This window comes from Bubalus kerabau, chromosome 4 (genome assembly GCF_029407905.1).
Source record: "Bubalus kerabau isolate K-KA32 ecotype Philippines breed swamp buffalo chromosome 4, PCC_UOA_SB_1v2, whole genome shotgun sequence".
Taxonomy (NCBI): Eukaryota; Metazoa; Chordata; class Mammalia; order Artiodactyla; family Bovidae; genus Bubalus; species Bubalus kerabau.
Genome location: NC_073627.1, coordinates 161,943,008 through 162,082,418, shown reverse-complemented (window position 1 = coordinate 162,082,418; position 139,411 = coordinate 161,943,008). Strand labels below are relative to the sequence as shown.

The 139,411-nt window shown below is 47.7% G+C and overlaps 2 protein-coding genes, 1 long non-coding RNA gene and 2 pseudogenes across 3 annotated transcripts; 1 reads left to right on the top strand and 4 right to left on the bottom strand.

Moving 5' to 3' along the window:
* Positions 1–9,724: 9,724 nt before the first annotated feature.
* LOC129651726 (rho-related BTB domain-containing protein 2-like) lies at positions 9,725–22,379 on the top strand (annotated as a pseudogene).
* Positions 22,380–38,487: 16,108 nt separating this feature from the next.
* Positions 38,488–76,871, bottom strand: LOC129651026 (liprin-alpha-1-like). Its single transcript, XM_055579756.1, is given in 23 exon segments — positions 38,488–38,738; positions 38,741–38,777; positions 38,889–38,929; positions 38,932–38,969; positions 40,244–40,271; positions 42,076–42,126; positions 47,573–47,766; positions 48,616–48,767; positions 50,649–50,678; positions 52,933–53,164; positions 54,994–55,217; positions 56,952–57,035; positions 57,378–57,452; positions 58,260–58,394; positions 62,841–62,987; positions 64,897–65,118; positions 65,338–65,439; positions 65,789–65,880; positions 66,532–66,700; positions 67,172–67,273; positions 69,665–69,759; positions 70,588–70,732; positions 76,743–76,871. Coding segments are annotated over 23 exon segments (2,775 nt in total).
* Positions 76,872–80,926: 4,055 nt separating this feature from the next.
* On the bottom strand, positions 80,927–83,311 carry LOC129651725 (2-hydroxyacyl-CoA lyase 2-like; annotated as a pseudogene).
* A 25,228-nt stretch (positions 83,312–108,539) lies between these two features.
* On the bottom strand, positions 108,540–111,294 carry LOC129651724 (uncharacterized). Its single transcript, XR_008714288.1, has 2 exons — positions 110,743–111,294; positions 108,540–108,844 (listed from the first exon to the last, which is right to left on the bottom strand). It is a non-coding gene; the product is annotated as an uncharacterized LOC129651724 (long non-coding RNA).
* Positions 111,295–111,751: 457 nt separating this feature from the next.
* Positions 111,752–124,948, bottom strand: LOC129651025 (tumor necrosis factor receptor superfamily member 10D-like). The gene is made up of 7 exons (XM_055579755.1): positions 124,681–124,948; positions 116,004–116,103; positions 115,266–115,379; positions 114,143–114,254; positions 113,092–113,330; positions 112,478–112,644; positions 111,752–112,063 (listed from the first exon to the last, which is right to left on the bottom strand). The coding sequence occupies exons 1-7, from the start codon at positions 124,861–124,863 to the stop codon at positions 111,752–111,754; spliced, it is 1,227 nt and encodes a 408-aa protein (XP_055435730.1). The 5' UTR covers positions 124,864–124,948.
* Between the last annotated feature and the right edge of the window lie 14,463 nt (positions 124,949–139,411).

Genomic DNA, 139,411 nt, shown 5'->3' with positions numbered 1-139,411 from the left:
CACGTCTCCTGCTGCTCCTGCACTGGCAGGAGGATTCTTCACCAGTAAGCCACCTGGGAAGCCTGTTGCCTTGATGACCATAGCTTTATAGTGAGTGTTGAAATCAGGTAGTTTAAGTCCTCCAATTGTTCTCTTTTTCCTCTGAAATTGTTTGCGTTTCGATATGTTTTATATAAAATAATTTAAAAAGTCCTGCTGGGATTTTAATCCATATTGCATTGAAAGTGATGATTGACAAGAATTAACATTTTAACAATATTGAGTCTTGCAATCAATGAGATGGTTTTATATTAGACCTTTCTTACTTAATCTTGACAACATTTGGAAGCTTTCTGTGTACAGATTGTATACATCTTTTGTAAATGCATTCCCAAATGTTTTTGATGCTACTTTCAGTGGAATGGTTGAGATTATTGGTTTTTCTTTTCAGTCCATGGGTCCCAAAGAGTGGGACGTGACTGACTGAGCATGTTTTAGACAGCTTATAATTTCAGCTTGCTTTTTTCCAGTTGGAGAATCTTAGCCTTATAAATGACATGTTTATTCTAGTTACATTCATTATTGTAGCTTTATTCGGAATATATGATTTGCCACAATTTTTTCATTTTGCCTTTGTTTTTTTAACAATATTTTCACTGGGTATAAATGAGTAATGAGTCAACAGGTTTCTTTCACCACTTTAATTCTTAGCTCCATTGTTTACGTCAGGTCATTCATTGGTCTTTTGAATGCAAAAAAAAATTTTTTTATGCACAAAATTTTCTCTTTGTTACTATGATGTGCCCAGGTGGTGTTTTCTTTATATTTATCTTTCTTTGGGGCTTTCTAAGCTTTTTGAATTTGTAAATTGGTGTTTTGTACTACAGTTGAGAAAATTACGGCCATTTTTTTCCTCATTTGTTCAGTTATTTCTTTTCAGTCTTCGATCCCAAACATATTCCATGGTGTTGTCCCGAAGGTCACCAAGACTCTGTTCCTTGTTTTCTTTCAGTTTTTTTTTAACCTCTGCTCTTCAGATTGAATGCTCTTTAGATCTATCAAATCTCTCTTCAAGTTCACTCATTATGTCTTCTGCAGTGTTCAAACTCTGTTAATAACATTCAAGTGAATTTTTAATTTCAGATAATGGGATTTTCAGTTCTAAAATTTCCTTTTGGTTCTTGTTTTATAGTTATCACTTCTGTGCTGAGATATCCTAACTTTGTTCATTTTAATACTTTTCTACAGGCCAAACATATATTTTAAAGCTCCCCAAAAGAGATTCTATTATGAATTAGAGGTGAGAACCAGTAAAAAGATATAAACTTTACCCGGAAGGAAGAGATATGTAATGGGAAGTATCGGTAGCAGAAAATGTTAAAATCCCTCTGTCCATGGGATTCTCCGAACAAACATACTGGAGTGGGTTGCCATTTCCTTCTGTAGGGGATCTTCCCAACCCAGGGACTGAACCTGGGTCTCCTGCATTGCAGGCAGATTCTTTACTGTCTGAACCACCAGGAAAGTCGACAGAGAAGGTATTATACTTGATTGACAAAGAAGTCTAAAGGGAAACCCAAAGACAACAGAGAATAGATAAACAAGCACAACAAGGGAATTTTAGTCTCTGACAGCAACCGCTATCACAAAAATAAATAAAACCTCACCCTAAACACCTACTTAGCTCAGTTCCCTTACCAGTTACATTATGTCTAACTTTAAGCAGAAAATTATATGGCATCCTAAAAGACCAAAGCCAAAAACACTCATTGAGGTTTAAGAGATAGAGCCAGCACCAGAATGAGACACAGATATGGTGGAGATGTTGGAATTATCACATCGGGAATTTAAAACAACTAGGAATAATATGCTAATGATTCTAATAGAAAAGTGGGCAGCATGCAAGAACAGATAGGAAATGTAAGCAGGGAGATGGACACTTCAGGAAAAAAATTCAAAAGAAATTCTAGTAACAAAAAACCCCACAATGTAACAGAAAAAAAGGGTGCTTTTCATGCGCTCATGAATAGAATCAGCGGAAGGGGAAGCATCAGTGAGCTTGAATCAATGTCAACAGAAACTTAGAAACCTAAGTACAAAGGGGAAAACAAAAGAATTAAAAGAGCAGAACAGAATATTCAAGAACTGTGGGACAATTTAAAAAGGAAGTAACATAAACATAAGGGGAATACCAGAAAGAAAAGGAAAAGAGAAGAAAAAGAAGTATTCGAGGAAATAATGACTTCACATTTTCAAAAATAAATGATAGACATCAAACCACATATGTAGGAAACAAGCAGAACACCAAGCAGGAAAAATGTTAAAAAAAAATTTATGCATAGGCATCTCATACCCAAGCTACAAAATACCAAAGAAAAAAAAAGAGAATCTTAAAAGAGGCCTGAGGCTCAAGAGGGAGGGGATATATGCATATATATAGATAGCTGATTCAAGATGTTGTACAGCAGAAACTAACAACATCGTAAAGCAATTATACTCCAATTAAAATATTTTTTTAATTATATGGTTTCATGATTGATTGTGAATAAACTGAATTTCAATTCTAAAAAAGAAAAATCCTGAAGGAAAAAGCATTTTTCCTGCAGAGGATGAAGAATAAGAATTGTAAAAAAAAAAAAACCAAGAAGAAAGTGAGGTAAAATACTTAAAGTGTGAAAGGAAAGAAAATCCCACCAACCCAGGGTTCTTTGTGGAAGAAAATTGTTCTTCAGAAGTAAAAGAGAAGTAACAACTTTCTCAGACAAACAAAAATTGAGGAAACTTGGGCCTTGCAAGATATGCTTTTAGGAAGGTGTTTTGTTTTTTTTTTTCCAGAAAGAAAGGAAATGATAGAGGTCAAACACTAAGATTTGCATAAAGAAAATAGCTTTAGAGAAGGAATAAAATAAGACAAATTTTTTAAAAAGGCAAATTAAAATCTTGTACTTAGTTTTTTGAAAGAAGGTCTATATATTCAACAGTTCTTTATTGAACACCGACTATGGACCAGTAACTCTTTAGACTTTGGACAGCCAGAATGTCATCCTGGAGCTTATCCACTAGTAAATATATCCACAAACCACTTTCTGATTCTTCAGTGAAAACTATATTAATTATTTTGCTATGAAGTTTGACTATTTAATCCAGATTAGAGACAAATGACATTCTAAGATTACTTATTCTCGTTTGGTCCAACAAAACCTCTGGAGTGAAGTCACTCAGTTGTGTATGACTCTCTGTGACCCCATGGACTGTAGCCCACCAGGCTCCTCTGTCCATGGAATTCTCCAGGCAAGAATACTGGAGTGGGTAGCCGTTCCCGTATCCAGGGAATCTTCCCAACCCAGGAATCAAACCCAGGTCTCCTACATTGCAGGTGTCTTTACCGTCTGAGCCACAGAGAAGCCCATTTGATGCCACAGATAATAATTTGCTCCAAATGATACTAGCCAAAAGGTATGTAGTGATGATAACTTCTTGATAAGTGAAATGAATGAAAGCAGTATTATGAAGGATGGGAGGGAGGGATTGGGATGGCATTGCTGTTGAGTACCTGTACTGCCTGTGAAGTGATAGTGTTATTAGAAAAAGGACTTGGATTCGTTTTATTTTTAAGTTCTTGTTATTTGTGTATGTGGCTGCACTGTCTTAGTTGCAGCAGGTGGGCTCAGTAGTGTTGGTGCACAGGCTTGGTTGCCCTTTGTAAACCAAACGACAGCTACTTAGAAAGTACAAAAAGAAAAAGAAGAAGTAAAACTTATATGCCAACAGAGGTTAAAAATGAAATCACATAAAGTGTTCAATTAAACCCACAGAAGCCAGAAAAAGTGGAAGTCAATACAAGAAACAAACAACAAGGCAATGAATACAGAACAGTAACAAATATTTTAGATTTATAACTCAACTATATACATAATAATTAAAACATCAGTGGTCGAAATACCCCAACTGAAAGGCAGGGACTGTCAAAGTGGATAAAAACAAACAACACTCAACTGCATGATGTTTGGGGGAAAAAAAGGCAATGGAGATACAGACAAGCAGTAAAAGTGTAGAGAAAAATATGCTAACACTAAAACTAGAAAGGTGGGATGCTTATATTAATTTCAGACAAAGCAGACTTCAGAGTAAGGAAAATTATCAGGATTACAGAGGGGCAACATGCAATGAAAAAAAAAAAGTCAATTCTGCATAATTTTTCCAAAGACATAACAATCTTTAATGTGAATGCACCTAACAACAGAGTGTCAAAATATACATGAAGCAAAAATTGATAGAAAGGCAAGGAGAAATAAAAGAATCCTCTATTATAGCTAAAGACTTCGATAGCCTCCATCAGTAACAGATAGATCCATCAAGCAGAAAATCAGTAAGATCCTAGTTGAGCTCAACAACACCATCAGTCAACTGCATCTGTGACATCTATAGTCTACTTCATCCAAAACCAACAGAATACATGTTCTTTTCAAGCTGACATGGAATATTCACCAAGATAGATCACATCTGGGCCATAAAACACTCCTTACCAAGTTTTAAAGAATAAAAATCTTACAATGTCTGCTCTCAAACCACAATGGAATAAAACTATAGAAATCGATAACAGAAACAACTGGAAAATCCTAAAATATTGGAAATTAAATAATAATTTCTCAATCACACATGGTCACATGAAAAAGGATTTAGAGAAATGGAATATTTTGAACTAAATGGAAGTAAAACTAAAATGTATTAAACTTTGTGGGCTGCAGCACAAGCAGTGCATGGAGGCAACTTTGTAGCAATGAATGCACATGTGAGAAAGGAAGGAAGATCTAAAATCAATAGTCTAAGATTTCATCTTAGAAAACTAGCAAAAAGAAGAGCAAGTTAAATTCAAAGGAAGAGAAAGAAAAGAACAAATAAAAACCAGAATAAAAATCAACACAACTGAAAACAGGAAATCAATAAAGAATATCAACCAGACCAAAGCTGGATGTTTGAAAAGATCAGTAAAATTGAGAAATCTCCCATGAGGTTCATGGGATAGAGAGAAGTGGGGAGAGGTGGTGGAGAGAGAGAGAGAAATGACAAATTTCAAGGAAGAAGCAGAGACCATAACAACTAATCCCCAGGATGTTGACAGAATACTCAAGTAATATTATGAACTACTACTATGTCTATGAATTTGATAACCCTGATAAAATGGGCCAAATCCGTTTGGTAGAACTTAAGAAAAATAGACAATCTGAATAGGCCTATATCTGTTAAAGAAATCAAATCAGTAATGAATAAAATACCCAAACAGAAAGTACCAGGCCCAGATGGGTTCACTGGTGAGTTCTACCAAACATTTAAAGAAGAAATGTTACCAATTTTCCACAGTCTCTTCCAGAAAATAGAAGCAGAGGGAATACTTCCTAACTCGTTCTATGAGGCCTGCATTACCCTAATATCAAAACGAAAGACATGACAAGAAAAGACAACTACAGACTAATATCTTTCAAATGTCCATGCAAAAATCCTCAACAAAACATTAGCACATCTAATCAAGCATAAGAAGAATTATATACCATGACCAAGTGGGATTTATCCCAGGTATGCAAGACTGGTTTAATATAGGAAAATCATTCAGCGTAATCCACCACATCAACAAGCAAAAGAAGAAAATGGTTTGCTCATATCAAAAGATGCAGAAAAGCATTTTTGTGGAGAGTATGTAGGGACTTCCTTCATACTGTTAAGATGCTGAAACTTTGAAATCCTGATTTTGCCCACATCTTCCTGGATGCTACTTCCCTGTGGCTTTGACGGTAAAATATCTGCCAGCAACGAGGGAAACACAGTTTTGATCCCCAGGTCGGGAAGAACCCCTGGAGGAGGGCATGGCAAACTAATCCAGTATTCTTGCTGGGAAATGCCACGGACAGAGGAGCCTGGTGGGCTACAGACCATGGGGGTCACAAAGTGTCAGATACAACTGAGACTAACACTCCCAGATCCTACTGTACTTGAATGGTTAATAAAACCACACTTCAGTTCAGTTCAGTTGCTCAGTTGTGTCCAACTCTCTGCGACCCCATGAATCACAGCACGCCAGGCCTCCCTGTCCATCACCAACTCCCGGAGTTCACCCAAACTCACGTCCATCGAGTCGGTGATGCCATCCAGCCATCTCATCCTCTGTTGTCCCCTTCTCCTCCTGCCCCCAATCCCTCCCAGCATCAGAGTCTTTTCCAATGAGTCAACTCTTCACATGAGGTGGCCAAAGTACTGGAGTTTCAGCTTTAGCATCATTCCTTCCAAAGAACACCAAAAAAAAGTTTCTCCTAAACCCTGTTTCAAATTGCTAGTGTCCCCCTCCTCCCTGTGGGAAGCAACAGGATTTTTTTTAATCTTCACTGTGAGAACCTGGCAGAGCTCCTGGAAGTAAAACTCCTCACTTCAAGGGATTCCTTCTAAGACTGGCCTTCTTGGTGTTTTTAATTTTCAGACTTATCCACACATATAGTTTTTTGATACCTTGATGCTGGTTTCAAAGGAGGATTTCTCTTGCAGGTGTCTGCTCTAGCAAGTGTGATTCTCTGTAGCATATCTGTTTCCCCAGTTTTGGTGATAGAAGTTTGCCCTTTGACCTCAGTTCTCTGATGGGTCTAAGAGTTGCTCATTTATTGCTTTTTCAGACCTTTGTTAGGACACAATGATGGCTTCCAAGTTACTTTTATGCTGGACTGAAAATATAGAACAATTTGGATGGAAAGAGTGGAAGCGAAGACAGTGAGATGACAAAGTGATACATTTGGACTTGCCTGGTGATCCAGTGGTTAAGAATCTGCCTTCCAATGCAGGGGATATGGGTTTCATCCCTGATCAAAGAACTAAGATCCCACATGTGACTAAGCCTCAACTACTGAGCCCAGGTGCCACAACAAAAGATCCTGCATGCCACAGCTCAGACCCAACGCTGCCAAATAAGTAAATATTAAAAAAATAAACGGGGATCAATTCTTTGGAGTGAAATTGAACAGAATCACAAAAGGTCACTGAGTTATTCTAAAGAGTCATGGCTGTTAATAGGTAGATAGCAACAGCCTCTGTGGTCTGGGTGCTTTGAAGAAAGAAAAGGGATTTCCCACACCTGTTCTTTGCTCAAGCTTCTCAGTCTGAACATGGAGGCAATTAAGTTTAGAGGTATTTCAGCCCCAAACAGCTAAGAAACAGTCATTCAAATAGATCAAAGATTCAACTATTTTATTAATACATTGTATTCAGGTAAATATTGCTATGCAATAAAGGATAGGCTGTGATTAAATTGTTTCTTTATTCAGAGTTTGGTCAACTAAATTCATTCACTTATTCATTCAACAAAGTCCTCCAGATATGCCAGGCACTGTGCTAGAAACAAACATAATTAACAACACAGTCCCTAACAGGAGGGCACTTCAGCTAGTCAGAGATACAGGCACAAAAACAGAAACTTAGAAAACAACATGGGGGACTTTGCTGGTGGTACAGTGGATAAGAATCCGCCTGCCAATGCAGGGGACATGAGTTTGATCCCTGGTCTGGGAAGATCCTAAGTGCCTCTAAGCAACTAAACCCGTGTGCCACATCTGCTTAGCCTACACTCTAGAGCCCAGGAGCCACAACTACTGAAGCCCATGCCCCTAGAGCCTGTGCCCCGCAACAGAGAAGCCACCTAACCGCAGTGAGACGCTCATGCACTGCAACGCAGAGTAGCCCCCACTGGCCATAACGACAGCAAACCCCCCACCCGCCCAGCAACAAAGATCTAGTGCAGCCAATAATAATAAAATAAATAAAAGGAAACAATCTGGCACATTAAATGATAGGAATACAAGGTTACAGAAGGATAAGGAGCGACACCTAATCCAGTCTAGAGCAGGAAGGAAGAGGAAAGAAAGAGATTGGGAAAGTCTCCCATAACACAGCAGTGCCTGAACAGAATATTAACAAGCCTGCCTTCTCCCTCTGTAAACATAACAGTTCAGTTCAGTTCGGTTTAGTCGCTCAGTTGAGTCTGACTCTTTGTGACCCCATGAACTTCAGCATGCCAGGCCTCCCTGTCCATTACCAACTGCCGGAGTCCACCCTAACCCATGTCCATTGAGTCGGTGATGCCATCCAACCATCTCATCCTCTGTTGTCCCCTTCTCCCCCTGCCCTCAATCTTTCTAAGCATCGGGGTCTTTTCAAATGAGTCAGTTCTTCGCATCAGGTGGCCAAAGTATTGGAGTTTCAGCTTCAACATCAGTCCTTCCAATGAACACCCAGGATTGATCTCCTTTAGGGTGGACTGGTTGGATCCCCTTGCAGTCCATGGGACTCTCAAGAGTCTTCTCCAACACCACAGTTCAAAAGCATCAATTCTTTGGCGCTCAGCCTTCTTCACAGTGCAACTCTCACATCCATACATGACCACTGGTATAACCATAGCCTTGACTAGACGGACCTTTGTTGGCAAAGTAATGTCTCTGCTTTTTAATACGCTGTCTAGGTTGGTCATAACTTTCCTTCCAAGGAGTAAGCATCTTTTAGTAAACCTCACAAGCTAAGAATACTGTATTTTCCTTCTCATTCCTCTTTTGCCAAGTCCTAATGGCTATAAATCATAGGGATGAGAACTAGAAATAAATGGGGAATGCAACAGGGTATGCATATTTATACAACAATGATGAGGCATTGCCAATAAGCAGGAGAAATGACATGGGGCATTGTGCATCATAGAAGCATTGCAGTGTTTGAAATATCTGCAATGTTTGTACTTTATGGCTGAAGTTAGGCTGCTTCAGTATCTGGCCAAAAACATATTGGGGCATCAGTATAGAAATATCACAGCCATGACACACTGATGTTTAGGTGATACTCTGTTCTTCAGACTCCCCAGAACCAAAGGATCTCTGCAATCACACATTTACAGGAGATACTACATTTAAAATCAGAAAGCAGGAGCTAGGAAAAAAAACTCAAGATCATAATGTAGAAACCTTTACTTCACAGAGGAGGAATCTGAGAGGAAACCTGCCGCTCTGAGTGCATGCAGCTCTTTACTAATAGAGATGAAACCAGAATGCAGGTCTAGGTGATTTCTTTCTTTCTTTTTTAATGGAATAATATCTAAGTGTTGAGCTATGTGCTGGGTACAAAATATAAAATTTATACTCACTGATACTTCTCTACTGTCCTCCACCCAACATCCTGCCACAATAGCATACAATCTCACTCATAAATATTTTTTCCACAAAAGAAACACTACGTGTTTTAGGGATACAGAATTTTTCTAAGTTGTAAAATACATCACCATATACTGTGGAGAAGGGGTGTAGATATGAGCTGGAATGGGACCTGAAGAGGAAATAAAATTAAGACAAAGCTGGAGGAGGAGAGCAGATGATAAATGAGCTTCCTAGGCAGACACCTCTCTTCCCAAGAGAGTGGGGACCACCCCCAAGCAGACTCCGCCTTGGGATCTCTCTCTGGCATTCCCCAACCAGAAGCCCTGCTGCTGGAGGATGGAGACACCAGGAGGAAGACCAGAGATTCACCCAGTGGAGCTGTGCCTCTCAGCCTGAAGGGACTCCTGTCTCCTCGGGCCCCTGTGGAGCCTGGGCCTGGAAAGGTACCCACTCCCTTGTCCTCCTCTCTGCTCAAATGCTCAGAGAGGGGGCAGCCCCGGCAGAGAAGAGCTGCTGGCCCTGGCCCTCAGGGGCTGGTGTGCAAAGTTGTCTTGACTGCTTCTCTTCTCTCCCTCAGGTCCCAATTAATGGATTCCGACATGGATTATGAAAGGCCAAACGTAGAGACCATCAAGTGCGTGGTGGTGGGGGACAACGCTGTGGGCAAGACCAGGCTTATCTGTGCCCAGGCCTGCAATGCCACCCTCACCCACTACCAGTTACTTGCCACCCACGTGCCCACGGTTTGGGCCATTGACCAGTATTGGGTATGGCAAGAGGTAAGTTTGCAAGTCTATGGCCTCATTCATCTGGGCTTCTTCCCCAGGGATCTCTCCAGAAGGGCCCTGTGCTGAGCTCACGGAAGCCCTTTAAAGGTTGAGTAGAGGCAGCTGAAGAGCACAGATTCCTGGGAGAGGCCTGAGGGGAGCCCACCCCAGGGGAGGGGTCCCCAGCCCTTTGTGTTTGTCTGAGCAGAAGCCTGGGGCATCTTGTGTAACATAGCCCCCAGTAATGGGAAGCCCTGGAGCTGGGAAAGGGGTGGTGCTTTGGAGAGATGAGAGCTGCCAGGAGAAAAGAAACTGCTGGCTAATGATACCCAAAGACCCAAGGCTGGGAAACATCTGATGGCAGGTACAGCTGGGAACAAGGATGGGCTCCTTGGGAGATCACATCACTCCCGTGACTGTCTGCCCTCTGGAATCTCTCTTGTTAGGGGACTCAGGTGTTCTAGGACACACAGAGGGAGACACTAGTTGTCCCTCCAGCCCCCATGCTGTGGGACCCAGGAGTGAGCTGACCCCACCCTGAGTCGGCATGCAGGGCCCCCAGGAACCATTGCCTTCGCTTCTCTCCCCTCTCCCTGTCCCACCCCACCCCCTCTCCACCCCCCGCCAGGTGCTGGAACATTCCCCAAGACGTGGTAGAAGATGTGAGCATGTCTCTCCGCCTCTGGGAAACCTTCGGAGACCACCACAAAGACCGGCGCTTTGCTTATGGGAGGTAGGGAAGGCCCCCGCTGCCTGCAGGGAGCCAAGTGGATGGGGTTTTTCCCCGAGGTATGAGGACACTCTGTGAAACTGAGTTAAAGGAGTTTCACTCTGAAACTGGGAGGAAGGAGTGGAGAAAACAGCCCTGGGAGACCCTTGATGGGAAGGCAGCCCGGGCTGGGCAGGGAGCCGGCTTTGCAGTCGGGAGGCCGGGTTTCAGTTCAGTAACGCTGGGACTCTGAGCATTTAGGAAGGCTGTTCTGAGATGAGTTTTCTCAGATGAGATGGTAAAAGCGGTCATGTCTAAATCTCAAGAGAGCTGTAAGGTCAGCCCAAGAGTGTTTGAAAGCTCTCAAGTGCTAACTTGGGGGTACAGAAATAGGAGGTGCTATGATTACATGTTTTGGGGAAGATCACGTGAGCCGATCCATATGACATTTGTGGGATTGCAGTGTAGGGATGCCGTTGGGTATGTGCTCTCCCTTGTTCCAGCAGCAGGGAACCCATCACTAGCTTTTTCTGCCTATAACCTCACTCTCTCCCACCCCCAGATCTGATGTGGTGGTTCTGTGCTTCTCCATTGCCAACCCCAACTCCCTCCACCATGCCAAGACCACGTGGTACCCAGAAATCAAGCACTTCTGCCCCCGAGCACCTGTCATCTTGGTGGGCTGCCAGGTGGACCAGCGTTACGCTGACCTGGACGCTGTCAATAGGGCCAGGAGACCCTGGCTAGGTAGAGAGGGAGTCCTGGTGCCTAGGGAGGGAAAGCTGGCAGATGGGGAAGGGGAAGAGGGGGTGGGGGGAAGTTGTGTGTCTCTCAACTCCCTGCTCAGCCCTGAGAGAATGCACAGAGCCTCACTTCTCTCCCTCCATTTGAAGCAGACTCACATAGGGAGCCAGTAAGAATGGTCATTCTTTCATCCATCCACCCATCCATCCATTACACACTGAGTGGGCAATACTGGGCTAAGCATCATGAGGAGAGAAGGCGAAGGAGAGGCAATCTTTGTATGAAAGGAGCTTATAATCTTGCTGGGAGACGAACTGGATAGGTGAATATATTAAAAACCAGCATGCTAATTGCCAGAGAGGCAGTCAGCCCTCCCACTACTTTGAGCCGGGGAGATCACCCAGGCCTACCATAGATAATGGAGGGCTTCCTGGAAGAAGAAGGGCTTAGAAGTGAGCCTTGAAAGAATGGTAGGGTCTGGCCAAATAGAGGAGAAAGGGAGTGGAAATGAGCAGGGCAGGACCGGGGCTTAGACTCATATCCTCAGCAGGGACTCCCCGAGTCAGGTGAAAAACACACAGGATCGGGGAAATGCATCTCCCTGCCGCCCAGCCCTCCACCACCGACATGAACTTGGCTTCCCTTCTTGACCGTGCCAAGCCCATCAAGCCCAATGAGATCCTTACCCCGGAGAAGGGCCGAGAGGTGGCCAAGGAGCTGGGTCTCCCCTGCTACGAGACGAGAGTGATGGCGCAGTTCGGTATCAAGAATGTCTTCGACAACGCCATCCGGGCAGCGCTTATCTCCCGCCGGCACCAGCAGTTGTGGAAGTCCTATCTCCGCCATGTGCAGCGGCCCCTGCTGCAGGCGCCTTTCCTGCCCCCCAAGCCGCCGCCCCCGCTCATTGTGGTGCCCGACCCCCCCCCCTCCAGCAGCGAGGAGTGCGCTGCCCACCTTCTGGAGGACCCTCTGTGTGCAGACGTCATCCTTGTGCTTCAGGAGCGGGTGCGCATCTTCGCCCACAAGATCTACCTCTCCACATCCTCCTCCAAGTTCTACGACCTGTTCCTCATGGACCTGAGTGAGGGGGAGCTGGGGGGACCCTCGGAGTCAGGGGGTCCCCGCTCAGAGGACCACCGGGGTCACCCTGATCAACACCACCACCATCACCACCACCTCCACCACCACCATGGCCGGGACTTCCTGCTCCGGGCAGCGAGCTTTGACGTGTGTGAGAGCGTGGAGGAGGGCGGGGGCTCTGGGCCTATTGGGCTCCGGGCATCCACGAGCGACGGGATCTTACGGGGCAATGGGACAGGGTACCTGCCTGGGCGGGGTCGAGTGCTGTCTTCCTGGAGCCGAGCTTTTGTGAGCATCCAGGGAGAGATGACAGAAGAGCCACTGACTTATAAATCCCGGCTGATGGTGGTGGTGAAAATGGACAACTCCATCCAGCCAGGGCCGTTCCGGACTGTTCTCAAGTACCTGTACACAGGGGAGCTGGACGAGAATGAGCGAGACCTCATGCACATCGCCCACATCGCTGAGCTGCTTGAGGTCTTTGATCTGCGCATGATGGTGGCCAACATCCTCAACAACGAGGCCTTCATGAACCAGGAGATCACCAAGGCCTTCCATGTCCGCCAGACCAACCGGGCTAAGGAGTGCTTGGCCAAAGGCACCTTCTCAGGTATGAAACAGGCTTAGGAGCTGGTGTCCCAAAGGCAGGGGACTTCCCTCCAGGCTCTTTCTGCAGAATCTGGGTTGGTCCGAGTAGCATTCTGAGTCATCTCAGCCACTGATGTCCTGGAGATACTGCGGCTCTGCTCCTGAAACCTAGAGCCCCCAGCTTGAGATTGTGGTCATGTGGTGCTCACAGAGTGTGGCTTCAGGAGAAAGCAGTCATCTGGGAGCAGTGTCTACCCGTGGGGTTGGTTGTCCCATATTCTTTCACCCCATCCTCACGTGATGCATCTTCTCTCACCCAACAGATGTGACCTTCATCCTGGATGATGGCACCATCAGCGCCCACAAGCCCCTGTTGATTTCTAGCTGTGACTGGATGGCTGCCATGTTTGGGGGGCCATTTGTGGAGAGTTCCACCAGGGAGGTAAGGCTAGGATGGAAATGGCTGGGAGGGAGAGAGGCTTACTCCCTTTCCATCTGAGGCATCTGTCACTTCATGGTACTTCCTTCAGCCCTGACTCTGTACAAACCACCAAGTGATGGGCCCAAGAGAAGTTTATGAGATGGCTCCTATAGCCAAGGACTTTGCAGTATACCAAGATGGGCAATTATGGTCACATCCTAGCTCTATAGTTGAGAAAAAACTTTTTTCTTAAAGCAGTAAAAACAGATTTTTATTCAGAAACTATTGCAATAGGGGAAAAGAGACCTCAGTATAGAACTGGTTTTAATTCTTAATTGAGCATGATCAAGTGGGGTTTATAGTCAAGGTGTAGGGTGGGAGTCAGAGGGTAGAAAATTACTAAGAGGAAACATCAGGAGTCAGTGGGAGTTCTAGCCAAATCAAGACTGGGGTTCAAGTCTGACCTCCTTTCTACCCTTCTCTGAACTCTGACACTGACTGTCCATCCCTCAGCCTTGTAGTTAACAGTGTCCTCCTTTGTGAATCTACTCAAAGTTCCAAGGGTCCACACCAAGTTTCTCCAGCTGATCTGAGGTTTCCCTTGAGTATGCGGATGAGGTCTTTTATTTCTGCTGAGTACCCTTCTCAGCTCTGGTCCCTTAGCCAGTGCTCAGCAAGCACTTGAATGAAAAGCTGAACAAAGAATGTTAGAGCATAGCATCCTATAACCCAGAGAAGGGATTTCCTAAGATTTCTGGGTCAGGAAGATCCTTTGGAGGAGGGAAGGGCACCCCTTTTCAGTATTCTTACCTGGAGAATCCCATGGACCGAGGAGCCTGGCGGGCTACAGTCCATAGGGTCGCACAGAGTCAGACATGACTTAAGCGACTTAGCACACACTGGAAAGGGAGTCCTTCTGGGAGGTGAAGAGGAGAGTTCGAGATTTGAGTGGTCTCTGCTCCCTGAAGCATGAATGGGTTGAGATGTGCAAAGTGTGAGAGGGGAACTCTCCAGAGTCACAGAAGCAGCTGTAAAGTTCCAGCCAATTCCCAGTGCAGCCTGGAGAGGCTGGCGGCTGATGAGAAAGCAGTTTTTGTGTTGGTCCTGCTCTGGAGAGATCCCAGAGGCCCAGAGCTGTAGCTTTGAGCAGCCCAGAGAGATCAGCTGGTGTTCGCTTTGTTCATCCACATCCCACTTGCACTGCTCCCCGAAGGATAGAGTGGGGCCAGGTGCAGGTGACCGGCAGGACTCCTTTATGCTTCCTCCACACCAGAAAGATGCTAACGCGAGTCCAGGTCCTTTTAAAAGCTATTGGAGCCCTGCTCACAGGTGCTCAGCAGATGGGTTCATTGAAGGCTGTTGGTATGGGAGATTAGCCTTTGGGGAAGGAGGGGTTCTGAGCAGGTCAAGGGACCACAGAGGGGTGGCAGCCTGTCTATGGGAGACCAACTGTCCAGGCCAGAGCCTTCTGAGTTCTTCGGAACTGCTGCTCTTTCCCTAAAGCTGGACCTTGCTCCAGCCTGCTCCATTCCTTCCCATTCACAGGTGGTATTTCCTTAAACAAGCAAAAGCTGCATGTGGGCCATGCTGGAGTACCTGTACACTGGCATGTTCACCTCCAGCCCCGACCTGGACGACATGAAACTCATCATCCTGGCCAACCGCCTCTGCCTGCCGCACTTGGTCACCCTCACAGGTAGCTAAGCCCAGGGGAGGAGCCTCCAGGGAGGAGGAGGAGGAGTCAGGGGATCCCCTGGGAGTCATGATTTCTTCTCTCACCTGTCTCCTCCTAGGGGACAGGCCACCAGCACCAAGGGGATATGTTAACATAGCGTGAGATACATCGGTGCGTATTGGGGTTGCGGTGAGGACGTGGATGTAAAGAGATGTGTGAGAGGGATGCTTGGTGGGGTCACCTTATAGGTCTCTCTAGAGGTTATTGCGGTGCAGCACGTGGGCACCAGTAGATGCCAGGGCTCGAGGTTCTCAGCTTGGCCACACTCAGGCAAGCTTAAGAAGCCAAAAAGAACAGAACACCATTCCTCATTCCTACCCTTGCATCTCCTCTTTCTGCCTTTTGTTTTTCTTCCCCTTTCTCATTTGCTTCTTCTCTTCTACCTTCCCTTTCTCTTTCTTCTTCTAGAAACACAGTAAACATTGACCTAATTGTTGGTCACTCCTAATTCTTTGATTCCTGGAAGATCCTGTGAGCTAGAGCTCAGGTTTCAGGATGGACCAACCCCAGAGGCTTGGGTGGAGCAGGGACTGGGGCAGGAGGGAGACAAGGAGCAGCGCTTGGGGTGCCAGGGCAGGAGGAGAGATGGTGCAGTGCAGATGAGAAGCCGTCTGGAGCCTGTGGTGCCCGCCGACAGGTGGTGCTCCTGAGCTGGAGTCAGCATGTGCGTTCCTTTGATGTTGGTGTTGGTACCTGTACGGGCATTGATGTCCAGGTTAATGTCCTTGGGTGGGTCGGCGGCAGATAGCAAGGCCTCAGATACTGAGTTGAGGTTCAGGGAAGGACCTGGTGTCAGAGCTGCTGTGGCCCTCGGCAGATGATCAAGACTGGGACTTGGCTATGAGGGAAGCAGCGATCCTATGACGAGAAATGAATTGAAAGGTGGCGCTTGGTCCCTGGAAGAGGTGGACATGATTGACCAGAATCAAATGTTAAGAGCTGAGCCTGCAGAGGCAGGCCAGGGGACACTGAGGGCTTTAGGGCAGGGAGTAAGAGGCTTCTAGAGATTTCAACTGCAGAATTCCCTGGTGGTCTGGTGGTTAAGGCTGCACTTCCACTGCAGGGGGCATGGGTTCAATCCCTGGTTAGGGAACTAAGATCCTGCATGCTGAGTGGTGCGACCAATAAATAAATAAAAAATAAATAAGATCACAGCTGCAACAATTTGAAAAAGTGGTGCAACATTCCCAGAACATAGAAAACAGTCCAAACTCTTAGACTAAATAACTTTTGAAAGACTTGCTACAAAGAAATGGCCCAAATGAAAAAAAAAATGTATTCAGGTGTTTCTTTAAGTTTGTTTCATCATAGCAAGCAATCAGAAACAATCAAACAGGCACACTGGTTAAGCACATGTGGATGGATTTTGCAAGGTAGCCATTAAAAATGTTACCTCTCACTGCTGCATGGAAAGGCTTATAGAAAATAACATTGAATGACCTTTCCTGGGAAATGCTTCATAATTGCTAAAAAGCATATTTAAAAAATATGTTTCTATGTACCTTGTAAAGGAACAGTGGAAAATGCCAAGTGTTGTATAATAAGTGACATGTTTTGTTATATAAGCTTACTATGAAATTATTAATTTAAGCTTAATTTTTAAAATGTTAAATATTGCACGAAAACATGTAATATGTGTTCATCTTAATAAACTATTACAAACTGAAGTGGCCCTTGCTCGCCACACCAGAGCCCCCAGTCTGTCCCTCTCAACCATAGGCCCTCCCCACCCCAAAGTAACCGTTCTGCCTATGGCGCTAAGATTTTATAACTGCTCTTCCTTACTCTTCTTCATAGTTATATCATCCAAGTGTACATCCTGAAACACTGTAGCATGATTTTATTTTTTATATATCTTTTAAGGTTTTTTTAATCTGTAAGTACCTTGTCTGTTAAAAACAAAAACAGAACTTGCCCTTGCGATACGTTGGAAAAACCCTCTGATTCAGGGAACCTAGATTTTTTTACTGATCGCCTTTCTGTATCCACCATGTTTCCTTCCTATCAACTGGCCTTCAGGTCTAGAGGCTAGATTAGATCCAGTCTTCTTTTGGTGAGACTACATTTTGTAGGCTGTTTCTGCTTTTCATCAAGAAACATAGATCATCTGCTTTTCTCTCTTTTTGTGGTGTTAGCAGCCTTTGAGTTTTATTGCCTGGATCCATTTATTTATTAACTGTTGTGAAATGGTAATATTCCAGGTCTTTTTTTTTTCTTTTTTAATCTGTTAGAATACTTTCAAAAGGAGGGAAACTTTCCCTCACCTATGGTTTGATTTCCCAGTAGAATAGTTCATGTAGGAAAGGCAGGTGAATATGTGGTATTTTAATTTACCAGTTGTTTTTCTTTTCTCTCATATTCATGTACTTATTTGGCTGCAGTGGAGTCTTAGTGGTGGCATGAAGGATCTTCAGTTGCGGCATGTGGGATCTAGCTCCCTTACCAGGGGTTGAACCTGGGTCCCCTGCATTGGAAGTGTAGAGTTTTAGCCACTGGACCATCAGGGAAGTCCCTGTTTACCAGTTTTCAAGACACACATTTGTTTCCTATCATCCTTTGAGAGTAACCATTATTTGTTATTAATATTACATGTGATTATGAATTTTTGGACTTGAACATACTCTATTGGCTTTTAGTTCAGGTCACTTGCTCAGTTGTGTTCGACTCTTTGTGACCCCATGGACTGCAGCATGCCAGGCATCCCTGTCCATCACCAACTCCTGAAGCCTACTCAAACTCATGTTCACTGAGTCAGTGATGCCATCCACCCATCTCATCCTCTGTCGTCGCCTTCTCCTGCCTTCAATCTTTCCCAGCATCAGGATCTTTTCAAATGAGTGGGTTCTTCACATCAAGTGGCCAAAGTATTGGAGTCTCAGGTTCAGCATCCGTCCTTCCAATGAATATTCAGGACTGATTTCCTTTAAGATTGACTGGTTGGATCTCCTTGCAGTCCAGGGGACTCTCAAGAGTCTTCTCTAACACCACAATTCAAAAGCATCAATTCTTTAGCCCTCAGCCTTCTTTATAGTCCAACTCTCACATCCATACATGACTACTGGAAAAACCATAGCTTTGACTAGATGGACTTTTGTTGGTAGAGTAATGTCTCTGCTTTTTAATATGCTGTCTAGGTTGGTCATAGCTTTTCTTTCAAGGAGCAAGCATCTTTTAATTTCACGGCATCAGTCACCATCTGCAGTGATTTTGGAGCCCCCCAAAATAAAGTCTCTCAGTATTTCCATTGTTTCCCCATCTATTTGCCATGAAGTCATGGGACCGGATGCCATGATCTTAGTTTTCTGAATGTTGAGTTTTAAGCCAACTTTTTCACTCTCCTCTTTCACTTTCATCAAGAGGTTCTTTAGTTCTTTGCTTTCTGCCATAAAGATGGTGTCCTCTGCATATCTGAGGTTACTGATGTTTCTCCCGGCAATCTTGATTCCAGCTATCGGTTTTAAATCATTGCAATTAGCTTTATGGAAACTCAGATACTCTGCTGTTCCTTTAACCTGTAGAAGTCTTCTCGAGTTGGCTGCAGAGTCTCTAGAGGAGCTTTCGATGCTCTGGAATGACAAGATGTGCCAGGTTCATTGTGTACATTTCCTGCCCCATACCCGGTATCAGCCATTTCTCTAGGAAGTCTTGGCTTCCTGTAGTTGGAAATGGGATTTCAAGGCTACAGTATTTGCATTAGCAATGCTTTTGCTATTGGGATGGCTGTTCTTTCTGGGTCTTTTTCCATGGACTCAGCTGAGAGATATTACTTTTAAAGATAAAATACTTTATCAGTTTATACTGATACAGTTAAAATTCAGAACTCAAAGTGTTTACTTCTTCCCTAGAAAGGTCTTAACATGAAATGCAAGGTTAGTACACAATTTGTTACAAAATTTAAATTAAAATGAACAACTTGATTTAATCCTTAGTTCTAATCTATAGTTCTCAGCAAATTTGAGATTTAATACCCTCTCCCATCAGTATCAGTGGCTGATTCTCAGGGGTGGGGGCTTTCACCCCACCTGTATAACTCCTTGCTGCAACATATGTAGCTTAAAAAACTTCATAGGTTATTCTAGTCTCTGCCTTCACTTCCCACCTCCTCTCCAGTGGGAAAGTCTTGCTCCAATCCTGGTTTTCTCACTGGTAAGAGCGGACTTAAATCTCCTGTGGCCTTTCCTGGCCTGTTGAGACTTGCCCTGGACCTCTCTTTGCCCTGCTGTGGGCCCCTGCTGGGGTCGGGGCGGGGATAAACAAGTGCCTGTCCACTCCTGTGGTTCTTCAGCCCATTCCTGGCTGTGTGTGTGTCACAGAGCAGTACACAGTGACTGGGCTGATGGAAGCAACTCAGATGATGGTGGACATCGACGGGGACGTCCTTGTGTTCCTGGAACCGGCTCAGGTAGGATGGCAGGGAAGGAATCTCTCCAACATTCTCAGCTCTGGGCTCTGCCTGTTGGCAGCAAACGGGGAGGGTTCGGGAGGTGGTGGGTAGGAAGGGAACCCATTGACAGACTTGGTTCCCCCAGGGGGCAGACCCATCTTATCCTGCAGGCCAGAGGATTCACCCCAACATGCCAAGAGAAGAGGCTGGCTGTGGCAGGAAGGGACGGAGACTTCAGGCAACCGTTGGGCCGGAGAGGGAAACCAGAGCCCTGTATAGACGTGGTTGCTGCCTGCTGGGGTCATTTAAGACACACTGGGGACTCTCCATCTAAGATGGACTTCCTTCCTCCAATTTCCCAAGTGATAGTGTCAGTTGCTCAGTCATGTCTGGCTCTCTGCAACCCCGTGCACTTTAGCCTGCCAGGCTCCTCTGTCTATGGGATTCTCCAGGCAAGAATACTGAAGTGGGTTGCCATTTCCTCCTCAAGGGGATCCTGCTGACCCAGGGATTGAACCCAGGTGTCCTGCATTGCGGGCAGATTCTTTACTGTCTGAGCCACCCAAAACAGGCAAGCAAAATCTCCCCTACGAATCCTCAGGATGCCAAACATTCTAAAGATTAGTTTATGAAGTTAAAATATGGCAGATATGCCTGGGAGGCCAGCTCTCTAAGCCCGGTTGTCAGCACCTTAATGCAGGCTGCTCTGGTCCAGCATGGAGGATGAGGGGTCAGATCTGAGGAGGGCAGACCCAGTAAGAGGCTACCTCATAGGACTGTGGGTTTCTGGGGCTGCTGGGGGCAGGTCACAGGTGAGGTGGTGGTGGTGGTGGGGCCAAGGAGCAAATCCATGTCATTCCGTCATGGTTTTGTGTGGCCTTGCCTCTCGAGGTGGGTTCTTTGTGACTCAGGGCCTTTGCCCACCTGCGCCAAAGCTCTGGCTCTGAAGGCCAAAGTAGACATCTGTGTGCAGACCTTGGCCCAGAGGTCCCAGCACAGACATGCTCCTGTCTGTTCCCAGTTCCACTGTGCGTACCAGTCGGCTGACTGGTGTCTTCACCACATCTGCACCAACTACAACAATGTGTGTCGCAAGTTCCCCCGAGACATGAAGGCCATGTCCCCAGGTGAGCATCCCCAGCGGCATTTGTCATCTCCCTCTCCTTGGGTCCAAGCCTCTGACCCAGGGCGCCCAGAGGCTGCCAAAGACCCCTGTGGGTGGGGAGTAGCCTGCAAACATGCACCCAGCCCAGCGGAGGGGGTCCTGGAAAAAGCACTGGTGTGGAGGGCGGCCCCCCCGCCCCGGCCCACCAGAGACCTTGGGCAATTCACTCTGCCCCTCTGAGCTCCTGCTTTTCACAGGTACAGTCAGACTAGAGGTGGTATTTTTTAGATGTTTGTGGACCAAACTCCACATTAAGAAAAACATTTTTGTTTGTTTGTTAATTTTTACAATGTTGGTTGGTTTCTGCCAAACAACAATGCAAATCAGCCATAATTATACATATATCCCCTGCCTCTTGAGCCTCCCTCCCATCCCCACATCCCACCCCTCTAGGTTATCAAGAATTACATTGTATCTTGTGACCTAGTACACATATTGAAAAATTCATCAGTTGTTTTTAATACTGTTCACGACTCATGACATTAATTTCATAACCTAGGAATGGGCACAAGTCACAGCTTGGACAACACAGATCTGGGCATCCTCTGGGGTCCCTGCAGCTTGGTCTCTGCTTAATTGATGTCTCAGGTCCTGGGGCCTGACAGGAAGCCAGGGGTCCAGGATTCATGGGATCCAGGGAGAGGTGTGGCTGGCCTCCCCCAGTTTCTTCACTGGGCACCGTCTGCTCTGCTGTGACCCTCCTCCCCACTAGTACTCTACCAGGTCTCCCACTCCTGCTCTCTCCTCGTCACCCTTCTAGCATTTTCTTTCTAAAGCACAGCTCCAACTGCCTCACTTCCCTGGCCCCAAACTTTCGTGGAGCCCCCACACCTTCTAGAAGAAGTCCAAACCCCTCAGCCTAGCCTTCCCTCCCATCTGACCTCCTGCATACCCCCACCCCCCACACCTCCCCTCTCAGAACCTCATCTCTGCCAGCTGCACCTGCTGTCGGCCCAGCCAGGCTGAGCATCTTCTTGCCCACAGCTCTTCTCACTGTTTCTCCCTCATCCGTTGTTGCAGCCTGCTTTATTCTCCAAGCCTTGATAGGATCTTCCCTCTGCCTTTGAAGAAAAACGCAAGTGGAAATGCCTTTCCCCGGTGTGGACTGTCGGCTCTACTCCTTGGGCAACTGACTCTCTTTGGGCGCTCAGTGAAGGCAGGGCTTCCGCTTCTGGTCCCCAGGGGTTGGCATGTGGGCCTAGGAGGACCAGAGGCATGTTCCATGGCAGTGGGGCAGGGGTGGGAGTCCCTCTGCCCCTCCTCCTGCGTCTTCCTCACCCAGCTCTACTGCCGTTCTGCCCCAGAAAACCAGCAGTATTTCGAGAAACACCGGTGGCCACCCGTCTGGTACCTGAAGGAGGAAGACCACTACCAGTGGGCCTGGAAGGAGCGTGAGAAGGAGGACTATCTGCACCTGAAGCGGCAGCCCAAGCGGCGCTGGCTGTTCTGGAATAGTCCATCCTCTGCGTCCTCTTCGGCCGCCTCCTCGGCGTCCCCATCCTCCTCCTCGGCTGTGGTCTGAGATGCTGCCACCCTCTTCTGACCCTGCTGCTGTTGTCCCCACTTGTCTTTGCCCCTCTGCTCCTCCGCATCGCCCCTTCCACCTCCCAGGGACAGAGGACTCGCATAACCAGGACCCTTTGGGTGGAGCTGCCCTCACCAGCCAACATAGCTCAGCACAGAGAGGAGGGAGCCTGGCCTCGTGGACCAGAGCAGTGGCCCTGTGCAGAGGTCCTGATTCCATGGCTGGCCGGGAAACAACTCTTGGAGGCGGGCATCGGGGAGAGAGCTGAGGACTGTGGCATCTTGTCTGTGGGTCGCAGAACCCTAGCATCAAAGGGGAAACTCTCCTGCTGGGAAGCTGTGTGTCCTGGTCTGCGCAGGCGGCCCCCTCCCAGGGAGCAGCAGTGGGCAGGCAGGGTCCTACCTCTGTTGGCCCCACGTCTCCATTTATGGACTTGAAGGGTTATAGAGGCTTTGTGGGCCTTTCCACGTGGAGCCTACTCAAACCCTCACTGGAAAAGTCAGGGCAGAAATTAAGCCTTCAGAGCCCAACTCCAGGCTTCCACCTCTGTGGTGCAGCTGCCAGAAGCCGCAAGCAGAAGGCTTGCCCTCTGCCAGCATTGCTTCCGGGGCTGTGGGCAACCAGGCCTGAGAAGGTGGCAGAGGTTTTCCAGAGCTTCAGCCCTGGAAGCAGTGCTTCTTGGTGCAATGAGAAACTTCTCTTTCCCCCATCGTTTACCGCTCAGGTTTGGAGATGGAAACAAAAGGAAACACTGGAACAGGGGGAGAGAAAGTAGAGGGTGATGGGACCTGAGTACAGCAATCCCATGCTCCTTTGGGCTCCTCCCCCCGCTGCTGGCCAGCACAGCTTCTAATGGGGAGAGGGTAAATTTTGCAAAAATACGCAGACAATGAACAAAATCACTACCGACAAAAACATTGTTGCCTCTGTCCCCTCAAAAGAAGAAAAGCAGAAAAAGACCCTGGATGGCTCTCATTCTTATAAAGCCAAGCAGGGGACCCCATGTGGATGAGGCAATGGTCAAGGTGGGAGAATTGACTCCGATGCTTTTCAGGAAAGCAGTGTCACCGGCTGTGACCGAGGACGTCCTGGCCCCACTGACTGACTCTGGAGGGCACGGTGCAGGCCTTCAGCATGCTGGGGATGAGGTTGCAGGGGCGGGGAAGGTGGGCTCGGGAATCACCATGGTGTTGGACCCATCGTGAGAATCAGTCTGTTGTCAACTTCAGCAGGTAACTCCATAGGATATGACCGTGTTGAAGGGGTGGGATCGGTAGGGGTCAAAGGTCAGGGCAAAGGGCACTGACATGGAGAATAGGAGTCTTTGTAAAGAAGGATCATAATGAAGTACGTGACCTTACCCAGTGCTGGTTGGTGATAACAGGGAAGAATGGGGGAATTGAACAGGAGCAAAACCAAGGTCAGTCCAGAGAAGAGGAGGGAGGAGACTGGAGGATGGTGGAGGATTAAGACAGTATCTTGCAGCCCCATGGGGGAAAGCTGGGCCACAACTGACCCTGTCCCCCTTTTCTGATTCTGATTTGTATCTCACTCCACACACCCTTGTTAGATTCAGAACACAGGGTCCCTCTGATGAAGGTGGAGCCAGAGAGACTGAGCTCCTGTCCTCAGCACTCAGGAGTCATCTCATCTAAGAAAGATGCTTTAGGGAGAGGAACTGGGTTTTGGTCCCAGGGCCCGGTGTGGGGGGCTCCACCTCCAATAATCTGGCATAGAGCAAACCCCCCCCAAAATGGAACCTCTGCATCAATTTTGTGGTGCCAAGACCTAGAGATTTGAGGTCAAGGCCTTGTCAAGAGAAGGAGCAGGAGGTGGCCGGTCAAGTGGGTCTTGAATGACTGTGACCCTTGGTGTCTGAGCCCTAGACCTCAAGGCCATGGCTGCCTCCCCTCCAAGTTCTCCAGGTGGCAGGCTTGGAAACCAGACATGTGCTGCCCTCTACTGGCTGGTCAGCTCACTTCTGCTGAGCTCAGGCTGAAGCTGAGGTGAAAGGGACAGAAGGGGAGCCTCCGAGGTGGGGTGTGCTGCTCTGCACCAGCCCCTTCACTCTGGAAAGGGTGTAGGAGGGGCCTTGGGGGCCTCTCAAGAACTCTAGGGGGATGGGAGAGCCAGGACCTGAAATCCAACGGCAGGGGAATTAGGTCTCCATGAGCTTGCAGGCCTGAGTCGTCTGGCCCAAAGATGAGGATGCAGAAAGGCCAGCAGGGACAGAAAGGGAAGGTGGCTCAGGAGTGGCAGGAGGCTCACAAGTGAGAGGCCACAGCAGGATCCCAGCAGGCAGGGTCTCGGCACCCCTTCCCAATAGCTCCGTCAGAGCCAGTCCATACCTCCAGGAGCCCAGCAAGCCCAGGTGGGACTCAAGAGATACCACCTGGGGAGGCTGTGAGGGACCTCGGCCAGCCCAGTCAGGGGAAGGGCAGGGAGGAGAGGGATGGAGGAGGGGCTGAATTCCAGTCCCCCAGGAACCTGGTGCCCAGAAATCTTGAGTCAGAGCGGGAGACACATTCATACAGGGCAAGCTTGAGCCTGAGGCATAAAAGCAAGAAGGAAGGAGGAAGAACACACACACCTGCACCCGTATCACTCAGAACTCTAGAGGAGAATGGGAGGATGGGGGAGAAAAACACACACATGCCTCTTTTTATATAAAATTGCATATTTAATTTGGTCATGAATTCATAAACACATGAGGATTTTGTACCTAATGGCCTTTCTTGTACTGTTTGATATTTCCAACAAACTCTTCTAAAATAAGAACTTCCAACGGAGAGAAGAGTAAAAAGATAAACCACCACTAGTGAAAAAATTAAGTGCCTATCTTGGGTCAGGTGCTCTTTGGATTGGATATAAAACAAGGCAACTTCATGCTCTCACCAAGCTTACCTTAAATAAACATGATGAACACTGACAAGGCTAATACTTTAGGTGGGCACTAAGGAAGTCCTCTGAGAAAGGGATAAGTGACCTGACACTTGATTGAGAAGAATTCATTTCTATCTCCCTCTGAAGATGAAGGCAGAGTGTCCTCCACAAAAGGAACAACAAAAGCAAGAAACACGTGACTTCCGGGGAACAGAGGGGCAGTAGGGCAGGACCTCTGAAAGGGAAGAGGAAAGGGCTATTGCACCAAGGCCACTGAGGTAGGACCCCTACCAAACTCCACTGGAGCACCATACCCTGAATGTCCCTAAATACTCAGCCAATTCTAGTTTGGGTCCAGCCATGCCAGTCTTGGGCACACAAAGTTTTGAGATGGAAAAGATAAACTGAGAAGTACTACTTTCATAACATCATCCTGCCATGACTGGAATACTATAGAGATAGGTGTGCTGGAAGGAGGGCTGAAGTGCTTACAAAGTATTTTTTACAGTAAGAGGAAGTGATCTGCCCTCCCTGAGCTGAGGGTGCTGCAGTGCATCTTCCACACTAAGAGTACTCAAGCAAGGAGACCTCCCACCAAGAACTGGGAGGGCAAATGGAGGAGGAGCCAGAGAAGGGGAGGAGACACCAGGAGAGGCCCGCTTGCATGTGTTTATTCTGAAAACCAGATCACAATACAGACAGGGCAAGATGGCAGAGCAGAAAGACCCTGAGCTTGGGTCCTCTCACGGGCAGCCCAAATTACAACTATTTGCAGAGCAAGCACTGATAAAAAAGACAGGAACCCACCAGCATAGATCTTCTACAACTAAAGACATAAAGCAGGAACCACACTGAGATGGTTGGAGTGGGCAGACTCACACTATCATCAAGTACCATACTCCTGGGTGGACAACCCACAAAGTAGGGAATTATATTGCAGGGTTTTTCCACCAGAGAGTTCTGAGCCCCAGGTGGGCTCTCCAGCCCAGGGATCCTGCATCAGCAAGATGAACCCCCAGAGCCTTTGGCTTTGAAGGCAAGCAGGGTCCTAATTTTGCGTGTCCCACAGGACTGGAGGAAACAGACACTTCAGTCTTCAAGAGCACACACATGCACTGGGACCTAGGGCAAAAGTGGTCACTTGATGGAAAGCTGGGTTAGAGCTGCCTGCTGGTCTTAAAGAGTGTCCCAGAGGGGCAGTGGGTGGGTGTGGCTCAGGCTGTGGGTATAGACACTGGTAACAGCTGTACTTTTCACACTGTCCATGGGATTCTCATGGCAAGAATACTGGAGTGGGTTGCCATTTCCTTTTCCAGTGAACCATGTTTTGTCAGAACTCTTCACCGTGACCCACCCATCTTGGGTGGCACTGCATAGCATAAGCTCATAGCTTCATTGAATTATGCAAGCCCCTTTGCCATGACAAGACTGTGATCCATAAAGGGGATTGACAGAGGAGCCTGGCAGGCTAGTCTATGGGGTCACAAAGAGTTGGACACAACTTAGCGACTGAACAGTAACAGCCATACTTGGAAACTTCTTCTGTTGGTGGACACGGGTGCTTATAGGCACTATTGTGGGATCTTCCCCCTAGCTCATTAGCCCCAGTAGCTAATGAGTTGGGTGGGATTGATCAGCCCCACCCAACAGCCTGTAGGCACCACTGCTGGGATGTGGTTATTGTTGTTTAGTTGCTAAGTCATGTTTAACGCTTGCTGCTACTGCTAAGTCGCTTCAGTAGTGTCCGACTATGTGCGACCTCATAGACTGCAGCCCACCAGGCTCCCCCGTCCTTGGGATTCTCCAGGCAAGAACACTGGAGTGGGTTGCCATTTCTTTCTCCAATGCATGAAAGTGAAAAGTGAAAGTGAAGTCGCTCAGTCGTGTCTGACTTTTCGCAACCCCATGGACTTCAGCGCACAAGACTCCTCCATCCATGGGATTTTCCAGGCAAGAGTACTGGAGTGGGGTGCCATGTCTAACACTTTGCAGCATGCGAATGGACTGTAGCATGCCAGGCTTCTGTGTCCTTCACTATCTCCCAGAATTTGTTCAAATTCATGTCCACTGAGTCAATGATGCCATCCAACCATTTCACTCTCTGTTGCCCTCTTCTCCTGCACTCAATCTTTCCTAGCATTACGGTCTTTTCCAATAAGTCAGCTCTTGCATCGGGTGGCCAAAGTATTGGAGCTTCAGCTTCAGCATCAGTCCTTCCAATGAATATTCAGGGTTGATTTACTTTAGGATTGACTGGTTTGATCTCCTTGCTGCCCAAGAGACTCTCAAGAGTCTTCTCCAGCACCACAGTTCAAAAGCCTCAATTCTCAGCCTTCTTTTTGGTTGAACTCACATCTATTCATGACTACTGGAAAAATTATAGCTTTGACGATACAGACCTTTGTCGGAAAGTAATGACTCTGCTTTTTAACACACTGTCTAGGTTTGTCACAGCTTTTCTTCCAAACTGCAAGTGTCTTTTAATTTCATGATTGCAGTCACTGTCCACAGTGCTGGGATGCTTCAGGCCAAACAACTAACAGTCCCACCCATCATCAGACAGCTGAGTAAAGACAGTCCTGAGCCCACCGCCACCTCTAGGCATGCCTCTAGACATGGCACTGCCCACCAGTGGGCCAAGACCCAGCTTCCCCCGCCAGTGGGCAGGTAAGGGCCCTGCCCTCCAGGAAACCTTCACTAGCCTCCGGACAGCCTCAGCCACCAAGGGGCAGAATGCAAGAAAACCACAGTCCTGCAGACTGTGGATGCAACCTGTACACAGCAGGTGACACCCTGTCCTAGGACCAACTGGGCCCCAACCCTGCCTGTTAGCAGGCCAATACAAGCTTCAGGACATGCCAGATTCGATCCCCAACTGTGTCAGGAACTACCCCCTACCCCCACCCTGCACCAGTGATCTGACCCCAACTCGGGATACCTGGGCCCTGTAGCCAGACTCCAGGGCATGGCTCTGCCTGCCAGTCATCTGGCACTAACCCCAGAACCTGGCTTCACCCACCAGTGGATGGGCAACAGCCCTGGAGTTTTCTGGACCCTGGCCATGCCCACCAGTGAGCCAGCACTAGCTCCAGGTCCCATGGGGCTCTGCAGCCAGCTTCCTTGGGACCAGGTACCACTAATGAACCGCTGGCAGCCTCCACACAGGGTAGGCCCCAGCAACCAGGCCTGTGACACCGCCTACAGAGCCCACCCCCAACAACAGAGGGAACACCCCCTAGAGCAGGGGTCCCCAACCTCCAGGATCTAATGCCTGATGATCTGAGGTGGAGCTGATGTCATAATAGCCAAAATAAAGTGCATAGAATTGCCAATAAGATATTGAAGAGAAGTAGTAAAACAGTGCATCCTGGTCTTATTCTCGATCTTACAGGAAAAGCTTTTTGTCTCACTACTGGATAAACTCGTTGAAAAAGCCCTTTGATTTTTTTTTTTTTTTTTTTTTTTTTGATGATTACTTTTTCCTTCTAAAACCCAGGAACAATATTAAGCAAAATGAAGAGGCCAAGCCTCAGAGAAACGTGGCTCGGTATTTTAAGAAGGATGAATATATAGTTGGTCCCTCAGAGGACTTACAGAACAAAGGAGTTTGACCACAGTTTAGTTTGCCACTTCAAGCAGAGCTGTATTGGAGAATCCCAGAAGTTTTAAAAGCAGATAAGTTTTCTGGACTCTTGGAATCTCTTACCAAAACTTCGAGATCAGCTTCGAGAAGTCTTACAATAAGTAGGAATGACTTGTCAATATTACAAAACTTATTTCCTAGCTTCCCTTTTATTCTGGTTTGAAAACCAATAGCCAGGTCCAGATTCTAAAGTAATGGAAAAGTATGTTTAGTCACTGGAAAATTCTTTCAGGGACAATATAAGCATATGTATCGTACAAAGCAACCAATTATCTGTTTCTTTCTTGGGAAAGGTAATAATATGAACAGACTTGTTCACAAAGGAAAAATCGATCAACGTTTTAAAAAGACTGCTGCTGCTAAGTCGCTTCAGTAGTGTCCGACTCTGTGCAACCCCATAGATGGCAGCCCACCAGGCTCCTCCGTCCATGGGATTCTCTAGGCAAGAATACTGGAGTGGGTTGCCATTTCCTTCTCCAATGCATGAAAGTGAAAAGTCAAAGTGAAGTTGCTCAGTCGTGTCTGACTCTTAGTGACCTCATGGACTGCAGCCTACCAGGCTCCTCCGTCCACGGGATTTTCCAGGCAAGAGTACTGGAGTGGGGTGCCATTTAAAAAGACAGCTGATATGAATTCCTTGTGGCAGAGTGGAGATGCACAAAAGGAGGGAAAAGCCCAAGAACTTTTGCTTTGGTTCAAGGGACGAATTGAAAATAATTGTTTGTGCAAGGATATAGATCAGTGGGAAAAAATTACAATACCCATCATACCTGCTTTTTTGGATCAACTTAGAAGTGGTAGAAGCATAGAAAAAATAATCTTTTTATAATACCTGGGGTTTTCCACTGGAGACCCACAGGCTTCTGACAGGTTATGTGAAAGTCTAATCTTCTCCCTCCAGTTATGTGGACACAATAGCACTTAATTTTTTTTAGACCCAAGATCTATCCTTTAATTTGACAGATTTATAGATACAGCCTCTGACTTTTTGCCCCTGTATGTGCAATATTTATATTTCTTCCTAAGCATGCTATGAGTCCCATACGGACTGTGGTGAAAAAGGAAGGAATGAGAGATGTGGAAGCTATCAAATGTCTTCCTTGGTTTGGACAACACCACTGAAGGCAAACTAAGGGGGAGTTATGGATGGAATTGAGCTTCCCTGGTGGCTCAGACAGTAAAGAATCTGCCTGCAGGGCAGGGGACCCGGGTTTGATTCCTGGGTTGGGAAGATCCCCTGGAGGAGGAAATGGCAACCCATTCCAGTATTCATGACTGGGAAATCCCATGGACAGAGGAGCCTGGTGGGCTACAGTCCATGGGGTCACAAAGAGTTGGACATGAATTAGCGACTAAAACAACAAGCTCTTCCCTTTTCCTATCCTGACACCTTGACAAGCCCACATTGTACATGAAAAGGAAAGGCACAAGAACCTTTCCTGTGATGTGAATGGAAATTAAACCACAATACTGTGGTGCCCCATTTTTACTTCTTAGACTAGCAAAGGATTTAAGTTCAATGTGGCGAGGGTGTAGGGAGACAGGGAAACTTGTTTACTCTTCAGTTCAGTTCACTTGCTCACTCGTGTCCAACTCTTTGCGACCCCATGAACCACAGCATGCCAGGCTTCTCTGTCCATCACCAACTCCCAGAGTTTACTCAAACTCATGTCCACTGAGTCAGTGATGCCATCCAACCATTTCATTCTCTGTCATCCCCTTCTCCTCCTGCCCTCAATCTTTCCCAGCATCAGGGTCTTTGCAAATGAGTCAGCTCTTCACATCAGGTGGCCGAAGTAGTGGAGTTTCAGCTTCAGCATCAGTCCTTCCAATGAACACTCAGGACTGATCTCCTTTAGGATGGAGTGGTTGGATCTCCTTGCAGTCCAAGGGACTCTCAAGAGTCTTCTCCAACTCCACAGTTTAAAAGCATCAATTCTTCAGTGCTCAGCTTTCTTTATAGTCCAACTCTCACATCCGTACATGACTACTGGAAATACAATAGCCTTAACTAGATGGACCTTTGTTGACAAAGTAACGTCTCTGCGTTTTAATATGCTGTCTAGTTTGGTCATAACTTTCCTTCCAAGAAGTAAGCGTCTTTTAATTTTCATGGCTGCAGTCACCATCTGCAGTGATTTTGGAGTAAAAAAAAATAAAGTCTTTCACTGTTTCCACTGTTTCCCCATCTATTTGCCATGAAGTGATGGGACCAGATGCCATGATCTTAGTTTTCTGAATGTTTACTCTTAGCGTGAGTTAAAATGGTCCAGCCTTTTTTTCTTTTTTTTGAGGGCTTTATCATTATCTGAGCAAAAGTATAAAATTCTCTAACCCACTGACACAACAATTTCACTTTGAAGCATTTACCCAGTAGACAATACACATACATGTATGACTCATACAAGTATATGCTACCCACTCCAGTACTCTTGCCTAGGAAATCTCATGGACAGAGGAGCCTGGTGGGCTACAGTCCATGGAGTCACAAAGAGTTGGACACGACTGAGCGACTAACACACACACATACACACACACAGACAACAGCTATTATCTCTCCTACTCACTTGACACCAGCAGGTATTGTTGTTGCTGTTGTTCAGTCGCTCAGCCGTGGGCAACTCTTTGTGACCCCGTGTACTGCAGCACACCAGGCTTCTCTGTCCTTCAGTATCTCCTGGAGTTTCCTCAGACTCATGCCCGTTGAGTCGATGATGTCTTCCAACTGTGCATTACCTTCTATTTTATTTTCGTTTTGTAGACTGCTTGTATTCTGACCAGACAATTCTGTCAATATAATAGCTTTCTCATTCTCCCTTCCCATTTTTTACTTCCGAAGTCTTTTTCTTTTCCATACTGTGTCTTACATGTGTTGTCTAACACAGAGTTTGTTCAGTGGTCATCGATCTTGATTTTATGGAGACATTTTTCATTTCCTGGGTCTATTTAAGCTTCCCATATGGCTATTATTAGGCCTCCCAGGCTGAGTCAGCTGGGGGCTGTGTCTGCCGTGCAGAGAGGACAGTAGACTGGAGCAGGTGTGCTGCGTCTGCAGTGAAGTGGGTGCGAGTTTCCCAGGCTGGGTAACTTGAGATGTCTGCCTTTACTCTGTGCTGAGGTATCAGCTGGGGTCGGGTTCCTCTGTAATTCCACTCCGTCCCCCTTGTGCCCAGATCAGACTCAACCCAGAATGACAGGGCTTTTCACTTGTAGCCCAGCGCCTGCTTGAGAGAGGGGCGCCCCCCACGACCAGAGTGTCATCCCTGCTTCCTGCAGTGCTCTGCCTGGTGCTGACTGTCTAATAAGAAATAGAGTCTCGTCAGTGTAAGACCAAGGCCAATCTGGGGGAGAAAGCTGTTTTGATCAGAAAGTTGGGAGAATCGCTAAGCTTTCACTCTGGCCACATTTTTGGAAGAGTTTGCTCTGACTTCTTAGTGATGAAGAGTCATGCTGGGGGATCCTTTGGGTGCTGCTGCCTCCATGTTCCCTTGTTGATGTTTTCCGGGTGAGACCCCTGAAGCTGCAGATGGGTGGTCTCTGCCACAGGTTTTTGGAGGTCGTGGTGCTCTGGATTGGCTGTTAACTGTGGGCATTGGATCCAGCCTGGGAGGGAGAGAAAGTAACAGCTCCAGACTGGAAAGTAAAACCTGCTTTGCTCCCCGGCTGTGGAAGAACGCGCTCCCTGAGCTGCCTGCAGAGTTGTCAGAAGTGGTGATGACCCTGTGGGGGTTGGACCCTAAGCTGCCGCTGAAGTTCCAGATAAACAAGTGGGAGAGGAGTTGGTAGTGGGCCGGCAGGCCCCTTGCTTTATTGTAGGAGGGAGCCAAGGTGGGGGTGACCCCCTAAGTAGGAACTAGGCTTTGGACGAGCCGCCTCCTCGCCTGGCATTGGGTCATGCGTCAGTCATCTGTCCTGTGTCCTCAGTGTGCACAGAGAGGTCCATGACCACTCTCCATTCTGCCGAGGGAGCCTGGTGCCTTCCTCTAAGGGTCGGGCCTGGGCAACTAGAGCAGCACGGGGCCACTCAGGGTTCGGGGTGTAAATATTTTTAGCTTCCTGGCCACCACAGGGTCTCGGGTGGCTCCTGAACTAGCTGTAGTGTCTTGACACAAAGTTAGGCATCGATTTTCTGTAAATGAACAAATGTTCAGAAACATATGTATGTTCCAGAAAGCTTTATTTACAAAGAATCTCGGTGCTGGAGGTGGGCATGGGCCATGGCTTGCTGACCACACAGCGCAAAGCTCGGGGTGGACTGCTCAGTCAGCATGTGGGCTTGGGAAATCACCAGACCCACTTCCCTGACTGGGGTCTGATGAGGCAGTTGCAGGCCCCACTGCACACCTGGGCGGGCTGGCTATGTGGCAGGTGTTGACCCTGAACGTGGGGTGTGCCTGAAGCATGTCATCCGTGTTCCAGTTTGTGCCCTGATTCCTGGGTCACGTGCTTTGACAGTGTCCCACCTGAAGAGGGTGATCACTGCCAGCAGTCTTCCTGGAAGTGGGCTTAGGAGTCGTTGGCAGGCTGCTGGCTCTGTGGTTCTGGTTGGGGGCTGGCCTCCTGTTTCTTCATGCTCAGGCACCTCAGAAGGCTCTCTATGGCTGGGGTTCTTGGGAGACTTCTGGGGAGCCTGGTGTGGAGAGGGTTCAGGAACACCTGACTAGGGGGCCCTGGTGTTGCTATGCCTCCTGGAGTTACCTCCCTCTGGGCCGGCTTCCACGTTGAGTGATTTTGTTTGCATCACCCACACTGAGCAGAAGTGCAGGCTGCCTCAGGGTTGGGGGGCGGGTCCAGTGTGGCAATGCTGGTGGCGTCTGATGCTTCACTTTTGCCCCTGTTCCAGTCAGCTGTCGGCCATGAACACCAGTCAAAGCTCTCCAAGCACTGCTTTCAGGTTGACTCCGTATGGGGGTTTGGAGGCAAGTTTGGTGTCCAGATGGACAGGTGAGTGAAATAGGTGAGTGAAGCGTTGTGAGCAGACAAGAATCGGGGTGGTGGCTTACCCTTGGGGATCAGGAAGGGGGCTCCTGGGTGCTGGCCACGTGCAAGTGCTTCATTACCAAAAAGGTATCGTGTGTGCCTGTCTCTGGCCCATGTGTGAAGCTCCCACAAGATGGTTTGAAGACATCAGGAGAGGGCAGTGCTGGAACCCACCCCTGCTTCAATCTACCTCCGCATTCTCACCAACCATGTAATCCCACCATGGAATTATCCATGACATGGCTTCTGTCTACACGGGGTATCCTGTGTTGAGCTTGCTGCCAAACCCTACACAAGGGTGAGAGACCAACGGCAGGGTGGTTAGGACAGATGTCAGGCAGCTTCCGGGGTCTTCTCTTGCAGAGGTCGTAAAAGAGCCTTGGTCAGAGACCTGCTTCTCAGGTACAACACCAGTCTCAGACACCAAAACTCACTCTTTATCAAGCAAAGAGTTGGCATATGTTTTAAGTAGGGTATCCAGTAAACTAAGAGGTCTATGCTGTGGGATCTTAGAGCAGAGAAAACTGTGCCAGAACCTTGAGTCCATGAAAGAGAACAAGTTGACATGGATGAACTGACCACCCAGAGCCACCATAAGAAGTATATTAGTTAGCTTGCACTGTGTAACAAACAACCTCAGATCCTAGTGGCTTAAAATAACGTGTATTTATTATCACAGGTTCTTTCGGTGGGGTCAGAAATTCAGAAATGGCTTAGCTGTGCGATTCTGGATTGGGAGTCCCTCATGAGGTTATCGTCAAGATGTCATGGAGGGCTGCAGGTTTCTGAAGGTCGTTCTGGGGCTGGAAGATCAGCCTGCAAGATGGCACACTCACAGGGCTGTTGGCCTAGCCTCAGCTCCTCCCCACACGGACCTCTCCTCAGGCTGCTTGAGCGTCCTCACAGCATGGCGGCTGGCTTCGCCCAAGGCAGGAAGTCCGAGAGAGAGTGAGGAAGAGTCTGAAATGCCTCTGATGGCCCTCTTTTCAGTAGTTACATGCTGTCATTTCTACCTTATTCTATTCATTAGAAGCGAGTCACTAAGCTCAGTCCATACTTAAGGGGAGGGAGATTGGGTTCCCTTCTGAGCAGAGGAACACCCCAAAACTTGAGGACATAATTTAAAACCACCTCAGCAAAACCCCAGGGACAGCAGTATTCTGAGAACTTCTTTCGGCTTAGACTTTGTGACGGACTACGGGACGGTACCAACTGTCGCTAGCCCCCCTCCCTCCTCCCCAGTCAGAAAGTGGCCTCAGCTGACTGTGTCTACAGGGCCTAAGACCTCTGGGTGTCGGCCACCATGTCCTCAATCTGGAGATCACACTCATTCTCCTCTAAGCATCGCACACCTGGAACCCAGCATCCTGGGCAACCCAGGGAGCATACCACATCCTCTCTCACAAGTTGGCTCCAGCACCAGTTTTTAAATATTTACTAATTTGGCCATGCTGGGTCTTAGCACCAGTTTTTAAATAGTTACTTATTTGGCCACGCTGGGTCTTAGCTGCATCGCGCTGGATCTTTTAGTTGCAGCACGTGGGATCTTTAGTCGTGGCACGTGGGATCTAATTCCCTGAGCAGGGATCAATCCCAGGCCCTTTGCATTGGGAGCATGGGGTCTTAGCCACTGGAGCATCAGGGAAATCCCAGTAGCATCATTTTTTGAAGCAATAAGACAAATGGAGCCTTCGATTTGATAAAGTCTCAGCCAATTCTGATAAAGAGTGCCTGGTCACATTTCTGAGTTTTGGGCAACTCGGCAGGATGTCAAAAAATTGGGCCCAATCACACGTACAGGCTCATTCTATGATTTCCAGGACACAACAGTAAATAACAGTTCATGTTCAACAGGCCCAAAGAGAACAGCCATTGTGGGTTATCTACTGTTGCACAGTGAACCACCCAGAACTTAGTGGCTGCAAACAGCCACACATTCTCTCTCATCAGGCTGTGGGTCGGGGGGCTGATGGGGGCCTGATGTGTGGTCGATCTCCAGTGGGGACACTCCTGCGTCCACAGTCGGCTGGTGGGTTAGCTGAGGTTGGTTGCTCAAGGGTAGCCATGGTTCATGATGGACAAGCTGGCTGTTGGCAGGGATAATGATGGGAGTCTTGTCCTCCAGCAGGCTGGCCTGGGCTAGTTCACAGGGAAGTGGCCAGAGAGCAATGCTCTCAAGGCCCTGGAAGCTTGTCACTTTGCCTCTTTCTGTTGGCCAAGCCAAGTCACAAGGCCAGCCCAGAAGCTGTAGAAATATGCCATGCCTCTTTACAGGAAATGTTGCGAAGTAATGTGGCAAAGGGGGCAATTACAGGCCAGGGCAGGAGAATCATGGCCTCCTACAATCCACTCCATGTGTGGTCTTCTTGACTTGAAGCTGAAGAAGAGATTGGATAGAACGCAACATCTTCCCGCTGTTGTTATTGTTGTTCTGTTGCTAAGTCGTGTCTTACTCTTTGCAACCCCATGAACTGCAGCACCCCAGGCTTCCCTGTCCTTCACTATCTCCTGGAGTTTGCTCAAACTCATGTCCATTGAGTCTGTGATGCAACCTGACCATCTCATCCTCTGTCTCCCACTTCACTGGATAGAACTGAACATCTTCCTGCTAAAAACTCTTTAAAAGCAAAAAAGACAGCTTTGAAACAGAGTTAGAAAGATCTATTTCAAGCCAAGGGCCAAAATCGCACTGAATAGTGATGTGTTACTAGTGGTCTCATTAAAGTCAGGGACAAGTCAAGAATGTTGTGATCACCTCTGCAAATTATCAATGCTCTGAAAGTTCTAGAATGTGCTATCAGACAAGAAAAGTCAATCATAATTGTAGTTGCTGAAAGAGGGAAATAAAATAGCCACTGATTGAAGATGATATGATGGCCTACCTGAAAAACCCGAAAGTATCAGCTGAAACATGGTGATAATAGAACAGCTCTGTCAGGGAGTCAGATGCTAACAACTCTCCAGAGTTATTGTTGGCAAAAGAATCAGTGTACCTGCTGGAAACTGCAGCGGAGAAAGGATGCAATCCAAAAAAGCAAGGTGCTGGGAGAAATAGAAATACCCTATGATTAAACTTAAGAGGAATAAAATACCAATATGCACAAAAACGTCAAGTTCTACTGAGGAATGAAGGATGGAAGGAAAGGATTGGGGGAGGGAGGGAGGAAGTTTGTATAGATGGATGGATGGATAAATGAACAGATAAATGGATAAATGAACAGATGATTGGATGGATTAATGAGTTGATGGGTGGATGGATGGATGGGTGGTTGGATAGATGGATGGATTGATAGACAGATGGAAGATGGATGGATGAGTGGATGAATGGATTAGTGAGTAGATAGATGGCTGGACAGATGACTGGCTGACGGGATGGACAGGTGGATGCATGGATGGGTGGATGGATGGATGGATGAATTACTGAGTGGATGGATGGATGGATTAGTGAGTGGATGGATAGATGAACAGATGGCTGGCTGGCTGGAAGGGTGGATGAACGGAGGATGGAATGAATAAAGGAGATGTTTACACTCCAATTCTAGAAACATATTCTACAAAATTGAGTAGGAGCTGGGCAATAATTGTTTTCCCCAGAACAGTGACAAGTGTTTGGAAACGGCTTAAGTGCTCATCAGTGAGCGGGGAGGTACAATCTGTGGATACCCCACAAGGAACAGCCCTCCCCCTCCTTCCTGCCACCTTCCCCATCCCCAGGAGCTCATCAGGATTCTTCGCATGCCCCACCCCCAACCCCATCCTCACGGGGGTGCTGCTTGAGTTCACCACCTGTTAAACTCAACTCATAAGAAGCTCCCTTTACTGAGATACTTTAATAAAACCTCCGGGGAACCCTCAGCACCTTCATTTCTAAAAAGGTGGCTCTGGTGAACCCTCGGGCACAGAGAGCAGAGCAGACACGCTAGGAACAAGCGCATCAGCGCGGGGTGATTGACCACCCTCACGCTCACACTTAGAAACAAGGAAGACAAATGGACGAGAAAGCCTCCACGCTTTTTGTGTAAAATAACCGTGAGCCTGAGTCAGGCTCCACCTGCTCCTCAGGGCAGGTACCTCTGGGAGGTCATGTCTCCTCACCAGGGTTCCTCTCCAGAATGGACACACCAAGCGTGGGGACTGAGCTGTGTCCTGAGTCTGCACTCGAGAAATGAGGAGCTGGCCGGCCCTGATCTCCTGGCAACAATCCACGTTTCCACCAGATTCGTTTTCATTTTTCCAACTAGGAGGACCCTCTTACAGGACTTTCAAGGTCTTCCCACGTGGAGGAAACTTGGATGAGCACGATACGACTTGGTGTGACCTGGCGGATGTACGGACTCTTAAACCCTGAGAGCCCAGGGTCTACAGCTCCTGAAAAGGAATCTGCTGAAGAGGACAGGCCTGACAAGTCAAATGAGGGAAAAACAATGCAGCCTGGGGGCTAAGCCTTTTCTCTTTCACTTTCTTGACATTTATATTTACATTTCTTTTAATACATTTTCAAAAACTTCCTTTTTTTTTTTTTTTTTTTTACAATTTTCACATTTGCAGAAGTCCCTTTTTCATGTTTTCAAAAGCTCCCATTTCTCTATTACACTGCCGCTGCAGCCCATCTGTTACAAAGATGATCTGTCTGAAGTATTGAATCATCTATCTTAACAACACAACTGCCGCAAATGAAAAGCTGTCATGGTTTTGAATGCTAGAACCTTATTTAAGCTGGAACAGTGGACATCTGTATAGAGAACCCCGGAAGCGACACAAACGGGGCGCGAACTCTCCCTACGGAAGGAGGGAGGTGCACCGTTCTGGACGTGGGAGGGGCGGAGGGGCCGGTCAGGGACATGATCTCCTGGATCGCCAGGCGCAGCTTCAGCCGTTGCAGCGGGTTGCTGATGCTGATCTCACGATGGATCTCCGTGTCCAACAGGGCAGGCATGATGACGCCGCTCTTCACGTTGGCTCACAAGCAGCCACGTACCAGGCTGGCATCCCGACTCAGAACTGGGACGGGAGACAGGAGGCAAGAGGTTATGCATGGCTGTGGAGGGACTGACACACGGGGCCCAGGACGGGGGTGCGGGTGCGGGTGGGGGTGGGGGGGCGCATACACACCTCCAGCCAGACCACAACACTTGGCCCGTCCCACTGTGAGAAGGCACGCCTTGTCTCCAGGCTTCCTCCAGCAACTCATGCCTACAAATAATGAAACATTCAAAATTCAAGAATCACTACTACACACGGGTATAAAACAAGTTAACCTAAGTATTTATTCTCTTTATAAATTTGCAAAAGTGAAATAGTATGCATCTCATCATTTTCCTTTAATCTTCTAAGCCATCTACTTAATGAGAGTTCAGACATATTACAAAGAACCCTGAGTCATGAAATGCTGAATGAGTCCCCGCAATTCCTTATAGAATCACATCCTTCCCGATGAAAGAGTTATTGCCAACCTTAAAGGATTCAGAAGTCTGCACATCCAAGGGAGGAGGGTAGTCAAGGAAAAACATCCACTCTTCCCTTTCTAAACAGGGAGGACAGATACATAGAAGAAGAAACCACACCGGGGTCTGAGCAGAGGAACCTGTCCCTGAGAGAGCTTCAGGGATGCACAGCATTTCACAACAGACACACAAACAGCAGCGCAGACTTTCAACACAGAGCACTCTAACACAGCAAGCAAGGAGAGAGGTGGATGGGGGCTGTTTCTATCCTACACTGCTGTTCAGCTAATTAGCTATGTGCTAAATTAAGATACTGGTCATTCTTTTTTGACTAGGCCCCTGCGTGGCTTGTGGGACCCTAGTTCTCCAACCAGGGATCAAACCCCAGGCCCCATGCAGTGGAAGTGCAGAGTCCTAGCTATTGGACTGCTAGGGAATTCCCTAAAGATACACAGTGGCTTTTCAATACACTCAAATGGCATTAGACTTTACTTAAGATTGTGAAGTCTATGTATGGTTAAAGCTCGAAATGGTTCACATCAAATTTCAAGTAACTGTTCCTTTAAGTCAACCTTAAGTTTCCTAGAATAGTAAATATTCTGTTTTCTAGGAATAATTATACCAGAAAACACAACAGGTATCTTAATAGCTCAAGAAGTGAAAGTGAAAGTGAATTCACTCAGTCCTGCCCAACTTTTTGCAACCCCATGGACTGTAGCCTAGCAGGCTCCTCCACCCATGGAATTTTCCAGGCAAGAGTACTAGAGTGGGTTAGTTACCATTTCCTTCTCCAGGGGATCTTGGATCTCCCAGGGATCAAGCCCAGGTTTGCCACATCGGTGAAGGCAGATGCTTTACCGTCTGAGCTACCAGGGAAGCCCCTTAATAGCTCAGGGAGAGTTTTTAAAAAAGGCAAACTTTTTAAATTCCCATATCCCAGGGGAACAAGGCATGTATCACGTGCCTGGAGTTTGCGTCCCAACCACAACCACCATCCAGAAGCAAATGGAAGACTCGCTTGGCTTCTGCTGGGGTTTATTTCCTTCCTCGGCTATAGGATATTGCATCACTCTGCTGTCACCGGCTCACTCTCAGCTGAAACCTAGCTTTACAGAGACAGCTTCAGAGACGAGCCTGGGGGGCTACCTGCTCTGTGGAACGCTGTGGTGACCCTGCTCGGGCCACCCTGCGGGGCTACTTAGCTCAGACCTCCTCTGCCCCCTCGAGGGTCAAATTTGAGACCCCGAGTACAATTCGTCAAAACACTTGCTTAGCAGTCAACTGACGTGGCATGCTTCCTTGCCTTAAAGTTAGAGTCACAGGAGAAAGACATTCGGAAATACCGTGAATTCTATGGGGAACAGACACGCCCGAGAGAAAGCCACACCATCTGTGGATGACAACGGGCACTTTAAAGCAGGACATGAGCACCACGGTCAAGCTGTCTTTCCTAACAAGATGGCTGTGTGAGCTTCTTCCCATCAAATGCTACACACGTGGCACCACCCAGACAACAGGTGTGGCCTTGTTTTCAGAGACTGACCGTCCACACAGCCCAGCACCTCCTACGAGGGTTCGCTGGGCTCCCCTTCACCAACACCATGCCCCACTCCTGCAGCGCTGCTCAGCTCAGAGCCTGGAGCTGGGGACGAGCCCCACGGGGAGGCTTCAGGACACACACAGCTCAGCACACCTGCTGACTCGGCTTCCCCTGGAGCTGGCGCGTGACAGTGTCCACCAAGGGGAAGAGGAAAGACAGCATTTGGAGCAGGAGGTACGTGATGCCTGAGGGGAGTCCCCGCACGCCCGGGACACTGCGATGACCAACAGGGATGCGGACGGTCCCGCGGCCTCGGCCTCCCTTCCTCACGGAGCGTGTCCAGCACCTGGTGAGCCCGCAGTGCTCTCCCTGCGAGTTTCCACACAACGTGAAAATCTGAGATTCACCAACCCTCAAAAATGCTCTGAAAGTGGATGCGTTGGCTGTGTACATTTAGCAATTAAAAGAATAACTTTGAGACAAATTGGGCTTAATAGAAAGAAAATAGTTTTGAGAAACAAACTGATTCTCACATCTATAATGCCAAAAATGTTAAACTATATTCAAGTGATTTTTTTTCTGGAATACTAAAACATTTTTTCACGTTTTATAGATAAGGCATTTTCCCTGAGTCAATGTTGTCTCTGGTTGACTGACAGAACTAAGATTATCCTCTGTGGTCAGAAAATCTTCGTACTTTGAATTGTTCCCTATGAAGCCACCAGAACCTCCTAGAGTTTGCCACGTGTAGCAACAGAGCAAAGAACAACCCACTTGTGCATGTGCGCACACACACACAGAGTTAGACATCCACCTTAACACCAGATCCAGAGAAACCTGCCTACCAGAAAACACACACACGCACACACACACCCCTAGACACAGGCACCAAATCCACTGGGATTCCTTTAAAATTATCCTACCATCACTTTCAAGAGGCACAGGGCTCCTGAAACTGACGACGAGGCGCACAGGCTCCTTACTTGCGGGCGTCCCTCAGGTCCCCGTGGCTGGCCGTGCACAGCACCCCGTCTGCAGCCGGTCCAGCCGAAGGGACCGCAGAGAGGTGGGGGTCGAGGTTTCACATTTGATGGTGGTCTTGTCATCTCGTACCTCTTCCCGTAAAGCTGGCAGCTGAGGGAATGAGGTAAGTGTAAAACTGGGTAACAATAGACTGTGTCGAATATGTGAATCTGGAGCTCTGTGAATCTGGAGGTCTCAGGAGAGACTGGCAGCTAGCTGGTCACGTGGAGTAGCTGTCCCCATGATGGCGTTTCTGTCATCGAATGTGCCGGTGCTGATCTAGTGTGACCACCCCGCCCCCCCAGGTGGCAGGGACCCCCACGTGACAGCCCCCAGGCTCGCTCTCTCCGCCTCTCCACCCTCTAAAAGTTTCCCCAGACCCTCAGTAGGAGTGGGCGCTGCTGCGGGTGTGAGTGTGAGTGTCCTTGTGCCCCATGTGACGTTCCACGACTACCCGCAGTCTGTGTTTGCACGCTTCCTCCCGCACTCTTGGGACCAGGAAGCGTGGCGGGAATGCAGAGGCTGGATTCTGCTACAGTCAGGACTTACTCCTGCTGAGTTTCGGGGTGAGTACAGGCTGGCCTGGTCCCGCAAGGGCATGGAGGCGACACCCTAGGACTGGAGGGTCAGCGGGTCTCCGGAGGTCAGCCCGGGAGAGCCCTCAGCAGCAGAGAACATGACCTTGGCACCTGGCTGCCGCCGGAGTAGTCAGAACACGGCCCGAGTCTCCCTCGCGTCCATGCACACGGGTGTCCCTCCCACAGCGGCAGTGCTGCTGGCCACGCCCTGCATGCACGTTCTCAGAGGGAACAGGGCCCAGAGCATCAGGGTTCACGAGGCTGCCCTGCCCTGGGCCTCTCTGTCCGGAGGCCAGTGTTTAACACTGAAGTGCACCAGCATTTGGGGGTCGGCTGCCGCTGAGGGGCCACCGTCCCTTGCAGGTGCTGCTCTGGGTGGTCCTCTGGTGGGTCCAGCCCGGGAGCCCAGCCCTGCTCCAGCCGCTCTGAGAGCACGAGGCTGTCTGTTCTGTCCTGTTCACGGCTCAGCTGGAAAGCTGGATTGAGTTTTAAGTTTTTTTACCAGCGGCTTTTAGCTATATGTCAGAATAAAGTCAGCCACAGAGTTCTCTCCTTGATCTGCTTGGTCCTTCGTGTTTCTCTGGATTCTCAAAGCAGCTGAAGCCCAGAATGGGGTGGGGGTGGGGTGTCTGAAGGGGCAGGGGCTCCGGCACCAGCCGCCGTCCCTGGACTGACTCGTCTGTTTGTTTCCAGTTTACCTGCACTAATTCTGCAGGCGATTATACAGCGTCCAGAATACGACAAAGACTACATTTTGAACTCAATGCAATCTTTAATCTGTGAATACTTGTTATATGGACCCTAAGATATTTTATTACAGAGTTTTTAATTAGTGAAAAATTCATGAATACCACAGAGAAAATATTTTAAAATTTAATGTTTCTTATATTTATGTAAACTTATGACTTCATTTATATACTTACGTTTTCTTGTATATCCGGGCTATGAATCTCCTTTCAGATCAGTTCATGTTCTGATACCTGATTTTAGTCTTTCAAATGAATGTACTGTAATGCTTGTCTGTATAAATCCTATGAACAAATATAGGGCTTTTGTAAATGATGCATTTATTGTAATTATTCTTGTTTAATTTTTAAATGTTAAACCATGAGAGAAGGGGTTTTACTGCGATTGTAAAATCATCATGACGCGGTGTGCATTATCCTTCCAGAATGTAACCAAGCTGTCCAACAATCACTCTGAAATGAGCGAACTTAATTTCAACCAATTGTTGTATTTTAACGACTGACTTAAACTGTACTTTTTTTTCTAGGAAGACATGCTTTTTGTCTGCAGTGTGAAGCGAATTAAAAGTACTGGGTGTTAAATGTGAGCTTCTAATGAAATTTGGGCTGAAAGGATGACTAGAAGAAGACTATGAAAATCTCTCCTGTAACCTAGTCTCTGTGGACCTGGATCCCTCGCCTCCAGTGAGACTCTTCGAGGACCAACCGCGGTGCCCTGCACCCGCTGCGGAGCCATCGAGCTGAACACTGAGGGCGCCACATCCCAGACAGACAGACAGCAGAGTGCAGCTCTGACAAAGGCCTTATTTTTCTTACGTAAATCATCTTTTTACATCTGTTTGTAAACATGTTTAAAGAATGGACCTAGGGGTACATTTTTAGATTTTGATGACATAGCCATTTTGGATAGTTTAAGTAGCAAAGGTAACTTTTACTTTTTCGGCAGCACATTAAAGAAGCTAGTAAGAGATGCGTTCAGATGATGCTGCCTTATGCAGCTGATATCTCGGTAGACAGAGACAGCATGTCTCTCTACATGTGGGTTCTGCCTTTAATTTCCTTGTACAATTCATTGTTACCATTCTGTTTTTCTATTAATCTTTTGTGATCTTCCTGAATATGTGACAAAGTATGTCCAGTCTACTTTTGAACTATTTTTATCACAGTATTATTTATTGCTTTCTTTCAATAAAGTCAGAGCTTCCCTGGTGGCTCAGAGGATGAAGCGTCTGCCTGCAATGCCGGAGACCCGTGTTCGATCCCTGGGTTGGGAAGATCCCCTAAAGAAGGAAATGGCAACCCACTCCAGCATTCTTGTCTGGAGAATCCCATGGACAGAGGAGCCTGGCGGGCTACAGTCCACGGGGTGGCAAAGAGTCGGACACGACTGAGCGACTTCACTGCACTCACTGCTTCAATAAAGTACTGGAGCAAAATTTCCCACTGCCAATAGAGAGTGCCGAGGGTAAGCTGCACTCTCAATGAGAACAGACCAGAGCTGGTAATGGGAGCCCGTGTCATCACACGGACATTCTGTTAAGAGAAACGGATGGATACAATGGAAAGGCTAGAAGGCGGAAGTATAGGTGTCCCCAAAGGACGACCGACTAGGTGTTCGTACCCTTGGCTCCGGAGACAAGAGGCTTCATCACTTCAGCATCTGTGGGGACAGGGCCCCTCTGCTGCTGAGGCGTGGGCAGCGGGCCGAGGGTGGGAACAAAGTGCAAGTGTCAAGGCTCACCGTGGATCCCAGGGCGGGGTGGCCGAGGGCAACCCTGACGCGGACCCGAATGATGCACTAGGGAGTGTGCGTGTGCATGCTTGTGTGTGGGAGCTTTTTATGTTATTTTAGTCAACAGTCTTTATTATTCATATATCCATAGAAACAAGAATGTAGCAAAGGGAGGTGGGAGGGAGATTCAAGAGGGAGGGGATATATGTACACCTATGGCTAATTCATGTTGATGTATGGCAGAAATCAAATCGATATTGCACAGCAATTATGCTTCAGAAAAAAAGAACATAGCAAGGTGGTCAGGAAAGTATGAAAAAACATTTCTCATATTTATAATCACAACTCTGTGTACATCTGGGAGCAGGCTGCCCACCATCATCACACCTCCCGCCAGCATCAGACGTTTGCCCCCAGCATCAGGCCCTAGTCCAGGATCAGGACCTCCCCCAGCATCAGGCCTTAGTCCAGCATCAGGCCCTCCTCCAGCATCAGGCCCTAGTCCAGCATCAGACCTTCCCCCAGCATCAGACCCTAGTCCCGCATCAGGCCCTCCCCCAATATCTGGCCCTAGTCCAGCATCAGGCACTCCCCCAGCATCAGGCCCTTCCCCAGCATCAGGCGTGGCAGCCCCACTTGTCTGACACTCCTGAGCACACTTAGGCAGCCCCAGAGCAGCAGGACGATAGCTCTTGCAGGAGGTGCATCTTTAGGAATCACCTGCGGAACAACAGTAGCAGCTGGGGCCTGTTTCAGGCCAAGGAGAGGCAAAGAAGAGGCACTTGTGCCGGAAGCAGCGGTGGGTGTGGGCACGTTTCAAAGCTCTGCTTCCTCCCCGAGGGGGCTTTGCTCTCCAGCTCTCTCACGTGGTCACTCGAGGGCCCCAGGGCTGTGTCCTTCCAGATTCACGGTCTCCTCGATATCTCAAGCCCAAGTCCTGAGTTGAGTCCCGGTCTGGTGTGGCAGAGGGCTGGGAACACACAAGCTCAAGGGCTGAAAGGATCCCAGGGGAACAGTCGGGCCCCAGCGGGTGGCAGAGCAGGGGATGAGGGTGGCCGCCCACAGAGGGCCCCGCAGCAGCACTGGAAGGAGAGCAGGGATGCCTTAGCTCACTCGGGGACGTTGCCCGGCCTCAGCGCCCAGATGTTACCACCAGCAGCTCTGGGGACTCAGAAAGCTCACTCGGGCCGTGTGAGTGGGCTCTGCTGACCATGGCCTGGGTTTTCATTCCGGTTCCATTCCGGTTCCAACTGTCCCTCCAAGGGCTCCTCTTCCGAAGGGCGCATTTTCTTGATGTGGGTGAACGCATCCCTGCTTGTTTCTGTCAGCACTGTTGTCGGTCATCGTGTGTTTTCCTCTTTACAATCTGTGCTTGCTGCTCTTCTAACTTAGGAGCAGCCCTTATTTTCTGCATTTCCTAGTTGTCAGCGTTCACTGGGGCTTTCCAGGTGGTTCTAGTGGTAAAGATCCTGCCTGCCACTGCAAGAGATAACAAGAGATGGGGTTTGATTCCCCTGGAGGAGGGCATGGCAACCCACTAGTCTTCTTGCCTGGAGAATCCCATAGACAGAGGAGCTAGTGGGCTACAGTCCCTGGGGTCACAGAGAGTCAGACACGACTGAAGCAGTTCAGCACACACTCAGGTTTTAGTTCAGTCGCTCAGTTGTGTCCGACTCTTTGCCACTCCGTGGACTGCAACACTCCAGGCTTTCCTGTAATTTACTATCTCCTGGAGTTTGCTCAAACTCATGTCCATCGAATCAGTGATGCCATAGAACCATCTCATTCCTGTTGCATCCACCAGAGAGGTGGCTGGGGCTCGGCAAAGTGCATGGTCACACTGCATGGGTGTGAACCTGCCCTCACCACTCCCTAACCGCATGACCATCACTGTCTCCTCCTCTGTAAATAGGGAGGTGGCAGCACCTGTTTGGTAAGGGGCACACACAGCATCTGGTATATAATCAATGCACCATCCATCTCAGCGTTATATTTATTAATAATAAGGATAGCATTTAATAATCTGCTTTTTCTCTCTTCTCACTTAACTGTGCTCCAGACCATATCTGTTTTACTTACCCCTATACATCCCACACCCAGCACAAACAAGACACTCAACAAATCTCTGGCTGAAGAGGCAGGAACATACCCTGTCCTTCAGGAGATGAAGCCGAGTGAGATGGGGGCCTGATAACACTGTGTGATGAGGAGACGCCAGGAGGACCTGTGTGGCTGTGGGATGGAGTAGGGGGCATGGGCAGAACCCATGATGAGCTCCTGGGGATGGGGAAAGTGGCAGGAAGAAGAGGGTGCTGTTCCTTGTGGGGTGTCCACAGATTTTACCTCACCCCTCACTGATGAGCCCTTAGGCCGTTTCCAAACACTTGTCACTGTTCTGCAGGAAACACTCATTGCCCAGCTCCTACTCAATCCATTTCGTAGAGTATGTTTCTAGCACTGCAGTATAAACATCTGCAATATTCATTCCGTGCTCTGTTCATCCACCCATCTGGCTAGCCATCTGTTCATCCATCCATCCACTCACTAATCCATCCATCCTTTAACTCTTAATTCTTCCATCCATCCACACATCCATTCATCAACTGATCCAATCATCTCGGACCCTAAAGAAGACAGACGCCTCCTCTGCTCCTCCCAGGAGGACACCCAGCGTGAGTGACAGGAGCCTCGTGGGGACAGTGGGGGAGACACAGAAGAGACACGCATGCAGACCCTCCTCCCTCTGAACGGTGAGGCACCCACCTGGTCCTAGCGCCTCCTTGCCAGGGTGTCCAGGCCGGCCCTTCTCCTTCTTGCCAAACAAACGACCGATGGAGGACTTGATGCCCTTCTTCTTTGGGGCTTTCTGCAGTGAGTCCTGGCTGCTGCTGGGGTTGCCCCCGGGGCTGTCTTGAGAGCCTGTCGAGCTTTGGGGAGAGAAAACAACCTTTAACCGGTGCCCTTGTGCAAACACACACCCCTCCACAAGACCTACTGATAGAACTGGCCACCCAGCAACACCCGTGCCTCAACCTCACAGCAGACAGTGGAGTCTGCTTCACCAGCCACACTCCACACGAGCAATGCAGGCTTCCGGCCACAAACAACGGCCCTGGGAAGCTGAGATTCTCTGCCTGGAGCTCTCCCCTGAGGAGGGCTTCACTCCAGACGAGCTGGTGCAGAGGGCCCTCCAACCCTCCCTCAGGGTCGCTGCTTGTAGGTGACGACCCTCCCAGAGAAGGCGAGCTCCCCTGCTCTGGGCAGTTCCCCCCGCCTCTCACAGGGTGACCATCCCCGGCCGTGGCAGGAGAGTGACGGTCACCGTGCGCAGGGCTGCAGGTCAGGTGACCACATGTGCCCTCCATCGAGTGCTGCCTGGCTCACGACGGGAGCTCAGCAGGTGGGGGTCTGAATGAGGACAGGGTCAGTCACAGGAGGTGACAGACAGTCTCCTGAGAGGAGACCCCTGAGAAAAAGGGAGGGACCCTCAAGAACAAATCCGAGAGGCACGGAGCCATAACCATCAGGAACGCGTCCCAGACTGGGCAGACCTCTAGCAAGAGCAGGAAGAAATCTCCCACAGGAGTCAACACATAGAGACGGATGTTTTTTAAAATCACTGAGGTCACTGAACTCTTCTACCCCGGCACCTGAAGTTCACCACTAAACACAGGCACCGAATCCAGTGGGATTCCTTTACAATCATCCTTGCAACTCTTTGAAGACAAGAGGCGCAGGGCTCCTGAGACTAACGACGAGGCGCACAGGCCCCTTACTTGCGGGCATCCCTGATGTCCTCGTAGCTGGCTCTGTGCTGTGACCCCCTGTCCAGCCGGTCTAGCCGAAGGAACCGCAGCAAGGCGGGGGTCGAGGCTTCACATTTGATGGCGGTCTTGTCATCTTGTACCTCTTCTGGTATAGGTGGCAGCTGAGGGAGTGAGGTAAGTGTAAAACTGGCTAACGATAGACTGTGTCAAAAAAGGCAATCACACAGGCTTTACATTATAACCAGAAACTTATTTGAAAACATATTAGCGATGCTATCCGCCAAGTACAAAAAAATGTGTTGTTCTAGCTTAATGCCATCTTAAAGGACTGTCTTGTTCAAGAGAAGCAGGGCCATGGGGCAGCGAGAGCACCCTACTGAGTGCAGAGATCCTGGCCAGGAGCCTCCCTGCAGCCAGGCTCCGCCCTCCTTTGCATCCAGCGACCAGATGGCCCCGACAGGCAGGACAGCGGAGCCACGCCAGCACTGTGAACCCTGCATGGCATGAACTGCCCTGATGAAAGGACTGTGTTCATCGCCAGATGCTGCTCAGGAGCACTACTAGCAAGAGTAAGAAACCTCTCAGCAAAGCCGTCCAGACCTTTCTGTTTGAAGGAGAAAAGGAAACAGCTTGTAGCACCACCCAAGATCATGTTTAGTGATGATGCAGGTTACTGAACCCATGACAGCAAGTGAAGTACAGAAAAGGTACCTAACCCCTCCATGCGAGCACCATGTGTCTGGCTTGTATTTCTCAGTAACATACAGACTGGGGGCTACACACTGAAGTACTTGCAGTTTGAGTGTAGTTCGCTCACTGTGGTTTACATAAAGTAAACTGCTGCTGCTAAGTCACTTCAGTCGTGTCCGACTCTGTGTGACCCCATAGACGGCAGCCCACCAGGCTCCCCCGTCCCTGGGATTCTCCAGGCAAGAACACTGGAGTGGGTTGCCATTTCCTTCTGCAATGCATGAAAGTGAAAAGTGAAAGTGAAATCGCTCAGTCGTGTCCGGCTCGTAGCGACCCCATGGACTGCAGCCTACCAGGCTCCTCCGTCCTAGGTCTTCACTAAGAACTGATTGGTTTCAACCTAGAGGGGTGGGATGGGGAGGGAGATGGGAGGGAGGTTCAAAAGGGAAGGGATGTATCTGTACCTATGGATGGTTCATGTTGAGGTTTGACAGAAAAGAACAAAGTTCTGTAAAGCAATTACCCTTCAATTAAAAAATAAACTAATTAAAAAAAATGATCTCGCCTGGACTCCCAGCTTTTCCGCTGGTCCTGGGTCTGAAGACAGGAAAGACAGTGGTGGCAACAGTGTGGGGAACAGATTAACCTCTTCGGGGTCCAGACAGGTCTCACTTATACAGTTGCTACTGGGTGTGCGAGCCTGGGCACGGTGCCCGGCCTCTCGAAGCCTCAGTGTCCATGTCTGCTGAATGGGGATAACAGCAGCCTGGACCTCACCTGGGTGTCTGCGGGATTACATGACAGACTCGGAAAGCATTTGACACGGTGCCTGGCGCACAGAGTCACCTGCACACTGCTACCCACCATCATTAAATTGGCTTCCTCCAAATCTAACATCTATGGCTCTGAGTCAGTCATTTGTTTTTAAAAAACTCTAAGCGGAGATTCCATGGTAGTCCAGACATTAGGACTTGGCATTTTCACTGTCGGGACACCAGTCTGATCCCTGGTTGGGGAACTAAGATCCCATAAGCTGTGCAGCATGGCCAAAAAAATAAGTAAAGAAAATTTTAAAAGTAATAAATAATACTATATCTACTATAAATAAGCATGAGATGATTAGAAGGCAAACAAGTGGGATATAGGCAAACTGTTACAATGGTCCCAACGAATGACCTATTTCCAACAGAACCATCAACATATTTTAAGTGGTGGGTGAGTTTCATTACTTCCATTAAAATGTCAATTCTTCACCAGTACATAACCACACAGTGTTCATTCACGTAAAATGATAAGGACTCTCTAATACTTCACAGAGAAACAAAGGCATGCTAAATTACTAAATAGTTTACCTTTCAACAATGCTTCCTTAAATCACTAGGCTGATAGATGCATGCAAAGAAAGGAAGAGAAACCAGGTTTATTGTGACTTTGAAACTAAAACTTCAAGAATCAGCATAGACAAACACAGTATAGCAAAAATGATGGCAAACATAGAAGTGAGATGACGATTTAGAGAACGTGTAACTGGAAACAGAACATTTTTTTTGACCACAGAAATTAAATAAGCTATTCAAGATTTACTAAACACTATAAATTATTACTCAGGAAGATACAATTCTATTACAACATCATGATTTATTAAAGCACAGCATTCTCTACAATAAAGGGCCTTAACAGTTGTCTCTTCTCAGCCAAACTTCTCTATACGTTAGTTTCTCTTAATAAAAAAGATGTTATACTTTAAAATAGTGATTTAACTGATGAGGAAGTTACCATAATACCTATTTTAACACTGAACAAATCTAACCACCTATTGGATATTAATGTAAAATGCTTACCTAGAATTTGATTTAAAATTTCTCAAAATAAATTGATTAAAGCAGGTTCCCTGTGAAAATATGTAAGAATGGAAGCTAGCATAATAGCAGGTGCAGTCTTTACATTTTATTCACCAGAGAAGATAGTTTTTTAAAGAGTCTAGTAGAGACATTAACTGTGCAAAAGCTGATGAGATTTATAGTCTTAAATACAAGCACCAACATAGAAAGGATATTGTGTCAAAAGTCCATTAATTCTACACTTAAGAAGATCATTTCTATAGGTAAGGATAATCTCATTTATGAATTACACATGATATGTAGTTGAGGATCCATCTACATTACGCTTCTAAGTACATAGTGATAGGCTAATTCAAACTTACTGCTCTGGGGGAAAAACACCATTTAATGAGACATGAAGACAAAGCACAAACCCGACTAAGCACACCCACAGCATTGCTATGACCAGAGCAGGTGGGAGGACGGGGAAGGGGAGATGGATGGGTGAACTACAGCCTCGGGGGCGAGGGGGGGCAGTGGTGGGAAGCTGCGCTCTGAATTGACAACCACTAAGCAGACAACAGGATGAGCCAGGAAATCAAAACCAATGATGAAAGCAGACGCACCGTCAGAGAACTCCAACAACAGGACAAAATATACACAACTGTTCTTTTACAAATACTCGGAAGGAAATCAAGCATGAAACCACAGAGAAATCGTCAAAGAATTTTAAATATCAACGAATTAGCCAATGATGCAAATTAGAAAAACAGTGTCTCCAAAGACCACACAATGGACTAGTTACCACTTCACATGCCGCTACAATGATTCACACTTAATTTAATGATATGCTGACTAACAATGCAGCTAACATGAAGTGGGTGGAACACCAAAAAAGGGACAATACAAGTGCAGTGACAAAGCAGAGTGTTGTGAACCTGATTTCATGGGTAAACAGCGATGCACTCACAAAACCTAAGCAAGCAGGGAAGAAAGCTGGGACACGTGCTTCAGAGCTGCACACTCTGTCACCAAAAGCCCTAGGTCGTCATCCCGTTTTCAGACTCGGAAGAGTGAAGAAGCCCGACCTCTTCCCTGGGGCCCTGGGGCACCGGGCTTTTAACCTGGTTTCACACGCAGAGCTGGCCTGAGCGCACGGCCAGGCCCATCAGCAAGCAGACCAGTTTAGATTCTTGGTTTGGTTCCCGCCGCACGCCCTGCACCCTGCAGCCAGGCATCCCCAGTGGGAAATGTGCTGCCCGGTTTCCACACGCCGTGAGAGCTGCCTACGGTTACTCTCACGAAGCGGTCTGCTCCCTGAGAACAGCAACTTCCTGCAGCTGCTGTGCCCAGCACAGGCCAGGCCCAGCGTTACAGAGGCAGGCTCTGGCTGAGTTCATGATGACGTGCTAAGCCGGTGGTCCAAATATCAAGACTAATTTGTCGCTGTGCGATTATGGAATGATCTTGCTCAGTTGTGTCCAACTCTTGGCGACCCCATGGACAGTGGCCTACCAGGCTCCGTGGTCCATGGGATTTTCCAGGCAAGGATACTGGAGTGGGCTGCCATTTCCTTCTCCAGGGGATCTTCCCAACCCAGGGATCATACCCGGGTCTCCTGCATTGCAGACAGATGCTTTACCGTCTGAGCCACTAGGGAAGCCCGATGAAAGACTAGGCAGTTTTAAAAATCTTAGACCTCTGAGCGTAGCAAATGTACCTGATTTTCTTCTGGGTAAAAAGAGAAAAAACAAACAAAGAAAAGAAAAATAGTGTGCTCGGGGAGGGACGCGGCATGGAGGAGGCCGACACATACCAGAGTCATGATGCCCTGCTTGTCTACCTTCCGTGCAGGGCTGTGCCGCCTCCTTCGGGGCTTGGAGCGCCCTCTGATGCGCGTGCAGGAGCCGGCATGCGAGGAGGCAGGATTCAGGTTGAGGGAATTCAAGGATTTCAAACGACGAAGGTTGCTTGAGCTCCCCTTGCCCACCCTGCTCTCAATCCCCTTGGCCCGCTGCTCTGTGTTCTCCTTCTTTTCTTGGATCAACCTAAAATAGAATAAAAGCATTACCTGCCTTTGTCAGCAGAGGAATGTGTCTGGACAACAAATTTGGGCTTGCATTCTGTGTCACGATTAGCAAATTCCAGGAACAGTTGCTCAATTAACATCTCAGCAAAAAGGTTCAACTCTCCCTCTTTGGAATATTCTCAAACTTAGAATAACTTATCATTGAGTCTTACAAAGTGGCCCCCGATCATTCACGTTTGATTTGACTTATTTACTCTATCTAACATTCTGATGGGGTCTGGGTGGTGACTCTCTCTGTGTCAGAAGACACCTGAATTGACAACCTTTACCTTCCCTGCTCTCAGGGCAGAGATGCACGTCAGTGCTTCAGGTCTTTTCCATTGGGAATCGGGAACTCTGTATAACAAAAACAGCGATTCACGAGTAAGCTGGAGTTTCTAATCACGAGTCTCCAGACCAGATGAAGGGCTGAGTTGATCTTTTAATTTTTTTTTAAGGTTGTATATGTACAAACGCATCACTTGATGAAGTTCTCCACCAGCTTTGTGTGAGTTTCTGGATTCATGTCAATGTGCTGCATTAACCTAGAATTCACAGTTACTGCTCTTCTCCCCTAATGTGTCGTGGATGATTTTATATACAGGTTAAATACATGATTATGCAAATAAAATGGTTTTCAAATTAAAATACAAGATCCTTACAGGTAGTAAACTCTTCAGTTTCACTTCTACTTATACATCTTGAAAGTTTTTCACTGTTGACAAGCTGATAGACAGAATTTACCTTTTACATCAAGTCAACTTGTTGCATAAGAAAAAATCACTTTTACCTGACCACTTGCTGTAAAAACAAAAATATTAATATATAACCGTTCCAAATTTCCTATGGGGATGGGGAAAGACAGTCTTTCTGAGCTTGTCTGTGGCTCAAACACGGCCCATAAGGCAGTCTGTCTCGGCATCAAAAGTGCAGGCGGCACTATCTGCGTTTGCTGGCTGTGCCGTTCACCCCTGCCTTTTGCCCGAGCCCCCCGCACTCGACCGGCAGAAACAGGCACTTCGGCCAGGGCTGACGGGACGAGAACAATCTGAGCAGCAGCTCTGCCAGGTCCTGTGCAGGGTCACCGGCCTGCGGCCACTCTGAACGTGGACTCGGGACGGGAGGCACAGGTGCGTGGGTGTGGCACCAGGCAGGCCTCGGGGCCCCCAGCCACCCCGCTGCACCCAGACCCCAAGGCCCCCTGCTCACCACAAGGCGGGCCTTTGGGTTCTATCCTGTTTTGTAAACTGTTAGAACTGCCAAGACTGTGTCTAAAGAAAACATTTTAAATATATTGATGAGATGAGAAAAACTCAAACACATGTCCTGAGAGTAACATACAGTAACATATCACTATCTTACAACAAGCCAATCTTCACACTGTATTAAGTTAAAAAGGAAATGCAGATCTGAGTGGGAATTTGCCAACCCCAGAACCCCAGCTTTTCTGTTCCAGGTTGCTTTTCACCAGAACGTGGGAGGCTCCGAGGGACACACGAGGGCGAACCCTCAGTGCCGGAGGATGCACGGGCCGCAGGAGACACCGCCTCGGCACCTCACCCACCTTGGGGCCCAGAGCCGAGAGGGGGACACCCCACAACACCCGCCCCCGCAGAGTGCCGACACCACACTGTGGACAGAATGCCCTGGCTGACTGAGCTCTATAATCAAGGGCAAGCTCAGAACTGAAACTTCTGGAAGCAGACCTGAAGTCCGTTTTCTTACTAAGGAACACTCAGACTTCTCTAAGCAGAAGACAGCTCCTCAGAGGAACCGAGTTTCTGGGGAGTTGGGCTCAGGCACACCCACCGGATCTCTTCGTTGATCTTGTCCAGCTGCTCCTGAATCAACACGGCCAGAGTCTCGGCATCGGCCTGCCCGCTGGGCGACAGCAGAGAGGCCGAGCTGAAGAGGGTGACCCCGTCACCCTCGCCGTCATACACTCCCTCGTCACTCTCGAATGCCTGGGCCACGTTGGCTAGCATGCTGGCTTGCTGCCCGTGCTCCCGGTCCTGATCCTTCAGGGGCTGCACCTGGGCACGACAGGACCACGTCTCGTCAGCGACATTCTGGGCAGCTCAAGTCTATCAGGAACTGAACACAATTTTACATGGAAGCCCTGACTTTGGGCAAATGGGCCATGCTTATGAGACACTGCCATCTCTTAAGCGAGCAGTACTGAAGAAACGGGCAGGAGGAGAATCCAGTTCCTAGATGGCCTGGTGACACTCAGGTCTTAGTGTGGACAGAAGGCAATCCTATGAGGTTATTCACAAGGGTGGGCTGATGGAGTCAGAGACAAAAACCGAAAATTAAAAAAATACATTCATGCTTCCGTCAGCCAGGCTGAAGGAAAATTAGAAAAAAATCCTTCAGCTCTGCAGCCGCTGGGTCCCCCTCAGCGGTCATCACTGGTCCTAGTTCACCGGGGAGTGCCGTCCTCGCGGGTTCCCAGCCCTCCATTTCCCAGGCTGGTCTGAACACGCACAGACAGGAGCGAGCAGGGGCAGCCAGGGGATGGGAGGGCCAGCCCCCCGCGGCTCTCTTCTCGGGGCACAGGCCCTTGGGCTGTTCTGGGGATGGCCCCTCACACCGCGAGGGTGGCTCTGTCATCTGAGATGCACGGGAGAGTGCCTGCTGGGCCCCGTGCCGCCCTCTCGCTCTCAAACCTCACACCCTTCTCTCCACAAGTCTCCCCCCACTGCCCCACTCTCACCCACGTCCTGCCTTGATTTCCCAGATATGACCTCAAAGCAACCAAGGGGCAGCCTCGAGATGCTGGCTTGCCGGCTCCCTGTCCCCCGTGGCCAGTACCCGCACCCGCTGTCTTTGTCACGACCCCTCCCCAGGGCTGGGCCACCCCTTTTTGAGCCCATGGAAATAAAACCTGTCACGGCTTCCCCAATAAGGCATCGGCATTCAAATATTTTTAAAGCAAAACAAAAATTGACTTTGAATTGGCTTAGTCATAAACAGCATCCCAATCGCAACAGCCTCTGAATAGCAGTTCTGAAAGTAAGGAAGTGCACCCCCGATCAGGAGACCTTGTCCTCTCTGCCTAAGCAGGGAGGGAGCCTCACTGCAGGTCTCAGGATGGGAGTCAGAACCACAGCCCCCCGGGAGCCCGCGTGTGAGGCTCTGCAGTCAGGCCCAAGAACACAGGTATGGTGGGGACAGTACTGACACTTGAGGCTGGACCTGGGATCCCCACTCCATTTCCTGAATGGTCTGCATCACCGTGTGGCCAACCCTTCTGGGAAACCTCTCTCAGGACTCTCTGATGCGAGCCCCCACCATCGCCCTTTCCTGACAGGCCTTCTGTCACAGCAGAACTATGGTTCTCCTCCTGCCTAGGAGCAGCCATCCTACACACACACACCATGTCTGGACCAGCAGTTGGGCATGTGGGACTCCAGCGCCATGTCCGAGGCAAGCACCTCCACAGCTGGGCACCATAGGCCTCAGGCTGTCACCCTTAGGTTTGTCTGAGGGGCACTAGTAAGGTCCAACTGTATCCCAAGCAGCTCCCCGGCCTGGCTGGTCAGAGCAACAAGCAGCCTCTTTGAACGTGGGGACCCCCTGGCCCCTGCCCACCACCTACGGGTGACCACATCTGGCCCTGCTCCCAAGGTTGGGTGCCTGGACCAGCAGACAGGGCTATACACACACACTCGACGGCAGAGACCTGAGCGGCAGAGACAGCAGAACTGGCCCCCGCCCAAGCCACGTCTCTGGCCCAGACGCGGCCTCCCCATCAGCACACGCACCCACAGCAGCTCCTTCTTGTTCTCCTCCAGTTGGGCCTCCATCTGGCGCAGCCTCTCCTTGATGTTACGGTGTCTCTCTTCCACCTGTCGGCCAAGAACAGCGTCAGCTCCGCTCGCAACGACCCTGTCCTGATGACACGCGGGCTGTGACCGCAGGGGTGGCAAGCGGGCTATGCTCTGTGCAGACCACTGGCTCCGGGTTCGCGGGGGGCACGCCCGCTCGCCTGCTCACGCAGCCAGCGCAGCTTCGCGTGTGACACGTGGCTGACGGAGGGTGATGGTGACCGGCTCGTGAGAGGAGACGTGCTCGCCCCCGCCCCGGGCCCCGCACCCGCGGCCGCTGCACAGCCTCCTCAGACTGCCTGTGGCGAGCCAGCGCGGGCAGGGCAGTGGCAAGCACGGGACGCACAAGAGCACACATTCTACCTTCCTAAGCTGGGAGGTCAGTTCCAACAGTTTAGCCTCCTTAGTGACAGAGCTTCCGGAAGACCAAAGTTCAGACTACAAGGCCGACCGGGGACAGACAGCAGAGATGTCAGGGGAGAGAAGAAACCAACCCTTGAGAGGAAGATCACAGGCAGAAGGGTGCCCCCTAGGCGGCTGTTAGTGACCCTGCTCTGGGAGGGTTTGGGAGCACCCGGCACCACCGGCCTCCCGCGAATGGCAGGCCCCTCAGCCGCTCACTGAGCTCTGGGCAACGCTCCGGACAGCCGCACCAGCACAGGCCCACCTCTCCATGCCCAGCCAATACCCACCAGCAGTGTGGGGCAACACCTTTCCCACCAGAAGGATGGGGTGGCTGGCGGGCTGTGGGGAACATGCCCCCAGCAGCGCCACGGGTCCGGGACGCGGCCTCTCACCCGTGGGCTCCCGGGGACTGCAAGCTGGGAGTGGGGCCCCGGGTCTGCACCGTGCCCCGCTGTGACTTACTCAACAATGTATGAATCAAGACTTAAAACTGTGTTCATTACAGAGCTATTTTGGCCATCTCTTAAACGAGAATGGGATTTTTCTAGCTCTCTATCCTGCTAGGCTTTGAGGTGCTGACTGAACTCTGAGCAGCAGTGACTTGGAGCTGAAGCGTCCTGGGGACACTCAGAACACAGGACAAAACTGGAGGGAAATTAACGGAGGGATGACACGGGAGCCGGGACTGTCTGACACTCAGGGCGTGCTCCCATCTCAGCCGGGCAGCACGCTCCCCGCGGCTGCGCTCCTTTGTGGACTGAGCAGCACGGGGAGGGGCACGGTGGGACAGCATGGAACAGGCCCTCCCCGCGCCAGCCCCGCAAGGACCCAGAGCAGCACCTTGGAGAGCGCGGCCACCCGCTGAGCCAGCTCAGCCTCCACTTCTGGCAGCGTCTCCGCCCTGGGCAGCGTCTGCTGCAGCTTCTGCTCCTCCAGCTCCAGGTGCTCCTGCAAAGGTCGGTTTTTATCCTCCTCCTACAAAGGGAGAGCAGAGCATCCAAACAGGCCAAGTGGTGTAGCCGCTGCCGTTTTTAGTAAGCTGAGACAAAACCTAAATGCACGTGTCTACTGGATTAGTTCTGTTTCGGAAGCTGCGTCACGGGAATTTTTCTCTCTGTTCCTGGGCTTGGTCTCAGTGGGCAGAACACCTCCTGCCAGAGTATTTGCTTTTCCTAAACGTCCCCATGAATAGTATGAAAAGGCAAAATGATAGGATACTGAAAGAGAAACTCCCCAGGTCAGAAGGTGCCCAATATGCTACTAGAGATCAGTGGAGAAATAACTCCAGAAAGAATGAAGGGGTGGAGCCAAAGCCAAAAGAATATCCAGCTGTGGATGTGACTGGTGATAGAAGCAAGTTCCGATGCTGTAAAGAGCAATATTGCATAGGAACCTGGAATGTCAGGTCCATGAATCAAGGCAAATTGGAAGTGGTCAAACAAGAGATGGCAAGAGTGAATGTCGACATTCTAGGAATCAGCGAACTGAAAAGGACTGGAATGGGTGAATTTAACTCAGATGACCATTATATCTACTACTGCGGGCAAGAATCCCTCAGAAGAAATGGAGTGGCCATCATGGTCAACAAAAGAGTCCGAAATGCAGTACTTGGATGCAATCTCAAAAACGACAGAATGATTTCTGTTCATTTCCAAGGCAAACCATTCAGTATCACAGTAATCCAAGTCTATGCCCCAACCAGTAACGCTGAAGAAGATGAAGTTGAACGGTTCTATGAAAACCTACAAGACCTTTTAGAACTAACACCCAAAAAAGATGTCCTTTTCATTACAGGGGACTGGAATGCAAAAGTAGGAAGTCAAGAAACACCTGGAGTAACAGGCAAATTTGGCCTTGGAATACGGAATGAAGCAGGGCAAAGACTAATAGAGTTTTGCCAAGAAAATGCACTGGTCATAACAAACACCCTCTTCCAACAACACAGGAGAAGACTCTACACATGGACATCACCAGATGGTCAACACCAAAATCAGACTGATTATATTCTTTGCAGCCAAAGATGAAGAAGCTCTATACAGTCAGCAAAAACAAGACCAGGAGCTGACTGTGGCTCAGACCATGAACTCCTTATTGCCAAATTCAGACTTAAATTGAAGAAAGTAGGGAAAACCACTAGACCATTCAGGTATGACCTAAATCAAATCCCTTATGATTATACAGTGGAAGTGAGAAATAGATTTAAGGGCCTAGATCTGATAGACAGAGTGCCTGATGAGCTATGGAATGAGGTTCGTGACATTGTACAGGAGACAGGGATCAAGACCATCTCCATGGAAAAGAAATGCAAAAAAGCAAAATGGCTGTCTGGAGAGGCCTTACAAATAGCTGTGAAAAGGAGAGAAGCGAAAAGCAAAGGAGAAAAGGAAAGATATAAACATCTGAATGCAGAGTTCCAAAGAATAGCAAGAAGACATAAGAAAGCCTTCTTCAGCGATCAATGCAAAGAAATAGAGGAAAACAACAGAATGGGAAAGACTAGAGATCTCTTCAAGAAAATCAGAGATACCAAAGGAACATTGCATGCAAAGATGGGCTCGATAAAGGACAGAAATGGTATGGACCTAACAGAAGCAGAAGATATTAAGAAGAGATGACAAGAATACACAGAACTGTACAAAAACGATCTTCATGACCCAGATAATCACGATGGTGTGATCACTGACCTAGAGCTAGACATCCTGGAATGTGAAGTCAAGTGGGCCTGAGAAAGCATCACTACGAACAAAGCTAGTGGAGGTGCTGGAATTCCAGTTGAGCTATTCCAAATCCTGAAAGATGATGCTGTGAAAGTGCTGCACTCAATATGCCAGCAAATTTGGAAAACTCAGCAGTGGCCACAGAACTGGAAAAGGTCAGTTTTCATTCCAATCCCAAAGAAAGGCAATGCCAAAGAAAGCTCAAACTACCGCACAATTGCACTCATCTCACATGCTAGTAAAGTAATGCTTAAAATTCCCTAAGCCAGGCTTCAGCAATATGTGAACCGTGAACTTCCTGATGTTCAAGCTGGTTTTAGAAAAGGCAGAGGAACCAGAGATCAAATTGTCAACATCTGATGGATCATGGAAAAAGCAAGAGAGTTCCAGAAAAACATCTATTTCTGCTCTTTTAACTATGCCAAAGGCTTTGACTGTGTGGATCACAATAAACTGTGGAAAATTCTGAAAGAGATGGGAATACCAGACCACCTGATCTGCCTCTTCAGAAATTTGTATGCAGGTCAGGAAGCAACAGTTAGAACTGGACATGGAACAACAGACTGGTTCCAAATAGGAAAAGGAGTACATCAAGGCTGTATACTGTCACCCTGTTTATTTAACTTATATGCAGAGTACATCATGAGAAACGCTGGACTGGAAGAAACACAAGCTGGAATCAAGATTGCCGGGAGAAATATCAATAACCTCAGATATGCAGATGACACCACCCTTATGGCAGAAAGTGAAGAGGAACTAAAAAGCCTCTTGATGAAGGTGAAAGTGGAGAGTGAAAAAGTTGGCTTAAAGCTCAACATTCAGAAAATGAAGATCATGGCATCTGGTCCCATCACTTCATGGCAGATAGATGGGGAAACAGTGGAAACAGTGTCAGACTTTATTTTTCTGGGCTCCAAAATCACTGCAGATGGTGACTGCAGCCATGAAATTAAAAGACGCTTACTCCTTGGAAGGAAAGTTATGACCAACCTAGATAGCATATTCAAAAGCAGAGACATTACTTTGCCAACAAAGGTCCGTCTAGTCAAGGCTATGGTTTTTCCTGTGGTCATGTATGGATGTGACTTGGACTGTGAAGAAAGCTGAGCGCCAAAGAATTGATGCTTTTGAACTGTGGTGTTGGAGAAGACTCTTGAGAGTCCCTTGGACTGCAAGGAGATCCAACCAGTCCATTCTAAAGGAGATTAGCCCTGGGACTTCTTTGGAAGGAATGATGCTAAAGCTGAAATTCCAGTACTTTGGCCACCTCACGCGGAGAGCTGACTCATTGGAAAAGACTCTGATGCTGGGAGGGACTGGGGGCAAGAGGAGAAGGGGACGACAGAGGATGAGATGGCTGGATGGCATCACTGACTCGATGGACATGAGTCTGAGTGAACTCTGGGAGTTGGTGATGGACAGGGAGGCCTGGCGTGCTGCGATTCATGGGGTCGCAAAGAGTTGGACACGACTGAGCACTGATCTGATCTGATCTGATCTGAAACGTCCACAAAGAAGTCTTTAAAAAAAAAAAAGTTCTTATATATTAAAGAAGATCAGTTTTCTGTACAAGCATATTCATTCTTATTGACAAGTTAAGGGAATAAGGGTTCAGTACTGACCCTTCTTAAAACATCACCAGAATCATCATTTGAAGGGAACCCTACCGACCGCAGATGGCCACGGGCTTGTAAGCCACAACACGGCTTTCATCTTCTCTGAAATACAGACCTGATCAGAGTGTGCCTGGTGAAATGCCAGTCAACTAATATTTGTAAATGCACGATTATTCTTTTAACAGATCTTCTTACTCTGAAAAACTTTCAATGTAGAACATTTAGATTCTTGTTTGAAAAAGAAAAAAAATTAAGTTATCTATACGCTCGGGTTCCTGAGAGGTTAGCATTTGCTTCTAAGCAGTTTTCTTATGCTTTCTGTGTGGGTATTACTCTATGTACACACATAAACAATATGATATGCTTTAAAACCCTCAGAAAACAACAGCATATGGTACATAGTATTTTCTTATCTGCCTTTTACAGCCATTATTTTGTATATCGTAATGCTCTTAATTAGCATTTCGCATCATAAATTTCAATGGCTTTCTAGGATTTTATTTTTGTGGTGGGGCCAATGATACACTTTGTCACACACACCAGACTGACTCACTTTGTTTTGGAGAAGCCAGATTTGGTTTTCCTGGGTAAGTCCTGATTATCTGAGACCACACGGGAACAGGAGCGAGTAAAGCTCACCAAACCATAGGAAGTACACACCCTAATCAGACTGGAGCTCTAACCCTGCCTTTTGTCACAGAGACCCCAGTTCCCAACAGGCAGCCAGCTGCCCTGAAGTTCCCTGCTGCTCTCTGCTCTTTCAGGAAAAATGCTAACAAGCCAACAGATTCAAGTCAAGTAAAACAAAAGAGTCAGGAGTGGAATTCCACAAAATGGTTAAACCAAATCCCAAACCATTCAAACCTGTAAGTTGCAGTCACCCTCAGTTTTTAAACATTGTATTTCTTTTCAGTACAGTTGATTTATCATGATGTACATCCACACTTTCGAGCACAGTATTTTCAGGTCATAAGAACTTTACACTGGGACTTGATTTCCAACATGGGAGTCACATGAAAAGGTCTTTACCTTCCTTCCTCAGTATTCACTACTATAAAAGTCAGACACAGGTCAGTAAAGGCCATTACCTGTCGATGCAGAGAATCCTTATTTGTGATTTCATTTTCAGGTTTATCATCAAGGTCATGCACAGAGGAGGCTTTGCGCTGTGCGGCAAGGTAGCGTTTCTCAAGTGTAGTGATTCTCTTCTCCATGTCCTCCTTCTGGGCCATGGCCTACACCGGGCATTACAGAGGAGAAAAGTAAGTCATTATCATGGAATACTCCAGCACACTTAAGAGTAAAAAAGCTGGACTAAATCCTAAGTTTCAAATCAAACACAAAATTAGCATCCTCAAAAGTAAACTCCTAGACATGGCAGTTTTCTTAGACGTGAGCAAAATCGCGCGTACCTCAAATGTCACATTTGCCACAATGGCACCCATCTGTCTTAATGTCTGTCTGGCCACTCGATTTACCAAGCTTCTTTTCTACATAATAAACCCAAACAGCAAACAAAAAGTACACTAAACTACCCTGTCATTGCAAGAATTCCAGGAGGGAAGGGATCTGGCATGAAACGAGGACCTCTGTCTCCTACACCATACAGGCGTGCTTGACCCAGAACAGGGAGGGACCTTCAACAGATCCAACAGGGAGCTCTGAGGTTCATTTCCTCAGGTAAAGTTGGAAAAATCTCATGCAATTTCCTCAAAATTAAAGTAAGAATATCAATGAGTGGAAACACAAGTCAAAGTGTAACACAACTGGAAGCAGCCTTCTCAAGCCTAGTTCTTCTAAAGCAGAGTTACACCACATGTGTGAAACGCTCACACCAGGACCAGAACTTGCTGCCGGTGCAGCTCCTGTCCGCCAGCTCAAACTCCATTTCAGGTCCCTCCGTAGTCACTAAGTAACCAATGTAGTCCTGACATTAAAAGTGAAAGGTTCTAAAAACGCTTTTTCCAGAATTCTCTACATATTAAACTCTGCCACCTAATCTCCTCCTATTGCCAAAGAGTAATGTGAACAGGTTATACAAAGATGTGCAAATATTTCTGTTTTGAGTTCTCACACAGAATTACTCACACCAAGCTACTAAACAAGTCCACCTGCTGGAAAACATGTTGGAGGGGTTCTCTCTGAGACGGTCTCACGGTGGAGGGGTGGGGCAGGGTGGGCTGTCTGCCTGTGTACAAAGGAAAGCTGAGGAGGAGGCCTGAGCCCCCAACACTCTTCTGTTTTCACAATCACTGTTAGGTAGTTTCTCATAAATCATGATACCCGCAGACATGACCACCAGAAGCATCATGATTCTACATGGTTACACAGCACGGGCCTGAGGATCTGAGGGTGAGCAAATGCCACTCGTCTTGTCTGACCGCCGTGTCACTGTCACACATCCCTTCAAGGAGCGGAACCTCAGAAACTAGAGAAGATGGCCAGGCAAGCTGCCTCAGCAGAGCCCACACAGCATGCTCCCATCTCTCCGAGAGAACGGGCTCCACAGACGTCACCAGGCTCGCCTGAGTGAATCAGAAGGAAATTTCAGCATCATCGGGAATACATTCAACAGGCAGGTAGGGGGATGAACTGGGAGACTGGGGTTGACACATATACACTACTGATACTATGCATAAAGTCAACAATGAGTAAGGACCTACTGTACAGCACAGGGAACTCTACTCAGTGCTCTGTGGTGAAGTTAATGGGTAGGAAATCTAAAAAAGGAGATGTGTGTGTGTGTGTATATATATGTGTATATTTATGATTGATTCACTTTGCTGTACAGCAGAAATTGACACAGCAGTGTAAAGCAACTATACTCAAATCAATGAATGAATGGATGAATGAACTTTTTAAAAAGGAACACACTAGGCCCCCTAGAACTTGTAGAAATGAGCAGCCCACACCCAGGGTGCAGCACAGCGCTAGGGCTACCCTTATGTTGGTCCACTGCCAACGGACCGCCTGGACCAGGCCTCTTCTACCCCGAGACCTCGACGCAGAGGTGGGGAGGCAGCCAGTTGCGGTCTCGCCAGAGCTCTGCTCTTGCTCACGCAGCCATCCCCAGGCTGAGACCACCGGGAGAACGAGGGACCCACATTCCACCTCAGGACAACAGACACGTCCACCGTCACTCACTTCGCGGAGGTCCCGCTCTAGTTTCACGTTTACTTCCTCGGACTTGAGGAGGTCCTTCCTGGCCGTGTCCAGGTCCTCCTCCATCTCTGTCACCTGGGCAGAGAGGGCTGCCAGAAGCTCCTTCATCTGGCTCAGGAGCTCCTTCCTCTGGCTCTCCCGCAATTGGTTGTTTATGATTTCCTGGAGCTGGATCACCCGAGCCAGAGAGCCGTCGCGGGTTCTCTAAGGGGGAAAGGAAGCCTTAGACAGCCTTGTTTTGGGAGGCAGGGAACACAGCACTTCCGGGCAACCGGTGAGGTCAAAACTGCCTTCTGTGCTCTGGAGCTCACACGACTGCCACAGTCTCACAGAACTACATGGTGCTTTGGTGAGAGGTCCCAACAGCCCTGCACAGACTGGATGGTAAGACGAGAACCAGATCGAGTGGGACCGGGGACTTGCCTTTCCATCGGCGCTTGGCATGTTTTCTTGCTTGGGATTTACATCAAGCACCCCGTCCATCAGTATCTTTTCCGGGTTTTTCTTCTCTTTAAGAATCATCAGCTAAAACCAAAAGTTTGAATCAGAATAAAGAAATAAGTCAAGACAGCAAAACTCCATTTGGAAAAACTCAACTCAAAACTGAAATACAGCATAAAAAGAAAATACATGGTGATGCTATCCATCCCAAAGAGAACCAGGTGATTAGAGTCAGAATTTTGTCTTCTACTGGACAAAGGGGTACTTAAGAGATCCTGCAGCTCTGAGCCACAAGTCTAGGTTACTAGTCATTAAAATAACCCAAGTGGGAGGGTCCTCAATCAGAAAGATAAATAACATCTGATGTCCACTACAGCCTTCATACTTCTTTTAAATGAAAGGATACAAATGACAAACCCTTCACGGAAATTACACGATGACTGATCAAACTTATCTCTTTATGTGTGGCACCTAATTCTTCTTCTAACAAACTACACCTTTCAAGTGCTCCTCGTAATCGCTCTCAACTGAAATAAAAGGGGCCGAGTCACTGTGTGTTGAAGTGTGTATATATGTTAGTGCACGTCTTAGTGTACACTCACCCTAATTTAACACGGCTACTGTAACAGAAGACATTTAATACATCTCATTGATCTTAACGTCAAGAAAATCTGCTTATTAACAGCTTTAAATTCTAAGTTAGAGAGGGAAAAAAAAGTTCCTAAAATAATCCTATTACCTAGTTTTTAATTGCAAATTGATATACAGAATACAATAAATCTTGAGACATTTATGCCAACTAATACTTTTTACCTGGGGCTTCCCAGGTGGATCAGTGGTAAAGAATCCGCCTGCCAATGCAAGAGGGCAGGTTCTATCCTTGGGTCGGGAAGATCCCCTGGAGTAGAAGATGGCCACCCACTCCAGTATTCTTGCCTGGGAAGTCCCAGGGAGAGAGGAGCATGGTGGGCTACAGTCCACAGGGTCGCAAAGACTTGGACATGACTGAGCATGTACACAGGCAACACTTTTTAACCATATAACATTCTGACTTCTTACAGAAAAAATGTATTTACAAGAATTCAAGAAGCTCAAAAGTCAACCAGTTACATAAATACATGCATCATCCACCTAACAAGGCAGCAAGTGTCCAAATCCAGGACGGCCGGGTGGCGGGTACCTTCTCGTCCAGGGCCTTGTGGTACTCAAACAGTGATTTCAGGGCCGTGAGCACCTCCACCTTGCTTCTCATGCCGGCCGGGGACTGCGCCTTCTGCTTGCCCATCTTCATCCGGAGGGACGGCACATAGCGTGAAACCAGGCATTCCAGGTGCTCCAGCAGCAGCTGCAGGGCGGGGCCAAAGGAACACCTTCAACCTCATACTTGAATTCAGGGCCGATAACTCCTCTCAGCCTCATGCTAACACCGAAACCATGCTAAGGCAAGTCGCAATCCCGCCAGTTCAGTCGAAAGTTAGAGTGGACTTCCCCAGTGGCCTAGTAGTTAAGACTCCACACTGCTGCAGGGGTCCTGAGTTTTAATCCCTGGTCGGGGAACTAAGACCTCACACACACTGTAGCATGGACAAAAATGTAAGTTAAGAGAACTCCCCCCTCAAATGTACTAAAATTATATTAGCTCTCATCATCAATTTGAAGCAAAGTATGAGAACCCCGATCTGATCCACCCCGGTCTGCTCAGTGGGAAGATGTGAAAAATGACTTGAAAACCAGACAGAGTTTAAAGACAGCAACACGGAACCCAGTGGTGACCCCCGTGGGGCAACTGTCCACACGTGAGAATCCCCCTACTGACCCTGGTGTTGTCCCTTTCAGCTCTCATCTCGGCAATCTCTTTTCCTCTTGCTAGAAGCTGCTCTTGGCATGCACTGACTTCTTCCGTAGGTGATGCCAACTCCTAGAAAACAGTTAAATGAGTAAGTAACTAAATGCAAACACAAATTAAAAAGAGAGCGAGACTGAAGACTGACCCTGTCAAGTCTCTCCAGCCTCCACACAGAGGGTCTCCCTGCCCCTCCAGAGAAGAGGGGTCCGCTGACCCCAAGACCACACAGACCACCACAACTCAGACCAGCCTTTAGCCTCCACCTCGATCTGGCAGGCACGCGGCAGGGGAGAACCTGGAATCCAAGCCTGCCTTCTCAAGACCCAGGGAAGTCTGAGAAACTTTCCTAAACATAAACCTAACAACAAACTGGACAAAGAGGTTCTTAAACGACACACAGACCAGTGACCTAGAACCACTGGGGACAGGGCAGAAGAAAGGGAAGATCTACAAGGCCACCAGGCTTTGGAGTGTTCCTCTGGGAAAAAGGCTGATGGCACCCCACAGCCATCTGTTAGCCTGACCCCACTGAAGTCACACAGTCATTCAATAAACTGGTTAAAGGGTTAAATTCATGTTTTATGTATTTTATCACAATTTTCGTGCACACGGTGCCATCTACGTGGTGAACTTGCTCAAACTGAACCACACGGCATCTTTCATTCTTCTATTTTTCTTCACACACATAAAAAAATCCTGGGCTGCATATCCCCTACTACACACTGAGCATTCAGCACCTAGAACACTGCCCAACACTTGTAAGAGGCATGTAGTAGACATGTGAACTATGAGGGTGTATGTTATACATGTAAGCAGTAGGTAGCCATCATTAAAATACTGGACACACTGTTCTGTGCTTTGTAAGATGGGAGACGATAAGGGGCTTAGCCTTTCTGCTTCAAGGACTGACTCTATAGCTCAATCCACGTGCCCCAGTGACTCCTCCAGCCAGCGTTTCCCTTCAGAAGGTGGGGCCCCCGGCCATCCTCCACGCAGCACCTGCACAACCACTTACAAGGTCAACCTGCTGGGGTCGATCTTGCCCAGAAGACCAAAACGCCCTGGCTGGCAGGGACCCCCGGCAGGGCCCACAACCATGCTAACAAAATGAAACACAGCCCCAATGCTTCACTGGGTAAGGGACAATCCCACGGGCCCAGCCCCCAGCTGTTCTCACGTCAGTCCACTCCGCTTCCAGAACTTGGGCCGAGGCCGAGGTCTTCCTTGTCTTGGCTTTTGCCTTGGGGTTGCAGCGCTGGAAAAGTGCCCATAGGCGGGCCCTTCTGCGACCCATCCTCGCGTATGGGGGCAGTCCCCCACTCGGGGGCAACTGCTGTTTCACGGTTAGATAGCTCAGCACTGGAGCTATCACCACCGATCTCACACTACGGCCACCGCTATTCACACTACAACCACTGCTCTCACACTCACCACTCTCAGACACCACTCTCACACACCACTCTCACACACACCACTCTCACACACCGCTCTCACACCCCGCTCTCACACACCACTCTCACACACACTGCTCTCACACTATGACCATCAGCACTGCTGTCTCTAGAAGAAATGGCACGAAGGCTCTGCCTCCAGCATGTCTCCCAGGAGCCCAGAACCTGAAACCCACTCAGTCACAAGGGGCTCCATGGCAACAGGGGGGCTGGGCTCAGGCCCATCATCAGGGGTGCACAGAGGGGGGAGGGGCTGCCAAAAAGACGTCAGGGGAGTGTGGTGTGTGGGAGAAGGAAAGCCATGCCCACAGCTCAGGCCCACCGTCAAACATAACCCTGCAAGGATACTGGTTCACAGTCGAACCAAATAGTATAAACTGCTTCAGAAACCACCAGCACTAGGAATGAGCATGTCTTCTAAGTGGGCTTCTGCCTCCTTCACCCCCCAAACAAGTCTCCAGTGAGGCTACTGAAAGGGCACCCCTGAACTCAAGGGTGCCCCCAGAACCCACTCAGGTGAGGAGGACTCACCGTGCTAGCTGCCCCTCACTCTCACCCTGAGCTCGGTCCTCCCTGACTGACTCCCTCCCTCGAGCTCAGCAAGGGCTTGACCAACCTCGCTCCAGGCACTTAAAATGAACCCACAGTGGATACAGGAGTTCCGTCAATCTGCTGTGAACTCGCCCTCTTAACTTCGACCCTGGGATGCCAGACAACTCTGCCCCGTGGCGGCTGCACGGTGGAGGTTCAGGGGTGTCCCTGCCTCGAGCCGTGACAGCCCGCGCCTCCCAGACCCAGCCAGGTGCTGCCCCTACCTCCGCGCCCGAGTCTCCCACCCCCTCTCCTGGCCCCACTCCCAGCCTCGCGGCTCTCCACTCACCAGGGCACAGGCCACACTGCTCCTGGCTCAGCTGGGACCTCAGCTCTCAGTTGAGGACCTCGGTCCCCAGGGTGCTTGGGACCCTCTATCCACCCATCTCAGCAATTACAGACTCTGGGAGGGACAGAGTACAGTTTGGGGTCCCGCCCGCAGTTCACCCTGAACACATTCTCTTTTTTTTCGCTTTATCTGCTGGAGTTCTCGGAGATGTCTTTTTAAAACCTCAACTGTTGCTTTCAAAAAGACTGTAAAATCACTGTGCTCAACTTTAAGAATAAAATCTTCATTTTCAACCTTAAAGTCAAACTGGAGGGAAGACTAAAAGCAGTCATTTTTTCAAACTGAAAAAGGAAACACGCATGTGACCACGTCACAGAATACAGTTCACGCAACCCTTGCCTCCTCAGCCTTCTCCTGGACCACAAGCAGCCCGTCATCACAAGGCCTGCCCTGGGCCGTCAGGGGCAGGGGAAGAGGGCAGACCGGCTCCTCTGTCCCCAGGCCGCATGGGCCGCTTGCTCCACCTTCTTCCCAAGTTGAAGTGGCACTGACACAGCCCAGGGAAGCTGGGGATTCTGATCAAAAACACAACCGTGGGTACTAAGCATGGACCTCTGGTTCTTGTTTTCCCCGGTATCAAAGATGATCAATATAATTACTGTGCATTTTACATGTGGCTTCAGATGCGAGAAGACACCCAGGGCTTCCCCACTTCCAGTTACAGACACAGGCAGCTTGTGGGTCAGCCTACCAAGAGCTAGAGAAGCTAAATACACTTTAAAAAGAGGTCCGTAGGCAGCCACAATCCAAGATTTCAAACAAAAGCCCAGTGAGGGAGCTGGACACTGAGAGGGCCACTCCTTCCCTCGCGGCATCTGAACAAAGCTGACTCTTGGAAGAAAAGGCAGGGGAAAAGTCAAGCAGAGGGTACTGGCTAACACAGCTCTGGATGGTTCCTTGGGCTGGGAAGACAAAAATTCGAGCTCAGGCCTGACAAGTCAGTCCGGATGTTAGAGACTAAGCTCCCCAAGAAAAGGGAGGCACAGAAAACGTACCCAACACTCTGCCCAAACCGGCTGAGCACTGAGTATCAATCACCTCGTGGTGCTCGGGAGACAGATGGTGGGCCTCAGGACTGGCCGAGAAGAGGCCATGGGAGGCATCCCAGGCTTCCAGATGGACATGCTGGAGGGCTCCTCCCTGCGGTCGGGGGGAAGGTGGGTGAAGGCTGCTGAGACTCAGCTTACAAGGACACCCCAGCCTCAAGTCACTCAGGCCCTGAGTGAACAGACGTCTCTGTCCCCACTAGAGGTCTGCCTCAGAGGAACCTCTGGAGAAGACAGCATCACCAGAAACTCTAGGGTTTTCCATAGATAATGTCCAACATGCAACCAAAACAAGCAAAAAGGGTGTAACAACAAACAGGACCAAGAGAAAAAGAACTGAAACCGATCCAGAGGTATCAGATGTGTATCAGCATATCAGAGGTATGCTAGAGGTATCAGATGCAAACTTCACCAGTTCAAAAATATACTTGACAAAAGGAAAAATTTCTGAGAATCAAACCCGATTCTAGAACTTTCAAATAACAGTGACTGAATTTAAGAACCCAGTCTCTGGGCTTAACATCAAATTGGACGTAGCTGAAGAGAGGATCAGTGAACTGAAGAACAGATAGGTTAAAATATATATATATATATATATATATATATATATGAGGGAAAAAAGTATAGAATATAGCGAAGGAGCCTGTTGTTAAACCACATTGTTAAAATGTGGCCCCTCATGGTAGAGAAAAGACAGAAAGGGGAATAAGAAATGCCTCCAGGGGCTGAAACTAAAGAGCCTCTTAATGAAAGTGAAAGAGGAGAGTGAAAAAGCTGGCATAAAACTCAACACTCAAAAAATGAAGATCATGGCATCCAGCCCCATCCGCTGCTGCTGCAAGTGGCTTCAGTCGTGTCCGACTCTGTGCGACCCATAGATGGCAGTCCACCAGGCTCCCCCATCTCTGGGATTCTCCAGGCAAGAACACTGGAGTGGGTTGCCATTTCCTTCTCCAGTGCATGAAAGTGAAAAGTGAGAGTGAAGTCGTTCAGTCGTGTCCGACTCTTAGCGACCCCATGGACTGTAGCCCACCAGGCTCCTCCATCCATGGGATTTTCCAGGCAAGAGTACTGGAGTGGGGTGCCATTGTTTTCTCCTAGATCCATCACTTCATGGCAAATAAATGGGGAAACAATGGAAACAGTGACAGTCTTTATTTTCTTGGGCTCCAAAATTACTGCAGATGGTGAAATTAAAAGACGCTTGCTCCTTGGAAGGAAAGCTATCACAAACCTAGACAGCATATTAGAAAGCAGAGACATTACTCTGCTGACAAAGGTTCATTTAGTCAAACCTATGGTTTTTCCAGTAGTCATGTATGGATGTGAGAGTTGGCCCATGAAGAAGGCTGAAGGCCAAAGAATCGATGCTTCTGAACTGTGGTGTTGGAGAAAACTCTTGAGAGCCCCGTGGACTGCAAGGAGATCCAACCAGCCAATTCTAAAACAAATCAGTCCTGAATATTCATTGGAAAGACTGATGATGAAGCTCCAATACTTTGGCCACCTGACGCGAAGAACCGACTCATTGGAAAAGATCCTGATGTTGGGGAAGACCGAAGGCAGGAGGAGAAGGGGACGACAGAGGATGAGATGGTTGGATGGCATCACCAACTCGATGGATATGAGTTTGAGCAAGCTCCAGGTATTGGTGATGGACAGAGAAGCCTGGTGTGCTGCAGTCTGTGGGGTTGCAGTGGGTCAGACACCGAGCGACTGAACTGACTGACAGGGACAGTGGCAAGAGTTGGTTCAAGAATCAGAGCATTGACTCAAAAATGAAAACTACACATTGGTTTCAGCAGCTCTGTGGGTGTCTAAGGGAAGAAGAAAATGTTCAAGCGCTCAGAGGAAAAAAGGAGTGGCTTTTAATGGCACAGCAACACTGAAAGCTGACTTTTCAAGTCAAAGGAAGTCAGAAGATAATGGACTGGCATCTGTAAAGTGCTGAATAAGAAATACCCACCAACCTGGAATTCTATACTCAACAAAAACACTCTTCGAAAGTGAAAGCAAAATGAAGACTTTTAGGGCAAATGGAAATGAGACAACTCATCACCCACAGGCATGAACTAAAAAAATATCAAGGCAGTGCTTTGGGAGAAAGAAAAGTAGTCTCTGACTGAAATATAAAAAACAAGGAAAGACCAACAATGAGGGAACTGTGAGGGTAAATATTAACTCTACAATGATGATAACGCCAAAAATATATCTAAAATTTTAAAGGATAGCAGTGACAAGGAGGAAACAGTCGTGTCAGGGAGGCAGTAAAAGTGCTAAGTTAGACTTCAATGTAAAACACGCGCTGTGTGTGCGAATGTGCCCCCAACAACCTGACAGAGGAGCACAGAACCAGAGAAACACCTCACACTTCTAAAGGACGGCAAGAGAAAGGAGCACAGACTAGGTGGGGCGAACAGAAGACACACAGTCACATGGCATCTACAGACTGAAATATCAACACTATAAATAGAGCAAATATTCTCATTAAAGGGTAAAAAGTGTCAAACTGAGGAAAATGAAAACTATACACTATTCACAGAGGTACATGTTAAGATGGAAGACCACAGACAGGTGAAAGTAAAAGATACCCAGGCCAACAAGGACAGAAAACTGACGTGGCAATATCACCGTCAAATAGCGTCTAAAGTAAGAGGCATTACTAGTGATAGAGAGGAGCATCTCATACTAATACAAGTTCAGTCTACCAAGAAGATGAGGATTCTAAATTTGAATGTACCTAATAACATAACCTCAAAATATCAATACATAAAAACTGACAGAAATAGAAAAGGAGTGACAGCCAAGTTCATAATTGCAGTGGGAGACATTAAAGGCACATATCCCATGCAGCTGGGCTCCCTGGTACGTAGTCACCTGCAGCCACGAAGTACCTGAAATGCGACTGGCTCGACAATGAGATGTGCTGCAAGCATGAAACACACACTGGATTTGAAAGGCTTAGCATGAAAAAATGAATGTAAAATATTTCATTAGGTTTTATTATGTTGATTACACAGTGAAATAATCATATGTTGAGAGTGTAAAAATAAAATATATTACAGGTAATTTCGCCTACTTCTGCTTTATTCAACATGGCTACTGAAATCTGAATTACGATTGAGAAACCTGATCTAACTGATAGGCACGTAACACTGCATTCCTACTGATACATATTATTTTCAAGAGCCCAAGGACATATAACAAAATGAATATGTATTGGGTCCTTAGGAAAGCTCGAATTATTTCAAAGCACTGAACGAATGCAGGGTATACTTACGGATTGCAATGGGCTGATGGTTTATGTGCCCTCAAATTTCACCCTGCACGTGGTGATGATCCTAGGAGGCAGGGACTCTGGGAGGGGTCAGGTCAGGAGGGAATGGGCTCCCGTGCTGCGAGGACAGGGAGAAGCAGCAGGCAGTCTAGGAACCAGGAAACAGGCCTCACCAGACGTGGCACCTGCTGGTGATCTTGGGACTCTGCAGCCTCCAGGACTATAAGAAACAACTTTCTGTTTATCAGCTAGTCTATGGTATTTATAACCGTAGCCCCAAAAGACTAAGACGGGGCTCTTCATGGAATTCATAGAGATCAAAAAAGGGTCACTAGAAAAACCTCCCCAAACATTGGGAACATAAATGACATACTTCTTGTAGAATTTCATGAATAATCTTTAAAAACACAATGTAAATTAGAAAATACTTTTACATAAAAGATAATGAAAATTTGGCTTATTCAAGCTTGTGGGACCCAGCGAACTGTGTTTAGATGGTAACTTAAAGCCTTAAACACATATACTGGAAAAGAAGGAAGGCTAAAATCAATTGAGCCTCTCCCTCAAGAAACCAGAAAAAAAAGCATAGCCAACGAAACACAAGGCAGATGGAAGAAAAAGGAGTAGAAAATAAGGAAACATAAAGCAAATATGAAATTTTTTAAAAAACAAAGCCAAAAGTTGGCTCTTTGAAAGGACTGATAAAACTGATAAGCCCCTAGACAGACTGATTAAGAAAAAGCGACAAAGCACAAATCACCAGTATCAAGGATTTTTAAAAGGGGAGACAACACATCTTGCAGATAAGAAAGATATCATGAACCACAGTTCACTTACTAATAGGAGAGTCTGCTGCCTAGCAAAGGGGAAATGCTTTACCTAAATATACCCAAGAAGACATACAAAATCAGAACATTTTATTTGCATGAAAAAAAATAAATCTGAAATTAAAAGCCTCCCCACAATGAAACCAACTGGTTTTGCCAATCAATTCTTCCAAAAATCTAGGGACAAAAACAGCAAGCTCACAGGAACTCTCAGGGTAAACAAGGAACACTCTCCACCTTGTTTTATAAGACTAGCATACTGCTACTGCTGCTAAGTCACTTCAGTCGTGTCCGACTCTGTGTGACCACATAGACGGCAGCCCACCAGGCTCCCCCGTCCCTGGGATTCTCCAGGCAAGAACACTAGAGTGGGTTGCCATTTCCATCTCCAATGCAGGAAAGTGAAAAGTGAAAGTGAAGTCGATCAGTCCTGTCGGACTCTTAGCGATCCCATGGACTGCAGCCTACCAGGCTCCTCCGTCCATGAGATTTTCCAGGCAAGAGTACTGGAGTGGGGTGCCATTGCCTTCTCCATGGATTATAAGAACTTTAAACATACACAAACACACAGAGTTAACTGTGTGAGGCGATGCATATGTTGGGCAATCATTCCATGATGTCTATGGGCATCAAGTCATCACAATGTAGACCTGAAATACACAAAAACTGTATCTGTCAGTGACTCCTTAGTGAAGCTAGGGTTCTAAAATCAGGGCCTGGCACCTTATAGCTGGCAGGTGTGGGAACTCGGGTTCATGTGCAGGCTGTACACACTCTTAATCACAGGTGAGACCTGAAGCAACCAAGCCACTCTCCATTTTTCTTTTTCTGTTTTTCTTTGTTCCCCTTGCCATTTGTATTTAACAGATTCCCAGTATGGAGTGAGCAGCGTCAATGCAGCAATAATGTTCCCCATCTAAGGCAGGAGCCTGTAACACCAGCAGACTTCCCAATCGCCCCGAGAGTAACTGGGGTGCTGCATCACACAAAAAAGCAAAGAAACACAACATTTCCTGAGACAGAGCTGCCCAATGGCAGTGGGGACTATGGTCCACCAGATGTCCCAAGGGGACCCCCAGGGGCTAGGAGCCCACGCTGGGCCCCCCAGCTTGAGGCCACACTTGCCTTTTCACCATTCTGAAGGTCCTGGCAGAAGAAAGCCAGGCCATGGAAGGGGGATGGTGTGGCCGGGCCGTGGGACTCAGGGCAGGACTGACTTGGGTCTGTGCTGGGCTCCACATCCAGTCACCACCACCCTTGGAGTGTACAAAGTTCTTGGGACCATTGTAGGTTTCTGGCAAAAAGCAATGGAGCCAAAGTCACTTAGGATGGTTTTTAAGGAAAAAACCTCACTGAAGATTCACTCAGTGCCAGCCTCGCCCCTACTGAGATGCACACTCCTGGTGGGGAGTCTGGGTGGGGAGTCTGGAGGCCACAGAACCGCAGGGGCCTCGAGCCTTGGCGTGGGCATGGGGAGGGCCAAGAGGCTCGGGGAGGGGACAGGGTCAGGGCCCTTGCAATGGACCGCCACCAAATGCTGGACAAAGACAAGAAATAACAAACCCCACACCTTAAAGTTCCTAAAGAGCCAAGAAGGCCCAGAAGAGTGACCAGGACTGTGCCGTCCGAGGTGGGGGAGGGGAGGGGGAAGGCTTGCCCATGGCAGACTGGATGGGGTTCAACCTCTGCTCCCAGCTCAACTCACCGCAACAGCGACCTCACCACAGTCATTCCCAGCACTTTCCTTTTAGAAGGAAGAAGGGAATCACAGGACAAGCAAAAACTTGCCCGAGGGGGATTCCTGGTGGCCGAGGATGCCAAGGCTCCCTCTTCGTCCCCACGGCTGCCTGAGCCGGCGTGTTGTGTGTCACGGTCACCCGTTTCTGCTGAAGGGCAGCCACCTAGGTTGTTGGAAGGTTGGCCTCAGTGAGGCCGAGCCTGGGGTCCCTAGCTGCCCCCAGAGGGCTCCTGGGCAGCACACCTCTCCAGCCCAGCCTGACCCCACAGCTGCCGCCCACCACAGAGGGCCCTGTCACTGCCATCAGGGAACTATGGGTGCCAAGTCTCAGGCCCGAGGGTGGTGTGGGAGCCTCCATGGCATCCTGTGTGTACACCCGTCCCCGGCTCATGGTCCAGCAGGAGCTGCGGGGAGCGTGTGTGCACGGCAGGTACACACAGGACGGCTCCCGAGCACCGCCGGGCCAGGAAGCCACGGAGCCCCAGTGGGAGGCCTGGGTCGGACTTCTGACCACCACAGGGGCCTGGTCAACTTCCCCCCTGTGCCCTCGGCTTCCTCAGCTCCAATGATAATACCACCACTCGGAGGGCCTCTGATGCCAGGGCTCCTCTGTTCTCCCCAGACGTGTTCAAGGCACGTGATGCCTGGTCAGTCCCTAATGACCGGGTGCATTCTTGGTAGCCCTGGGTCCTGCCTGCTCTTCCTGTTGGCACTGGGGTCCCACATGGGTGTGAGCTGGAATGCTGGTTCCAGGCTGGGTCTGTCTGCTTAGGTGACCGACGGGCCCCCCAAGAGGGAGAGTGTCTGGCATGGGGTGGGCCTCACCCCCTCCTTCTCCTGATCGGCGCCAGGACCACCCTCCTTCCAGTTCCCGGAGTTGGAAGACAGGGGCCCTTTCTGGGTCACTGAACGTGTCATCTCATGGGAGCCTTGATTGATGATATTTGCTGAGTGATCCAGGGGGCCGGGGGGACAGTCCTGCTGAGCTCCTACTGTGTGCTGGCCAAGGATGTTCCTGCGGTCCTTCCCCAACCTCTGGCAGCATCCTCGAGTTCATTTTAATACTCATGGACGAGGGGGCAGGCTGGGACTGCCACTGGTGGCTGACCCTGACTTGCTCACGCCTGCCCTCCACCTGGACAGCTCCCGAAGGCGACAGCAAAGTGCTCAGTCCCTGGGCAAGGGTCTGCAGGGAGGCATTTCTGCACCGTGGTTCCTGCTGACCATGTCTGCACCCCCCGGGAGGAGCGGTCACATGGGGTGCTGGCATAAGCATGCCTTCTACACATCCTGGACATGGTACCCTCGACTGTCTCCAGTAAACCAGGACCCAGAACGCGGTCTCTGAGGGAGCTGGGGCTGCAGGACTGGCTAGGGCGGACTTACCCCTCAGCTTCGGCATAGGGTCTGGCTCTCAAGGCCTGGCTTGTTGAAGGAATAAAAGACATGTATTCATTCACAGTTCTGCTTTGATGATTGGTGGGTAGGTTACTCAGATCCACCCTCTCATGGAAAACAACAACAACAAAAAGTGTCACGCCTTTAAGTTGCTGAAGACCTGAGAAGACCCAGAGGGGCAACTGCCAAGAGGAAGAGTCTAACAGAAGACCCCTCCCTCCCCATGGAGCTGAACTCCCAGATGACACTTTCAGGTGACCCAGAAACCACCTCCCTCCTCCAGCCACAGGAATTACAAGGAAGGTGGTTCTGGTGCTGAGCAGGAGAAGGAGCAGGTGAGGACCCCAGGGGGTTCAGGCATGTCACCTTGGTTCAAGGTGATCCTATCCATAACACCCTCAGATGAGTGGAGAATGCAAGTGCCAAGTCTTTCTGGATAGAGACACCTTCTTCCCAGGCTTGGGAACTGCCCCACGGGTTATGGAAGGGTGGTGGCCATTGTGGAAGAGCATCAGGCACACCAGGATGAAAGACAGCTGGAGGAGAACCAGCAGAAGTGACCCCTCAGCTTTGGGATTCTGAGAGGATTTGATGGATATTAAATCTAATCAATCAGCTAAGCTCACCTCATTTAGAGAAATAAACCTCAAGATAGAAAGGTCCTGCACAGGACAGGAAACCATTAAAGAAAATCACACAGCCAACTTGGAAGAGAACCAAACAGAACGCGCAGAAATAAAGAAGTGTCACAACGGGGAGCGAAAATACAACAGACACGTTTGAAGACACTTGACCTCTTCAGGAAAAGGAGACACGTGGCCACACAGCAGGGGCATTCTGATAACGTATGCAGCCCCCTGCCTAACCCCTTGCTCTCCAGGAAGAAAAACCAACCCTGATCTGTAGCTGCATCATTTGCCAATTTCCGTGGTGTAAATACTCCTGCCGTGGCCTGTTTCATGTACCAAAGGGTTAACACCCAGCTGGCAGAATTCCCCATGAGCCAGAAAGAGCTGACTCTGGCACACAATGACCTAGAGACATGGGAGGACGTCAGAACCGCAACCAGAGGGGCACAGATTTCAGCCTGACTACCTGGGACCGGGAAGAGCCATCCTTAGGAACTTTAAAGACAAGACTCTTAAAACATGTCCAGAATTCACTTTATAACTTTGCCATTTCCTTCTCCAGTTTATAACAAGTACGCTTCCACAAAACCAAGAGAGGCCCAAAGGAAGCCAGGTGGGGTGTATAAAAGCCTCAGCACTTAAGACTCAAGAGACATAAAAACGTTATGGCCAAAGAAATGAATGTGTAATGGTGGAATTATGAATAGAGATATGAATAGCTTCGGGACTAGACAATGGCCCCTGAAACCTCACTGTAGGAGAGGCTCATGGCATAGGCACTAAGCCTGGGGGTAGGAGTGAGATGGGGGCTGAAGACTACATTTTGTTGTTTTTCAGTCACTAAGTCACATCCAACTTTTGAGACCCCATGGACTGCAACACACCAGGCTTCCCTGTCCTTCACCACCTCCCAGAGCTCACTCAAACTCATGTCCATGGACTCAGTGATGCCATCCAACCATCTCATCCTCTGAAACCCCCTTTTCCTCCTGCCCTCGATCTTTCCCAGCATCAAGGCCTTCCAATGAGTCAGCTCTTCACACCAGTGGGCCAAAGTATTGGAGCTTCAGGTTCAGCATCAGTCCTTCCAATGAATATTCAGGGTTGATTTCCTTTAGGGTTGACTGGTTTGATGTCCTTGCAGTCCAAGGGACTCTCAAGAGTCTTCTCCAACAACAGAGCTCAAAAGCATCAATTATTTGGTGCTCAGCCCTCTCTGTAGTCCAGTTCTCACGGTTCAGGGAAAAGAGTCTTGACACGAGGACCCAGCACCCAGGTTCAAGTGCTGGCTCTGCCCCTGTCGGGCCCAGTGGCCTTGATCTCCTTGCCCCACCTCTCAGAGCCTCAGTGCCTTCCCTCGGTAAAGGGATCTGACCCCTGTACCACAGGCCAGGTCAGGATGCCCACAGAGGTGGGGTGGGGATGTGGCTTTGCATCCAGGCTGACAAGTCCCTGAGAACATCTGTTGCTGCATTATCCTTACATACGGAGTTGTTGAAATTAGACTTGAGGTGCCTCCAAGTCGAGAACCCCCACCCCAATGTCCAGGCTATGAGGAGGGACCCCTGCCCCCCAACTCCATGCTTATCACCACACTTAGCCAAGTCTGGGAACTGTCTCGGACACCAGCTCATGCCCACTAGGCCTCAGCTGGAAACTGCAAGAAACATCCCCCTCTACCTTGTTCCATGTCCATGGCAACCCTTCCCACCCCCAGCAGATGAAAGCCCCTCCATTGTAAGATGGAAAAACCAAGGTCCCAAGTGGGGAAGCCACTTGCCTGAGGCTGCTCAGCCCCCAGGAAGTGGCCAGGCTGGGTCTGGACCCACACACGTGGCCTCAGAGGGGCTGTGCGCGGTCTGAGCCTCCCTGGGAGCTCAGGTATCCTCACCGCCTGACCAGCCATCCTGGAGTCTGGTGTGGAGGCGGCTCCCATCCTCCAGCAGGTAGTTGCTCGCTTGCTTTTCAAAAAACAATATCCACGAAGACGGGAAACAGATACCGCCACGGCCCACACCAGCTCCGGGGAGGAATGAGGAGAAACTACAGCGTGCCAGCCCTGGGGCGCCGTGGCGAGCCCTGAACTGCAGCTTGAAAGTAAACTGACCGTGTAGGGTTCACGTGTCTGCGGCCTTAACAATTCTGCCAAATCTGGAGTCAAGTTCAACATCAGGGAGGTGTGGACCTCGGTCACCCCCAGTACACAGCCCCAGTACACAGCTGGGAGTTTCCTGTGTGGCCTTTTCGGCAATTACCAGTGGACATAAAAATGCCCTGGCTTTGAGTTTGCACTTGAAAAATGCTGATGGGTTTCAGTTACAAGGAAACATGTTGGCCCACAAGCTGCTCCTTTTTTTTTTTTTTTTTTTTTTGAGTACTTGGGCCCCCATGGACCAGACGTGGTTGATTCAGTGTGTGAGAAAGGAAGCTGCAATACTTTGGCCACCTGATGCAAAAGAGCCAATTCATTGGAAAAGACCCTGTTGCTGGGAAAGACGGAAGGCAAAAGGAGAAGAAGGCAGCAGAGGATGAGGTGGTTAGATAGCATCACCGACTTAATGGACATGAATTTGAGCAAACTATGGGAGTTAGTGGAGGGATGGAGGAGCCTGGCGTGCTGCAGTCCATGAAGTCACGAAGAGATGGACACGACGTAGCGACTGAACAAGTGAGGAGGGGAGAAAGGACACAGGTGAGCTCACAAATAGGCCCAAGGACTCCCCAGGGCTGTCAGAGCCTCTCTTAGCTCTGACTCCTTCCAGCCCCTCCCTGTCCTCAGGGAAGACTGCAGGGTCACTGGGCCTCATGGCTTAGGCCCAGGGCAGGCAAGGATGAAACTCCAAGCCAGCTAGGCACAGTCCAGGGGTGGGAAGAGAGCCAAGAGCACTGACCCACGAGGCCCTACATGGCAATGGAGCCATCCCGGAGTCCGTGCTCCCGACGAGGATGCTGACCACAGCCGGGGGGCTCTCTTGGCACCGCTGCTGGGCGTCACGCACCCTGACCACCTGATCCTCACTCTTGCGTGAGAGCAGCAAGCCCTGGGCCCCCAGTCCCTGGGCTGCCTTGTGATAATCAGTGTAAGCCAGGCTACAGGCCACACTGCTGCCCAGAGAGGGCACCTGCTCCCTGGAAATCTGGGTCCAGCCAGCATCATTTCCTATCAAGGCCATCACTGGGATCTTGTGTCCAACGAAGGTGTCAAATTTGATTAGGCTATAGCCAAACGCTCCATCCCCAAACAGGCACCAGACCTCAGCATCCGGCCGACACAGTTTGGCCCCAAGCGCAAATCCGGCACCAACCCCCAGAGTCCCGAAGGCCCCAGGATCAAGCCAACACAAGGGCCCACGGGGCTGCACCAGGTAGGCAGCTGTGCCCACAAAGTCCCCGCCATCGACCACCAGGATGGAGTTGTCAGGCGGAGTGTCCTCCACCAGCTGCAGGACCCGCACCGGGTTAAGATGCTGGGCTACGGGCATCACTGCCTTCTCCCGAAATTTCTGCTCCTTCTGTTGGTCAGTTTGCCGAAGCTCCTCTGCCCAGTCTGAGGCCCACATCCGACCCTGGAGGCCCTCCACCAGCTTCACCACGAGGAGCCCACATCTCCCTGCACAGCCTCTTGGGGCTTCCAGAAAATGTCTGAGTTGATCAGCATCTCCTTCCGGTCACGGTTGACAACAATGAGTTTGCTGCTGCAGCTGAGGACACGCCCACAACAGGCGGAAGTCACACACTGCTCCTGCCAGGACAACCACGTCTGCCTTCAGGGCGGCCCTGTGGTTCTGCCGGAAGTGGAGGGGGTGGCTGCGGCCCAGCAGTCCCTGTGCCATCCCCGCCAGGAAGCAAGGGATGCCCAGGGTCTCCACGGCAACCCGAAGTTTGTCTGAGGATGTCGAAGGCAGCAGGGCCTGGCTCCCAATTAGCATGAGGGGCCTTTTGGCCCGACTCAAGATCTCCACATATTGCTGAACCTGCTGGGGGGAGGCCTGGGGAATGTCCAGGGGCAGAGGCCCCTCAGGCTGAGGCTCCCAAGCTCCTGCAAAGAGGTTGGCCAGGGAATTCACTAAGTACCAGTGGACCGCTCGACTCATGAGGCCCTTGGGCGGCTTACCTGGCACCATCTCCTTCTGAACGAGGAAGTAGGGGTACAGCACATCCAGAGACAGTTCCACAAACACCGGGTCGGCGGTGCCCGACTGTGCAGCGGCCATCGCGGTGCTCAGGGTGGGGATGATATCCCGCACTCTCCACACAGAAGCACAAAACTTGCAGAGCGGCCTGAACAGGGCTATCTGATCAACTGCCTGGAGTGCACCCTGATTCGGCAGCAGGGTGCTGGCCCCACCACCCAGGAGCAGGACTGGGGACTGGGCTACCGAGCATTCTTCACCGCAGTCGCTGCGTTGGTGAGGCCGGGGCCGGCCGTCACTGCTGCCACGCCCACCGTCCCGGTCAGATGGGCTACAGCATCAGCGGCAAAGACAGCTGTGACTTCGTGGCGGGTGTCCGCCATGCGGATGCCCAACTTCTCACAGGCCACCAGCAGTGGCGAAATGTGCCCGCCGACCAGCGTGAAAAGGAAGCACACACCGTGGGCCTTCAGCACGGCTGCCACATTCTCCCCACCATGCCGGATGCTTGCCGTGTCCACCTTGTGCATCAACTGATAGAAGAGCCCCAGGCGGTGAGCGGCGCCCAGCAAGGCGGCCACTAGCGTCCCAAAGGCCAGGAGCAGGAAAGAGGAGAAGCAGCCCCAAGTTGGGGCGGCAGCTGCCGCGGTCTCCATGAGCTGACACCTGCTTCTCAATGGGTCGGCGGGAAGCCCCGCCTCTCTTTGATATCAAGGACCCGAATCTTCGTCCTAGTGGTGAGACCACCCCACGACTACACCCCCAAGTCAGCGTGCCCCTTGTCCTGAAGCCGAACCCCCCGCTGCAGCGAGTTCCTGGACTTCAATCTGACTCCGGACCCCAGGCCCTGAGTCAAGGTCAGATCGTTTCAGGATGCTCCTCCTACCCCCATGGCACTTTACCCTTCATCCATAGGAAATGGCGCTGGCTCCAGAGGAATTCCCCACAAGCTGCTCTTGTCCGTTTCCTGGGAACCCTGGCCACTAACCCCACCGCCATCGGAGGGACAGAGCAGTGGGGGATGGGCGGAAGAGGCGCTTCTGCAGAACGCAGGCCTGGGCCGCCTGCCTCCAGGACCTTTCCCCACCATTTCCATCCTGTCTGCCCCCCAGGGGTCTCTGGTATGACACCCCTCCTGGACCTTCATGCATGAAACTGACTTCGGGGCCATCTTCTGAATCAAGGTGTCAGATCCTAATTTGACAATGAGGGCCCCTCTTGTGGGTGGGTGGGGAAGCAGTTTTTAAGCTGAGTTCCTCTGGGCCCACAGTGCCTGGCAGAGGGTGGGGGGGGGCAAGTGGATCACCTGTGGTCACAGCCAGTCAGCCAGGCTCAGCCTCCATCTGTCCTATACGCAAAGTTATGAGCACATTTCTTCCAGACCCACCACTTCCCCCTCCACTGGGTTCCTGGCCCGGGCACCCAGTGTTGTGTACAGGTCTCTGTCTGGGGTACCTCTGGGGCACTGGACAGGGGATTGGGGACTTGCGTGGACAGTGTGGGGGGGGCTTCCTTGGGGAAGTTTCCGACAGCTCCTGGGAAACAGGCCTGCACGCTCCTTGCACCTCTAAGCATGGACCAGGGTCATCAGTTTATACACCCTGGGAACAGGTGAGAAGCGCACTGTGGGGCACTCCTAGACCTGCTAAAAGTCAGAACCTGCATCTTGATGACCTCAGGGGCTTCCATGCACAGCCGGGGACCCTGCACTGAGGCAGCCAGGCCAAGGCTTGGTCCCCGACAGACCACCTACCCTGCTCAGCCCTCCAACCACGCACCATGTCTCCCCCACCCATGGCTGTACTCGAGGGGTCCCGTGTGAGCTCCCCCTACTCCTGGGATAACCGCTCGTGTGTAAGGGCTCAGCTTTGTGGCAGGGTGAATGGTGCCCTCCAAAAGAGACACCCACATCCCAACTCCCCATATTTGCCAGGGGGCCTTTTTTTGGAAATGGGGTCTTTGCAGATGAAATCAAGTTAGATAAGGTTACAGTGGATTAGGTGGGCCTTATGCAGGATGATGGGTGTCTTTATAAGAAGAGGAGAGGCACACAGAGACAAGGAGGCCGTGTGAGGAGGAAGCAGAGGTTGGGGGATGTGGCCACAAACCCAGGAACACCTGGAGCCCCAGAAACTGGAAGAGTTGGGAGTGATGCTCCTCCAGAGCCCAGGTCGGGGGGCCCGGTCCTGCTGACCCTTGACTTTAGACTTCTGGCCCCCAGAACTGGGAGAGAATCAATTAGTACTGTTTTAAGCCTTCCCGCCACCCCAGTTTGTGGTCGCTGGTATCAGAAGCCCCACCTGGGACACTCAATGTTCTGTGTCCCTAAGATCCACCAATCGACCGCTACCTCATCCAGGCCAGTCTTCCCCCGGTCATCGTGGGGTGTCTTCTCAACAATAAATCTCCTGACTCGGGAGAAAGGCTCACGCTGCACACAGGGGCCCCATCTGTGTGGGGCTCGAAGCCCATGTTGCCTCGGAGCGGCTCAGCCTCACACACCTGCTGGCCCAGAGGGAGCAAAGGGGGTCACACACCTCTGAGCCCCTGTGACCTCCACACCCTGCCCAGTCATAACTGCAGACGACCGGGCCAGCAGACATTTCAGGAGGGCAGACTTGCTTATCTGCCCCCATTCCTCTTGCTTCACTGTCCTTTTGCATCCCCCTACCCCTGCTCCTGGGCTTCCCTTGGGCCTCCCTTGGGGCTCAGCGGGTAAAGAATCTGCCTGCAATGCAGGAGACCTGGGTTCGATCCCTGCGTTGCGAAGATCCCCTGGTGAAGTGAAAGGCTACCTACTCCAGTATTCTGGCCTGGAGAATTTCATTGACTGTGTAGCCCTTTGGGTCACCAAGAGTTAGACACGACTGAGCAACTTTCGTTTCATTCATCCCTGCTCCTGGTCCAGCCTGTCGAGCTGGCCCTCATGTTTGGGTCCGGGGGACACTGGTGACATCTGGGGACATTTTCAGTTGCATTTATGAATGCTGCAAGATATTAAATGCCAACAACGCCAAGGCTGAGAAATCCCACTTTAAGACTCTTCATCTTTTGGGGGTCATTGTTTGAGGATCCAATGGAGCCCATGGATTTCTTTCTCCCTGGGGAAGCACGCATAAGCCCCAAGTTTGTTTCACAGTGGGCAAGGTCGTGTGGCTGGGCTCTCTCCGAGGCTATCTTGTTCCCCAAACCCTCTCACTTCTTGGAATCAGAGCACACCTGGGAACGAGTCATCCCGGACATCTCTCCGCTAATCGGGCTGGTGTGGACCTGCACACACCCCGCACGCTGCCTGTGCCCAGCGGCCCCTGAATAGACTCTGGTCTCGAGCAGGGGCAGGCAACAGGCTTCCTGGGGCCTGACTCATCTCAGGGGAAAGCTCGGGGTTGCAGGGGCCATGGAAAAATCGGTAATGATCTGAAGACACCACAAGAAGATGGCTCATGCTCAGCTCCAGCTTTTCAAAATCTTGAACAATTTAGTTTATGCCACGATAACAGTTTCACCTAAAAAGGGCCCAATCAGGGACTTCCCTGGTGGTCCAGCGGTTAACACTCTGCCTTCCAATGCAGGGAGTGTGGGTACAATCCCTGGTTGGGGAACTAAGATCACCGCATGCCTTGAGATGTGGCCCCAAAGTTTTTTTTAAAAAAGGTCCAATCAACTGCTGAAAAACTTTTAAGGCTACAGAACCAAATCATCACTGACATTTGGGGTCACTGGGAGCTTGTGATTTGTATTAATAATAAGAAATACATTTTTGGCCTTTGTCCCCCGGTCCTGGCACAGGGCTCCTAAAACTCTGGGAATTATCTAAGTGGGGAGAACAGTCAAGGTGTCTCTTGTTAGGTGAATGAGGTGACTTTTCGAAGAGTGCCTCCTTTCCAAAGAGGGGCACTGCTTGCCAGGGTAACTAAGCACATGGTTAGACGACTGAAACTTTCGGTCCCTCCCCTGCCCCCGCCCACTATGTCTGGGAAAGCCAGAAGGGCTTCTGCTTGAAGCAATCACCAACAGCCAGTGATTTAATCAATTGTGCTTGTGTGATGACTCCTCCATAAAAACCCCCAGAGTCTGGATAGCTTCTGGGTTGATGAACACATGCAAATTTGGGGAAAGTGAGGCTCAGAGAGCATGAAGTTCCGTGCCTCCCCCACACACACCTTGTCCTGTGTATCCCCCTCCACCTGCTGTTCCTGAGTTTATTACGTTTTACAATAAGGCTGTGATCTACCAGGCAACATGTTTCTCTGAGTTCCATGACCATTCGACAAATTAATAGAACCCAAAGTCATTAGAATCTCTGAACAGGTAGCCACTGGGTCAGAGCGCAGGTGACAATCTGGGCTTGCAAATGATGGCTGGAGTCGGGGGAGGGTCTTGTAGGGCTGGGCCTTTAACCTGTGCGGTCTGGAACTACCCCCAGATAGGCAGTGTCCACACTGAGTTAAGTTGCAGGACCCCCAGCTGCTGTCACAGAAGTGCTGGGTGGTGCTGGGGAAACAACGCATGCATGTTGGAACTGGAAGAAGCCTCGTCACTGATTAGTACAACTCGATCTTTCCTGGTGGCCATAACCAATGTCTTTAAGCTTGATGTTTATTTCAAAGTCAGAAGTTTTAAAGAAGATATGTGTGGTGAAGGATTTAATTGGACTTGGAAAGGCTATTCTTTCTCCTTTGTGAGCATGGCCATTCCATTATCATATGAGCAATAATGACATATGACTGAATATTCACATCACCAGTGAGAATGTCCTGAGTGCCAGACTCTAAGTTAAGTCCTTTAGGATACCCCGTGATGTACTGACTTGTTTCCCAGGTGGTTCAGCAGAAAAGAACCCACCAGCCAATGTAGGAAGTGCAGGAGACCTGGGTTCAATCCCTGGGTGGGCAAGATCCCCTGGAGGAGGAAATGGCAACCCATTTCAGTATTCTTGCCTGAAAAATTCCATAGAGGATAGAGGACCTTGGTGCTACAGTCCACAGGGCTGCAAAGAGTTGGACACGAATGAGCAACTGAAATGCACACTGTCGAGCAAATACTGTTGGTATCTCTGTTGCACAAATGGTGAAACTTCATGGCTGTTGGTGTTCAGTCATCCGATTTTGTCTGATTCTTTGCCACCCCATGGACTATACACTCCAGGGAATTCTCTAGGCCATAATACTGGAGTGGGTAGTGTTTCCCTTCTCCAGGGGATTTTTCCAACTCACCACATATTGTAAGACTAAACTTGAGAATTCTTGTTTTTTATTTCATTTCAAACAGCCTTTGGGTATCTGAAAGGACAGTGTAGGTACTTTCAAGATGCCTTCTGCAAAACAAAGCCCTTTTGGCAAATATGCTCATGATATCCAGGTAAGTGTTGCTGTTGTGTCACATCTCAGCCAGAAGGCAGATCCTAAGCTCTTCCTCTGGCAGAAACAAATTCACAAAATAAGCCAGGAAAGACAGCTGGAGAAACAAACCACACCAACAACTGGAAAAGCATTCCTCATGAGACAAAGCTAGAGAAAAACCCAACATCCTTGTGGCCCAAAAACCCTCTTGGCAATGAATGTTCAGTAAGGGAGAGATGAAACATATCAAGTTCTAAGGAGAGGAAATGCCCATGGCCAGTGTAGTTTAGAGATGGCCTGACTGCTCAGATGTAGACACACACCAATGTAAACCCTTTGCAGACAGGAGTGATGGTCATCACCATAGTGTTTACTCTGGTGACAACCTGCCCTGGGCACCACATAAGACAGCAGACCTGATGCTCTTCCTCTGCCCCCACAGCATTCACTCATGAAGGCAGCTCAGGCGCTATCGTGCCCTGCCTGCCTGTCTGGCTCGTCCATGAGCTGTGACCACCTCCAGGGAAGGACTCTGCCTTCTCTTCTCTCTGCACCATGAACCTGCACACAGGGGGCCTTCAGAACCTCAGGAGATTCACCACACCCCAAGTATAGCCAGAACCCTCCCCAGGCATTAAAACGGCTGTGGAGTCACTTTGGCCCAAGCCCTGGTTACGGATCCCTGGAACCTACTACAGCCTCTACAGTGTGAATAATCAGGTCCTTTATGCACAGATTCCCGGCTGTGAGATCTGAGCTTTGGATTCATTGTCAGCTCTGTCCCTCCCGTGGCAGCCAGGTGGGCCGTGATATAAACAAAGGAGCTCATGAGCTGAGTTTCAAGGGAGGCATTGAAAGGACAGCGATGGATGGAACCTGTTACAAACTGAGGGAGGGTCCCTACATGTCTCAGAAGAGGCCTCTGGTGTGCAGGTGTGGAGGAGGGCCCCCACACTGCAAAGGAAAGAGAGGTACTCAGGGGCAAAGCCTCGTGGCCTCTCCTGTAGCAGCTCCAGTTGGTAGCTCGTGCACAGTCGACAGCCAATGTGGTCACATGAGTGTGACTCTTATTCCCTCACAAAGCAAGAGAAAGGGAGCAGGGTGTGGGAGTACCTGGAGGGTGTGGTGGGGTGGATGAAGGGAGGTGTCCTTCCTCTCTTCAGTGCAAATTGCTTTTGTGAGTCTCAGAGCTGCCAGAAGGCAGTCAGCAAATCAGGTCCCCACAGTATCCAGTGTGGGCTGGGTGCCTTAGCCCCTGTCAAGCCACACCATATGGCTTCCCTGAGTTCTAACAGCAGGATCTGGGGATTTTGTCTAGGTACACACTTCCTTGCTGTAGCTGTGTTACCTGTTACCCCCTTCTTTGAGCCCCAGTTTTGTCCTCTAGAAAAAAGACATCGATTGCTACCTTAGCAGGTTGCTACCTTAATCCTGTGAAGACTAATTAGGGTAATCCTACAATTAATAGCTCGCCTTAAGAGATATCAGTGAATAGCTGGCCTTAAGAGATACTGGGCTTCCCTGATAGCTCAGCTGGTAAAGACTCCTCCTGCCATGCAGGAGTCCCCGGTCTGATTCCTGGGTTGGGAATCCTGATCCACTGCAGAAGGGACAGGCTACCCACTCCCGTATTCTGGCTTTTCTTGTGGCTCAGCTGGTAAAGAATCTGCCTGCAATGTGGGAGACCTGGGTTCAATCCCTGGACTGGGAAGATCCCCTGGAGAAGGGAAAGGCTACCCACGCCAGTATTCTGGCCTGGAGAATTCCATGAACTCTATAGCCTATGGGGTCACAAGAATCTTCCACGAATGAGGGACTTGCACTTCACTTTCAAGACATATGACCTGAATCCAGATTAAACTGGAGTCTCCAAGTGTCATCTGGCATTTCTTCTCTGAAGCCAGCCAAAACCCACACAGTTGCATTTCCAGGGTCTCCACTTAGCCAGCTGGACAGAAAACCCAGCGTGGTTCAAACAAGCTGACAGACAAGCAGGAGAAGACTCACAGGCAGAAGGCTTCCCTCCGGTTTCAGGTGGAGCTCCGGGACCACAGCAGGAACCGGCGCTCTCAACCGCTGGGCTCAGCAGCGGCCTCATTCTCAGGCCAGCAGCTCTACCCTGAGGGGCTCAGGAAGGCCACCAACCGCCCCAGGCTGACCTCACGCCCCTCCCACTGCTGTAGCCTGACCTCACCCAGCCCCACCCCTTCTGGCAGAAGGCCAGCTCCTCTTCCCTTGATTCCAGCGTGAGGCCCGGCCCTGGGCCCCGATTGGTCATCGCACCAGTCCTGAGCCAATCATGGTGGCCAGGGGGGAGAGAACACACCGATTGGCCAGGGCCAGGTCATGGGCCCATACTCTCCAGGACACGTGTGAGGTGCTGCCCCTGTGTCCGCGGTGGAGACAATGCGATACCCCCAGAGCAGAGCTGAGAGTCCAGTCACTGTGTCCATGTGCTCAGTGTCCTGGGACGTGCCTGCTCATCCTCTCTCCACACCACTTTGTCCTCTGCAGGCACAATACTCATGACACACCTCTAACCTTCCCAAGTGCTGTTTCACGCACCCACATTCAAGGGAGCAGGTCCTCCTGTTGGAAGATAGGTTTGGAGATCCTCTCTTAACCTCTGGCCTTGTTTCTTCTGTCATGGTAGAATAATTTATTCATTCTAAAAACCCCCACAAGCACCACCACAGGCTGCTTTGCGTATTCAGGATTCTTAGCTGTTGTGAGTGGAGGACATGGCCCACGGGCCTCCCAAAGGGAATGAATTTTGTCCAAGGAAGCACCTGAGAGGCTAAATCAGTGAATCACTTTGCTGTACACCTTAAACAAACAAATTATTGTAAATCAACAATATCTCAACTTAAAGAAAAGATATTCCTTCATCAAAAATTGTTCAAAATTTTGTAAAATTTTTCTTTCAATTGTTGGTTCTTCAGTTCAGTTCAGTCACCCAGTCGTGTCCGACTCTTTGCGACCCCATGAATCACAGCACGCCAGGCCTCCCTGTCCATCACCATCTCCCGGAGTTCACTCAAACTCACATCCATCGAGTCCATGATGCCATCCAGCCATCTCATCCTCTGTCATCCCATTCTCTTCCTGCCCCCAATCCCTCCCAGCATCAGGGTCTTTTCTAATGCGTCAACTCTTTGCATGAGGTGGCCAAAGTACTGGAGTTTCAGCTTTAGCATCATTCCTTCCAAAGACTACCCAGGGCTGATCTCCTTTAGAATGGACTGGTTGGATCTCCTTGCAGTCCAAGGGACTCTCAAGAGTCTTCTCCAACACCACAGTTCAAAAGCATCAATTCTTCGGCGCTCAACTTTCTTCACAGTCCAACTCTCACATCCATACATGACCACTAGAAAAACCATAGCCTTGACTAGACGAACTTTGTTGGCTAAGTAACGTCTCTGCTTTTCAATATGCTATCTGCTGCTGCTGCTGCTAAGTCGCTTCAGTCGTGTCCGACTCTGTGCAACCCCATAGATGGCAGCCCACCAGGCTCCCCAGTTCCTGGGATTCTCCGGGCAAGAACACTGGAGTGGGTTGCCATTTCTTTCTCCAATGCATGAACGTGAAAAGTGAAAGTGAATTCGCTCAGTCATGTCCAACTCTTAGCAACCCCAAGGACTGCAGCCTACCAGGCTCCTCCATCCATGGGATTTTCCAGGCAAGAGTACTGGAGTTGGGTGCCATTGCCTTCTCCAATATACTATCTAGGTTGGTCATAACTTTTCTTCCAAGGAGTAAGCATCTTTTAATTTCATGGCTGCAATCACCATCTGCAGTGATTTTGGAGCCCCCAAAAATAAAGTCTGACAGTGTTTCCCCATCTATTTCCCATCAAGTAATGGGACCAGATGCCATGTTGGTTCTTAGTATGTGTCTAATTGGTTTGGTGGTGTTTTGTGAGGTAGGGATCCAACTTACTTTTCCATATGGATACCAAATTGTCCCAATGGGACGATTCCTTTGTCCTTTCTCCTGGAAATGTCCTTTCTGGGTTTACATATTAAGAAGCTTTTTTTTAAATGCCAAGTATCAAGAACTTCAGAATTTTTTTAATTTGTAGAGCACCCCAGAGACATGTTTCCATTTCTGTGTCTTCTCTTTGCATTTCACCATTGCCAGTTTCTAGTATACACAAGTACCCTCAGAGGGTTCTCTGTAGTGAACCGTGTATGTTTCTGTGAGAACAGAGGATGTGAGCATGGAGGAGGGTCTGAGTCCATAGTGACCATGTAACTAGGCTCAGCAACCCCAATATTAAGTCTGGCTGAGACTTCCTAAGGCAAGGTCTGTGTTTCTTCCTCTCGGTGTCTGGATACGGAAAACGATGTTGGTGGATTGGGACTTGGGTCTCTGGGTCCAACAGTGTAGAGATATATGCATAGCCTGCTTTTTCATTATATTTTCCTCCTGTGGGCTCTGCTGAGATGGTGTGGAGATATTTCTGCTAAAGGCTTGAGAGGTAGTCAATCCTTCTGCTTCTCATCCCCTGCCTCATCTGTACTTCTGTCATTTTTTTTTTTATATAGCTAATTTTCAATGTTGTTAGTCCTTGTGTCATTCTGACACTCAGGCACCTGTAGTTTAATAGACCTCCAGCTCCTGAGAGCTTTTTGCCTGGTGGAGACATGGAGAACTCAGGGAGCAGCACCACATCACACTGGAGCCTGGACCAGAGAGAAGGTTCTTGCCAGGAAGGCTCCATCCCTGCTGTGGGGGGTTCGGAGTTATCACTTCTGATTGTGCATCCACCGGGCCCTCGGTGCAGGCCCCACTCTGATATCTGGAAAGGAGGTGGCTTCCCTCATTGACACAGAACTAGTACTTTTTGTACTCGCCCTTGTCCAGTCCCATTTGGCTCCCAGGCTCTACCCTTAACCCTCACCCACCGGATCAGGAGAGCCCCGTTCTAGAGGAGTTTCATACAAGGAGAGACTCCTGGAGACACTCTAACCCCCAGGCCTAAATAAGCATCTCCTTGGAGTTTCACAGCCCTGGAAGGAGATACTGGGTTTGTGTCCATTTTACAGTTGAATATGTTGAGCCTCAGATGATGGTGCAGTTTGCCCTGGGTCACTCTGCAGGTCAGTAGGTGAGCTGGGATTTGAACCCAGACTCTATGTCTTGGAGCCCATAACTGTACAGGTGTTTCTGCCCCTTGGTTAAATTTATTTCAGGTATTTTTTTTTTTTTGGATGCATTTGTATATGGGACTGTTTTGTTCTCTCTCTGATGGTTCATTTCTTGCTATATTGCTGAGTTTACTAGTTTTAATAGTTGTTACTGGTGGAGTTTTTAGGGTTTCATATAAATCCTGTCGTAATCGAATAGTGACAGTGTAACTTCATCTGCTCCAATGGGGATGCCTTTAATTTCCTTTTCTCGCCTAGTTACTCTGGGTAGGACACTTCCACTACTATGTTGAACAAGACTGGGGAGAGTGGACATGCTTGTTCTTTCCTAATCTTTTAGGAAAATCCCTGTTGGCTCAGATGGTAAAGCGTCTGCCTACAGTGTGGGAGACCCAGGTTCGATCCCTGGGTTGGGAAGATCCCCTGGAGAAGGAAGTGGCAACCCACTCCAGTACTCTTGCCTGGAAAATCCCTGGTAGGGGGGTGGCCAAGAGTCGGGCACAACCGACGGACTTCACTTTCACTTTTCACCTCTTTGCCACTGAGCTGGATGTTAGCTGTGGGCTTGTCTTATATACCCTTTAGTATGTTCCATGTATAACCACTGTATTGAGAGATTGTATCAAAATTGATGTTACCCTTTGTCGAAAGCTTTTTCTGCAATTATTGCGAAGATCATGGGATTTTATTCTTAATTTTGCTCATATTGTGTATCACAGTGATTGATGTACAGATAATAAATCATGCTTGAAGGCACGGAATGACTTACATTTGATCATAGTGTATGATTCTTTTAATATATTCATCAATTTCGTTTGCTAATATTCTTTTGAGGATTTTTACATCCATGTCCACCAGGGTCAGGGTTCTCTGGTGGTTCATATAGTAAAGAATCTGCCTGCAATCCAGGAGACCTGGATTTGACCCCTAGGCCAGGAAGATCCCCTCAAGAAAGGAATGGCTACCCACTCCAATATTCTTGCCTGGAAAATTCTCTGGACAATGGACCTGGTGGGCTACAGTCCATGGGTCACAAATAACTGGACATGACTGAGTGATTCACACTTACAAGACTGCTTCTTGACATTCTTAATATCTAAATTTAAGATTTTATCTCAGTCAAAAATTACAGTCAAAGGCAAAATGTCAAAAGTCCAAGAGTCCTTAGAAATAAATGACAATAAGGCATAACAGATGAAAGCAAGAAGGACTCCACATAATTTACTTTTCATAAGAATTTTAGATCTTCAGAGGAATTCTCATTAAGCTGAATTAAAATGCAAGCTTTAGTTTACAATGGAAACCTTTTTTGGTATTACGTTTCTGTGTGGAGACTGAAATTTCATTATTTATGTATGATATCTTAAACAATACTTTGTGGCTATTAAAATCATATTTTAAATACCTTTAATGACATTTCTAAGCACTTATAGTGGAAAAATAACTAGGAATAGAAAATGATCCCATATAGCTTTAGATGACAGTACAGATGTGTTGAATGATAGTTTTCAGATTGTATTTATTTTTAATCAAAGAATAACTACTTTACAATGTTTGGTTGGTTTTCCTCATACAACAACACAAATAAGCCATAAGGATATTATCCACTCTTTGGTGAGCCTGCCTCCCACTTCCCGCTATCCCACCCTCTAGATCGTCACAGAGCTCCATGCTGGGCTCCCTGTATTATATAGCAACTTCCCACTAGCTAGCTATTTTGCATATGGTAGTGCCTATGTTTCAATGCTACTCTCTCAGTTCGTCCCACCCTCTCCTTCTGCAGCTGAGTTCACGAGTCCTTCCTCTACATCTGTGTATCTATTCAGTTCAGTTGAGTTCATTTCACTGGCTCAGTGGTGTCTGACTCTATGCAACCCCATGAACCACAGCACGCCAGACCTCCCTGTCCATCACTAACTCCGGGAGTTTACCCAAACTCATGTCCATTGAGTTGGTGATGCCATCTAACCATCTCATCCTCTGTCATCCCCTTCTCCTACCTTTAATCTTTCCCAACATCAGGGTCTTTTCAAATGAGTCAGCTCTTCCAATCACATGGCCAAAATATTGGAGTTTCAGTTTCAACATCAGTCCTTCACACCCAGGACTGATTTCCTTTAGGATGGACTGGTTGGATCTCTTGCAGTTCAAGGGACTCTCAAGAGTCTTCTCCAACACCACAGTTCAAAAGCATCAATTCTGTGCTCAGCTTCTTTTTATAGTCCGACTCTTACATTCATACATGACTACTAGAAAAACCATAGCCTTGACTAGACAGACCTTTGTTGACAAAGGAATGTCTCTGCTTTTTTAATATGCTGTCTAGGTTGGTCATAACTTTCCTTCCAAGGAGTAAGCGTATTTTAATTTCATTCCTGCAATCATCATCTGCAAGGAAAGATATAAGCATCTGAATGCAGAGTTCCAAAGAATAGCAAGGACAGATAAAAAAGCCTTCCTCAGCGATCAATGCAAAGAAATAGAGGAAAACAATAGAATGGGAAAGACTAGAGGTCTCTTCAAGAAAATTAGAGATCCCAAGGGAATATTTCATGCAAAATGGGCTCGATAAAGGACAGAAATGGCATGGACCTAACAGAAGCAGAAGATATTAAGAAGAGGTGGCAAGAACACACAGAAGAACTGTACAAAAAAGAGCTTCATGACTCAGATAATCACAATGGTGTGATCATTCACTAGAGCCAGACATCCTGGAATGTGAAGTCAAGTGGGCCTTAGAAAGCATCACTACAAACAAAGCTAGTGGAGGTGATGGAATTCCAGTTGAGCTATTTCAAATCCTGAAAGATGATGCTGTGAAAGTGCTGCACTCAATATGCCAGCAAATTTGGAAAACTCAGCAGTGGCCACAGGACTGGAAAAGGTCAGTTTTCATTTCAATCCCAAAGAAAGGCAATGCCAAAGAATGCTCAAACTACCGCACAATTGCATTCATCTCACATGCTAGTAAAGTAATGCTCAAAATTCTCCAAGCCAGGCTTCAGCAGTACATGAACCGTGAATTTCCAGATGTTCAAGCTGGTTTTTGAAAAAGCAGAGGAACCAGAGATCAAATTGTCAACATCCGCTGGATCATCAAAAAAGCAAGAGAGTTCCAGAAAAACATCTATTTCTGCTTCATTGACTATGCCAAAGCCTTTGGCTGTGTGGACCATGATAAACTGTGGAAAATTCTGAAAGATATGGGAATACCAAACCACCTGATCTGCCTCTTGAGAAACCTATATGCAGGTCAGGAAGCAACAGTTACAGCTGGACATGGAACAACAGACTGGTTCTAAATAGGAAAAGGAATACGTCGAGGCTGTATATTGTCACCCTGCTTATTTAACTTCTATGCAGAGTACATCATGAGAAAAGCTGGGCTGGAAGAAGCACAAGCTGGAATCAAGATTGGCGTGAGAAATATGAATAACCTCAGATATATAGATGACACCACCCTTATGGCAGAAAGAGCAGAGGAACTAAAAAGCCTCTTGATGAAAGTGAAAGAGGAGAGTGAAAAAGTTGGCTTAAAGCTCAACATTCAGAAAACGAAGATCATGGCATCCGGTCCCATCACTTCATGGCAGATAGATGGGGAAACAGTGGAAACAGTGTCAGACTTTATTTTTGGGGGCTCCAAAATCACTGCAGATGGTGATTGAAGCCATGAAATTAAAAGACGCTTACTCCTTGGAAGGAAAGTTATGACCAACCTAGACAGTGTATTAAAAAGCAGAGACATTACTTTGCCAACAAAGGTCCATCTAGTCAAGGCTATGGTTTTTTTAGTGGTCATGTATGGATGTGAGAATTGGACTGTGAAGAAAGCTGAGCGCTGAAGAATTGATGCTTTTAAACTGTGGTGTTGGAGAAGACTCTTGAGAGTCCCTTGGGCTTCAAGGAGATCCATCCTAAAGGAGGTCAGTCCTGGGTGTTCATTGGAGGGACTGATGCTGAAGCTGAAACTCCAATATTTTGGCCACCTCATGCGAAGAGTTGACCCACTGTAAAAGACTCTGAGGCTGGGAGGGATTGGGGCAAGAGGAGAAGGGGACGACAGAGGATGAGATGGCTGGATGGCATCACGGACTCAATGGACATGAGTTTGGGTGAACTAGCGGAGTTGGTGATGGACAGGGAGGTCTGGCATGCTGCGATTCATGGGGTCGCAAAGAGTTGGACATGACTGAGTGGCTGAACTGAACTGAACTCAACTGAATGTGCTGAGTGTGCTATATCTAGATGATGGAAAAACAGTGAGGTTTCTATATATATGTATCATTTTAATCTTCTGCAGCAAATATGTCCAACAAAACATATAATAGATATTATTTTAAAATATACAATGTTTGACCCTGTTTATAAGAGAGGTCTTTTTAATATGATTAAATTTACTTTAGTGTAATTATTTCTCCCAGCAAACCAAATGCTTGTAAGCAAGCATTTCCTTGAACAATGCTATTTTTTTTTTAAACATGAACTAATCTTTTTTTATTTTTTCACGTATTTATTTATTTTTGGCTGCACTGGATCTTATTGCTATGCTCAGGCTTTCTCTAGATATAATGCATGGGCTTCTCATTGATGTGGATTCTCTTGTTTTGGAGCATGGGCTGCAGAGCGTGTGGGCTTCAGTAGTTATGGCACACCGGCTTAGTTGCCCCATGGCATGTGGAATATCCCTGGACCAAGGACGGAACCTGTCTCCCCTGCATTGGCAGGTGGATGCTTAACCACAGGCCCAACATGGAAGTCCTAAAGAAAAAAAAAATTTTTTTGAAAGGGGAATTCCAGCCAGTTTCTACATCTGCAGTAATCACAGTGATTCAACAGTAACAGAGTGAATTTATTCAATGGTCCCATACACTGAGCATCCAATGTCCATGACCTTAATCCTCATTTGTTGCTGTTGTTCCATCACTCAGTTGTGTCCGACTCTGTTACCCCATGCACCGCAGCATGCCAGGCTTCCCTGTCCTTCACTATCTCTCAGAGTCTGCCCAAACTCATGTCCACTGAGTCAGTGATGCCATCCAAGCATCTCATGCTCTGTCACTCCCTTCTCCTCCTGCCCTCAATCTTTCCCAGTGTCAGGGTCTTTTCCAATGAGTCAGTTCTTCCCATCAGTTGGCCAAAATGCTTGTTGTCCAAAGGACTCTCATGAGTCTTCTCCAGCACCTCAAATGATCTAGAAAAATAATTAGGATGAAATTATTGCCATTTTAACCATCTCCTGAACGTGCCTTGCTTTATTTTAGAAAACTCATTTCCAGATTTCCTGCTTTTGCTTAGAGAAAGGTAGGAGAGCAGGCTGACCAAGAAATGCATCCTGGCCTAGGTCTCTAGCTAGGAACTGGGGTTTCTTTTGTGGGGTGAGAAGGTGGAGCTCTGCAGAGCCTTTGTGTAATTGTGGCTTTATAGGGTAGTCACGGGTCTAGAACAAGCTTGACTTTCGGCCAAAGCACCTCATGTTATTTTCAACTATTATAAAAGGAAATGAAAGGGAATAAGATGTAGTGTTCTGGTGCTATACTCTGTTTTTTAAAAGCAGGATGGTTATGCAGAGTCTTTGAGCACAGCAAAAAGGTTTTCTTATTTATTTATTTCCTCCTCCTATTTATAGCTAGATCAAATTCTTGAGAAATCTAGGTAAGGGACCGAAGTTGAGGTTAATTGGTGTGAAATCCAGGAGAACTGGAGGAAGCCAGGAAGATGGAAGAAGTGGATGGGGCTGCAATCAGTAAAACCGGCACCCTCCTCCTGCAGCACACCCCTCTGAAGTGTAACCCACGGCGCTTTGTCTTCAGTCAGTCCCTCCCGCTGGCCCCACGAGGACAGGAGAGCGATCAGCTTTGCCCACTGAGCACAGGGGTGGTTGGCCCAGTTAATCTGCCCTGTGTTAAGAAATTGGGCCTGCACCCAGCACACAGGGCACCAGACCCATTCATTCTGCATGTTTTGGCAAAAGTGGCTGAGGATGACAGTCCAACAAATACCAAAGCTGCTTCTGTTTCCAGACTCATTCCTGAGTGCATTTTCTTTTAAAGTATAATCAGGCTCCCTCCTGATTGCACTTTGTCTCAGATTGCATAATAAACATGCTTTTGTTGAAAAAATTGCTTTGCATTGTCACTTCTGAACTATGTTGATAATATCCTATCTGACATAGCAACAGAGTTTGGGTTTTTGTTTTTATTTTCACTCAAGAAGGGTTCTGTCTTCAAAAGACAGAAGAATGACCTGAGAAGTGTCACTCTTTTGGAGGCCAACGCTAAGGTGAAGGGTATTGCAATATCCAGGGAGAGGAAAATTCTAAAAGATGAACTTCAATAAGGTACTTTTGAGCATATTTTCCATGGGGTTTTAGTAGATGAAAAAGATCCAAATATGGAGAAGGAATGGCAGCCCACTCCAGTGTTCGTGCCTGGGAAATCTCATGGACAGAGGAGCCTGGTGGCCTATAGTCCATGGCATCACAAAAGGACAGACACAACTTAGCAACTGAACAACAACAATACAAAATCAGCAGATTGTGATTTGGGGAAACACTGCTTGATGGAAATGTAGAATAAAATGGAGAGCGAAGTGACCTAGCAATATGGAGCATAGAGTTTTGGAAGAAATTAAAAGTGTATAGAATAATAGTTGGAGAAGGCAATGGCACCCCACTCCAGTACTCTTGCCTGGAAAATCCCATGGACGGAGGAGCCTGGTAGGCTGCAGTCCATGGGGTCGCTAAGAGTCGGACACGACTGAGCGAATTCACTTTGACTTTTCACTTTCATGCATTGGAGAAGGAAATGGCAACCCACTCCAGTGTTCTTGCCTGGAGAATCCCAGGGACGGCGGAGCCTGGTGGGCTACTGTCTATGGGGTCGCACAGAACCGGACACGACTGAAGCCACTTAGCAGCAGAATAATAGTTGCAAATATTCAAACAATAAAGTCTGTGGCTAAAGGAAAAAAAGAAAAAGATTCAAATAAAGAAAAGCAAGTATTTGTAAAAACAGTTAAAGATCAAGCTTCTGAAATTCAGGTGACAATGATGCTCACTGAGAGTTGTAAGCTATGAGGTCTTCATCACAGAAATCTTCTTCCTATCACCAGGGTGTGTATAGAAGGAGAAAAGCCCATGGGGATATTGGCTTACATGAACTGGGGGAATCTTAGATTGTTTTTACAGCAGTGCCAATTAGTAGAGGCCCATAATCCACAGGCGATTTCTTAACAAGACTTGGTTCACATGACTGTTCAGATTGCCTGAGGAATGAGCTGTCTGTCCAGCAGGGAAGTCATCCACCAAGATGTGGCTGTTAGGACCTGTATTGCTGAAGATGCACTTCAAGTTAAGATCGCAGACAATGCCCTCTGCAGAGACTTGTTCCCCGTGGACTATGTCATTGCCTGGGGGACAATGAAAACAGGCGGGTTTGGTGGACGGCCCTTGAAAGTCTGGTTAATAATGAGTTCTCCAGTGCCAGTGACCTGTGGGCCTTCAGAGTGATGCTGTGGGAGCTAGCTTTTGACTCAGGGCCAAATGCCCTACGTGGACATGGACCCCTTTGACATGGCTGTGTGCCCTAAAAGACGGTTACCGCGCCGTCCTGAGGACCTGTTTGCTGTGCTGGCTTGTTGCTGGCCCTTCGATCTGGAAGGGAGAGCCCAGTTCTAGCAGCTGGTCATGTATAGCCACCTCTGCCATGTCCTGATGATTACAGATGAGTCACTAATTGCACCACATGTTCAGCTATATATCTTGAAAGAAAAAGATCAAAGAATTTGTGCACCTGCCTTAAAACCACCACAGGTAAATACTATTAATAATCTTGTTTTTCCTTCTTAACCTTTTTAAACACTTTTTTAAAAACGTTTTTTCATTTCATTAATTATTTTGCTACGTTACTTTTGATAACTCCCTAACATACTGTATGGGTCTAACACCAGTAACTTAACCAGAATCCCATTGGGAACATTTTAATTCTTTTGAAGTTTTTGACATTTGAAGAATACTACAAAAACATTTTGTCACATAAATGTCTATATGTGTCTTAGTCACTCAGTTGTGTCCAACTCTTTGCAACCCACCAACTGTAGCTTGCCAATCTCCTCTGTCCAGGGGATTCTCCAGACAAGAACATTGGAATGGGTTGCCATTCCCTTCTCCAGGGGATCTTCCCAACCCAGGGATTGAACCCAGGTCTCCTGCATTGCAGGCAGATTCCTCACCATCTGAGCCAGAGGGGAAGCCCAAATGTCTCTATAATCCATGATTATTTAACAAGGCTAATAGGTAGACTAAAATCCTCATTAGTGTGGAAATGGTTTCAGCAACTCAGAGGATGGAGCAAAAGCCAAGCGCTTAATAAGACATTGTCTGGACACTCTCCAGGGAGGGAGGGGTGGAAATCCTGGGAAGTGGTTTGCATCAGGAAGATTCCAGACTCCTGTGGGATCGTAGCATAATGGAGGACAGAGACAGCTGTCAAAGCCGGAGGCCTGTTGCTGTGATTCAGCAGGGACAGCATGAGGTGTGCCCGAGGGGACAGAAAAGACAAAAGAAACCAGAGGAAGAGCAGTCAAGTGCTGAGACATGGTAAAACCTGAGTCTGAGGAGTCAAGAAAAAACAGGCCAAGATGACTCAGGACCCAGGAAAGGGATGGGTGAAAAGTCACTTCATGTTCTTGTGGAAATCTATTCCAAAAACTGAGTTTTGTATTTTCTATTTGTCCAACTCAAACTATTGGGGGATGTCAAAAAATCTTTAAAAGTTTATATGTATTTAATGAAATCCCATAGAGTGAATGTTTAACATCCAGGCAGAGAGACTGTGTGCACCCTGCTTATCTTTACTACTGGGGACAAATTTCTGGCCTTTAATCCTATTATCTTCAATTTATAAAATGGACATGACATTTTTCAGGTTTGCTTAAAGTTTAAGTTTTTTGAGCAAAGATTGTGGGCAACTTTGCTTAAAGGCTGTTTGGTTAACAGGGCTTTTCAGGTGGTGCTAGTGGTAAAGAACCCTCCCTGTCAATGCAGGAGACCTAAGAGATGCTGGTTTCATCTCTGGGCCAAGAAGATCCTCTGGAAGAGAGCATGGCAACCCACTCCAGTATTCTTGCCTGGCGAAGCCCATGAACAAAGAAGCCTGGTGGGCTAAGGGCCATAAGGTTGCAAAGAGTTACACATGACTGAAGCGACTTAGCATGCAGCAAGCACAAATGGTTGACAGGCCTTAGAAGGGAGAGGTTGGCTACTGCCCTGTAGGGACTAGAGGTTGTCCCCTGCCGATCAGGGCCGTGTACTCACATTCTAGGCTTCTTTCCTCCAAAAGAGACTTTGTTTCTATTCCAGAAGAAAATACAGGATATTTCTTACTGAGGAGGAGAGCAGGAGTTGATGTGTCAGCCATCTATTTAAGCTCTGAGTTTCATAACCTGGAATTGATGCATAAACCCCACTGCACACACAGGTACACGTGCCTCTGCCCTCTCCCGCTTGGGGAACCAGGGCTAAGTGTACTTGGCAACGAAACAGTCTGATCCTTGATCCAGAGATCTCACGACGGGATGGTATGTGCACAGTTGGCTAGCACATATGTTTGTATGCATCCATATGCACTTGTATACTGGTATATACACACTACCCAGGTGAACATGCACACTCATAAAGACTCACATAAATAATGTGGTAAGGTAACTCACTAACTCACAAGTAGGGTCTCAGAGCTGTCAGATTTTCAGATAAAATACCGAGAAATGGATCAACAGAAGCAGTGGGATGTCTCAAGATCAGGCTAAAAGGATGGTGACTCCTCCCCAGCTCCCACACCCCACCCATCCCCACCGCATTGCTCACTTTCTCTGTTGAAACAAGCTGCCATGTTTTGCTCAGCCCTATGGAGAGGCCTGGGCTTCCCTGGTGGCATTGGGGGTAACCAACCCGCTTGTCATTGCTAGAGACCTAAGAGATGCCAGTTCAGTCCCTGAATCAGAAAGATCCCCTGGAGGAAGGCATGGCAATCCACTCCAGCATTCTTGCCTGGAGAGTCCCATGGACAGAGGGAGCCTGGTATAGGGTTGCAAAGGGTCTGACACAGCTGAAGCGACTTAGCATGTACACACACACATATGGAGAGGACTGGGCTTCCCTGGTGGCTCAGCCATGAAGAATCCGCCTGCCAATGCAGGAGACTTGGGTTTGATCCTTGGGTTGGGAAAATCTGCTGGAGAAAGAAATAGCAACCCACTCCACTATTCTTGCCTGGAGAATTCCACGGACATAGGTGCCTGGTAGGCTACAGTCCACGGGGTTTCAAAGAGTCTGACACGCCTGAGTGACGACTAAACAGTAAATGGAGAGGCCCACATCACAAGGACAAAGGACAGCCTCCTGCCAACTGCCCCCAAGAACTGAATCCAGCCCCACCTCATGTGTAAGCTTGGAAGCACGTCCTTTTCCATTCAGGCCTTGAAGGGACCACAGCCCCAGTCTGGTGAGACTCAGTATCAGAGAACCAACCTACACTGAACCATTAGAAATGGTGATGTAATAAAGGCTGTGACAAACCTAGACGCCGTTTTAGGAAACAGAGACATCACTTTGCCGACAAAGACCCGTCTGGTCAGCGCTATAGTATTCCCAGTAGTCGTGTACGGACGTGAAAGCAGGACCATAAAGTAGGCTGAGCACCAAAGAACTGATGCTTGTTTAACCGTGGTGTTGGAGAAGACTCAGGAGAGTCCCTTCAACAGCAAGGAGATCAAACCAGTCAATCTTGAAGGAAACCAACCCTGAATATTCATTGGAAGGACTGATGCTGAAGCTAAAGCTCCAATACTTGGCCACCTGATGGGAAAAGCTTGAAAAGACACTTGAAAAGACTCTGATTCTGGGAAGGACTGAAGGCATGAAAAGAAGTGGTCGACAGGATGAGATGGTTGGATGGCATCACCGACTCAGTGGACATAAGTTAGAGCAAACTCTGCGAGATGGTGAAGGACAGGGAAGTCTGGCATGCTGCAGTCCATGGGGTCACAGAGTCGGACATGACTGAGTGACTGAACAACAACAAAAAGGCTGTAGTGTTAAAACTATGTTTTAGGTTAATTTCCACTAATACGTGCTCTTACCTATCCTGTAAAACTGCTCAGATGCATCCCATATGTGAAATGTTAGTCGCTCAGTCATGTCCGACTTCTTGTGACCCCATGGACTGGGACTTGCCAGGCTCTTCTGTCCATGGGATTCTCCAGTCAAGAATACTGGAGTGGGTTGCCATTGCCTTCTCCAGGAGATCTTCCAGACCCCGGGATTGGACCTGTGGCTCCTGTATTGCAGGCAGACTCTTTATCATGTTAGCCACCAGGGAAGCTCAAGTCTGTTGATTATATAATATTGCCCCTAACACCCTCACCCCGCCCCCCACCCCCCGCCATCCCTCAGCTTCTCATAAAGTGTTAACAGACACAAAAACAAATGGAGGCCCAGTCAGTCTTCTCCATTCAAGGACAACTTAGGTGATCTGATATAGGGGTCTCACACAGGGAACACTGCTTCTCAAGAATTTATTTTCAAGTAATTATAAATTCACCTCTTCCTCCTGATTTGTGATCTAAAATATTTTTCTTCCCATTCCTGATGTAATATGTTCACAGGCAGGAGTGGGGGCAGTCAGGGGGTGTGCAGCTCTGCTCGAGCACCTTTGCTCTGGGAAAGGGGACAGGGCTGGGACCACGGGGCTCCCCCAGGAAATCTAGGTGGGTGGGGGATCCTACCCTAAGGTCCAGGGGAAGGGAGTTGTGTCTCCATGAGGTTGCAGGGCTGAGCCACCAGACCCACTGTGATGAGGATGCAGAAAGGACAGCAGGGACAGAAGGGGAAGGTGGCCCCAGAGTGGCAGGAGGCTCACAAGTGAGGGGCCACTGAAGAACCCCAGCAAGCAGGGCCCCACCAGCCCTTCCCAACAGCTCTGTCAGAGCCAGTCTGCACCTCCCGGGAGCCCAGCAGGCCCAGACAGGACTCAGAGACACCACAGTGGGGAGGCTGTGCAGGAGCCTGACCAGGCTGGGGCCTCTCTCCCAGGGGAAAAGCGGGGAGGAGGTGACAGACGAGGGGCTGTGTTCAGGTCCCCCAGGAATCTGGCATCTGGAAATCTTGAGTCAGAGCAGGAGACACACCCATGCAAGATGAGCCTGAGGCATAAAGGGAGAAGGAAGGAGTGGGTCACACAGCAAGAACACACCCCTGTACCCTTCACTCAGAACTGCTCCAGAGAACCAGAGGATGGGGAAAAAACACACACATGCCTCTTTTTATATAAAATTACATATTTAATTTGGTCACAAATTCATAAAATTGTATATTTCATAACAGTTTGATAGTTTTTATACTTTTTATAACATTCCACATTTGTCAAAATGTATAAAACTATATATAAAATTATAATATTTGTATATAACATCACATATTTAATTTAGTCACAGTCATAAAATTGCATATTTATATAAAATTGCAAAATGTTTATGTAACTGCCATGTAATTTGGTCACAAATTCATCCAATTGCTTATTTATATAAAATTATAAAATTTGTATATAACATTGCATATTTAATTTGGCCACAAATTCTTTAAATTGCATGTTTATAGAAAATTGCAAAATTTGTATATAACACTGAATATTCAATTTGGTTCAAAATCATAAAATTGCACATTTACATAAAATTATTTGTATATGACATTGCATGTTTATTGATTTTTTTATATTTAATGAATTTTAATTATCCAATTTTTAGATGAGATATAGTATTATGGTTGCTTTTTTATTTTTTAATTTAAATTTATTTATTTTAATTAGAGGCTAATTACTTTACAATATTGTATTGGTTTTGCCATACATCAACATGAATCCACCACGGGTGTACACGTGGACATAACATATTAAAATTGGTCACAAACTCATTACTGAGGAGAAACCTGAACAGGCATCCAGTCTTCAAGTAAAACTTTAAATTGTCACATTTGCACTGGCATAAAGCAGTAATGCTTCCCGGATGGCTCAGCAGACAAAGAACTCGCCTGCAGTGCCGGAGACACAGGACACGCGGGTTCGATCCCTGGATCGGGAAGATCCCCTGGAGTAGGAAATGGCAACTCACTCCAGTATTCTTGCCTGGAGAATCCCATGGACAGAGGAGTCTGGCAGGCTTAGTTCACGGGGTCGCAAAGAGTCAGACACGACTGAGCGACTAAGCACCCACCGGGAAGCAACAAAGGAGTCAAGTTTCACGTTTCTTGAAGGTTCTCATTAGTAAAACACACAATAAACGGGTACAAATGAATACACATGACAAATACTGACAAGGCTGATACTCTAGATGGGCACTCAAGGAAGTCTTCTGAGAAAGGGACAAGTGACCTGACACTTGACTATTTATTTTTTTAAACTGTTTTACAAATGCACGTGCTTTTTGTAACATATAGGTGACAGTTTCAAATTTTATTGTATCTTATTTATTTTAGCTGTGCAGACTCTTCACTGCAGCACACAGGCTCCTCTAGCTGTGATGTGCAGGCTCTACAGCACATGGGCTCAGTTGCGGAGCACATGCTTAGTTGTGGTATGTGGGATCTCAGTTCCCCAACCAGAGACTGAACCCGGGCTCCTTGCATTGGGAGTGCAGAGTCTTAACCACTGAACCACCAGGGAAGTCCCAAGAATTCATTTCTATCTCCTTCTGGGGATGAAGGCAGAGTGTCCTGCACAGAAGGAACAGCAAAGACAGGAAACACCTGACTTCCAGGAAAGGGAGGGACATCAGGGCCAGAGGGATGTAGCACCAAGACCACGGGGGTCAGCCCTTCTCCACACTGTATCCATTTGTACCTACATTTTAGGCAATTCCAGTTTTGACCACACCAGTCACATCAACCTTAGGGAAGACAACATACAAGCCTTGAGATGGACTAGACCAAAAACCTCCCTGAGAATTGCTTCTGCCATTAAATTATCCTGCAGTGATTGGAATACTACAGAGAAGGGTTTAGCAGAAGGTAAAAAAAAAAAAATTTTTTAATTAAAAAAAAAAAAAAACCTAATATAGCAGGCATTTTAGGTCAGTTCTCACAGTATTTAAGAATCAGCATTTCTGTGTCTTTTCTGCAGAACATCAAAGCTTACAGAGGGGCTGAGATCCTTAATCAGCCAATTCAAACACAAAAAGGCAATTCTGGGCTCAGAGCACCAGTATCAAGGGGGGCCCATCTAGTGCGGAGCAAGCCAACCCTGAACATAACCCAGGAGCCCGTCCATTCTTCCTCCCAGAAACTATGGCAGATCCCTGTCCTCTCTTCCTTGAGCCCAGATGCAATGAAGGTCATTGATAAGAGCAGACGTGACACAGAAACTATCTGACACTCATATCTAACCCACATCCCACCCTAACCTCCCAGATGAGCAGGAGGAAGCCCGGGGAATGACAGCCCAGTTCACGGTCACCAGACACAGCACGGGGGTGCCACTTCCCCTCCCTCTCTGCTCACTTGTTAACATCTCCCTAGGAAAAATGCAAATATTCACCCAACTATAAAGTTGACATGTTTAAAGCCTGGACCCTAAAGAAGTCGCCAGGCAATCCCAAAGTGGTCAAATTCCCCCAGCAGTGGGCTTGCTCTCCTTTATTGTTGTTGTTGTTTTGTAGGTTTTTGTTTGTTTGTTTTTGCCTCATGGCTCGTGGGATCTTACTTTTTTTTTTTGCCTCATGGCTTGTGGGATCTTACTTTCTGACCAGGGATTGAACTCAGGGCTCTCAGCACAGAGTCCTAACCACTGAACAGCTAGGGAATGCCCTCCTTTTGTATTTCTAATTGCTTTGGATTGCCAGTACTCAACCAGGTAGCCCACATAAACCTAGAAATTATATTTGCAAAATGTTTTTCTACACATATAAATATATGCACAAACATAAAAGTGCCAAGACATACAAGATGTTTGCACTTTAATCATGTATATTACAAGTTACAGGGCCTCCCTGGTGGCTCAGTCGGTAAGGAGTCTGCCTGCCCAATTCCCTAAGGTTGATGTGACTGGTGTGGTCAAAACTGGAGACCTAGGTTCCATCCCTGGGTAGGAAAGATCCCCTGGAGAAGGAAACGGCAACCCACTGCAGTACTCTTGCCTGGAGAAACCCCATGGACAGAAGAGCCTGGTGGGCGACAGTCCATAGGGTCACAAAGAGTTGGACATGACTCAGTGACTAACACTTTCATTATAAGTTACATCATTAAATGCATACATACTAACATGAATGACAAATTTCAAACAAATACAAATAAAAACTAGAAGTCTATTAGGAGTGTGTCCTGAAATGAAAGATTGACATCCTCAAACAGTCAGGGCACAGCAGAGCCTGTCTCCCTTTCTTCATAAACATGTTAATACTTTCCTGAGTTCAGCAGGCGCTCTTGAATTGTCTCTTTTGTCAACCTTTGCCCCAGCATTTCCAAGGCATCCATAAGGGTGTTGACTGAGGTCCCCTGTCCCTTCTTGGTGACTGGCAGCATTTCACACAAGGCATCCGGAGAGACCCAGGCCTATTCTCTGGTCACAAGGATCTCATTTCATGTGAGGCCCAACTGCATCAAGAGCGAATCACAGAAATCACAAGGAAAAGATAGCTGCAAAGTCACTGAAGAATAGCTTCAGGCCTAGGTTGGGGGAAAGTCACAGAGGCCGAGTTGGAACAGGCTTCCACAAAGGCCAAGGACCCTCAATTCAGGCCTAGACTTCAGGATGGGAACCTGAGGAGCTCCCCCTGCTGGTAAGCCTGCTGCTCTGCGCCCCTGACCTGCTTCCCAGCAGCAAACAAGCCACACAGGCACTGGGCATTGGACTTCGCCAGCACCCAGAGCAGGTGGGGACAGTCCAGGTCAGCAGAGAGTCCTGCCCCAAGCAGGGGATGAGGGCGCATCTGGAAGAGGAGACTGCTGTCACAGAGGGAGAAGGCATCTGTGAGAGGAGACAGAGGGTGGGACAGCGAGGGGCAACAGACCTCAGAGGAGGGCACCTGTCTTTCTCAGGAGGGTGGGGCACCTGCCTTTCTCAGGAGGGTGAGGCCCCCTGGCTGCCACCTCTGCACTGGGGACAAAGCAAAGGCCTGGAGGGAGGAAGGTCTCCGGCCTCACACCCCGCTCGGCCTCACTGCCTGACACTGCGGTACAGCTGGATGGGGACAGACTCTGAGCAAGAATTTAACCCTAAAATGGAGCAAACACCACCTGCCTCATGGGCTGTGCTGCAGATTCAACGCTGTGTGTGTGAAATGCTGTGCACACCACCATCCACAGTACATAAGGAGGGCACCCGACACAAGTTTATATTCTCTAACAGTTACACTGAAAACATGAAACATAACAATACTACTTTTCATGAAATATGGTACTAACTCAAAGTATTCTAAAAAATTTCATTTCAATATGTAATATAGATAGCTAATGGGAAGTGGCTTTATAACACAGAGAGCTCAATCCGGTGCTCTGTGATAACCTAAGGGAGGTGGGATGGGGGCGTTGGAAGGAGGCTCAAGAGGGAGGGGATATATGTGCACCTATGGCTGGTTCAGGTTGCTGTACAGCAGAAAGAAGCACAACATTGTGAAGCAATTATCCTCCAATTAAAAGTAAGTTAAGAATTTTTTTCACTGCAATATGTAGTGTTAGCTGCTCAGTTGTGTGTCTGACTCTTTGTGACTTCATCGACTGTAGCCTGTCAGGCTCCTCTGTCCATGAGATTCTCCAGGTAGGAATACTGGAGTGGGTTGCCATTCCCTTCTCCAGGGGATCTTCCTGACCCAGGGACTGAACCCTGTTCTCTTGCATTACAGGCGAATTCTTCACCATCTGAGCCACCAGGGAAGCCCCTCAACATGTAATCAATATACAAAAAAAAACTAACGAGACAAATTACAGTCCTTTTTTCTACCAACTCCTTGAACTACAGTATCGAGTTATATACTACAGTTCATCAGATTTAGCCACAGTTCAGGCGCTCCTCAGGGCTTCCCAGGTGGTACCAGTGGTAAAGAACCTGCTTGCTAATGCAGGAGATGTAAGATATGGGTTCGATACCTGGGTTGGAATGATCCCTGGAGGAGGGCATGGTAACCCACTCTAGTATTCTTGCCTGTAGAATCCCATGGACTAAGGAGCCTGACAGGCTACAGTCCATGGGGTTGCAAAGAGCCAGACATGATTAAAGAGACTTAGCATGCATGGACAGGGGCTCCACAGCCTCCCTGGGCCAGGAGGTGCCCTGCTGGACAGCACAACCTCTCGGATGTCTCAGAGTGGGTCAACCTGGCCCTGAGCAACCAGGGAGGAGGATGGTGGAGGAGGGAAGGACAGGGAGGTGTTAGGGGCCACTGTTAGAGGACAGAGGGGTGCAGGGTGGGAAAAAGAGGAGGGGGCAGGGAGGGAATTAGAGTCCCGATGGTTCAGGGACAAGCCATCCCCTCTCTGAGTTGCCCTAACCGCTATGGAGACAGAAATTAGGACACTGTCCCTCCTCCCTCTACTCCTGATCCCCTACCCAGGAAACAAACACTCACTTTCAGTGGCGTCTGTTGGAACCAGCAGCCATCTTCTCCTCTGAGATCCTTCAGGTGCTGCTGGTTTCTGTAAAACACAATGGAGAGCAGCCTTGGTCTTAACCGGGGGTCCTAGGTTACAGAACTGAGCCTAGTAAACCTTGTTCTGAAATTCTGGCAGATGCAGCCGTAAGCAAAACAAAACCAATGAAGGATCTTTGAAGGGAGCGGACAGAAGAGTCATTATTTTATATACGATTGTATTCTTATAAAACTCTAATGGTTCAACAATAATACGTAAATGTGAGTGTGTGGATGGTGAATGTTAAAAATTATGACAATAAATTCTATAATGAATTATGAGTTGGATAAACTCATAAGGTTATAGAACATTGTAATACAAAGATACAGCCTCAACAAGAAATGAGCAATTTACCAAAGGAAAACACACATGGAGTTGAGGTATTATAAAACTCTTAACTTAAAATGCTAACTCTTTTCATAAGAAAAATATAGAATAGCTAAAAGATCTCAATTCCTCCTAGATTAATTTATAAATTAAGGTAAAACTCAAAAACCTCAAAACTATTGAAATGATATGACCCCAAATTGTAAACGTCTCTGTATGTGTGTGTGTGTGTGTGTGTATGTATACATATATAATATACGTATGTTTAGTCACTCAGTCATGTCTGACTCTTTGCGACCCCATGGGCTGTAGCCTGCTGGGCTCCTCTGTTCATGGGGATTCTCCAGGCAAGAATACTGGAGTGGGTTGCCATGCCCTCCTCATACATATATATATATGCACACACACATACACATAGTGAAAATACTTCTATATGTTGACAAAGAAATTTTACTTCAAGTAGATTCAACTTAACAATACTTTTGAAATAAATGTGAAATTCCCACTATGATGAGGAATGGCTTAAAAGTATGTAACAGTCACATAGAAAATTATTATGTAGCTCTGACTCCATCACTGAGTCAGTCATGGGAGGAGTGATTACCCTTTGCCTGCCCTGTTCTAGACGAGGGATGTGGTGACGAGACAGATGAGAAGTAGCATCAGAGCTGCCAGTGGACCAGAACAGGGGTTGGGACTCCCTTCCCGTCCATGCCCTGGTCTCTTTCCAGAGCACGGGGTGGGCTCCCTTCTCTCCATGCCGCGGTCTCCCTCCATCACCACCTCCCCAGAGAAGAGGAGACCTGACCCACTGCCTCTCCCTGTCTCTACCACAGTCCCAAGCAAGCAGAAGGGCCAGAGCCCCACACTCAACAACAGGCAGTCTGCTTGCTGCATCTCGGGACTGGGCGTTGTTTCCTGCAGCTTCTTTTTCTGCCAAGGGACCAGAATGGAAAGTCAATCTCCATTGGTCAGCCTGTTGTTGTGTGCATGGTCCAGAGCCCCAGACCTTCCTGGGGGACATAAGTGCCAGAAAAGGGCCTCGAAAAAGCAAGGCACTGACCCAGGAGTCACAAACCCACAACCCCCTACAGCTTCTGAGGGGACACAGTAGGTTCTGCCTTCCCACCTACACCTGTGCTATGCCCAAGTGGGCATAGACTCAGCACATCTGGGCTCTGCTGATGGCACCCAGACTCTGGTGTGATGCTAAGGGGAACTGAGCACCCCTGCCTGACACCCCCCACACCCCAGGGCTACAGAGTGAGGGTGTCTCAACAGTAAGGACAGGGCCAGCGCTGCCAACCAGCCTTAGGACAGCTCTCAGCAGGCCAGTCTCCCTCCTACATTCAGCCTAGAGCCCCCAGGCCAGTTGAGAGACTCAGGGACAACAGCATAGGACACACCGGGGACCATGTCCACCCTGGGCTGTGTTGTGATGCAGTAACTGAGGGTCTGAGGCCACCAGATGCTGGAGAAACCGATCACCTTGTGCCAGCACTCATTAAAGAGACCTAGAAGAGAAGAGACATCCACTGAGTGGTGGGGAGGGTGCTCTTGCCACACCTCCCTTCCTAGGGACAGGGTGCAGGGTGGGGGCTCAGACACTGAACAAACAACCCTGGGCCTGTGACTGCAAGCGGGATATTCTAAATCTGGAGAACCCTCAGGGAGGAGAAGAGAAGGGAGAAAATGAAGTAAAATGAAACCCATGTAAAATCTCTGTGCAGTGCTACTGAACCACCCTCTTCTCCTGCCTCCTCCCACCAGACTCAGCCAGGGGGAAGAGGGGACCGTCAGCTGAGTTGGGGGCCCAATGTGATCAGTTTTGTAGGACCAGGTGAGGTGGGAGGAGGAGGGGTTTCCTGGGGAACAAGATCAGAGACAAGCCAGGAGGAACAGGAGGATTGGGGAGATGGAGGAGGGAGCCAGCACCTCCTCCTTCCCTTCTAGAACCTCACCTGTAAAGTAGCACCATACACATCCGATTAGGACAGCGGCAATTACAGATACAAGTTTAATCACCAGCCTTGAAGGGCCTGATGAGGGAGAGGGAGTGATGGTTGGTCTCTGGCTCATGGTTGCTAGCTCTCCAGGAACTGGGGCCTCCCCATGGGTCAGGGTACTTGATTCTTGGTCCACACACTTGATGTTGCTCCAGGGGGTACATTTCATGACCATGACCTTCCCATCAGGGCACCTGGGTACAGACACAGGGGGACCCATCAGGGACAGCTGGCTGGATGAGGAGAAAGAGGGGGCAGCCTCCTGTCCTGGGTCCCCTGACAAGACAGTGGAGGGGAGACAGGCTCTTGCTGTCTGCAGGGGAGGGTCCCCTCACTCCCCATCCCTGGGCGGGAGAACGATCCAGGATTGTGTACTGCAGCTCCCGGGCTCCTACTGAGTGTTCAGAGCTGCCCTTCAGGAGCTGGGCTTCCTCTGCAAGGCCCGTCTGGCTTCTCTGGGCTGCACGGGAAGCTCTGTGCGGGGTGGGGAGGGCCTCATCCAGGTCAAGAGTCACAAGTTTGACTCATCCTCCAGTTAAATTGGAATATAAGGCCCTCTCATCCACCTGTTGACTCTTCCTACCAATCTCAGCCAATACTGGAGCATCAGAGGATAGTGAATTACTATTGGCCACCGAGTCCCCAAATAAGAAAGATTCAGGTGCTACTGGGGAACAAGGGGCTGGGTGTGAGGCCTGTCGAGTTGGCTCCGGTTTTATAGGAACCTTGAAGGAACACACACGTGGCCTCCTCATGACTTCTGTCTGCTGTCAACACTTCGGTCTTTCTAGGCCCCTCCCGAGGAGACGTGGGAAGGGGCCACTGGGAAAGCCGTGCAGGACAAACAGTGGTGGTAGGGAGCACTGCTGCAGGCTCAGGAGACCCCACAGGCACAAGGGAGCTCTGGGAGGTGGGAGGGGCTTCACGGAAGCAGGAGAGAGAAATGGGTACAAGGAAACTCGGGTCTCCTGTGGGTTGGAAGCCCCCCTAGGCTCCTGTGTCTCACCCGGTGCTGCATTTTTGACAGAATTCAGGTGCATCTTCTCCACGGAAAGTGCCAGGTTTGCACTGACACTCAGTGTCCTTGGTCGGGGTGCAGCCATTTTTTTCTTCTTCTCCTAGAGACCAAAGATAAGGTTTTGAGGGTGTGTTTCCCTCATATGTCTCTCAACCCTTCTTCACCACCCAGATCTCCATCCACTCAGTTGAAGAAGTAATTCGGAGGGCTTGCTGGGTGGTCCAGTGGCTAAGAATCCGCCTGTTAAAGCAGGGGACACAGGTTCCATCCCTGGTCTGGGAAGACCCCACATGTTGCGGGGCAGCTAAGCCCGTGTGCCACAACTACTGATCCTGTGCTCTAGGGCCTGTGCACCACGATGAGAAGCAACAAGGAGCAGCCCCCCTCACCACAACTAGAGAAAGCCCTTGTTCCGCAACAAAGACCCAGAACAGCCAAAAATAAATGAATTAATCTTTTTTTTTTCTTAAATAATTTTGGGGTCATTTTCTGTGGCAACATACATACAGCATCCATAGAACAGCCACTGTTCACGTGTCACCAACAGAGGCATACAAAAGGCACTGTGCATCATTACAGATTGCATCAGGGTTGGGAAGAAAAATGTTTTAGATCACAAATGAGGAGCAAGAAGTGGGCTGGGGTGAGGTGTAATCTGAGACGCTGTGGATGGAGAGGAACCCTTGGGTGATGTCCCAACGGGTGATGCCTGCTGGAGAGGCAGAGGGACCTCAGGTCATGAAGGCTGAAAGAGGCTGAGACCCCAGAGCAGAGGGCATGGCGCCCGCAGGAGCCTGGCCCAGAATCAGACACATCACACAGCTCAAACCCAGCCCTGCCCCACTCCCCCAGGCCTTCTGCACTGTTACCATCCAGCCCCCTCCACCAGGGGACACGTTATTCTCCTCTTTCCAGCTGATGTTCTGAAAGACTTCCCTACCAGTTGGCATGCGTTATGCAAATAACTTCTGTTTTCATTATTCTACTGACCTAAGACAGGATGAAGACTTAGCTGGGCTGGAAATCAGGTCTCTGACTCCTCGTCCCATTTAAATCCCATCTCGTCACCCAGCACTCTAACTGCAGGCATGCGGGACCACAGGCTCTGTACCTGATTTGCAAGTCGTGCAAGGTAAGCAAGAAGGGAGGGTGTTTGAATGACTGGTGTAGTCTATCCCATCGGTGCATGGGGCACAACCTCCAATGGCTTCTTCCATATAGAATCCTGGGAAGAAAGGGAAAAACTGGTGAGAAAATCCCCGCAGGATTCCCTGAGGCTGGCAGTGTGGCTGCGGAGGCCTCTTTTGGCCATCTGTGGAATCCACAAGGGGAACTCTCCTCAACCGGGCTCTCATCTTTTGATTCTTCATCTACCACATACCCTAGACCAGCACTGCCAACAGAAATATATTACAAGCCACACATCCAAGTCACACTCATAGCTGGCACATTAAACAGTAAAAAGAAAGGTCAGGGGCTTCCCTGGTGGCTCAGTGGTAAAGAATCTGCCTGCCTATGCAGAATACATGGGCTCGATCCCTGGTCTGGGAAGATCCCACCTGCTGCAGAGCAGCTAAGCCCACGTGTCACAAATACTGAGCCTGCACTCTACAGCTCAGGAGCCACAACTACTGAGCACACAGGCTGCAACTACTGCAGCCCGTGCACCCGAGAGCCTGTGCTCTGCAGCAGGAGAAGCCCCCCAGGGAGAAGCTCAAGTACCGCAACTGGAGAGCAGGCCCCACTCTCCACAACTAGAGAGAGCCCGTGCAGCAACAAAGCCTCCGCACAGCCAAAAATAAATATACAGACATGAAGACAAGGGTTGGAGACCAGTCTTAGAATCTACCTGGTGGACATAACTTCTGCTGGGGGCTCCGTTCCAGTGCGGCTGATGACTGCTGGTGAATTTCATCCTTCCTTACAGACATGGCTGAAGCAGGTTTGACCTATGGAGACAAAGCAGGGACAGGCATGAGTGGCTTCCACACTCTCACCCCTTCTAGGATCCACCCCCCATTTCCTTGACCACTACCTGCAAATGAAACAGAACTGGGACCTTTCTTCCCAGCTCTAAACTCTCATTCATATTTGTTCTTTGGCCTTTTGTGCCAGCAAGTAATGTACATTTAATTTTCCCCTGTATTCCTTCCTCTTAAAATATGTTTATTCCAGAAAGTAGGTGCTCAGATACGTCCAACTCTTTGCAACCCCATGGACTGTAGCCCATCAGGCTCCTCTGTCCATAGGATTCTCCCAGCAAGAATTTTGCAGTGAGCTGCCATTTCCTCCTCCAGTGGATCTTCCCGACCCAGGGATCAAACTTCAGTCTCTTGCATCTCCTGTGTTGGCAGGCTGGTTCTTTACCACTAGCACCACCTGGGAAGCCCAGAAAGTATGGGCAAGGAAAATTTTTTTTATAAGAATACAGAAACCATAAAGATCCCCTTGATTAGAGAAAGCATCCATTATTTTGTGTCTTGACTTCTATTTGACCATATGTGTGAATATTCTTAGGCTCTCTCTTTCTTTCTCACATGTGCGTGCACACACACACACACATTTTCACAAATGAGGGTTCTGTCATGCATACAATTTTTCATAATCAGGATATAGAATCACATATTGAGTAATGGATTTGTGGCTTTAATCCAACAAGCGGTCCCCAAAAGGAAGCTGTCAGTGTTCCACAAAATACCAGAATCACATGGAGAAAGAAGAAATAGCAATACAGGGCTTTTAGCCAAGTCTCTGTGCTAAAACAGAGAAGGCAATGGCACCCCACTCCAGTACTCTTGCCTGGAAAATCCCATGGATGGAGGAGCCTGGTGGGCTGCAGTCCAGGGGGTCGCTAACAGTCAGACACGACTGAGCGAGTTCACTTTCACTTTTCGCTTTCATGCATTGGAGAAGGAAATGGCAACCCATTCCAGTGTTCTTGCCTGGAGAACCCTAGGGACGGGGGAGCCTGATGGGCTGCCGTCTATGGGGTCGCACAGAGTCGGACACGACTGAAGCGACTTAGCAGCAGCAGTTAGCAGCTGTGCTAAAAATGACACAATGGGGCCAGTCTGAAATCACTGGAGCCTGAGGCTTCCACCAGGATTAATGTGTTGATGATAGTGTTCTGATGTTCAGGATTGTATTGTCATTTGGGGGAAGACTGTCCTCATTTGTGGGAAATATACATTCAAGTGTCCAGTCATGGGATCTGTCATGTCAGCAGCTATGTTTCAGATGATACAGGAAACAAAGGGTTTTGTATAGTTTTGTAACTTAATCTGGGAGTGATTTAAAGTAGAAAGTGACATGAAGAGGAAAAAAAAGAAAGAAAAACAAAGTTGAAGTGGAAACAGCTTATGTTGAGCCCAGTTCAACTGCCTGGATCTAAACAAGATAAAATGCCACCTGTTAAGTATTTGGGGACAGCTAAGCTCATATGTGTCCCCTAATCATCCCTTCCCCAGTCTGGGCCTCCTCCGAGTCACCCCAAATTGGTGGACTCTCCTTTCCCGGCCCTAACAATCCTATGCCTTCCTTTCTTCCCTGGTTCTCCTCTCACAGACTCTCTCCCTCATTGTTTTGTTACGAACAGTTTCAAACATCCAACAAAGTTCTAAGATTCATTCACTAAACTCTTACATGCTCAGCACCTAAGTTCTGTAACTTAGGTGTATCACATATTTCTTTCTCTAACCATCCCCCTCTGGCCATTCTAAGTGTCTTATTTTTATGATGAAATTCATATCTGTAACTCTTAATACATCAACATTATGTCAGTAACTCGAGGTCAATATTTCTTTACAGTTTACTTCAATGTTAAGATTTCCAGATTATTGTACCCAGCAAGGATCTCATTCAAGTATGAAGGAGAAATCAAAAGCGTTTCAGACAAGCAAAAGCTGAGAGAATTCTGCACCACCAAACCAGCTCTCCAACAAATACTAAAGGATATTCTCTAGACAGGAAGCACAAAAATGGTGTATAAATTCGAACCCAAAACAATAAAGGAAATGGCAACGGGGTCATACTTATCAGTAATTATCTTAAATGTAAATGGGTTGAATGCCCCAACCAAAAGACAAAGACTGGCTGAATGGATACAAAAACAAGACCCCTACATATGTTGTCTACAAGAGACCCACCTCAAAACAGGGGACACATACAGACTGAAAGTGAAGGGCTGGAAAAAGATTTTCCATGCAAATAGGGACCAAAAGAAAGCAGGAGTAGCAATACTCATATCAGATAAAATAGACTTTAAAACAAAGACTGTGAAAAGAGACAAAGATGGTCACTACATAATGATCAAAGGATCAATCCAAGAAGAAGATATAACAATTATAAATATATATGCACCCAACACGGGAGCACCGCAGTATGTAAGACAAATGCTAACAAGTATGAAAGAAGAAATTAACAATAACACAATAATAGTGGGAGACTTTAATACCCCACTCACACCAATGGATAGATCAACTAAACAGAAAATTAACAAGGAAACACAAACTTTAAATGATACAACAGACCAGTTAGACCTAATTGATATCTATAGGACATTTCATCCCAAAACAATGAATTTCACCTTCTTCTCAAGCGCACATGGAACCTTCTCCAGGATAGATCACATCCTGGGCCATAAAGCTAGCCTTGGTAAATTCAAAAAAATAGAAATCATTCCAAGCATCTTTTCTGACCACAATGCAGTAAGATTAGATCTCAATTACAGGAGAAAAACTATTAAAAAATCCAACATATGGAGGCTGAACAACACGCTGCTGAATAACCAACAAATCACAGAAGAAATCAAAAAAGAAATCAAAATTTGCATAGAAACGAATGAAAATGAAAACACAACAACCCAAAACCTGTGGGACACGGTAAAAGCAGTCCTAAGGGGAAAGTTCCTAGCAATACAGGCACACCTCAAGAAACAAGAAAAAAGTCAAATAAATAACCTAACTCTACACCTAAAGCAACTAGAAAAGGAAGAAATGAAGAACCCCAGGGTTAGTAGATGGAAAGAAATCTTAAAACTTAGAGCAGAAATAAATGCAAAAGAAACAAAAGAGACCATAGCAAAAATCAACAAAACCAAAAGCTGGTTCTTTGAAAGGATAAATAAAATTGACAAACCATTAGCCAGACTCATCAAGAAACAAAGGGAGAAAAATCAAATCAATAAAATTAGAAATGAAAATGGAGAGATCACAACAGACAACACAGAAATACAAAGGATCATAAGAGACTACTATCAACAATTATATGCCAATAAAATAGACAACGAGGAAGAAATGGACAAATTCTTAGAAAAGTACAACTTTCCAAAACTCGACCAGGAAGAAATAGAAAATCTTAACAGACCCATCACAAGCACGGAAATTGAAACTGTAATCAAAAATCTTCCAGCAAACAAAAGCCCAGGTCCAGATGGCTTCACAGCTGAATTCTACCAAAAATTTAGAGAAGAGCTAACACCTATCCTGCTCAAACTCTTCCAGAAAATTGCAGAGGATGGTAAACTTCCAAACTCATTCTATGAGGCCACCATCACCCTAATACCAAAACCTAACAAAGATCCCACAAAAAAAGAAAACTACAGGCCAATATCACTGATGAACATAGATGCAAAAATCCTTAACAAAATTCTAGCAATCAGAATCCAACAACACATTAAAAAGATCATACACCATGACCAAGTGGGCTTTATCCCAGGGATGCAAGGATTCTTCAATATCCGCAAATCAATCAATGTGCAAGGATTCTTCAATATCCGCAAATCAATCAATGTAATACACCACATTAACAAATTGAAAAATAAAAACCATATGATTATCTCAATAGATGCAGAGAAAGCCTTTGACAAAATTCAACATTCATTTATGATCAAAACTCTCCAGAAAGCAGGAATAGAAGGAACATACCTCAACATAATCAAAGCTATATATGACAAACCCACAGCAAACATTATCCTCAATGGTGAAAAATTGAAAGCATTTCCTCTAAAGTCAGGAACAAGACAAGGGTGCCCACTTTCACCATTACTATTCAACATAGTTTTGGAAGTTTTGGCCACAGCAATCAGAACAGAAAAAGAAATAAAAGGAATCCAAATTGGAAAAGAAGAAGTAAAGCTCTCACTGTTTGCAGATGACATGATCCTCTACATAGAAAACCCTAAAGACTCCACCAGAAAATTACTAGAACTAATCAATGACTATAGTAAAGTTGCAGGATATAAAATCAACACCCAGAAATCCCTTGCATTCCTATACACTAATAATGAGAAAACAGAAAGAGAAATTAAGGAAACAATTCCATTCACCATTGCAACGGAAAGAATAAAATACTTAGGAATATATCCACCTAAAGAAACTAAAGACCTATATATAGAAAACTATAAAACACTGGTGAAAGAAATCAAAGAGGACACTAACAGATGGAGAAATATACCATGTTCATGGATTGGAAGAATCAATACAGTGAAAATGAGTATACTACCCAAAGCAATCTATAGATTCAATGCAATCCCTATCAAGCTACCAACAGCATTCTTCACAGAGCTAGAACAAATAATTTCACAATTTGTATGGAAAAACAAAAAAGCTCGAATAGCCAAAGCGATCTTGAGAAAGAAGAATGGAACTGGAGGAATCAACCTACCTGACTTCAGGCTCTACTACAAAGCCACAGTTATCAAGACAGTATGGTACTGGCACAAAGACAGAAATATAGATCAATGGAACAAAATAGAAAGCCCAGAGATAAATCCACGCACATATGGACACCTTATCTTTGACAAAGGAGGCAAGAATATACAATGGATTAAAGACAATCTCTTTAACAAGTGGTGCTGGGAAATCTGGTCAACCACTTGTAAAAGAATGAAACTAGAACACTTTCTAACACCATACACAAAAATAAACTCAAAATGGATTAAAGATCTCAACGTAAGACCAGAAACTATAAAACTCCTAGAGGGGAACATAGGCAAAACACTCTCTGACATACATCACAGCAGGATCCTCTATGACCCACCTCCCAGAATATTGGAAATAAAAGCAAAAATAAATAAATGGGACCTAATTAACCTTAAAAGCTTCTGCACATCAAAGGAAACTATTAGCAAGGTGAAAAGACAGCCTTCAGAATGGGAGAAAATAATAGCAAATGAAGCAACTGACAAACAACTCATCTCAAAAATATACAAGCAACTCCTACAGCTCAACTCCAGAAAAATAAATGACCCAATCAAAAAATGGGCCGAAGAACTAAATAGACATTTCTCCAAAGAAGGCATACAGATGGCTAACAAACACATGAAAAGATGCTCCACATCACTCATTATCAGAGAAATGCAAATCAAAACCACTATGAGGTACCATTTCACACCAGTCAGAATGGCTGCGATCCAAAAGTCTACAAGTAATAAATGCTGGAGAGGGTGTGGAGAAAAGGGAACCCTCTTACACTGTTGGTGGGAATGCAAACTAGTACAGCCACTATGGAGAACAGTGTGGAGATTCCTTAAGAAACTGGAAATAGACCTGCCTTATGACACAGCAATCCCACTGCTGGGCATACACACTGAGGAAACCAGAAGGGAAAGAGACACGTGTACCCCAATGTTCATCGCAGCACTGTTTATAGTAGCCAGGACATGGAAGCAACCTAGATGTCCATCAGCAGATGAATGGATAAGAAAGCTTTGGTACATATACACAATGGAGTATTACTCAGCCATTAAAAAGAATACATTTGAATCAGTTCTAATGAGGTGGATGAAACTGGAGCCTATTATACAGAGTGAAGTAAGCCAGAAAGAAAAACACCAATACAGTATACTAACGCATATATATGGAATTTAGAAAGATGGTAACAATAACCCTGTGTACGAGACAGCAAAAGAGACACTGATATATAGAACAGTCTTATGGACTCTGTGAGAGAGGGAGAGGGTGGGAAGATTTGGGAGAATGGCATTGAAACATGTAAAATATCATGTATGAAACGAGTTGCCAGTCCAGGTTCGATGCACGATACTGGATGCTTGGGGCTGGTGCACTGGGACGACCCAGAGGGATGGAATGGGGAGGGAGGAGGGAGGAGGGTTCAGGACAGGGAACACATGTATACCTGTGGCAGATTCATTTTGATATTTGACAAAACTAATACAGTTATGTAAAGTTTAAAAAGAAAAAAAAAAAAAAAGATTTCCAAAGAAAGACATGCACAATCTTAAGGGTACCATTCAAAGAGTTTTTTTTTGTTTTTTTTTTAATGCATACACTTGGGAAATCCAAATCGTCTATCTAGATCATGGAAATTAGCTTGCTTCAACACATTCCCTCATGCCCCTTCCTCAGTTATCCTAGTCTCTAATGTGACTCCAAGAGGGAGTGGCCTTCATCATATGGAGGAAGGTCCTTTCTACCCTGATAAAATGAGACTTTTTTCTGACAGTAAAGAATCTGCCTGCAATGCAGGAGACCCAGGTTCAATCCCTGCGTCAGGAAGATGCCCTGGAGAAGGGAATGGCAATCCACTCCAGTATTCTTGCCTAGAGAATTCCATGGACAGAGGAGCCTGGCAGGCTACAGTCCATGGGGTTGCAAATTGTTGGGACACGATTGAGCAACTAACACTTTCCCCTTTTCATTACAGGGGGTTAAGTGTCAGTTCAAATTCTTTTTCTGCATCTGTTAAGCTGTTCATACAGCTTTTCTCCTTTACACTGGTTTGTGTGTGTGTGTTTTAAATTTTTAATTAGAGGATAGTTACTTTATGTGATGGTTTCTGCCATAGTTTTTAAAGATCTAGAATTTAGTTAACTATTTGCTTTGTAAAGGAATTTTGCCTCTGTTTTTAGGAAGGGTATTTAAAAGTATTTTTTCTTCTTTTCAAATGTTTCTGTTAGGTTTAGGTATTAGGGTTATGTTGGCCTTAGAAGAACTAGTGAAGAACTCCTGTTGTCCGAAAGAATTTGTGTAAAGATTTTTGTTAGCTCTTTTATTGTCTGAATTTTTGTGCCCTCCCCTATGTCCTAACCTGGGGTCTCCTGGTTATCCACTCCCAGTCTCAGCAATCTCACGGATCCTTGAAACACTCTACTGGAATGGAAGAATCAAAACCATGACACTATGGTGCCCCATCTTTACTTCTTAGACTGGGAAAGTGTTAAAGTTCAGTGTGCAAGTGCGTGCGTGCGTTAGTCGCTCAGTCGTCTCCGACTCTTTGCGATCCCATGGACAGTAGCCCGCCAGGCTTCTCTGTCTGTGGAATTCTCCAGGCAAGAGTACTGGAGTGGATTGCCATTCCCTTCTCAATAGGAACTTCCCAACCCAGGGATTGAACCCTGGTCTCCTGCATCACAGGCAGATCCTTTACTGTTTGAGCTCAGTGTGCAAGGGTGCAGGGAAATAGGGCACCCTTGTGGACTCCTGGTGTGACTTAAAATGGTCCAGTCTTCTTTGGGAGAACAGTTTGTCATTATCTAGGCAAAAGTGTAAAATCATCTAACCCACTGACCCAGCAATTCCACTTCTAAGGAGTTACCCAACAGACAATGCACATGGCTACACTGGATACTTGACAGGCACCCAGACCCATTCATCAAGTAGTGTTCAACATGAGTCCTACCTATTACAAACCGATACTTTAAAAACGAATTCTATACTTCTTGTGAATACAAAATGCTATTTCTTTCCAGATTTTTGGTACTAATTTGTTCAATGAAAGATGCCTATTTTCACGATTTCTGTAACTTTGTTAGACCCTTAATTTTTTTTTTTTTCCTTTGACCCTCTAAGCAGCTTTGAAAAGAGCCTCAAACAATGCAAGAAAGCGGTGCCAAGTGTGCACATTTTTCCCCATGGTGAGTTTCTTAAAAATGCACACTCAGGGACGGGAAAGCCTGGTGGGCTGCCGTCTATGGGGTCGCACAGAGTTGGACAGGAGTGAAGCGACTTAGCAGCAGCAGCAGCGCTGAACCACACCCAGAGCCTCCAACTCCCCTCTGAAAGAAAGTGGTGAGACTCTGACCCAAGCTGAGTTGATTGGTGGTTTCTATTCATAAAGTGTAAGGAGCTGGAAGCAATTTTGAAGTTGTTCTCCTTTCAGAGAAAAGGAAATGTTAAGGGTGCTTAAGGCAGTGGAGGGGGGAAGATGGAGCCTACACTTAATGATTTACAAAGGACACGTTTTAGAAGATACATGCAGTGCAAAATAGCAAAAGAGAGAGAAAAGAGGAGAGTCGGCAGAGGGAAAAGGGAAGGGAAAGGAAAGAAATGACGATCTGATGCTCGCTGGGCCTGGGGCCAATCCAGAGATCAGGTTCTCCAAGGAGCCAGATCTTCCAGGCAGCAAGTAGACGCCAGGGGTCCTTACTCTAGCGCCCCCCACCAACACGCCGCGTATTGGACTTGGCCGGGCGGGTCCTACCAGGATTTGCCCAGCCAGGCGCGCCCGGGCCTTTTCCGGGCCACCAAGAGCGCCTTTTGGAGCCGGGACTCGCGGCGGGAACTCACCAACAGCAAGACACCGAAGACGGTGAAGATGAGAGCCCAGGGGCCCCGGAGTCGAGGCCTGGGGCCCTGGGTGCACCCTGCCCGGGAGCTCGAGGCGGCCGCTGCCCTCTGTCCCCGCTGCACGGTGCGGTCGGGGAGCGTTCGCTGTCCAGGTTGCCGCGGGGTGACAGCCTCCAGAGCCATCAGAAATGAAAGTGTGTTTCGTGGGGCGCGAGATTAACCCTGCGAGCTGCGCGGAGGGGAGCTCTGCTGTTTAATCTGAGCGTGCCTCTACTTTTATACCACCCCGCCCTGGGATCGCGTCACCCGCGGTAGCGAATGAGCCAGTGCTTGCTGATATAATCATTACCACTTCCAACCAATCACGCGTGGCTCAGGAGAGGAGCCCGGGCTTTACCAAAAGGGGAATTTCCGCCAGCGAACAGCATGTGACCCGGTTTTTCATTCAGCGCCAGGCAGGTCTGTGCCTTTGGGAGTGGGGGGGCAGGGCACCTCCCACGTGCAGGAGAGACTCAGAATCTGCGTTTCAGCCAGGTCCTAATGCCCCACGGGTTGAAAAAAGGAATGAACCACCTGTCTTCTAACTACTGCCTTCTGCCCACTCCCAGCTTCTGCTCCTCCCCGCCCCGCCCTTCATTGACCAGGGCCCCAAGGAGGCCAGAGAACATGGACAGCCAAGAAGGAGATCCAAGAGGTGCCCTGTACTGTACTGTAGGGGAGTGATGGGTCAACTAAGAAATCTTGAATTGTTAGAAAAATGAGTAGGTTGCCAGACTCACTTGCACTTTCTGAGATTTAAGTACTTAGGAAATGAGACAGACCTGGTGAACCTTTTTGCCCTGGGCCTATCTCATATAAATAGTGTTAATAATCACTTTACTACAGAATTATAAGTAAGTATTTATTTAAAGGCAAAGAATTGTTGTTTAGTTGCTAAGTCATGGCCAACTCTTTTGCGAGCCCATGGACTGTGGCCCGCCAGGCTCCTCTGTCCATGGGATTTCCCATGTAAGAATACTGGAGTGGGTTGCCATTCTCTTCTCCAGGGGATCTTCCCGACCCAAGGATGGAACTCAAGTCTCCTGCGTTGGCAGGTGGATTCTTTACCACTGAGTCACCAGGGAAGCCCCCAAAGGCAAAGGATACACACCATATTTTCCTGTTGTGAACTCTACTTTTCAAAGATCTGAAGTATCATTAACACGGTTTATAAGTTTACTTTTGTCACTTTTATTTTATAAACCTGAAGTTCTACCCAACAGAACATTTTGGAGTCTGGTGAATAACTCCCGGCCCCAATATAAGTGGCATCCAGGAGAAAGAAGGTGGCCTGGCTGTGACTATGTAGTTGAAACACTTTATTTGCAGATGAATACATCCACCAAGTCCTATTTTATGTTAACAACTCTGAATGTCTCTGATTTCACAAACTGGGCTCACCATTCACATTGAGGCAATGCAGCACTTCCTATCATCAGGCTCAGAGAAGGGTCCAAGTCACCCTGGACTGTCCCATCTCTCTAGTTTGCCAGGATCAACAAGTTACCAAATCAGGATTTCCCTGGTGCTTCAGTGGTTAATAATCTGCCTTCCAATGCAGGGATCTCCAGTTTGATCCCTGATGCTGCTAAGTCGCTTCAGTCGTGTCCAACTCTGTGTGACCCCATAGATGGCAGCCCACTAGGCTCCCCCCGTCCCTTGGATTCTCCAGGCAAGAACACTGGAGTGGGTTGCCATTTCCTTCTCCAATGCATGAAAGTGAAAACTGAAAGTGAAGTCGCTCAGTCGTGTCCAACTCTTTGCGACCCCATGGACTGCAGCCTACCAGGCTCCTCCGTCCATGGGATTTTCTAGGCAAGAGTACTGGAGTGGGGTGCCATTGCCTTCCCCGAAAATCCCACATGCCTCAAGCTACTGAGCTGGCACACCCCCAACTACTGAGTCCTGCCCTCCACAACTAGAGAGTGCATGCACTACAAGGAAAGAAACCCACAGGATGGAAGGAAGATCCCCCCTGCTGAAACAAAGACCCAAGGTAGACAAATCAATAAATACTGGCATTTAAATAAAATCTATTTTTAAAAAGGTAGCATACTGCCTTTGATGGTACCTAAAAAGGTAGCATTCACTCCTCAGGGTTCCCAGTATCTTCTTCTACTCTTCCTCTCACCTCCCAGAGGGTCTCTGATATGTGTGAGCTCTTCCCATGGACTCCATACTGCTGTTCCCGAGCCCAAGTCTGTCCCCCATACTTCACTGGTGCTGGGCTCTCTATCCTACGAGGGTGTGAGTACTTATGACAGCAAGGCAAGTACAAATAGTTTGCTTTTTAAAAAAAGGTTCCATCAAAGTCTGTTACAGCACCTTTCAGATTTAGTCATGCAACATAAAAGAGAAAGGAACCCTTATTATGAAAACCTCTCCCACTGAAAGGAATAATCTACTCACAGGTCAGCCTGGTTCCAAAAGGAGTTAAATCCCTCTCTGCCTTTGCTTTCTGGACAGGAAGCACCACAGGCCTGCTTCCTGTCAGAATGTCGCAGACTGGAAACAAGGGTATCTGTCTTGGGCTGCTGGGCAGCCCTGAGAGGTGTTCTCGAAGTTGACCCCCTCAGAAGCCTGGTGGGGGCCCAGGGTGGGGAAGAGCATTTGTATGTGTTGTTTGTCACAGCAGTGCCCCCCCAGCCAGACCCTGTATTGGATTGTTTTTTTCTTTTTTTTAATTGTGGACCAGAATACCAACATGTCCACTAAGAGCTCTGAGTTCTGATCATCCAGAGTCAATAAATCCCTGTGTGACTTGAGGAAAGTTTGGGGTTTTGTTTGGAAAAATTTTTTTAATTAATTAATTTATTTCTGGCTGTGCCAGGTCTTCATTGCTGCGCACTGGCTGTTCTCTAGTTGCGGAGAGCAGGGGCTACTCTCCGGTCCTGGTGGGCAGGCTTCTTATTGCCGAGGCTTCTCTGGTTGTGGAGTACAGGCTCTAGAGCGTAGGCTTCAGAAGTTGTGGTGCAGAAGCTTAGTTGCCTCAAAGCATATGGAATCTTCTCGGAGCAGGGATCGAATCCCTGTCCCTGCTTTGCCAAGCAGACTCTTAACCCCTGGACCACCAGGGAAGTTGGAGAAAGATTTTTGTTTGTTTCATTTTATTTTTTGGCTGCCTTATGGCATGTGGGAACTTAGCTCCATGAACAGGGAGCAAACTTGTGCCCCTGCAGTGGAAGCACAGAGTCCTAACCACTGGACACCGGGGAATCCCCGTGTTTTGTTTTTAATTTAAAAATTTAAAAAAAAAAATGTACACTTTGTCCCTTGACCCCTGAGGCCTGAGGCAGGTCTTTTGGTAACAGTCCAACTAGGGGAGAGGGGAGTCTAAGCTGGTCCTGGGGAGGGGAGCTGCCAGAGAGAACCCAAGGCAGATTGGATGCAACTGATGACTCGGGCGGGTGGAGGTCCTGTGAACCCCCAGCCTCATCACCTACCATGACACTGAGAACCAAGAGCAAGCAAGAGACATTTTAACCAGCCCCCCAAAACCCTCCCCCGTCCCTGTGCTAAAGCCTGCAGCCATGCACTCTCTTGAGTCTGTTAACTCTCAGTTTACATCCAGTCCTTTTTCCTTTTCTTTTTGCCTTTTGATCCTCTTCACCCATTTCTCCCACCCCACCCTGCTGCCTCCTACTTCTGGCAGCTATCAATTTGTTCCCTGTATCTCTGAGCTTGATTTTTCTTTAAGATTTCACATATAATAGAGATTATATTGTAGTTGCTTTCTCTGTCCTGTTTATTTCACTCAGCATAATGCCCTCAAGGCCCATCCATGTTGTCACAGATGTGTCTTCTTCAATGTCCTCTTTTCAATATGCATATCTTTCACCTCCTTGGTTAAATCTATTCCTAGAAATTTTATTCTTTTTGATGCAACTGTAAATGACATTATTTCCTTAATTTCTCTTTCTGCTGGTTTATTATTAATATAAAGAAATACAATAGGTTTTTTCATGCTGATTTTGTATCCTGTAGCTTTATTGAATTCATTTATTCTAAGAGTTTTTGATGGAGTCTTGAGGGTTTTCTATAGATAATATCATGTATCTGAGAATAGTGACAGTTTTACTTCTTGGTTTCCTATTTGGATGCCTCTTTTCCTTGCCTAATTCCTCTGGCTAGGACTTGCAGTACTATGTGGATAAAAGTTGTCAGTGGGGCATCCTTGTCTTTTTCCTGATCTTAGGGGAAAAGTTTTCAGATTTCCTGTGAATTATGCCACTCAGAGCACTTCCAGATAAGGAAGACACCTCTTGATCAGCAAAGGGTACTTCTTATTGCCCTTTTGTTACAATCAAAAAATGTCAAACAAGATTCAAATACCACTAGGCTTCTCTCAGAGCTCTCTTGTGAAGGAGTTAAGCTTTCAAAAGCCCAGTCACTTGTGGGATCCTCCCCTTTTGAGGAAGGACACAAGAAGACACCAGAATGCATGCGCTTTGGAGGGAGAAGTCATTGTAACCGCCATTACTCTTTCTCCTGGGGAAGTTGAGAATGGTATGGGTGATGTCATGTGTCACCCCATCACCTTTTTGGGGCATCTTTTCATGGGCGATTTCTCCCTGTCCTTAGCTGCAGTCAAGAGCCAAACAGGACAGTGCTGGAGAGAGATTGCTCATAGGAACCTTTATGTATTATCTGAGTGTTGCCATAATGGTATGTTTATTTTCTATAACCGTTAGTGTTAGTTGCAATCTTGCTCAACTCTTTGCGACCCTATGGACTATAGCCTGCAAGGCTCCTCTGTCTATGGGATTTCCCAGTCAAGAATACTGGAGTGGGTTGCCTTTCCCTCCTCCAGGGGATCTTCCTGACGCAGGCATTGAACCCAGGTCTCCTGCATTGCAGACAGATTTTTTACCATCTAAGCCACCAGGGAAGCCAGGAAATGCAGGTCCCTGCTTTCCGCTACAGACCAGGGCATACAGGATGGGGGTGAGCTTTGTCTGGACCACTTCCCTTCCACGGGGTCTTCCCTCCCTACGGTGATGACATTCCCCCTCTGAGGATCTCATGCTCCCTCTGAAGGTGTGAACACTCTGCCAGGGTCAGCCCTCATTCACCTGCAGAATTCTGAAGAGCTCTGTACAGACCTGCCCCTGTCCCGGCCCAAACATAAAACCCTCTGACTTCTCAACTCCAGTCCTGGGCCTGACTTTTCTCCATCATGGGGCAGAACAAGTACACGGAATCAATTGTGAGCAACCCTGACATCATAGCTCCCCCAATCTCCAGACCGAAATGAACAAACTCTTGGTAAGAACCAAAACAGTGCGTGGGTATTTGTGTGTGTAGAAAAAAATACCACTCTAGGTTAACCCAGATATTCTATTTCTTCTAGGAAGCCTCATGTTCTAGTAAGAAGATGATCAAGAATCTAATATAATCTATTTTCAAATATATTCACAAGTTCTTGGCTCTCAGGATGCTGGTGATTGAGGTTTTTGGGAGAAAGGGTGGTTGAAGGGCTCCAACATAACAACAGATACATGCCATCTTGGGAATGCACTTCTCTTCTCACGGTTATCTTCCTGTCAGAGACAGCCCCACAGGAGATGTAGTGTCCATGTTGGGGTGGGGAGATTGGGGAAAAAGTGAAATGTCAGGAAAAAAGGTACAGAGCTGGAGGATGGGAGTTTCCTACTGTGAGCTGTCACAGGACATCTGGTGCTGGTTTGGAGGAAAGCGGGGATAAATGAGCAGGAGCAGACTGTGGAGCAGAGGACAGATGGCACTGGAGGACTGTGGGGGATTAAAACAGCAGGTTGTGCTCCCATGGCTTCAGGGTGAGGCAGAGGGGCCAATGGACAGGGGCAGAAGGGCAGCCCCTGGGAGTGGATACAGCTCTGTACTCAGCACCTTGGCTTTGGGAAGGGGACAGAAACCTGACTGTGGAGCCTCCCAGCAACTCAAAAGGGAGAACAGCTAGGCCCTAAGGTCCACGAGAGGAAAAAAAAAAAAAAAAACGGGTCTCTGTGAGGTTGCAGAGCTGAGTCACCAGGCCTACTGAGAAGGATACAGAAAGGCCAGTGGGGACAGAAAGAGAAGGTGGCCCCGGAGTGGCAGGAGGCTCACAAGTGAGGGGCCACAGAAGGACCCCAGCAAGCAAGATACCTTCCTGACAGCTGTCACAGCCAGTCTGCACCTCCAGGAGCCTAGCAGGCCCAGGTGCAACCCAGAGACACCACTGGGGCAGGCTGTGGGGAGTCAGGCCCGGCTGGGGCCCCTTTCCCAGGGGAAGGGCAGGGAGGAGATGGACGGAGGAGAGGCTGAATTCCAGCCTCCAAGAAACCTGGTGCCTGGAAATCTTGAGTCAGAGCAGGAGACACACCCATGCAGGCATAAAGAGGGGAAGGAAGGAGTGAATCACCCAGCAAGAACATACACCCCTGCCCCTGTGCCACTCACAGCTTCTCCAGAGGAGACTGCAAGGAGGGGGAGGAAAGTACACACATGCTTCTTTTTATATAAAGTTATGTATTTAGGTCATGGATTCATGAATACACGAGTCTCTTCTAGCTAGTGGATAATTAGCTATTTCTTGTATTGTTTGATAATATCAACAAACTCTTCAAAGGGATCTCCAATTGTTTCCCTTTCTAGGAGAAGAGATAAACCAGGGACTCAGTGCTTTCTTTAGGAAATGCACATGCAGAGGCTATCTGTCCTGTGTTCTTTTCCTTTCTTCTACAGGTCAATCGCACAGTTAAACACGTGTAGTGTGGATTTTTCACTTCAGCTATTTGACTTTTCAGCCCTACAATTTTGTGTTGATTCCTTTTCATAGTTTCTATTTTTACAGACCATTCCCTGCAGTAATCCGCACTCCTTAAGTATCTGCTCCAGCTTTGATAACTGTATGCAGCTGAGTAGCCATCACCCAGTCAAGACACAGAACACTCCCAGCACCCCACACAGTCTCTTCTGCCCCAGTAGTCCTTTCCCACCCACCCCATCAGGACAGGCACTCCATCCCAGGATATATGTGACTCAAATGAGGACTATATATGAGGCCACTTAGGAAAACGGAAGTAATAGTTATTCAACAAGTGCGGAGACGCTTTGCACCATTATCAGTAGTCTGAATAAGGAAATGAAAGCATGCGATAGTCTCCAGGGAAGGTGAAAAGATAAAATTAAGTACCAATTTTGATTTTTTGAAACCATCTCAAAACAGGAGGCTGCATCCACAATGATAAGAATTTCTACATGAAACTAGGATCCAACCTCATTCTTTTCTTAAAACTTAATTTAGGACTTCCCTGGGAGCACAATGGATAAGAATCTGCCTGCCAATGCAGGGGACACAGGCTCGATCTCTGGTGCAGGAAGATCTCATATGCTGTGGAACGACTAAGCCCATGCACCACAACTACTGAGCCAGAGCTCTAGAGCCCTCGAACGGCAACTAATGAGCCCAAGTGCTGGAACTACTGAGGCTGCGTGCCCGGCGCCCATGCTCCCTAATAAGAGAAGCCACTGCAATGAGAAACCTGGGCACTGCACTGAAGAGCAGCCCCTGCTCACTGCAACTAGAACAAGCCCGCGTGCGGCAATGAAGACCTACCGCAGCCAAAAATATAAATAAATAAATGGATCATATGAAATTTTTTTTCACAGTTAAGAAAATAAAACAAAGAAAGACCCACAGCATCAGATCAAAGCTACTGAATTCTAGGAACCAAAGCTGGATGCACCTGTGCCCAAGTGTGTGTGTAGCTGGGTTACAGTAAAAATACACTTGTATATTTACAAATACAAAATATGCTTCGTGGGTTGACCCAGATTCTACTCTTCTAGAAAGTCACCTACTAACGTCATCAGAAAACATATATGGTTTTATTTTCAAATATATTCAATGTAATAATTTTGAAAAAAATCAGAAATGTTTAGTTTTAGGAGGATTATTACTAAATATTATAACCACCACACAGTGGAATACATGCAGCCTTTATTCAATCATTCAACAACCATAGGAGCACCCGCTCTGTGCTGCCTGCTTTAGGTTTCAGGAATATATTGACAGCTAGTGAAAACAAGACAGGTGATAAATAACATAACATCTCTTAGAGCAACCAGTCTACCACAGCTGGCTCCCTTCCCCTCCATGAACCTGATCTCCCTCCTTTACCACTTCCTCTTGGGGCACAAGATGGGACCAGAACGGCCTTTTCCTGTTTCTACTGCAGTCCTGGGCAAGCAGAAGGGCCAGGGCCCCACAAGGTCCACCACACGCTCATCAGCATGGACTCTGTTGCTTTTCTAGCTTTAGTTTCATTACTTTCTGTTCTAATCTGTACTATTTCCTTCCTCTGTTTACTTTACCTTTAGTATGTTCTTCATTTTCTAGTGTGTCACTGAATAGTATTAGGTTATTGATTTGAGATTTTTCTTCTTCCTGAATGCAGTCATTTATAGGCATAAATTTCTTTCTAAGTTTTCAGCTGCTTTAGCTATATCCCATAAGTGTTGGTATACGGTATCTTCAATTTCATTCATCTTAAAAGATTTTACAATTTCTTTTTTGATATCTTCTTTGACTAATTGGTTATTTGAAAGTGTGTTGTTTAAATTTTATCATAGCTGTGAAGTTCCCCAATTCCTTCCTGTTTGTGATTTCTAATTTCATTCCATTGTGGTGGGAGGGTATGTGTTCTATTATGGCTCTCCTTTTAAATATATTGATATTTGTTTTATGAGCTAGTATATGGTTTATTCTGGAGAATGTTCCATGCACACTTGAGAAGAATGTATTTTGTTATTGACTGGAGTATTCAATAGATGTCCGTTGGTCTAATTGTTTTATAATGTTGTTCAAGTCTACTATTTTCCCGTTGATCTTCTTTCGGTTTATTATGAATCCTTACAGATTAAGGAAATTACATTTCTAAGTGTGATTTGTGTTCTGAGTACTTTTTTTCTAGTTTGTTTTTATCTTTGTCATGATTTCTTCCCTTCGGCTTTCTTCTTAATTTTTATATAGCTTTGGGCAAGTTTTATAATTTGTTGTCATACTGAAGAAGTTCTTCCCCTCTCCAAAGTGGTAAGACATTTTTTCTCATATTTTTGCAGTACTCTTCTGGTTTCATATATTACAATTCATTCATTGATCCACCTACTTTTAATTATCCAATAAGAAGAGCATAAGGAAGAAACATCATTCTTTTTCAGAAGGCATCCTAGTTGCTGTATCATCATTATTGAAGAGTGAATTTTTTATCATTAATAGGAAGTGTCATCACCATAACACATTATTAAGGAAAGGTTTTAAAGGTTGGGTGTTTTAAAGAGCATCTTTCATTATTAATAAATATGAGTTAGATGAGAGAGACAAATCCTGCAAGGAAGACTGAGGTCATCTGAAGGAGGCGAGCCCGGGAGGTGAAGGTCAAGCCTAGGGCCATGGGGTCCCGGGTTGTGACAGCTCTTCCACGTCTTCAGCTCAGTTCCAGATCACAGAGCCCCTTCCTGTGGGTCACTGTTTGACTCGCTACAGGTCGGACCCATTTTTCCTCTTGTCTTCCCGCCAGGGCCCAATGGCATGAGCTTTGTTTGAAGGCTCTTCCCTCATCACTGTATTTTTTCTGTGCCTCTTTGTGTCTCTTAATGACTAGGAGCTCCTTGAGAACCAGAATTAGGACTTCCTTCTCTAAGTTCTAGAGGCCCAGGTGGTGCTGTTCAATAGAGTAATCACCAGGTCCTTATGGGAATGGAGCACTTCAAACAGCTTCTCTGAATCAAGATGTGTTGCAAGTGAAAAATACATTCTGAATTTCAAAGACAGTATTTAAGAAAAAAAGCCCAGCAATGTTTTATATTGATTGTTGTTGTTTAGTCACTAAGTCATGTCCAACTGTTTGCGACCCCATGGACTGTAGCCTGCCAGGATCCTCTATCCATGGGATTCTCCAGGCAAGAATACTGGAGTGGGTAGCCACTGCCTTCTCCAGGGGATCAGGGGATCATTCCCTTCTCAGGGGATTTTCCCGACCCAGGGATGAAACCTGGGTCTCCCGGGTGGCAGACAGACTGTTTACCATCTGAGCCACCAGGGAAACTCCTGAGCTTCCCTGTACCCCATTTTCTCCCCTCTTCCTATAGAGCCCCAACCGCCCCCAGGCTTTCCCATGCTGGTGGGGTCTTCTGAGGCTGCAGAGGCCCCTCCTCATCCGACTGTGTGGCCCCACACTGCCCCTTGCAGTGTCCATCCCCACACCTCTTCAACACATTTCCCCTTAGGCCAAGCTAGCTTCTCCACTGGGCACAGCAGGCTGCAGGTTAGAGCCCATGATCCCATCAGTGGCCCACGAAAAATTTTTCAGTATGTTTGTAGAATCTAGAGAAATGGTACAGATGAACCTATTGCAGGGCAGGAAGAGAGACACAGATGTAGAGGACACACATCTGGACACGGGACGGAGGCGGAGGTGGGGGACGGAGGGATGGGATGAACTGGGAGATTGGGATTGACATATATACACCACCACGTGTTAAATAAGTAACTAGTGGGAACCTGCTGTATACCACAGGGAATTCAGCTTCATTCTCTGTGATGACCTAGAGGATTGGGGAGGTCCAAGAGGGAGGGCTATGTGTATACATATAGCTGATTCATTTCATTGTACAGCAGAAAATAATACAATATTGTAAAGCAATTATACTCCAATTTTTTAAAAAATCTTGAAATCATACAAAACTATTTGCATAGAGTTCAGTCTCAGGTATATTCATCTTTATACCTATTGAGTCCTAAATATAATCTTTAATTGTTTTTGTAAGCAAGAAGGGGCCTAGAAAGACCAAAGGTGCTGACAGCAGACAGAAGTCATAATGAGGCCACGAGTGTGCTCCTTCAAGGTTCCCATAAAACCCTGAGCCAACTTGACTGGCCTCACACCCAGCCCTGTTACCCAGTAGCACCTGAATCTTTCCTATTTAGGGACTTGAAGGTCAATAGTAATTCGCAGTCCTCTGACACTCCAGTGTTGGCTGAGGTTGGCAGGAAGAGTCAACAGGTGGAGGACGCGAGGGCCTCGTATTTAAAGCTTGACTGAAGCATGAAGCTCAGCTTGTGCCCACACCCTTGTGACCCTTGACCTAGATGAGGCCTCCCCTCACAGGACTCCCCCTGCAGCCCAGGGAGGCCAGGGTGGGCCTTGCAGAGGCCCTGCAAGGACAGCTCTGAACACTCAGCAGGAGCCTGGGGGCTGCAGGGCACAAGCCTGGATCCTCTTCCCGCCCAATGAGGGGGAGTGAAGGGATCCTGACCTGCAGACAGCAGGAGCCTGTCCCCTCTCCACTGTCTTGTCAGGAGACCTGGGACAGGAGGTTGCCCCTTCCTTCTCCTCATCCAGCCAGCTGTCCCTGATGGGTCTTCTACGTCATCCCTGTGTCTGTACCCAGGTGCCCTGAGAGGAAGCTCGTGGCCATGGCCTATACCCCCGGAGCAATGTCAAGTGTGTGGACCAAGAATCAGGTACCCTGGCCCATGAGGAGACTCCCTCTCCCTCCTCAAGCAGTTCACACACACATACACACACTCACACACACACTTTTACAAATAAGCATTATACATAGTGCAAACAAACAAAAAATCAGATTACAGGATCAAATGTTAAGGAACTATCCTCAGGTTTTAAAAGACATTGATCTTTTGTGTATTAACTATAGGGTTTGTTTCGTGAAGCCCAAGAATACTGAAGTGGGTAGCCTGTCCCTTCTCCAGGGGAACCTCCCAACCCAGGAATTGAATCGGAGTCTCCTGCATTGCAGGGGAGTCTTTACCAGCTGAGCTACCCAGGAAGCCCTACATATGACAACTTATATCTATAACAGTCTATTTTAAGTTGATAACAAGTGCGATCCCATGCTAAAGCTCATCATTTTTAGTCTCCTACCCCCAACATTGTACATTTTTGATGTCACTTTTCACATCTTTTCTTCTTGAATATTCCTTTGTTAATTATTGTAATCATAGTTATTTTTACTGCTTTTGTCTTTAAGCTTCATATTAGCTTTATAAGTAATCAAACCAGTACTGTTACTAAATATTTACCTTCCAGTGAGATTTATTCTTTCTTATCTGTTCTTGTTATTATTTAATGGCTTTTATTTTCAGCTTAAAAAAATTTTTTTTAACATCTGTTTTAAGGCCAGTTTAGTGATTAACTCCTTTAGCTTTTGTTTGGTAACCATAACCATAATGTGCTCAGTCATGTGCGACTTTTTGGAGCCCACCAGGCTCCTCTGCCCGTGGAATTTTCCAGGAGAGAACACTGGAGTGAGTTGCCATGTCCTCCTCCAGAGGATCTTCCCCACCCAGGGATGGAACCTGCATCTCCCGAGTCTCCTGAATTGGCAGGCGAGTTCTTTACCACTCTTGACCATTCTTTAGGGCCAGCTGTCTGGAAAACTGTTTCTCTCTCTTCGATTAATGAATAATCACTTTGCCATGTAGAGTATTACTGGTTAGAGGTTTTTTTCCTTTTAGCATTTTGAATATATTGTGCCACTCCCTTCTGACTTGCAATTTTTGTGCTGAAAAGTCTGTTGATAGCCTTATGGGGGTTCCCTTGTATGTAACAAGTTGTTTTTCTCTTGCTGTTTTTAATATTCTCTCCATTATCTTTAACTTTTGACATTTTAATTATAATGTGTCTTAGTAAGGATCTCTTTAAGGCAGCAGCAGCAGTAGCAGCAAGGATCTCTTTAAGGCCCTTATTTGGAACTTTCTGAGCTTCCTGTATCTAGATGTCTGATTCCTTCCCCACATTAGGTAAGTTTTCAGCCATTATTTAATCAAATAAGTTTTCTGCCCCTTTCTAGTTCTCCTTTGGAGCCCTATAATGTAGTATTGCCCTATAATGTCCTTTAATGTTGTCCCATAAGTTCCTGAAGCTATCTTCACTTTATTTCATTCTTTTTCTTCTCTGATGTTCTGACTGGGCAAGTTCCACTGCTTTGTCTTTTTTTAAAACATTTTGAAAAATATATATTTGTCTATTTATTTGGTTGCATCAGGTCTTAGTTTTGTCACGTGGCTCTTTTGTTGCAGTGCATGGACTCTCAGGTTGTGGTGTGTGAACTCAGCAGTCGCAGCGTGCGCTTAGTTGCACTGTGGCATATGGGACCTCAGTTTCCTGACCAGGGACTGAACCTACATCTTCTGCATTGCTTTCTGGTAGCTCAGCTGGTAAAGAATCCACTTGCAGCGCAGGGGACCTCAGTTCAATTTCTGGGTCGGGAAGATCTGCTAGAGAAGGGATAGGCTACCCACTCCAATAATCTTGGGCTTTCCTGATGGCTCATCTGGTAAAGGATCCGCCTGCAATGCGGGAGACCTGGGTTTGATCCTTGGGTTGAGAGAATCCCCTGGAGAAGGGAACGGCTACCCATTCCAGCATTCTGGCCTGGAGAATTTCATGGACTGTATAGTCCAGTTCAGTTCAGTCGCTCAGTTGTGACCAACTCTTTGCGATCCCATGTATTGCAACACGCCAGGCCTCCCTGTCCATCACCAACTCCCGGAGTTCACTCAAACTCATGTCCATGGAGTCAGTGATGCCATCCAGCCATCTCATCCCCTTCTCCTCCTGCCCCCAATACCTCCCAGCATCAGAGTCTTTTCCAATGAGTCAAATCTTCGCATAAGGTGGCCAAAGTACTGGAGATTCAGCTTTAGCATCAGTCCTTCCCAAGAACACCCAGGACTGATCTCCTTTAGGATGGACTGGTTGGATCTCCTTGCAGTCCATGGGACTCTTAAGAGTCTTCTCCGACACCACAGTTCAAAGGCATCAATTCTTTGGTGCTCAGCTTTCTTCACAGTCCAACTCTCACATCCATACATGACTACTGGAAAAACCATAGCCTTGACTAGACGGACTTTGTTGGCTAAGTAATGTCTCTGCTTTTCAATATGCTATCTAGGTTGGTCATAACTTTCCTTCCAAGGAGTAAGTGTCTTTTAATTTCATGGCTGCAATCACCATCTGCAGTGATTTTGGAGCCCCAAAAAATAAAGTCTGACACTGTTTCCCCATCTATTTCCCATGAAGTGATGGGACCAGATGCCATGATCTTCGCTTTCTGAATGTTGAGCTTTAAGCCAACTTTTTCACTCTCCTCTTTCACTTTTATCAAGAGGCTTCTTCGTTCCTCTTCACTTTCTGCCATAAGGGTGGTGTCATCTGCATATCTGAGGTTATTGATATTTCTCCAGGCAATCTTGATGCCAGCTTGTGCTTCTTCCAGCCCAGCTTTTCTCATGATGTACTCTGCATAGAAGTTAAATAAGCAGGGTGACAATATACAGCCTTGACTTACTCTTTTCCTATTTGGAACCAGTCTGTTGTTCCATGTCCAGTTCTAACTGTTGCTTCCTGACCTGCATACAGTTTCTCAAGAGGCAGGTCAGGTGGTCTGGTAGTCCCATCTCTTTCAGAATTTTCCACAGTTTATCGTGATCCACACAGTCCATGGGGTCGCAAATAGTCAGACAGGACTGAGCGACTTTCACTTTCACTTTCCCCTTCATTGTAAGCTGGAGTCTTAACCCCTGGGCCACCAGGGAAGTTTCCACTGCTTTGTCTTTGAGATGACTGATCCTTTCTTTACTTTACCTAGTCTGCTGCTGAACCCTTCTATTATTTTTCAGGTCAGTTATTGTATGTTTCAGCTCTGT

Excerpts from the sequence above, each read along its gene's own strand:
- LOC129651025 (XM_055579755.1), bottom strand. The coding sequence starts at position 124,863 with ATGGCTCTGGAGGCTGTCACCCCGCGGCAACCTGGACAGCGAACGCTC. Across the intron at positions 114,255-115,265 it reads TTGCACGACTTGCAAATCAG|GAGAAGAAGAAAAAAATGGC; the intron begins GTACAGAGCCTG and ends TTTGGTCTCTAG. Across the intron at positions 112,064-112,477 it reads CTGGGGGCTCTAGGCTGAAT|AAAAAGAAGCTGCAGGAAAC; the intron begins GTAGGAGGGAGA and ends GTCCCTTGGCAG.